Source organism: Cyprinus carpio, chromosome A1, assembly GCF_018340385.1.
Source record: "Cyprinus carpio isolate SPL01 chromosome A1, ASM1834038v1, whole genome shotgun sequence".
Lineage (NCBI taxonomy): Eukaryota > Metazoa > Chordata > Actinopteri > Cypriniformes > Cyprinidae > Cyprinus > Cyprinus carpio.
Genome location: NC_056572.1, coordinates 20506392 through 20650570, shown reverse-complemented (window position 1 = coordinate 20650570; position 144179 = coordinate 20506392). Strand labels below are relative to the sequence as shown.

Genomic DNA, 144179 nt, shown 5'->3' with positions numbered 1-144179 from the left:
GAAGGATAATCAAATGCTGACATATTATATAAATAAATATGCTTCCTTGAGATGTTATATTTATTCAGTTTTACTGAATAATTCAACAGCAGCTGACATTTGCAGACACTTCCAGAAGAACCACAGCACTATAGTATGGTACAGTGCAGAATATTGCATTGCTTGCATTTACAGTACATCTGTCATTTTGCAATTTTGTTTTTTGTTGTTGTTGTTGTTGTTGTTGTTGTTGTTGTTGTTGTTGTTGTTTTAAGTTTTTTTTTTTTTTTTTTTTTTTTTTTGTTTTTTTGTTTTTTTTTTTTGTTTTTGGTTTTTGTGGATTCTTCAGGAAGTTTGATTGTAATTTAATTTATTTTAATTTATTTTTTACACATACATAAAACCATTGAATTTAGATGTTACTATTGTTTTAAGTTACCTTTTTTTTCAGTGAGCTTAATTTATATACAGATAAGAAATTGGAGATGTCAAAGATTGTAACAGAGACAAATTTTGAGTTTATGGTTTGAGTTTTGATTTTGAAGAAGCCACTTTTAATATTCCTTTTCATAATCTTTCAAAGTGAATAATTGATGTGGATAAAATAAAAACATATTAACCCTATGTGAAATCAAAATAAAATAAAATAAAACTGTATTGATGATGTATCAAAAATGTTTTACTGCTGATGTTTTGAGAACACTTTTAAAGACCTTGCCAAGAGAGAAAGTTAGCCAAAGTTCTGAGACCATTCCATGGGGTATTTTATTTGTATGTATAATACAACATGCAATATATTTTATTCACTTTATGCACATCATTTTGGAGTAGAACATAAGAAAATCAGCAGCTGCAAAGAAAGAAATAGAAAAAAAGAGCCGAACATAATTGAAAAAAAAATAAAAAATCAGTTTAATTTATCCAATAATGTCTCAATTACAGGCTGTAGCTGTGTTGATTTATGTTGTGAAAGGCAGCAGCTGAACTCTTTGGGGTGTCGTTTTACTTGTATGTCAGCAAAGACCTACTGCAGGGAGTGTTTGCCAAGGACGACTGCCAGAACACAACTTTACAGGCCTGGCGTTGATCCATTTCAGTTCATTTGATACACAACCAACTACAGTAGGGTATCCCGAGGTACATTACAAATACATCATCCTATATACATCCAATTCACTTTAGGGTTTAAATAAAACTGTAATAACCCCATTTGATCCTTTATTATACATTTCATTGAATTCATTTATCTATTTCATTGAATTCATTTAACCTTTTCATTAGATTTGCTGTGACTGTGAGGGGTAAGCTCAGCTGTGGACTCAGATGTTTAGAGAGCTCTGGGGTGCATGACCGGGAAACCCTCCCCTGAGATTGTTTTGTCACAGACTGCTCATAGCTTTTCTCTGCTTTCTAGACTGCTAATGATCACTAGCTTCCTGTAGGACACAAAATGGCCTCATTTTAGAAACAAACAAGTGCAGAATGTACTAAAATTGCTTGTTGTTTTAATTAAAGGTTGAGGTAATTTGGAAATAAAGAAACAGATCTGACAATTTATTTATTTATTTATTTTTTTATGTACTTCATTCCAAACCATATGCTGCTATTTTTTTTCAAAGGAGCATAAAAGATAAACATTTTGAAGAAACCAGGAACTATCAAGATCTACCATAAAAAACAGTACATACTGCTAATGTGGTTAGTCTTAAGAAGTCGTGTGATGGCCTTGTATGAGAAACAGATCAAAATTTAAGAGATTATTCCTTGCATTGTAGGGAAAATAAAATCCCTAGAAAAAACAGTAAATTTCTGGCAATTTAATTTATGGACATATCTTAAACCTTAAAATGCCAGCACAATGCAGTGAGTAATTCAAAATACGGACACACCTGTGAAAAATCAATACAGAAGATTTTCTGATTTTAACAGACTTTTCTTAGAGTATAATATTATTTACCTGTGCCACGTTGACAGGATTTCTGATAAGATAAAGGTAAATAAATAAAGACTGAATTTTAGCTTTATTTTATTCCTTTATATCAGACTGGGGTTTTTTTTTTTTAGTTTATTTTTGTTTGGGGTTCACGACCCAAATTGCAGGGGATTTGTTATTTTATTATTTTATTTTAGTTTGTTGATAAGTAAGTGTAAAATAAATTGATTATGATGGTTGAAATATGTTGTTTACCTGTATGTCATATATTAAAATTTCAGGGGGTACTTCTAGTAAATATTTCAGGTAAAAGGAGTTCAGCTGACAAAAAAAAAATAAAAAATTTGTGAATCCCTGCTTTATATCATAAACATGTTTGACTATAGCAGTTAGTGCACATGCTTTGAGTTATGGTGCTCATTTACTGTATGAAATGTGAGTTTGAACCTGGCTTGTGACATTTCCTGATCCAATTACCTCCCTCCTTCCTTTTCCATAAAATGTCCTTTCCATTCAACGCTATATTCGATGAAATATATAAATGGCAAATAAGACAACAAAGTCATAATGCATTTTTGCTTTAGCTTAGTTTTGGCACTTTTGTCCTGACAGTGAATAAGAAAAAAAGAAAAAATGCTGAGCTAACTGTGTTTTCTCAAATGCACAGATAAGCACTCAGGGTGTCACTGAGTTCTAAGAAGACACACACTACAGAAGTGGCAGAGACTTTGCACAACAAACAGGAGCATACTTCTAATGTCCCAATACACTGTTTATTATAGTCAGCCTAATGATTTTCTCACTGCTGTCTGTCGCTAGTGTCAACTCACCACCAAAGACTCAGCCTTTCCTGACCACAGCAGGGGTTATTTTGTGTGTGTGTGTGTGTGTGTGTGTGTGTGTGTGTGTGTGTGTGTGTGTGTGTGTGTGTGTGTGTGTGTGTGTGTGTGTGTGTGTGTGTGTGTGTGTGGACTGGCAATTTAATCATGCCTCAAGTCCTTGACATGTCATTAAGAAATCAGGGCATGTGGTTCAGACTGAAGACAGGCTTCTAAACAACTGTGTGTGTGTGTGTGTGTGTGTGTGTGTGTGTGTGTGTGTGTGTGTGTGTGTGTGTGTGTGTGTGTGTGTGTGTGTGTGTGTGTGTGTGTGTGTGTGTGTGTGTGTGTGTGTGTTAAGATGGCTCTACAAATCATACCCCCACCATTAAGCTCCAGAAATGCTGCTTAAAGCCAGACCATCTGACCTCTGTCCGCTTATGAATACAGGGATCATCTTAAATGAAAGCAGCATCACTATCTATTCACTCAGTAATATTTAGTCTTTACATTCATGTTGTTTCTTATATCTTAGAATTTGGGAAACTATTAAATGTTACAATAAACATTAAACATGAACAAATGTAGCATATTAATAAACGCGTGCATTGTCAATACCAATTGTATTTATTTATTTTATTTATCCATCCAAATAGCAAGTTTTTAAATCCTGGCTGGAATTCATACATCACAATGAGACACAATACAGAAATATTCATGAAAATATCTTTAAATCTCATCTGTTTAGAATTTGGTAGAATCATTTGCATAGCGTGACGGTTATCTGTAATGTAGTCTGATTTGTAAGAAAATGCCAGGAATATATATATATATATATATATATATATATATATATATATATGTATATATATATATATTTCATTCCCTGTCAAAATATTTCAAATTGACATCATTTGAATGTAGAACTTGCCTTTGGAATTACATTTCTACAAGCTTTGAAAAGAATGCAATTGGCTCTGGGTGACAATTGGTGACAAATCTTATTTTCCTGTGGAGAGAAAACAGAGAAGAGAATGCAGATCTTAGCTGAAAATGTTTTTTTACAAATTAAATACAAAAACATTCTGAAAATCTGAGTAATCAAGCATAAGAACAGTATATAAGAAATGACTGAAAGTGTCTTGCCACAGTCAATAATGTAATTTGCATTAACAAATGTTATTATCAGGGGGCATTTCTTGTACACCGATGCAACTCGCTGATTAATTATACCAAAGATGCATCGCTGTAAAAACTAAACAGGTAGTCACAACAGTTTCCCGAAACCGTAGCAACATGGTCACACCACTGTTGTTTGAACCACATTGATTCAACAATATAAGACTATCGTTAATGATGACACGCGCAGGTGATGGAGTAATAACTTCTACTAATTCATTGATCTCCAGCTCACATGCTAAATAAATAGACTGAAACATCATTTTTTTCCCCAAATGGAATGAAATATATAGATTGGACTGCATGTTATCTTCCTTATTGTGCCCAAGCACATGATATGTAAATCTAACATACTAACAAGAAACAATGCCTCTGAACACAGGATCACAGGATGAGGCTGTAGTTCAGCCACACAACATTGTGGTGCAGTTTGTGAATTTGTTGGAACTTTAAAAATATTGAACTATGTTGGTAACAATAGACCATAGCTGCATAACGATGCTTTTAGGAAACACACTCCAGGTCAGAGGTGGAAATATCATGTCTCTTTGGAAAGAATCATAACAAATAATCCTGCTCTGCTTCTGTGAAGAACCGGGTGTTCTTAGATTAGAATTGTTAAAGAAGAAGCACTTTCTCATATGAGAGAGAAAACATTTGCATTTGAACGCACAAATCAACTAGCAAAGACTTCAAGTTCCACTGGCATGTAATTGATAATGCCATTATAAGATTGTTTCCTACTTTGCTAGCCTCTGCTTTGGGGACCTCAGAAGTCTTAGGGCAGAGCTGCATATTGCTTATTTAATTACGTCTGGTTCGTAATGTAAAGAGTGGTTGCTGGGCTAATCAATGGCTGTTTATGTTCACGCACAATTCTCCCAGCAGCCCTTCGACTGCTGCCAGCTAATCAGCATTGGTGGTGAAGGCGACCTGGAGGGTGTGTGAAAGACAGTGTGATATTAGAACCGCTGAACTAGTGTGAGTGTGGGTCAGCTTTAACCAACATTTGGTTCCCACAAAACCTGAAATCACCTGCATTAAGTGGACGTGCCAGTGGTCCCCTCGGGAACAAAAACTGTCAGAAAACTATAGAAAATATCATTAGCTCCGTATAAAAACAGTGTAAATCAGAAAGTCCCACCATGATTATACTGTAAAACACACGTTTATTATGCATTTGCATACACAGAAGAAATCTAGTTCATGTGAACACACTTTGCACAAAAACATTATCTGATGCACCCACCTAAAATGATCAAGGGATATTTGGAAAATTCTCAGTTCATGACCCATTTAAAATAAAACAAAAAATTAAAAATTAAATAAAAAAGATTGTTAAAGGTTCCTCATGCAACTGTACTATCAATGCCAATTAAGAACATTTATTTTTAAGAGTGTATGGCTCATATCATAAGAAAATCATAAATTACTGTATCACATTTATGAGCTTTAATTACCAAAGTTGTGTTGATTTACTACAGCCATTTGTAAAAGAAACTCATTAATCATGTGTTTAAGCATCATGGGATGTGTCTGTATGTCAGCCCCCCACAGAGACACTCCAAATGTGTTTACTATGCAAACTTGAAAAGTCACATTGTGACTGAGTGGATATTTATAACGCAAAGGGTCACACATGATAACAGCATCTATCATTTTTTTTCCTATTGGTTTAAATGTTATATGATATGTCTGTGTGTCATGTTAAAGCAATAGCGCTCCAAAAAATTAAAAAATTCTGAAAATATGCAAGTGATGTAATGTCAAGGTTCTCCAAATCTGTTCCCATGAGGAAACAAACTCATCTACATCTTGGGTGAGTACATTTTCTATGAATTTTCATTTTTGAGTGAACTGTTCCTTTAACATAACATACTGTGCACACACAGTACATATCCACTGCAGCAAATAAAATGTGAAGGATTCATGTGTGTCTGTGTACACCTGCGGTGAAGGGCAGTGCAGCAGTGCCGCTCTCCCCTCCCTCTCCTCTGCGGTAGACATGTATGCATCCCGGGTGGATTGTGCTGGTGTGTGCTAAACACTCTCTGCCCTGCTTCCTTCACGCATCGCATCACATCCCCCACCACACAATCACACATTTCACAGGGTGTGGCACTCCAACACTTTTAACCCCCCTTTACAATCTTAATCTCTGTTCCTGTCTAGCCCGTGTTGCTTTTCCCAACCTTATCTTTGTCTCTGCCAGAGTCTCATTATTTTCTCACCCTCTCAGAATTCAGAAACAGTCCTTATTTCATAAAAATATGCATACAATGCATATAATGTATACAAATGGTCCTTCACTTCTCCTTCACTTATTAAATGAACAGTATTAGATAGTTTGCTAAATTCTAACAATCCTTTGTTTTAATTTAGTGCTTTTGTCATATTCTGGAATTGTTAATGTGTCAAGTCATTAACACTTTAGCCTTATCTCTTAGCTGAGCCTAGATGATTTTTGACCCGCCTCTGACCTTTGTGTCTGTGTGTGTATGTGTGTGCATATTCATGAGCTGATTTGTGTTGTTGATTTAACATTTTGGTTTCATCAGATCGCACAACTACTGCACGTATCCCATTGTCACTATTGTTGTTGGGGAGCTTAGGGGATGTGGGGCCGAGCTGCACCAACCAAACGACAATCTTGACTGTTTTTAAATCTAACACTTATTTAAATACACTGAAATAATAATAATAATAATAATAATAATAATAATAATAATAATAATAATAATAATAATAATAATAATAATAATAGTAATAATAATAATAATAATAATGGTAACCTAAAACGATTACATCTATATTAACTGGTTTTATTCAAGTCAGCAATATTATTTTACATTACTGAATCAACCTAAATACATAAATTTATACCAACAAAACTCATTTGTATGGGTCAAATAAAGTTGGTTTGTGAGGCAACAAACAGTGTCTTTTACTAATTCTGTACTATAATAATTTGTATTTATTTTTATTTTTCTAATAATTAATATTGTTTTAATATTTTTATTATTTTTTTTTTGTTTTTTTTTTTCAATTTAATTTTTTAGTCATTTTGTTATGTGCTTTTGTTATTTTTATTAGTTTTTGCTATTTTTAAATATTACTATTTTTATAAGTTTTTATTTACTTCCAGTTAATAATTTTAGTGCTTCAAGGCAACTTTTTATATAGTTTAATTTAGTTGTATCTAATATTTATGTTTTATTTTATTTCACTTCAGCTTTATTTCAATTAACAAAAAGGTTTTTAATTGTTTTAGTTTTAGTTAACAATAACCCTGTTCTACAATAAAAATGTATTTTTTTTATCATCGTTAATACATTTCAAGAACTCATGATGAAAAGCAATATTTCACAGCTCATTGATTGTTAGGTTATGGGTTACATTATTCATTCATTACATGTAATAATGTTAATTTATTAAACTTGAAATATGAACATTCGAGTGCAGTAGAGTATGAAGAATTAACATCAAGCAATATTGGTATGTACTGTAAAAGTATTGTTCAGTGTTATTCCATGTACTGTAAGCTATTGCAGTAATTCACATAGAACATTATTGTAAAGTGTTACAAAGTTGTATTCTTCACATTCCATTATGTCTGGTGCTTTCTATTTTGTTATCTAAACTTCACTTGAAATTGTTCTGGATCATCAGACATGATATTATTATGGTGCCTTGGAAGCCTGTCTGAAACTGGTTTCCTTTAGCAGTGCCTTCAGACTGAAATGCAGTCTGTAAAGTCATTGAGTGCCTTAGGTTTTGGACACTTCCATTCAGGACGACAGAGAATTACTCCTGATTTTGAGTGCAACATGTCAGTTTGAATCAGTGTCAACAGTCTGAGACTGTTCTTGCACTTTTTTTTTCTTTTTTTTTACCGTAGCTTTCTCTGGTTCATTGTCACCTACTTGCAAGAAGCTATTTGCAGAAGTAGAGGTGTGAACATTCTCTATAGCTTAAAATATATGCAGCTTGGGGATATGGAGGCCATCTGTTGTGAGTGAATCTTCTCACTAAATTACGCACCCATCAACCATAGTGCATTTGAGGAGAGGTCTCAAAGGAAAAGGTTGGTGTCTGGTGCCACTGCAACCAAAATAATGAGCCTCCTCTGAATAGGCAAACTCCTTTGAAAGCCATTATCTAAAAGGCTTGACTGTCAAAGGCTTGTTTCAACAAAACACAAAGCTAGAATCGTTCAGAGAGAGAAAAGAAAACTTGCAAATCTCTGTAGAATTGCAGATGAATGTGAAGTAGAATTTCAGTTGTTTGCAAATGTCGCTGTGTTGAATGTCAGATTTAAATTTTAAATGCAAATGTCTCTCACCAAAAAGTCCTACCAGACCATCTTTGAAATTTCTGTGGAAAGCTTTACAAGAAATAATATATAATATGATATAATATTATATTAATAGAATTATTAATAATATGTTAAAAATACAATTATAAATAAATATTATTAGTATTATTAAAATCTAGCACAATTTCTGTGGACGGCTTTACCAAAAATTATATATGAAATGAGATAAATTGTGATTAATTTTACTAATTTATTTATTAATACAAAAGCCTATCAATTGCTCCAATCGTGATATTTCTTATTACAGAATTTGGGTTAGAGTGTGTGTGTGCGTATGTAAAGTATTTTTTTGAGGCATGCAGTAGACTGGTGTCAGTGTCTCTCTGGATACAATCGCTATGTCTGTCTCACTCTGTTGTGTCTGTTTGTTCTATTTTTAGGCCAGTTTCTCTCCCACGATCACACACACACACATAAAACCAATCCAGAAAAACAGACAGAAACTGGATCATGTGCTTTCTTTCAAAGCACAGTACATAGAGGATCACATTTTCAACACGTTTTCTTCATAACCCCCAGTATCTGTGAATTACAGCTTTGATTCTTCTCAGTTTTCTCAGTGCTTTTGCATACAACAGAAGAACTCTCATTCCCTCTCTCCCCAGGACACCCATAAGCTGATGACTCACGGTAGACTCTATACAGTCTCATAACACAATATCTAGTTATTTCCCTCAGGAAAGCCCTGCAGGTTACTAATGCTGATGAGAACTTAGGTCAGTTGCATCATGGGGCCTATATAATTTATCATCTACAAGGAAATGCCATTAAACCCTCATGTTGTGTTCCAGTCATTTTGACCTGGTCTTGTTTTGTTTTAGTGTTTTTTTGATGTTGTGGAGGGGATGTGAAAAATGTATTTTTATTTATTTATTTGTAATAAATATTGTAAATTAATAAATTGCTATTATATTGTTTTTACATATTGTCAAATATGGGATTCAATCTATTTGGCAACTTGTTTTCTTTCAGTTAGCACAGGTTTTGTATCGCCCATGACTAGTAAGTTCCAAAAAGAAATACAAAACCTGTGCTAACTGAACGAAGTTGACAAAAACATTGAATACAAGATATGGTAATAATATAGCATTATGAAAGATTTACAAGCAATTCGGTAAAGCATTTTCAGTGCAGAATAAGGTCTAGCTGGACTTGATCTGTTTTCTCCATTTGAAAATTGAATAGATTATTTAATGTACAATAATAGCAATAATATCCACTCTGTGGTCGACAGACAATGTCTTGTAAGATTAAAACACCTCCATTTCCCTCATTCTATTTTTAAGATCCATTTCTAACCACATTTGAAACTGTTTTTAGGGGTGACACTGGAACTGATCACTGGAAGCCCTTTAAGTGACTATGTTGTACTTCTTTAGGACAACCGAAAGTCTTATTTTATGCAGAACTTCAGGTTGTTCTTTCATCTGTCTCCTTATAAATCCATTTTCTCTTGATTACAGATTACGGTGTCTGTGGGGTGGGCTTGTGAAGTGTGCGTGCGGCTTCCCACAAGCATCTCTCACTGCTGCAAGGGCACAGTAGGTTGGGGCTTGGCAACAGTATCCATGGCAACAGTTGCTGCAGCAGGCCGGTTAACACTTTACTGACAGGTAACTCAACAGCCTTGTGCTCATCACTGACTTTCTGTTTCATCCCTCTGTCATTTTGAGGGACATTTGTAATGATCAAATTGACTGGTTCATTGAGCCTGAGGGCACGACTGAAGAACTGATAAAGTCAGTGCTTGTTAATGACTGATGTTTTAGATTGTGTCTTAGCAAATAGATAGTTACTTAGTTATTAATTATATATATATATACTGATAAAGTCAGTGCTTGTTAATGACTGATGTTTTAGATTGTGATATATATTATATATATAATATATATATATATATAATATATATATAGTTATTAATTATATATATATATGGTAATTAGGTGGAATCCGCTGGATTGTTATCAGCAGCCTTCAAGAACGGATTGTCATTATGTGTTAATAAAATCTCCTTTGTTTCAGAAAAATGTTCTGACCATGTGCAAAATGACTGCCCTAGGAGAAGGTCATGGTGAGGACACCGGTGAGATTTCCCCTTGGTTGCCTCATCCAGTCATTGTCCTTCCACCAGCTCAAACCTACCAGGAGAAAAACATGAATAATTCAGCAGCATCTGTGTGCATATGCATGCTTAAAGAGAAGGTTCATCCAAAATGTAAAATAAATAAATAAATAAATCCGTCATTATTAAAGTGATTGAGCATCCAAAAATGGAAATTCTGTGATTATTTACTCACAATTATGTAGTTCAAAACCTGTACAATGTTCCTTTTTTTCTGTGGAACACTTTTAATTGCAATTATGTAGTTCAAAACCTGTACAATGTTCCTTTTTTTCTGTGTGTAAAATGTTCCTTTTTTTCTGTGGAACACTAAAAAATAAATTTTAAAGAATGTTAACCACAAAAAAAAAAAAAATCACCATAATAGAATGACTTTTATATTACTTTTGCATAATTGCATAAGGTGCAGATTGGACATCAAATGTCTTTGGTTTTCAAGTGTCTTGTGGTTAAGATTTGCTATTTTTATGTAGTTAGAAAGTGAGGAACCTTTAGATTTTGATGGCAGGTATACAGATGGGAATTCAGGTGTTGCTAATTTTAATAAATACTTTCTTTATTTCAGCTATATATTACATACTCAATAGTGAATGTGAGTTATCTGATGGTTTTCAGTTGCTGTTTCAATAAAAATGTTCTTATCAAATTAATTTGAGTTGGGCTTTGTTTTATAATTAAACAGTTCATATGAATTTGATTTGGGTTTTGTTTTGTTTTTTAATAAAACATAATATTTTTTTTTATTTTTATTTTTAACTTTTAAATGATTCCATTCTTTTTTTTATACAGGACTAAACATTTCCATTTGATTATTTTAGTTTTTGTAATTGGACTTGAAATTTACATTAGTATGTTTAAGTGTAGGTAATTAAACCTGAACTAAACCTATATGTTTTACATTTATACTTACTCCTATTTTTTTATATTATAGTTGTACATATAGATTATTCCATACATTCCTCCCCCCTGGTCCTTACAGGATAGTTGTAGATACTTTATCTCTAACACAGAAATGAACAAAATAAAGAAAAAACAATTTTATAGGCTATTGTATGTGTATGTCTGAGAGACATGCTGACAGTAGGAAGTTAGTCATCAATAGCATCAGAATGACAGTCTCTGACGATGTTAGTGAGGTGGAGACAAATGTACCAGATGGTACAGAGAATGGCAATGGAATATGAGCTAAATAATGTCTCTGTTTAGGCTTGGGGTGTGAGAGGTGGTTCTCAGGGTGCATTTGTCACAATGGGATGTTTGTAGCTTGTTGGCAGCATTGCAGGGATATAAATCTTTGAATAACTGCAGTGTATTTTATTGCCCAAACAGCTCTCTACATCAGCAAACAGAGGTGCAGTCACGAGTGTTACCTATACCTCACACCATGTGGGCTTGGAAAGGTTATTTAGGTGTGTGTGTGTGTGTGTGTGTGTGTGTGTGTGTGTGTGTGTGTGTGTGTGTGTGTGTGTGTGTGTGTTCACATACAGCAGTAATGTAGCTGGTTTCTGTGTGTCCTTTGTACTATCAAATTATTTACAATTATTTTATAATTCATTTCATAGAGCATTGTCCTTGTCCTCTTGACTCCTCATCCCTAAAGACTCATATAAACTAGAACATGATGGATCACGGGGTCGCTTGATCACAACAGGCACAAAGTTGAAGGTGGGTTTCCTGCTGTGTTCTAATACTCTATCCAAATAAATAAATAAATAAAAATGAATAAAATCTATATAATAAAAAAAAAAAAAACAACACTACAAAAACTTTAACTACAATTAATATGAAATCTGAAATTCTAAAAATATAATAGTATCTTAATGGTACTAAACAACACTGATATAGGCTCACTAAACTCTGGGCAAATGGGTTTTACATCAAAACCTCTGATTAATTATTGCACTTGAGACTGTTAGCATTCCTTCTCCACTCTAATCGTTAGTTGAAAAGAGTAAACCAAAATTCAGACATAAACATTTAATATATTTAAATCATCAAGCTGAAATCATACTATGCATTAACTGCTGGCTATATCAATAAAATTACTTCATCCACACATTGCAAATAGTGATAACATGCAATTGTTGATACTAAATAATATTTTTGACTTGAATAAAACCAATTAATATAGATAGTTAGCTCATACCTTTTTTTCAGTGCACTTGGGTCAAGAAATGTAAGAAAGTACTATCTCATCACCTTTCAGGTAGACTGGAAAGTTGGCAAAATTTATTATTTACCATATTTCAAGTGGCTGACCTTGATGAAATAGTTTGCATCAGCTGTTTGGTTTTAAACCACACAATCTACAAATATTATGGATATTGACATTTAATGTCTTGAGTGTAAAAGTGAATTAATTGTCATAATGCTTGATATAGAAAACAATGTTTGTCATCAACTCTAACAGTTTCACCAGCCATTTCCTATGAGCTTTCAGAAATCACATTAAATTTAACAAGGACAGACACATCAAGGTGGGCTTCATAATGCCATGTCTTTATTGGTCATGTGCCATACAGCAGTAGATAATGACTAAATAGAAATTACATCAACTACATTCAGCTACTAAAGTTTTCAGTCATCAAGTACACAGTAGCCCCTACACATTAGATAGCAAACAGTCACATCCTTAGCGGAAATAACAGGGTAATGCACACCTTGCCAGATTCAGAAAGCTGCTGGTGGCTTAAGGCATTTTGTTGAGCATTCATACATAAACAGTAGCATGTTTTAGATGGATTGTTATTGGTGTTATTGTGGGTTGCCTTTTTATTGAGGGATGTTGGTTGTGCATGCATTACAATAGTTTGGCAGTGCAGTTTGAAATTCTCCTTCAAACTGCATTGTGTCATATGCTTTCTACAATCACATTTCACTCTCCCAAAAATAGCAGAGCAAATCCCAAAATGTTCAGATTTTCATGACAAGGTTACCAGGCCTAAGGAGCATCTATGAGAATTTAAAAACAAATTTCTAGATTTGCCTAACATTGCTTTTGCAGCTAAGAGTTGTTCCAGTGTTCAAAGGAAAAACTGATTCCGATAGAGACAGAAATCCATTCAATTCGGTTCCCATCATACAGTCCTTAAAGTGAATTAAGCCCAACTATATCAATCTGTTCAAATTGTCTATAGAAAGAGTGCAGCAAGTCAGGCTTACCAAAGCCATGACACAGAGGCAATGGTATCAAACCTGGCAGTGTAGCAGAAGTGTTATGAAATTATTTCACTAGCAGTACTTTTAATATGTTATAAATTTACCAAAGGGGTTCATTGTTGGCCCATGGTTAATGGAGATTCACTGTGACAGTGACTTCTTTGTATAAGAGTACAAAAGATTCAAGTATGAAGTTGAGGTGTTTGAGATGCATTGTGAAAAGTTGTGTTAGTGACTGCGTTTCCACACTGTAAATGTGCTTCAGGCATCCACGAATATATATAAGTAAAATTTTGAAATGTTAATGCATTTTCTAAATTCTAAATATAGACTGTTACTTTTCTTAATTAATTCATAACATTTGTATCATCCGACCAAACACAACCAATTCTGGACTCACAATATCTTTCTATTATTTCTATCACAATATCGTCCTATTTTCCCAGTCATTCCACCATATCCCTTCATTCTGACAACTGATATGAGTGAGATGCTGTTTACATACATTTAAGTGCCCTGACTTGATTGACTATAAAGTATTTGTCAGAATTTGTATTAATCACAAGCATTTAGCAGCATGTGAAAGGCTTCAGCAGAACTGTGTAACATTTTGTTCTCAGTGTTGCCCATTGGCTGGTGAACTAATGCAGCCTTAAGTACTGAGAGGGATAGCAGGCACACCGCTATGAAAGTATAGGTAAACTTCTGTTGGACCCATATACAGTCACCATGCAAAGAGCAGATACACTTCATGCAGTCAGGACTTGCTATTAGGCTCAAATCCTTGTCACTTTTATAGGGCAAGTGGGTGAGATATGTTTAAAATGGAATCAAGAGTCTTGGAGAGGAATTTGGTGTGTGGAGTGTTTTTGAAACTATGCATGTATAGCTCCGGATCCCTATTTTTACTTGTTTATTTATTGATTTATTTTTTTAGCACTATGAACATGCCGAGATGTTAACTGGAGTCAAGAAACAGATGCAATTCTGATGCAATGATACTCCCAGATGCCTATGTTACTAGGGCTGGCATGATGCACAGACAACAAGCTTATATTGTAAGACAGAAAATATAATTGCAAGTCAAGTTTTGTGCTGGCTTTTGCAGCACAACAAGCTACCTTCACCACAGCTAAAAACATATACATTTCCTTAATGCAATGTGCTCAGAGAAGCCTGTTATAGTAGAGTTAAATGTGACAATAAGGCTCACAGTGCAGCCCTGGAAACAGAGAATATATGCATCAAATAGTGTGTATTGAGTAGTTAGTGGTTTGCTACAGAAGAACTGCTCCCCCGTGACTGAGTGGGAGGTGAATTAGTGGAGAATAAGTTGAAATTCCTCTCTGAGACCCCCTTTGTGCAGGGGAGTTGCTTGGGAAAAGGAAAAAGAGGGTACTTGAGAAGGCAGAGGGAGGAGAGGAAGAAAGAAAGAGGGTTGAGACATTTAGTTTTTCTGGTTGGTGGGGTTCACATCTCCAGAGTCGATTTTGTCACTCGTCTTGGAGTCGTCAGACTGGGAGGAGCCTTTGCCGGGTTTGCTGCTCTGCTGATGTTTGTCGTCATCATCCTTGACCTCCTTCTTTCCACTAGCGCTAGTGCTGCTGTACATACGGGACAGGTAGCTGTAGCTAGACACCGAGGCAGGGGTGGGGTAGGTGATCCCAGTGCTGATACGTGTCTCCTCCCCTTCCAACAGTTTCCTGAGATGGATAATAAATGAGAAGGTGAACAAAGAAAAGGTGGTGAGGATGGGTGTGGTGGATTTATGGTGTTAAACAGAATGAAGAGAGAACAATGGAATACAGCTTTGTATAACACCAGCTAATAACATTAAAGCAATTCTCTTGATTTTCATTTTAGGTCACATGTACAGTATGTTGATAAAGAATGGACAGAATGCACATTTTGCTAGCATTCACTTTCACATATCAATAACAAACATTGCTTATTACCTGTAAGCAGCTATCTCTATGTCAAGCGCCATCTTGACATTCAGGAGGTCTTGGTACTCCCTGAGGTGACGGGCCATCTCACTCTTGGTGGTCCTCAGATCATTCTCCAGCTGCCCAATTGTATCCTGTGTAATGTTACATGATACAGTTATAATAATAATAATAAAAAAAATGCTGCATTTAGACTGAATTACTTGATTTGACAATAGAAATGTTTCCATACACTTTTAAAAATTAAGGTTCCAAAGGGAAATTAGCGATGCAACATAAGAAACATTCTCTGTTCCCCAAAGAACTGTTAAGGGAACAGCTCTTACACCATTTTTCTTTGTGTGAAGAACTAAAATCTAAAAATCCTTAAAAAGCTTTTTTTTTTCTACTATTAATATCCTTTTGTGGAATGGAAAGGTTTCATGGATGTTAAAGGTTCTTTATGAAAGAAAGAAAGAAAGAAAGAAAGAAAGAAAGAAAGAAAGAAAGAAAGAAAGAAAGAAAGAAAGAAAGAAAGAAAGAAAGAAAGAATTTACAGTAGGCTACTTTTAAGATGTAAATTTGATGCTTGTGGAAAAGCTTTTTTATGGCCTTAAAGCACTTACATTAATTATTTAGTGACACTTTGTCATCATTATTTGATGATAATAGTAAATCCTTTATAGCTATCCAATATAAGCTGTTCATTTAATTTAGTCTGATAACTGTCTGAAGTAATTTTAGCACCATGGACAGAGAAGCAGTGACGTTCCAAAGTCACTTGCTGTGGTCACTCCCATTTCACGTGGATCTTTTGTCTGTAAAGCATACGTTTCAAAAGCTAATTATTTGATTTTTAAGCATAATATATATAGCGATTGGTTGTTTTGAGAGAACGCGAATATTCTCAGCGTTTTTAATCATTTTAAATAAAGTGAAAATCTTTACCGACATGCGTGCAAAGTTAAAATTGATGAAACCAACCTGGTAGCCCATGACCTCAGCGTTTTGCCTGTCCTCCATCTCATGAATCTGCCTCTCCAGCGATTCATTGGTGCCCTTTAGGCTTTCGATCTCGATGGTCTTGGACTGCAGCTGCCTCCTGAACTCGTTGAGCTCTTCCCTGTTCGCGCGAATGACCTCGTTGCTCTTGTTGGCCTGTTCGCTAAGATCGGTGAACTTGGACTTGTACCACTCTTCAGTGGACTGCAAATTCTTATTCGCCATAGCCTCGTACTGGCCGCGAATCTCCTTGAGGGCGGAGGTGAGGTCGGGTTTGGCCACTTCCATCTCCACGGACACCTGGGAAGCCTGGATCATGTTCATGAGTTCAGTTACCTCCTCTTCGTGCACGTTTCTCATAAAGTTGATCTCGTCCAGAAGGGATTCGACCTTTTTCTCCAGGTCTAGGCGCACCATTGTGGCGTTGTCCACATCCTTCTTGAAAGCTCTAAGCGTTTGCTCAGCCTCCTCGCGCATTCTCATCTCCTCCTCGAACTTCTCCTGGAGTCTCTGAAAGTCCTCCTCAAGGTTGTCGCGCTCGAACATCATCTGGTTCTTCTCCGCGTTGAGTTCCTCGAGTTGGGAGCGCAACTCTCGGATCTCCTGCTGGTAGAGTTCGGCCAGACGGGACGGCTCTGTCTGGCGCTGGCGCAGGGTCGCGAGCTCGGCTTCTAACACTTTGTTGTGCTGCTCCAAATTGCGAACTTTCTCGATGAACGTCGCGAAACGGTCATTGAGTCCTTGCATCTGCTCCTTCTCATTGGTACGAATGATTTTGAACTCATTATTAAGTGCTGTGCTCTGGGTGAAGTCGAAGTTTTCCAGAGTCAAGGATGAAGATGGAAAGGCAGATCGGGTGGTGCGCTTGTAAGTGCTGGGGATGCTGGGGCGGGTCGCGGACTGGGACTTAAACCCGCTCCGGGAGCTGCTCACCCGGGATGGAGAGGCTGAGTAGCGGGTAGAATCTCCGAAGATCTTCCGGTAGGAAGAGGCAGAGTAGATGTCGGATCCGTAGCTCATCTTGGCGTTTTGAAGACAAGGAGCAGAACCCAGGCGGCGTCTCCTTTTTATAGCAGGACCGTCCCAATCAATAATTTACCCGTGCTGCTCCTCGCATTCACGCTTCCTTACTGCAGATGTTTCAGATGGACAGACCCCGAAGAAATACGACATATAAGCTGATCTGTAGGTTATTTTTAACTTTTAAAGGCGCAGAGAGTGATTTTTGCTCGTGGAAGGTGTGCTCAGTCTATCAGTGAATACAATGTCGGCAGCAGAGAGCGGGTGGAACTGTCCTTTTTGGCGCAGTGCTGATGTCAGCAAAATATAATAGGCCTATCGTTTATTTATTCACTCATACACCATCACGTCACATCTATGAAGAATTCCTACTACCAACTCAGAAAATAACACACACCTCAAGAACACACACTAAAGACATGTCATTGTGATACATTTTGTGTATTATGATCATCATCATCATCATTATTTCTTAAGAGTAAAAATAAAAATAAAAAACAGTAGGCTAATAAAGCAGAAATAAAGTGATGGTGTTACAAGCATTAGGCTTGGCAATTATATTTCAATTCTGCACATGTCAAAAAAGTGTGTTAATGTATACATTTGTTAAATTTGCTATTAAGATCTGTTCATAAAATCTGTTTGTGTGGAATTCCAAATAGGCTGTAATGACGAGTTCATTGAGTTCAACTGCTATAGGTGCAGGGAATTCTGGGAATGCCCCCTTTTTTGTAACAAAAGTAAAGCGATGATTTGTTGCTTAACCATCATATTTTAATGGCCAGTGGGTTAATATAAATATTTCTCTGTATATTTGTAGGTTATTCTTACTTTGTACTTCTGCGGCATTATTATATTATTATTATTTTTATTATCATTCACTACCACAAAATAAATAGCATGTGTACAGTGCAGATTAAGTAAGAGTAAGAGTAGTTTACTTTTGACCGTTTTGATCTGTTTTGGCATAAATGCAAGAATATATCGTCTACACAAACGTCGTGATTATAGGCTAGATCCTCACGTAGCAAACAAAAATCACAAAGATTTACCCTTACAATAGTCCGTGAATGTAATTCAGCCATAATATGTTAAATTAGACACTATTGTAAAAAGAGATACAAGCGTGAACTGAAATTCTCAGTTCCTCCTGGTTCCACGCGCATGTCCGGGAAACTTGTGAATATGCATGTGTGCTGCGCCCACGGAAACCGAAAATCTCGTAACACCGGTTAGCTCATTAGTAGAGACTGCAAGAACTAAATTGGGTGTGTCTGATTAGGGAGACATACAAAATGTGCAGGGCAGGGCAGGGGGGGGTCCTGGAGGAGGTTTTTTGTAAACTGTCATGGGGTCATCCTCTGTAAAGAAATGAGGCGTGAACATATGATAATTTATCATTATCTTTCTGCATGCGTTCTTTTGGGCTGATGAAAGGGCTAATTAAATCCGTAAAGTTTGTGGTAAAATTGTACAGTCCGTGGAAAAGTTGTGTGTAAAATTGTAAAAATAAATAATTAAAGTAAGATTATCGCACTAAATAAATTATAAAACATTTAAAATATATATTATTAAAATATATATTTTGGTTTTGTTCACTTTCAGGATGAAAATTCTGTCATCATTTACTCACCCTCCACTTGTTCCAAACCTGTATGAGTTTCTTTCTTTTGTTGAACATAAAAAGATAATTTGAAAAGTGTTAGTATATGAACAGTTGATGGGCACCACTGACTTTCACAGTATGTTTGAAGTTGCCCATCAACTGTTCGGATAATAACATTTTTCATTTAAATTATATACAAGTTATTGTTCCGGATTAGTTTATGACTAATTTTAGAACTAACTAATTTCAGTAACTCTTGTTAACAAATTTTGGTCTCATTTGTCAATAGTAGTTAATGCATTAGCTAACATGAACTACTAACAATGAGCAATTTGTCCATCTTTGTTAATGTTAGTTAATAAAAATACAACTTTTCATAGGCCTACAATTTTCACAAGCAAGTGGTACATTTTCAAATCTCTGAAGAGCTACTATTTTAACAAATTCAGAAATGCACTCTTTTCAAACATTTTAGCATATTTTTAATTGTTAGTGCAAAACACAACATAATTTTCATTTCATTTTCACTACACATAATAAGTGTTTCAACATAAAACTTTTCAGAATGCTATTACCATCAAACTTTCCATTTGCATCTCTTCTCTAGTTTAATGCATTTAACCCATCACATCATTTAACCTATCTGACCTGAACTTAACCTTAATATTGGTACAGCTATATTTCTATATTCTGGATATATCTTGCTCTGAAATGGATAACCAAATATGATAAATTCTTGTTAAAAGCTTATAAGCTTATATTTTTCTCTGATGAAAACCAGTGTTCAAAGCATGTGTGTGTGTGTGTGTGTGTGTGTGTGTGTGTGTGTGTGTGTGTGTGTGTGTGTGTGTGTGATAGAAAGAGAGAGAGAGAGAGAGAGCATTTGCAATTTGTGAACATATTACAGGACAGACAGAGTAGAAAGGAGAGGAAACAATCAGTGACTGTGTATCCAGATTTATCAGAGATGCCCGGGTGAAGGCTTTATCTGAAAAGGTCAACTAGAGTAGATTCAGTCATATGGCACAGTGAGAACATTTATGCTACTATAATGGTAACTCATATAACACAAAGCCTCATGACCATGTCACACATTCATTGCACCTTTTGATAACACACTGAATAGATCCTATTAGATACATACTGGATTTTTGCACTAAGAGTTTTGAAAATATGTCTCATATGAAAAAAAGGGGGGGAAAAAGAAAAAAAGAATAGGTATGGCAAATTCTGTCTGAATCTGAAGGCCACACAAGTCATGGAAAGTTTGCCAAGCCTTGCCTTGTTTGTTTGCCTTTAATCTATTGAGATCTCGAAGCGGCAGACAGATGGCAGCACTGTATAACTGCTGTCTGGTTGTATATTTACTGTGTAGCCCTATTTTTTACAATAGTGTCAAATTGAACATATTATGGATGAATGAAATAACGTTAGTAGCCTAATAAACATTTTTGTTATTCTCTGTTATCTGCTCTTTGACCATGTGTTGCACTGTACCTGGATGACACACAATGATGATCATTGATAAAAATGCATGGTCTATTTTGATGCGCAACAAACACTCATTCAACATTATTTATTGGCTAAGTCAGTGGTTCCCAATCCTGGTCCTGGAGAACCCCCAACACTGCACATTTTAGATGTCTCCCTATTCAAACACACCTGATTCAACTCATTAGCTCATTAGTGAAGACTCCAAGACCTCAAATGGGTGTGTCAGATAAGAGAGACACCAAAAACGTGCAGTGTTGGGTGTTCTCCAGGACCAGGATTGGGAACCACTGCGCTAAGTCATAAAGTTTCATAAACATATATATTCTGAATTGGGCTTTATATATATATATATATATATATATATATATATATATATATATATATATAGATTTATATATATATATATATATATATATATATAACTGTTCCCTCCTGGTGGAATGACTTGCCCAACTCAATTCAATCAGCTGAGTCCATCTTCAAGAAACAGCTAAAAACACATCCCCTCCATTTGACCCTCTAACTCTCTATTCATTTTCCAACTGTTTGTTTTCTTTTTTAAAAAGGCCACTAACACTAGCTTACTGTATTATTTTTCCATTCTATCTTGTTTTCTTTTTGTTATTTGTATACATGTGTAAAGCAAATTTTGAGCGTGAATCACTATTGAATCTTTGTTACAAACTAAAAAAACAATTATGCACCAAAACAAGATAACATAGGAGACAAGAGAGTGCTGTTAACGTCCTTGTAGAATCTGCTGTATAAAAATATGACTTAATAAAGCTAAAAAAAGAAATGTTACCATTCAAAAGTTTGGGTTTACTATGACTTTGTTTGTTTGTTTGTTTGTTTAAGAAATGTATACTTTTGTTCTTCAAGTATACATTAATTTAATAAAAATGACAGTAAAGACATTTATAATGTAAAAAAAAGATTTCTACTGTATTTTATATAAATGCTGCTCTTCTGAACTTTCAATTCATCAAGGAATCCTGTCGCTGTATAATGGTAGTACACACATTTTCAGCTGTGATTATAATCAGAAATGTTTCTTGTGCAGCAAATCAGCATATTAGAATGATCTCTGAAGGCTCATGAGACACTGAAGAGAAGTTGAGATCTGACATCATCACAGGGGGAAAAACCTTTATTTTAAATTATAAAATTATTTCACAATAGTAATGTTTTTCAATATTTTTTTAATCTGATAGCCTAAATGCAGTTGGTGAACATGAACAAAGAACCTTACTAATACAAATCCATAGAACAATATTGTATATATCATATCAAAATAAGCACAAGCACATGACAATTAGTTAATAAAAATATATTTTTAACATGAAATTGCTTATTTCATTCCATAAAATGCAGTGAAGTATTTTTCTCATTTAAAGTGTACCAAATGTAGGCTATTTTTAAACTTTTGTCCATACAATTTTGTTAAATCCTAAATTTTACTTATTAAAGGAGCACTTTCATGATTGTGTGTGGTCTTAGATTCCTATTCATTTTTAAACATAGCCTAAGCTTAACAGTCATACCAGCATAGATTAAAAATGATTAGTCCACAAATACAAGTTTATTTCAGCTGTTGTACTCAAATGATAACAACTAGCAACAGACATAGTTTTAAAGCATTACAAGTTACAGCACAACAAACTGAAATCAAAAGAAATTATACAACTAGCTTAAGTGTGCTGAATGTCTGCAATCATTCAGTCAGTGACGACTGTACAAAATGTGCAGACTAATAAAAACATTATAAATTGTTACAAAATTATGAACAAATGTAGCTTAGGCATAGGTTTGTGCAAATTGTACATTTTGTGAAACGCATGTGAAACAATAACAAACAATCTTAAAATTACTTGTAGAAAACGCTCTTAAGCGCTAAGATTCATAGTTATCGAGAAACACAGTCCTGTTTGTTGTATTATAAGGACTAGGATATTTAATATTACATCTAAACATTGACTAGTCAAGACATATGCATATTATTGTACTAGGCTATATGAACATCAAAGCATATTTTAATTTTTGAGTATATTTTGTGTTACTCTAATGATGTTCAAGTTGAGGGCATTTGTAGTGTATAGGTATAGGGCCCAAACATAACCTCACGACCAGCGGCCCTGGACCCCAGTTTGAAGACCCTTTATATGTTCAATAGGCGACATTAATCAATATGGCCGAAAAATTTTGTTAGTTTATTTTTAACTATTACATAAACTAATGTTAACGAATTATGGTAAAGTGTTACTTTAAACATTCAGGCTAAATAAAAAAATTAAAGAAAAAAAAAAAAAATCCTGTTAACAATGAGCTGTCAGTAGACCAACCATCTTCAAGAGGCTGACTCTGTCCCGCCTTCACATTTCTCCGTTTCTTACGTGATGACAACATCGCAAGCGCCGCCCAGTGCAACAACTGCTTACAGCACGGTTATGACGAGCTTGTAATTCACATTAACAGTAAGACTCGCAGCTCCACTCGAATACTGCAGTGCATTCTGTCTTATTGATATTCCCGAAGCGTTTTCAGCGCTGCCTGTGCACTTGAGCTTTTGTGTATTGACGGAAGGTAAGAGAACGAATAGGGTTAAACTTATAACGTTAGCTGTTTTTGTTGTTAGTGTCATTGGTTTGTTTGTTTGCATGTCTCTTTGACTGTCTTCAGCTTGAAAAGATCGGTGATGTTTGATATTTTGTGCGAAGGTCACAGTGATGTTTACTACAGCGCTGTGGGTACTCAGCCAGTGTCTGACAACCTCCAGTGGAAATATATTTTACACGAACGTAAATAAACAAGATACCAGGCGCGATACCGAACACCGTGGATACTTGATGTTAATTCATCCTTTACACATCAAAACTGTTTGAATCTGCAGGAGTGTCAAGCTCTGTTTCAGCATTTTCGTGGGAAATTCTGTGGCTGCTCACCAGCCAGCTCTTCAGACGTCCTTGTTTTTCAGCTGCTGAATGTAACTTTTTTGTGATTATTACGTGCAAAAAAGCACCTAAATAGTGCAAGTCAACAAACTGTTAAGGGTAAGAGTAAGTTTTAGTCTCCACTCCAGTGTCTCCAGTGTAAAACGTTGTAAGGTGTCTTGAAGCTAAATGTGGCTCAAACCATGTTTGGATATTTGTTAATATCTAATTTGCAGTATTTGTGAAATATTGCTAAATATAGAGATACCCGCTGAAAAGCTACCAAAACCCATCAACCTTCAACTTCTCCCATGACAGCAGAACATCCTGCCAATATAAACAAACATTGTGTCTATTTGGTGTTCAAGGACCATATGCACTCAAAAGAAAGAAAACTCTTCTTTCTCCTTCTGGTTTTCCCACAAATTTAGATGCAAATCATCCTGATAGACCACAGTGAGCCTTTATAGTTGCCCGCTTGGAGTATTTTTTTTTTTTTTTTAAGTTTTATCCTTTTTATTTTATTTTATTTCTTTTTTTTCTTTTTTTTTGTAGATGGAGGCCTATTTTTTCTGTTGTTTATTCTAAGGGAAATGCATTCGAAAAAAGAGTGAGAGTGTTTATTATTATTATTATTTATATGTTTGTATTACAGAAAAGAATGATGTCAGCACCACCTAAAGTTCTTTTCAAATTCTACTGTCTCGTATCCCCTTTTCCCTCAGCATAACCATCATAAAATAGACAGGTGGTGGGAAAATCTCCTTTCTTTGCCCTTAAGGTCTCCAGCTTGTTTGAGCAAGTCAGCCTTTGTGAAGGCCACCGTCCTCAGTATGCTGAATCAAGTTTCTATGCTGCACATCTTGCTTCAATAGTTTGAATGTTCTTAACATTTTTGTGAGATTTCATTCAAGAAAGAGAGGGTAGAAAATATCAGGTTGTCTTTTTTTCTGGTTGCTTGCATGCATTTTGTTCACATACTTGAACCCGTTTCATACCGAAAACCAAGTATTTCAAACGCAGAGGTTGTTGGCAAGCTAAATTGGAAGCATAGTATCTTTAGCAGAAGTTGTGAAAACATAATAGAAGACTTAATATTTGTCAAACATTTCAGTCAGCATTACAAAATAGATTTCACAATAACTTATTGGGCTTTTCTTGTATGAGAAACAATCAGTCAAAGTGTTACAAGATTTAACGCTACAGTATCTGTTTAAGTCACTCAGGTAATCAAATCAAGTCGTTATTCTTGTCTTTCTTGATTCTGATGCAATTAGATTAGAAGCTGGCACAGAAACAGGCAGAAGTTGTGTATTGGCTTGTTTAGTAGGTGATAAAATCTGAGTGCATTCATGCTTTAATGCGATCTTTTGGTGCCTAAGACAGATAAAAAGGAAGAACCACTTAAAAAAAAAACTCAAGGTTTTTCTGTTTCTTTCTTTTTTTCTCAAAGTGTTTAATAGATCTTTTAAATCTTTTTTATACAGACTCTGAACTGAGAGATTTAATGATGACGACATCATGGAGCGATCGACTTCAGGACTATGCAGATCTCCCAGCAAACATGGATGGACTGGCGATGAAGAAATACAGAAGAGAGGCCTATCATAGGTATATCAGAAGAATAGACTGACTGTTTAATGACTGCGTCTGGGTTGCTAGGCTTAGAAAGAAAGATTTGTCAGTTAGAATACAGAGACATCATCTCCTCAGAAGGAAATTGCATTTTGTGTGTTATCCTTAATTCTTTCTATTTGGATAAAGGCTCATTTGTTTGCAATCCACTCATTTTAGAAGGGCCCATTGAGTCTAAGAGTTTATAATAGTTTTCACTAAGCATTCCATACTCTGTGATTTTTACATTTTATGTGTCATGTTAAGAATGTAAGCAACTCTGTCAAGAAAAGATCCTATTATTTAGACAGCAGCTTCTCTGGTAAACTGACATAAATTAAAATAAAGACGAGAGTTATCTAATTATAGGCCAAACCCTGCAGCATTGTTTCAAACTACATAGTTAAAATAAGCACATGGAGCACGTGACTGAGGAACATAGAGAAGCTTGTGCAACCCCACTTATATGGAATTTGCCATGCAGTGGCATTATACAATCTTCAGTAGATAAGAGGGGTGCCATTTGGTTCTTCCCAAAATCGGACTCTTTAGCACACACCGTCACTTGTGGCATTAATCCAACCGAAGGTCACATCTGTATTAGAATGTAGTTTACTCATTGTTCTATACGTGAACTTTGACTTTACATTTCTCTCCGCTGAAGCCAAAAGTTCACTGCCTTGTTCTATTTCACAGATAAGTGGGTTTAGATAAGGAAAAGTAAATGTCATGTGTCATGGCAGGGATTCCACTGTCCATACAATCTATTTTAGGTCCAAAGGGAGATATGTAGTAAAAGATTTCTTAGAAAATGGAAAATATATATATTTATATTTTTAAATACAGTCCTTCTTAGAAAATGGAAAATATATATATTTATATTTTTAAATACAGTCCTGATGTATATTAATGACATGCTATGTAAAAAAAAAAAAAATGAAAGATTATATGTATATATATATATAATTTTTTTTTTTTTTTTTTGGACAAAATATTTTGGAGAGCAATCATTGACCAAAAGGATTCTAAAACAGCAATATTTTAATTTCTTCAGAAGAAATGTCAAGAGACAAAAATATTCAACTATATTGTTGTTGAAGAACTTAACTGGAACTGGTTTATCACCTGAAAACACGACACCCTTAACAGCATACCAAGTTCAATTACTCAGTTACCATTTTTAACCAAATTGAGCTACCCAAATATATCTTTTTTGGTTTGTTGGCTTAGTTTCGGTTTCTGTCTTTTGGTTAAAAATGTATTTTGGTACGTCCCCATTTTCAACAAAATATTACTAAATAAACATTACTTAATCGTTTTCACATGCATGTTTCTAATTAAACAAACTTAAAAAGGCAAGTGGCTCTTTTAGCTGAAAGGTGGGATTTCCCATTTCTACATTCATCATCATTTCTTCCATTCATTTTTATATGAGAGGTTCATCTCCTCCCCTTTATTATGTCTCTGGTACAGTATAAGTAGCCTATTACAGAATAGGGCAACAATGAAGATCCACTCGAGATACAAGAGTAATCTGTTTACCAGCTGTCTCTAACTAGTGATGCACTCTCTGTTGTCTGAGCCACTGCACATGCCTGGTTCTTCCTGCTGTGTTTGATTGTTCTAGATGTCTTTGAAGGGAAGCAAACAACCTCTAACTCAACAACTGGCACAACAACATAGAATGCTATAGAACTGGCACAATCATTTTTGCAACAAGTCAGAAATTCAATGACAAGAAAGCAGAGAGAGGGGGCTATTGTTTGCTGTGGGGGTAACAGGGTGCACAGGGAAATGTGCTTGACAGACCAGCTAGAGCAGTGACATCCACTCAGAATGCAGCGCACAGGTCTTACCTGGAAAAGTGAATCATGGGATGTAGTCCAGTGTTATGCCACAACAAGGTAGGATTGATCAAAATAATATAGTTTATTTATAGTTTAATATTTTTAATGGTTATATATATCATCATTCTTTTTTTTTTTTTTTTTTTTTTTTTACATATTTACAGGGTTGTAAAATGTTTAACACAGGCCTAACAATTCTGATGATCATTTCCGACTTATTATTATTATTTTTTTTAATGTAGTAAAAATATATTACTTTACATTTATTCAGCTGCTATTTAAAAATTTTAAAATTAATTTTAGGTTGTTGAAATTATTTCTGGCTATAGTATAACTTTGTATCTATTATATATGAATACAATGGCAGTTTGTGATTTATCTGTCAGTATCAGATTATATGCATTCGCAGAGAGTGATTCAGAATTTCCTTTATGTTCATATCGTGGCATTAGCATAGAGCTGTCAGTGTGCAAAATAAATGCAGATCACTCTTAGCATGTTGGCCTCGGCGATGGGAGTTTATTTATTGCTTGGAATGCCATACTGTTGTAGTTTGTAATATTTTTTTTCTGAAAGTTAACCCTTTTTTTCCTGAAATGTAAGTATCTTGAGAAAAGAGAATGCCAGCATACTTTTTATTTTATGTTATTTTATTTTTCAAAATGTAAAATTTTTAATCAAAATTGAGAATTGCAGAATATTGCAACCAAGTACACCTCTGAATGTTTCACATTCTTCCCCAGAGTGTTTGTGAACAGAAGTCTGGCCATGGAAAAGATTAAATGTTTCGGCTTTGACATGGACTACACTTTAGCAGGTAAGGTGTGCCCTACGTCCTTTGATGATTACGCTTAAATGTTCACAATCCAATTCCCCCTTCTACAGCACTAGGAATGTGCCGATTTCTGAAAAATCTCAGAAGATCTGTCCTTATGTTTGGGTGTCTCTTGGAGCCAGTAACACTCTTGCTTAGAATCTCAGGGTAAACATACAGTTGGATTCTTTGATATATTTAGCCACTCCTTGTCTGGTTTTGGAATCTGGAAAATTGAGGTGATGTCTCGTGTACACAAAGTGCCTCCTTTTATGTGATCTAAACCCTGGAGTTTGTTTTTGGCTAGGAGCTTAGTTTGTTGGAACGACCATTAAAATAAACAAGCCACCATATTTACAGCTTAAAATATTTATGACATTTAGGTCAGCCAAGAACCTGAAATAAGAGAGTTTGGTTCTTATGGTCAACATCAGATGCTTTGGGTTTCTGAAATCCCTTTGCTTTCTGTTATTGGTACCAGGGACTCAGCTGGTGGATAAGGTTCTCACTAAATCCAGGCTGTGGGCCCTGAGAAAGCAGATCAGTTCTTTGACAGTTAGAATTGATGACTCTTTAGAGGTGGATAACATGTTTCGTAGCCAGCAGCTAATATGGCTTAAGCTAAATTCTGAGGCCACTCAGCTGTTGACATCCTCCACATTACAGCTGGCTGTAACTGAGTGCAAATGTTTACCAGTATGAAGCTATATTGTTTCTTATCCTCTGATCAAGTTGCGACCACAGATCAGAGGTCCTAAAAAAAATCCACAACAGTCAATAACAGGAAATGGACAAAAATTATTTGGCAAACATACCGTAGTCTTACAATCTTAAGATGTCTTTTTAGCCAACTAATTTTTGATCATTCTTGATAGATAGCAAAATGAGAATTTTGTCCTCATTTACTCTCTCTCATGACTTTCCAAACCTGTATGAATTTCTTCTACAGAATGCAAAAGAAGAATGTTTTGAAAGTCCTGGGTTTCAAAACCACACCAGATCACAATGTCTTTCATTGTATGGTCAAAAAAAAATAAAAAAAAATGTATGGTCAACTATCCCTTTAAGGCAGTGGTTCCCAATCCTGGTCCTGGAGAACCCCCAACACTGCACATTTTAGATGTCTCCCTATTCAAACACACCTGATTCAACTCATTAGCTCATTAGTGAAGACTCCAAGACCTCAAATGTGTGTGTCAGATAAGAGAGACACCAAAAACGTGCAGTGTTGGGGGATCTCCAGGACCAGGATTGGGAACCACTGCTTTAAGGTATAATAAATTACGTTAATTTTTTTCATTCTCTTTTATTTATTCCATTATGTTATACTCACAAACCTCTCAAGACTATTTTTCACTCTTTTCTCTTGGTGGAGACCAATTTTCTTTTTCTGTGGCTCTACAATAGAATAAATATATGGCCAGCAGCCATATCACCCTGCAGCCCAAGACTGGTTTCCCACTGAAGCTAAGCAAGGTTGAGCCTGGTCAGTACCTGGACGGGAGACCTCCTGGAAAAACTAGGTTGCTGCTGAAAGAGGTGTTAGTGAGGCCATCAGGGGGTGCTCACCCTGTGGTCTGTGTGGGTCCTAACGCCCCAGTGTAGTGACAGGGACACTAGACTGACAAAAAACACTTCCTTGGGATGAGACGTTAAACCGAGGTCCTGACTCTCTGTGGTCATTAAAAAAAATCACAGGATGTCCTTCGAAAAAGAGTAGGGGTGTAACCCCGGCATCCTGGCCAAATTTGCCCGTTGGCCTATAACCATCATGGTAAACAATAAGTCCGCACACCAGAAAATGCTCCTAGCAATTTTAATGATAGCTCACCACATGTAACGTTTCGGGCCCAAGCCCTTCATCAGACATCTGTGAGCTATCATTAAAATTGCTAGGAACATTTTCTGGTGTGCGGACTCATTGTTTACCTTTGCAACTACTTGTCTGCCCAGCACCCAGTTTTTATTGTTTTGGATGTGCGCGCTGTACCTTTGAACTCTATAACCATCATGGCCTCCAAACCATCCCCATACACTGATTGGCTTCATCACTCTGTCTCCTCTCCACTAATAAGCTGGTGTGTGGTGGGCGTTCTGGCGCAATATGGCTGCCGTCGCATCATCCAGGTGGATGCTGCACACTGGTGGTGGTTGAGGAGAATACTCCCTTCTATGTAAAGCATTTTGAGTGCCCAGAAAAGCGCTATATTAATGTAAGGAATTAATTATTATTATTATAATTATTATATTAATAGATGTTAGCATTTATTGTTGATCTTAAATCCAGGCTTTGAGAAGCATTAAACCAAACCATGCAGGGTTTTAAGACCACTTTCCAAGCCCTGATTAATATTTCCTGTTGCTTATTCCATTCCCCTTTGTGACTGGGACCAGCATGCAAGATAATACCCTGCACGTGGACAGAGCTTGTGGCACAAACTCTCCTACTGAGCTTGGTGTTGACAGCTCTTCAACCTGACAGTCCATTAAATCACAGCTGAACCCCGCCACCTCTATATTCTTTGAATAGACCAGATGTTATTTTTCACAGGGCAGAGAAGTAAAACGCTGTTTAAATGGTATTTTAACTTAAGAATGCTTCAGATTTTTAGCTAAATTTAGCAAATTAAAGGGTAACACTTTACAGTAAGGTTCCATTAGTTAATGTTAGCTGATGTATTAACTAACAAGAATAAACAATGAACAATATATTTTTTACAGTATTTATTCATCTTTGATAATGTTAATGAACATACAGTCGTTAATTTTTAGTTTGTTAATTCACAGTGCATTAACTAATGTTAACAAGCACAACGTTTAATTGTTGAAATGGCGGCATTTTTTGATGTGTATTTTGTGTTCATACCCAAGTGATTTTCGCTGTGATGAACCGAGTAAACGTGCAAATTCACTCCCTGACATTTAGATGATGCTTGATGTAAAACAGAAATACCCCAGTACACATCGAATCCTATTTGATCTGCAATTCATAACAACTCCCTCTTATCGAGATTTTTGTAGTCGCTGTCGCGTTTGTCATAAAGCTTTTTGTTTTCAGACACCAATGAGACCAGCAGCTCTACATTCATCTTGCCTTGATGCATCTTCTTGGTCTACTTACTTCCTCTTTGTCGTTAGGTATCAAGTGTGCTCGGCAAGACCATTTTGTATTTGATCGCCACCAAGTCGTGTTTTACTGTAACTTTAGCAGCTCCAGGCACGTGAACAAAAGCGCCAATGTCATTGGTCGGACAGTTTTTAAAGTGTTTTTTTTTTTTTTTTTAAATTACGCTTTTACGCCTCGCATTTTGCAGGTCGGTGTGCACACTCACATTGGTGCCCTTTGTTTAGTCATGAGGCGTTAAACATCGGCGATAACCGTGCGCGATATTTGTCCCGGTGTGAACAAGCCTTTAAAGTTAAATCTTTAAATTAAAAAATCTAAAAGGGTGTATTCTAGAGATGCACGATATTGGATTTTTGCTTGTATTTTTCAACTCATTTTGGCCGATAACCAATGCCAATACCGATATTTCCTTTTGCTTGGAAAAAAACATCAAGTCTCTCTTGTGCAGAGATTATAAACAAATTATATTTAATTTTGGTTCGTTTTTAACAAAAACTTACTTGTTAAATAAAAACAACAACAACAAAAAACAATAATGAAGTTCTTTTATGAGAGTTTATTGAAAGCTTTGAAAATAGCTATAAATCAGTCACTGCATTTTTTCTTTCTTTTCAGACAGATGCAGTGGTAACCTTACCATTTTATTTGAAGGTTTAACATTTGTAGATGGTCTAAAACATTAGAGATTCTGAAATCTTTTAGAGCTCCTTGTATTTAAGTTTGCAAAATCTGTTTGGAAAAATATATCACGCATTAATGAATAAATCTGTACACACACACACACACACACACACACACACAAGAATAAACACACACACACACACACATATATAATATACCGTACTGAACGCACATTAGGACCTGGGGGAGGCTGCCTTCCACTGCTGGTGCACTAACTGATGACTCTATCGCACAGCAGACTTGCATTCTCAAATTAAATGCAGGGATCCAAAACAGAGAATCTAATCACCATTCAGACAAAAGTTTGCTTCAAGAATGACCACACTGCTGACATGATCTTACTGCTAACACACCCAGAGCACATGTGAGTTATTTGTCTTATCGGCAAGGCATATCGGCATAATTTTTCATATTGGGCCGATGTTTAAATTTTAAGCCTTTATCGGCTGATTCTGATAACATCATGCATCTCTAGTGTATTCTGTTGTATAAAAACCTGACAGCAAAATCCAAAGTCAACCAGAAGCTTAATGCAGCTAAAGCATGTTAGTTAGGGTGGGCTTCATGAACGGACTGAGGGGTCGAGGGAGTTTGTTTACCTTGCAAGATGATACAAATTTTATTTTCTTGCTAAAGGTAATCTGAGCTATGAACTCAAGCCTGACATCGTACCCTCATTCTGAATACACATGCATATGTAATAATCTGTTCAGGAGTGTGTGGAGAAAGAAACATGAATCTTCATGGCCTTAGTGGCTCTATGCTGACACATAGGTCAATGCAGACAAGTTTGGAGCTGCAGAAAAATACAGAAGTATTTAAAGTTTCATGTAGTGGTGTAAAATAAATTTTCTTAATAATTAGTTTGCCTCCGTGTAATAGAGTGGACAAGTAGAACACTAGTTTGTGTCATACAGAAGACTAAGGCATAATTTAGCTGGGGTCGTCTTACTGCCTTCAGTAATATTGGAGATGAAAGCTCACTGGTATCAGCTTAAATTGGTGATGATGAAGATTTTGTCTTTCTGATGAAAACTCTGATGAAAAGGGAGTTTACTTAGCTGATCACCAGGCAAGGTTTTGGGCACAGACCAGATAAACTAGCTGAACAACAGCTTTGCAAGGCTAGTAAACCATGTTTGGTTGGTTTAGGGCAGGGTTCTCAGGGGCTGAAAACCGCTGAGGAATAACTCTGATTATTTAATAAAAGGCTGTAATGTAATTACAGAACTATATAGTCTGTTGTACTGCGTGTTTCAGAGTGAAGAGTGGCACTGTGTTCATTTACACTTGTGCAGTTTGCCATGTTTTTGAAGTGGCTCTATAAATGCTGCTTCTCACAGACTTCACAAACTGTTTGTTTAATGTGCATTTGGGAGTGTAATGTGTTCTATAGGTTCACTTATTTACATTCATATTCACATAATTTCCAACATTTTTGTTCAAAGAAGTTTGCAGCGTTTAACCAGTTTTCTACCAAAATAAAATCTTAAATATTTGGCATGTTAAAAGCTTGAGGTTTTGAATGTTTGAAGACATAAATCTAAGACATAAATATTTGAATTGTGACTTGAAATGTCAGTTGGTTCTTGTACAGAGTGACCCCAATTGTGAACACCCTTAAAAGTAACTATTTACATTAGCAGTAACTGTTAACCGTTAAATTATTGGAATCTCAGGGGCTACTTCAAGTAGATATTTTAGGTGTTTTATGTACAAGTGGTATGGACAGTATAATTTTCATATTTTATATACATGCTTTATTATGAAAAAGGAGAAACAGATTTCATGATGTTGACTAGTTGCTGGCTAATAGTTGATTAAATCTAGGTGAGGATCCTTTAATTCACTTGAACTGTAAATACATTTATGGTCATATAAACTGAAGTTTGACCTGTATTTCACAGCAATGCATACCTCATAACCTTTTTTGTCAATATAATCATAAACTAATTTTACCTCTCAAACTTTTACCCAGTCTTACTGTAGGCCACATACTGTATAATGAGGTATAGACTGCCAGCTGTAAAACTGCCAATAATATTTTCTTTTCACCCTAGCAGGAGTATGCTAGCTCAAGGCCAACATTGTCCAAGGTCAGCACTGGTGTATGCAGTTAAGCAAAGAGTGATGATGGGAATAGTGACTGAGAGGGAAAAAGAGGCTCAAAATAGGTTTCGCTGTAGCTCCGTGGAACATCGTAGGAAGGAGAGAGACCCAATTGAAAGGGGCAGTTGGGTTTGTGTACAGCTGCTATATGGATGGAAGAATCTGGCCTGAGTTAGTGACTCTGTTGGGGTTTGCTTGCATGTGTGTGCCTGTACTTCTGGCCTTGGCTCTCTGGGGGATTCATTTCTATCTGCCTCCCACTCCTCAGCCTGTCTGTCATACATATGTAGATATACAACCCTGGAACAGATCTTGAAACTCACTGTAGGCAGTCCTACAAATAACTTACTGTAAAGTCTCATATAACTCAAAAGATTGTGATTCTGATGTAATCTAGATGGAACTGGATCTAGATGACAACTAGGCTATGATAGTCTGTATGGATTAGTAAAATAAAGAAATCAGTAGCGGTGGAAAAAAAAAGCGCTGCTGCTGCTTGTACTAAAAAAACACAGCATTTTGGTCAATTGTCAACAAAGGTCTACGACAGTGTGTGGAACCATTGCTATTTTTTGTTATATCGAATGTGTCACACTTGTCTGTGACCATCAAGGAATTTATTTGAAAGAGGAATTTGACTTTGAAAGGGGGAAAAAGGGAAACTGAAAGTGGGAAACTGCACAAAATAAAACAACTGCAGATAAAAAAAAGGTGTTCTCAAGGACTTTAACAGAATAAAGCTTCTCCTTTTAATGAGCTTATCTTGACAAACAATGTTCAGACTTGCACAAACACAAGCCTGTTATAGACAAACAGCATTCTGGCAAAAAAACAAAAAAACAAACAGGTTGTTGTGGTCAAACATGTCTCAGTCTTCATTAGCAATGGACCCAGGAGTTCACCCTGAGGCACTCCTCTTCTTTTCATTCTGTACTCTTAAGAGATCCTTGGGTTTCTGCCCTTTGACCTGCCTCCTCATCAACAACAAGCATAACACATTTCCAGCTCTTCCATAACAACATGTGACGTGAACTTAAGTGTGTCTGTGTACAGTTTAGTAACCCCTATCTTTGCTGAAGCTGTTTTTCTGTACATGTCTGTCTTATTTTAATTTCTTCTTCAATTAGGTGTCAGGATAGAACAACAGATTTTGTGGTTAGGTCTCACGAAATGCCTTTTGTTGCTGAAATACCACTCAAATCCTTCTGCAGAGGCTTGGGATCTAATTGGGTTTAAATATTTTAGGGCAAGTGGGTCCGGTTTCATACTGGATTAGATCACAGGGCATACATGGACCTGCTAAGCCTTTGTAATGTGAATGTTCTGGTACACTTTGCTTGCTCTGTGAAAGGACAAGGTTGGGGTCAACACGTATCACAGAGAGTGTCTTTAAATACAGCACTTACGCTGCCTTTGTTTTATTTTTGGTCAGTTGTTATTGAGATCCCTGCCAGAATAAACTTAGCTTGGAGGGATTTTACAGTAATTTCAGCCAAAAACTAAAATCTACCATTTAGGTTTTGTGCCTTAGGGTACCTCCCCAGTGACAGCTTTGTACCTTTATTTCTGAGAGTGCACATGGCATGCAGGGAAACATGGGGGGTCACAAAAGGGATTCTTGATTTAGTTGAACCATGGCCCCGTTGTAGTAATTTATTCCCTCGTGTACTAATTAATTGTGGCCACAATTAAATTAAACCTAGGGAACTAGTAAGTACAAAGTGACCACGATTAAACTAAAACAAGGGAACTAATTAGAACAATTTGGCCACAACTCAACTAAAATGGTGAAGAACATCTTAATTTGTGGCCATAATATCATTATTTTTCTTCTGCATGTCATATCTGGGGCTTGTAGCTATTTTGGACCCCATTTACTGTAATTGTAAAAAACTTACAAATTGGCAAAAACAACAAATACCTTCCTTTGAGGAAAAAAAGAAAGGAATCATACAGGTTTGAAAAAAATATGAGTAAATAATGACTTTTTTTTTTTTCCAAATGAACAGTTCCTCTATGGTACATTAATACTTATTGCAGGACTGTACAGGATGTAACAAATAGAATTATATAGTGGTCTGTACATTTTATTTGTGCTGTTCAATATATCTTCCTGAATATCTCTCTATCAATAGTATACAAATCACCTGAATACGAATCTTTGGGCTTTGATCTGACTGTGGAGCGGCTGGTCTCCATTGGATACCCACAGGAGCTGCTCGGTTTTGTTTACGACCCCACTTTCCCTACAAGGTAATAAACTCTCATTTGCAGACTGTATTTGTCTGTACCAAGACTATCATTTGATATTATGTTTATAGGATAAATAACAGATTTAACCCTTTATTTTCCTTTTGTTTCTACAGAGGTCTGGTGTTTGACACCATGTATGGCAACCTCCTGAAGGTAGATGCTTATGGAAACATCCTGGTTTGTGCCCATGGCTTTAACTTCCTGCGAGGGTGAGTAATCCCGGTCCCCATCAAGCCCTGCCTGGATGGTCTTGGTTACTGAACTCTATGATGAAACCTATGGAGTATGTGCTCATAATGTTTCTGTGTTCACTGCCAGCCCTGACACCCGAGAGCTCTATCCCAACAAGTTTATCCAGCGTGATGACACAGAACGCTTCTACATCCTAAACACACTCTTTAACCTTCCAGGTAGGCCCTTTTTCATTGTCCTACTTAGCCGTTACTGGCTGCCATTCAGATACACATTAACAGTGGCTCTTTTTAACTCTTAATGCTTACGTGTGCATGAGGAGTGTGTTTTTTATTTTAAATTCCTGCGTTGCTTCTTGAGAATATTTGTTCTAACTAACTGCAGTGTACAGTATATAGTCTTCAGAAACAGGTTGTAGTTGTATTTGTATGCAGTTTTTTTTTTTTTCTTTCGTACAGTAGGACAAAGTAATAAAGTGATTAATTCTTGGTGATTCAGAGATTCATGCTTGGATTGAAACTTAAGGTCATAACTGTAACACATTAATTACATTTAAAGCAGGAAAAATCCAACTGAACTTGATTAATAATAATTACGCATTATGAGAACATATGGCAAAAAAGCAGCTTTGCCATTTTGTTTGGAAAAAAGGCCATGTTTTTGGAATGACATAAGGTAGATATTGCCAGAATTTTCCATTTAAAGCAAATTATCACTTGAACTGATCAAATGACGTGAGCATTTTAGACTTTCTTACCTGCAATAAGGCAGTGGTTTTCAACCACATTCCTGGAGGACCCCCAACACTGAGCTTTTTGCATGTCTCCTTTGTCTGACACACCCATTTTAAGTCTGTGAGTCTCTACTAATGAGCAGGTGACCTGGATCAGGTGTGTTTGATTAAGGAGACATGCAAAATGTGCAGTGTGGGGCTCCTCCAGGAATGTGGTTGAGGAACCACTGCAATAAGGTAAGGTCATTTTTTTCAAGATAAAATATTTTTTGTTGTATTTTCAAATGCACTTCCATCAAAACTGCTTGTGTAAGTTTTTTTTTTTTTTTTTTTAATGTTACTAAAGGAAGTCTCTTATGCTCAACAAGGCTGCATTTATTTGATCAAAAATACAGTAAAAATAATAATATTGTGAAATATGACAATTTAAAAGAACTGTTCTCTATTTGAATATATTTTAAAATGTAATTAGGTTGACTTGAGCAAGCCGACTTGCTGAAATGCTATTTAAGCTTTTTATTATTAGTGGTGCTTGCGAAGCGATATTACTATGCTGTGTGTTTATTATTATTTATTTATATACTATTCTTCTTTTGTACAAATTTTGGCATGTAACTCATCCCGCACTGTTTGTCATAGACCCATGAAAGAGGTATCAAATCATGTGGCTTTTTGAGGAGAGGTGTGCGCTAAATTTTGTAGGCGATCAGGTGTATGATGTTCTCACAGCATGCGAAAAATCCCATAGACTTTGCATTGCAGCCAACTTTGACGGTCCGTAGCACAGAGCGAGAATTTAGAAACACGTGGGTCACCACATTTGAAGAGGCTGGCAAGCTGTGCAAGAACATACCCTGCAATGGGGTATAAGTGGCCCCATAGACATACTATGGTGAGGGATGGCCATGAAACAGGATCTGAGCACACGTTGTTCATACTAAGGTAACTTACGTAGGAATTTTGCATTGAACATAACTCTACATCACAATGTCATAGTGACATGGGGGTGGATCATTTTACTCAGGCAATCAGTCAGTCTCTTAGGATCATTGAGAAGCTATCAAGCCACACCCTAGCAACCATTTAGAGCACCCTAGCAACTGATCCCATAGATTGCCATTCTATAAAAAGCCCAGATGATCTTTATATCACAGTGTCGTAGAGACATGGGGTTGGATTTGTTTGTTTGGGGGCAGCAAGTAGCCATCACTTATTTTCTTCACCACTTCCGATCCATGCCCTAGCAACCATTGTCGAGCACCCTAGCAACCCTAACCTAAAGAGTGATATTTTCAAATCTGTATACCACAGAAACATGTGCATATCTATTTATTATTATTATTCTTTTGTACAAACTTTATCTAAACTTTCAAAATTCAAGCTTTTACAACTGCTTCAAATTTTAAGTCAAGGCTTTTTCAAGCCAACTTCAAAGTTTGTTCGCGAACTCATCTAATTTATACCTGTGATGTAAAGAGGAACTTTCAGCAGCCACTACGCCTGTCTTTAATGTCTCATGATCCATCAGAAATTATTATACTATGTTGATTTGCTGCTTAAGAAACATTTCTTATTATCACTGTTGAAAATAGAATTTGCTGATTAATGTTTTTGTGGAAACCGTATTACTTTTTTTTATTATTATTATTATTATTATTATTATTATTATTATTTAATTCTTTGATGAATAGAAAGTTCCAAAGAACAGCATTTATTTGAAATAGATATCTATTTTTAATGTTATAATTTTTTTTTTTTTTTCGCCATTGATTTTTTAAAATAATAATAAATAAATAAATAAATAATCTTACTGACCCCAAACACGTGAACAGTGGTATATAATTTAAATTATATACAAAAATGAACTGTATTTGGGAACTTCTTTCATACTCTCCTTCTTTCTTTATCTGTTTCTCTCTCTCTGTACAGAAACATACCTTTTAGCCTGCCTGGTTGACTTCTTCTCAAACTGTGACCGATATTCAAGGTAGGAGTTCCAGTGACTATGATTCTATTTCTCTGTTGCCTTGGACACTGCATACAGCCTTACCACTGATTCATAATCAGTATTATTTACTGTGGGTGAGGACTGTTTGATGCTCTCTATAACAGTTCACCACCTAACACGTTATGTTTTGATAAGAGAATCAATATACAGCATAAAATTTTACAACTATGCTATAAAACAGGACACAAGCAGATTGTAGTCTGTGGTTCAACTTGGAATCATGTTTGTGCATGACATAATTTATCATCCGTTTACTTTAACTTGCTAATGACTTATAAAGTGCAAGTAAAATAAACATTTAAAATTATAACTTTTAAATGGCATGGAAATAATTCTACTCCTGCTCTGAAAAAACTAAACAAACAAAAAAACAGCCAGAGCTATTTAGTCTAGGTAAAATCTGTTAAAACGTAATAGTCTGTGATTTGTGTTTTGGTATGGATGCATGTCCTCTGAAACACCTGTTGGTCCTTTTAGGGGGAGAGAGCTTTCCTGTTTGGCTCGGACAACCTCAAACAAGGGAAGACTGTCCCATTTAAACATGTCTGACTGTCGATAAAATGTGTCAGAGCTGGAGCTCGGCCTCTTACTCTGCTGTCCTTCTGTTTTTCTAAACCTTTAGCTGTGAAACAGGCTTTAAGGATGGAGACCTCTTCATGTCCTTCAAGAGCATGTTCCAAGATGTTCGAGACGCTGTAGACTGGGTACATTTTAAGGTAAAAAGGTTCTCTGTTTCTCTTTCTGTCAGATGAATATGCAAAAGTAGCACTGCTGTATACATTAATAGCAGACAGCTATGATTAACTGTGAAATTGATATAAGTAGTACAGGTAGGTACTGGATTCCTAATTTAAGTGTTTTTGATGCGTGTCATAAACTTGTTCTGTTGTTAAAGGTTTTATTTATTTTCTCAGGGAACATTGAAGGAGAAAACAGTGGAAAACCTGGAGAAGTATGTTGTGAAAGATGTAAGTTTTTTTGTTTTTTTTTTTAATTCCTGAAGTTACTGACCTGCCTTTTTGTGTTGTATTTCTAAGAATAACTTTTTTTTTTTTTTTCTAATTTAAAGGCCAAGTTGTCATTGCTGCTGAGCCGCATGAATGAAGTCGCCAAAGTTTTCTTAGCCACCAACAGTGACTACAAATACACAGACGTTAGTTTACTGATGATGCAAATGCATACATAAGCTCTGTTTCAGAACTGCATATTTTAGCTGCATATTGAAATCATGCTAACTCTAAGGTAGCCTCACAAATGAGAGATTTGGATCGCTTTACACTGGCCGATTTACATAAGCTTACAGCTTGGTACTCTAATAACATGCCACACACAAATAATGGTTGAAATATTAATAGACCTTAATTGGGGTATGTGCCATATTGAATTTAGATCATGTCATTTTCAAAACTGTTTTTGTCTACTGAAAGTTTTTTTTGGAAAGATTCCATCAGCTGAATAATCAATCTGTTTAACAACCCATTAAACTCACTGTAATTCTGTCCCTCACAGCCTGTTGTTTAAATTAACTACCTTTTTTAATCTTCATTCATTTTTACAACTAGAATATCTCTCTCAGCCAATCAGATTCGAGAACCAGAAAGAACTGTTGTTTATACCATATATATATATATATATATATATATATATATTTTTTTTTTTTTTTTTTTTTTTTTTTTTTTTTGTCTAGAAAACATTTTTAAAATTTCCACTTTAAATAACAGTTGTTTATTGGGCGTAAATTAAAATAAGAAATACAGTGTCCACTTACATCTTGATTTTTAGTTTTTAGCAATTTGCATACTTAAGCTATGCTTTTCAAAAGGCTTTGTGTCAAAACTGTGCCTTAAAAATATCCCTCTGTATGCAGCTAACTAGGTTTTGAATCAGAGCAATAGACTATTGCACATGCAACTAGTTTGTTTCATTCTTGGACACAGACAAACCATCATCTTTTTGATTTGTTTTACAGAAAATTATGACATACTTGTTTGACTTCTCCCATGGCCCGAAGGTATTCACATTGTTTTTTTGGCCTGTCCTTAAAACTTTCGAAAGAGTTTCCTATCATATACAGTATTGATGTTCATAATTATGTTTTATGTCGTAGCATGGCACTCCACACCGTCCTTGGCAGTCATACTTCGACCTTATCCTAGTGGATGCTCGAAAGCCTTTATTTTTTGGAGAGGGAACTGTTCTAAGACAGGTGGATACGGTGAGTATATCAAACAAAAAGCTCTAGTATTACAAAAACAGAAGCAGAATCTCAAAGTCAGCAGGTGTAGTATTGCACATTCTGGAACATTTTATCCTGAATGTGATCACACAGAAGTTTAGTCAGCGCTGAGTATTGAGTGTTTATAATGAAGTCTGCTGAGCACAATAGAATTAATTAGAGAGGAAAATTCCCTTTCCTGTCTTCCCTTTTACAGATTCCCTTTGCAGTATTAAGGAGTTAAACAGTTCACTGAACAGTCATGCCACTTCTAAGAGAGATATTTTAATGCAAAAATCTGTCTGTAACCCCCACAATCCAGTTTAACCACCAACCAACAAGATGCAAAACGAGCACTGCAAAATTGCTTTCAGTCCTTATTTTGTGTGTATTTGCACCATTACTTGATTTGCATAATTATTAAATTTCAGCGAGTTAAAAAGTCAGTCGAACAGGCACAATTTATTTTTGTGAGTTATTTATTTGTTCTGAAAAAAATGTAAAATACAAATACAGTAATAGTAATAAAGTTTATCAGCGTTTCTCAACCTTTTTGACTCCAATACCTATTTAAGACAATATCCAAAGGCCACCCAAGATATTTCTGGTATTTTTTTTCTTTCTTACTTTTTGTTTTCTCCACAACTCCTTCCTGTTTTAGCTTATTTTAAAGCTTTTTTGTCTTATTTTAAGTCATCTTGTGGACCCCTTTTGAAGTGTGCTGAGGGGGCCCTAGTGAGCCCTGGACCTCTGTTTGTGAATGACAAAAGTACATGGAATAAATATTCAGACAGTCTGGACATCTGAATATTAATCAGTCTGTTCTCTGTCACAGACTACAGGGCGGCTGAAAATAGGAACATACACTGGACCTTTACAACATGGCATCGTTTACTCTGGAGGTACATTAAATTTTTGGATGATTGGTGTTACGTGTCACCTTAAGCTCTGATTCATTAAAATCAGCAAGAGTATTAATTTTATAATTTTATAATACTATTAATATTGAGATTATGTTTTACAAATATAATGATTGTCATTTTAATTTTGCTGTGAAAAACATATAACATCAGATATTGCTGTTGATTGGACATCAATGCTAAAAGAACAAAGGCATAACATCACACTGGAAGAGCGACTCATGTTAAACAGGGAAAATATTGTGATGAAATAATTGCATTTTGATTCATTATGTAGCTTCTTATTTTTTTTTCTGGGCATTGAAAATACCATAGACATATTATGTGAAAATGACACTCATTTCTCAAAAAAAAAAAATATATATATATATATATATGTTTTAATCTCTGCCCAGGTTCTTCTGATATTATGTGTGACCTGCTCGGAGCAAAAGGGAAGGATATTTTGTACATTGGAGATCATATATTTGGAGATATTCTTAAGTCCAAGAAACGACAGGGTTGGCGGACGTTCCTGGTGATTCCTGAATTGGCTCAGGAGCTGCATGTGTGGACAGACAAAAGCTGTGAGTGTCGCCATATATCAGTAAAATAAGCCACTGGCCTGTTTCACACTGCACATAAGCAGCACACGTTTATTTTGGGTGCCCATAATAATAGGTTACAGCATTGTTGCAGTAAGCACGCTGGTCATGCATAACTGCAAGTAAAGTGGCTGCTGAACCCTGCAGAAAATAGGGTGAATATCCTGTGTAAACATGTTCCTCTGTGCAGTCTTTTGTAGCAGTTTATAGTGGTTCATAACAGTTTAAAGCACTCCATGTAGATTTATTACTATTTGGACGAAAATTTAATTATATTTGATGATGATCATGTTTTTATAATAATTATCAATGGCCTATTTCTGATAACCATTTTATAAAGAATGGCCATTACTACAAGAAATACTTACTGTCGTAACCTGTAACGTACTTAGTATTCTGGATAGAGCTGCAGGCCTTCTTGGGAGAATCTCAGTAAAGGAAGGCTCACACAGAGAAAGAGAAAGAGTGACATGAGATGTTGACACTTGAAAGGCTAAGGAAAAAAGATGTGAAACCCAATCATGACAGGGTTCTGCCTTCTCATTCACAGCTCTGTTCGAGGAACTGCAGGGCTTGGACATTTTCTTGGCAGAATTATACAAGTGAGTAAAGCTGTCTCTGTTCCTTCCTCAGCACAGGTGTGTGTGTGTGTGTGTGTGTGTGTGTATACAGTATGTGTGTGTACATTCAGAATTTAGAAATGGACTCCCTTTTATTTCATTGGCCATGCCCTGCTAGTTTTGACAGGAAGTGGACTTGACTGAATTGCAATTCTAATAAAATCAAGTAACATTAGCCCAACACAAGATCATCTACACAGCCATTAACAGTTTTTTTTTTTTTTTTTTTTTTTTTTTTTTTTTTTTTTTTTTAGCATTCACAAAATGTCCATTGTGTTGTTTTTAGTTGACTTTATAAAAACAAATGTTGACTTCAGAGTTTGAATAAATTGACTATAATAAAGGTTCAGCAGTAAAAGCTGGTTAAGTAGTTATCTCATAATATTTCAGTTTAACAATTAATTGTCTGACTGTATAGTTGTCATTTCTGATGATTGAAATGAAAATAAAATGCATACCATACGGTTTATAATAGCTAGAACGGAGTTGGATAACTAATGCATAATGTCCTGCTAAATAAATGAATAAAACTAAATAAAAAGTTTACTAACAAGGCATTTCCATGTTACTTGATGTATTGTGGTTTTGTCTGTTGATTATTCAAATTTCACCGATTCATATTGGCATTAATAGTGTTGACATGGAAATGCATAATTCTGAGTCAGAGTAGTTTACGTGAAAAGCTCCGAGTAGAACTTTTGAGTCATCCATAATGCACCATAATAGCATTCAGTAAATTAGAGGATTCTGGGAAATTAAGTGTCCTTCTGTCATGTTGAACAACAAAAATAAGTAAAAGCTTCTATAGGTATAGGTATATATATATATTATACACCTGTTACCTGTTGATAAGCAAAGACTTTAACTCAGTGACCTCTCCTTTTCTGACCCCTCTTCACTTCTTTTTCTCTTTACATCCATGGAATCTGCTTTTCTCACTCATATTCTTTCTTCCTTTAGGCATTTGGACAGCAGCAGCAATGAGAGGCCAGATATCAGTGCCATCCAGAGAAGAGTGAAGGTACATAGACTAAATCGCACATTCTCATTCCTAACATTTCAATTATATCTGATTTTATTAGATGTGAAACTGCTGAACTTTTATCTTAGCTTACAGTATGGACCTACCAAGTATCAATAACTTTTACAGAGTTTAAAGGAGTTATATGATGTTGCTGAAAAGAACATTATTTTGTGTATTTGGTGTAATGCAGTGTTTATGCGGTTTAAGGTTCAAAAAACACATTTTCCACATAATGTACATTATTGTTTTTCCTCTATGAACCGCCTTTATGAAACACGTCGATTTTTACAAAGCTCATCTTTCTGAAAAGCAAGGTGTGTTCTGATTGGCCAGTTATCCAGTGCATTGTGATTGGCCGAATGCCTCAAGCGTGTGACGGAAATATTATGCCCCTTACCATACTGTGATGCTGTGTCATTATAAACAAGGCATTTGTTGCATCCAGTGGGGACATTATTAAGGATTATAATGACTTATACTGTGTTTTTACGCATTGTGTTGCATATCGCGCTGCGTAAACATAAAACCATGTCTACATTTGTGATCGTAAAAACGACAAACAACAAGCCTACTCTACACTGCTCAATCCTCACGTTTGAATAGTCAGTGGCAAATTCTTTAAATATGAAAACGTTCTTACAGGCTTTGAGTCAGAAGCGCCAGACTGTCCTTGCAAAGTTGTTATTGCTCCACTGTATAAAAACAGACACTGGCATTGTAGACTACTCTCTCAGCAAACAGTCCTCGTCCTCCATAAAATGCGCTGCACACATCTGAATATTTGGGTTGAACTGTTCTGGAACAGTGTTGTAAATACAACTTAACCACTGATTTCTAGTCGTTTCCTCTTTTGGAAGACCAAACAATGTTGTTTCACTTTTACAACAAAACACACAGGGTCTCCACGACATGGCAGCAGCAACAACACTACAGCGAGAATTAAAGTCACGCCTTCTTTCTTTCCGTGAACATTTAGACGGCGTTATGCAAATCTTCCCACATCATGACATAGACGTGGGGGCGTGTTTAAACGAGGCGTTTTAGGAGGGCGTGGTTGACTCTTAACTTTTATAAAGAATATCTCTTTGGATTTGAGACTTTAGTCTTTGCAACTTTACAGATCTTCTTTATGCACCAAGAGCTTGTAACACTCCAAAGAGAAAGGAAAAATTTAAATCGCATCATATGACTCCTTTAAAGTTTAGAAATATTCTGGGTTATTTTGTTTTTATAAACAGCATCTGTGCTGTAAAGAAATGTTTACAGTAAATAAGCTTGTAATGGTAGCTTGTAAGTCGTGTAAGTTTAATTCCATGTAATCAACAGCCTACCACATACACTGACCGTCCAAAAAAAAAAGACACACACTCTAATATTTCGTTAGACTGCCTTAAGCTTTTATTATGGCACGCATTCGCCATGGCATCATTTCAATAAGCTTCTGCAATGATACAACATTTATTCCCATCCAGAGTTGCATAAATTTTTTGCCAGGATCTTGTATTGATGATTGGAGAGTCAGATCGCTGTGCAAAGTCTTCTCCAGCACATCCCAAAGATTCTCATTGGGGTAAAGGTCTGACTCTGGGCTCTGTTGTAGCCAATCCATGTGTGAAAATGATGTTGCATGCTCACTGAACCACTCTTTCACAATTTGAGCCCGATGAATCCTGGCATTGTCATCTTGGAATATGCCTGTGCCATAAGGGAAGAAAAATTAATTGATGGAATAACCTGGTCATTCAGTATATTCAGGTAGTCAGCTGACCTCATTCTTTGGGCACATAACATAATCATCCATGCAGTAATTATCCAATGGGAGGATCTTAACTATTTGCTTAGTTAAATCCAGGTGGTGAATTTTTTTTTTTTTTTTTTTTTTTTGGACGGGCAGTGTACAGTATGTTGTTCATAGACACCATTAATAAGCTACAAGAGTGATGTTATATATTAAATGTTACTGGGTTATTATTGTCAACTAAAACTAAAAACAAAACTAACACCTTAAAAAAAAATCATTATTTGAAATAAAATAAACATTAACTGAAATAAAATAATAAAAAAAGAACATTTTATTTCAGCTAGTTGTCAAGGCAACTTTTCTCATTTTCATTTAGTTTAAGTTGATGTACTAAAATAACTAAAACTAGTACTTAATACAAAACTTTATAGACTATGTATATACGTTATATTTATGATACTAAAATAACACTGACATGTTCATTTAGTGATTTTCTCTGCGTCATCAGAAAGTGACTCATGACATGGACATGTGCTACGGGATGATGGGAAGTCTGTTCCGCAGTGGCTCTCGGCAGACTCTGTTTGCGTCTCAGGTGATGCGTTACGCTGACCTGTATGCTGCCTCATTCATCAACCTGCTGTACTACCCCTTCAGCTACCTGTTCAGAGCCGCCCACGTGCTGGTGAGGACACACACCCATAAACATAGTACCCATAAACACGTTCACAATAGCTGATACCAATTTCAATACCCCAGACAAAAATATGTATGTAGCCTAAATGTTATATTTAAAACATGGCTAGATATTTTGACATTTTAATACAATGAATTAATAAAAATCATGGCCAGATATTTTGGAATTTTTTTATTACAGTGATTTTTATGTTTACATTCACAATACCAACTGTGTTTATGGTAATGTCTTTTGCCATTTTGACCATTTTCTTTCAAAAACAAATAGATCTTACCGAACCCAAGCACTAGGGATATAATTTCAAGTGCCAAATCGAGTACTCGGTACTAACAATAGAAAAGCCTGGAATGGAAAGACTAGTATTGTTACATTTTTCTAAGTTGATTAGCAAAATACTGCCTACTAGACACACACCTATACACACCCACACTACTCTTTTGTGCCCAGTGCCCTATTTAACATACCTGTTATACACATTTTTTTTAACCGTCTCTGTCTCCTCTTCTCTCTTTCCCAGATGCCCCATGAGTCCACAGTGGAGCACACTCATGTAGACATAGAGACCGAGTCTCCTCTGGCCACACGCAACCGCCACTGTGTGGACTGCAAGGACATCGACTGCAAAAGAAACCAGCTCACACGCTCCATCAGCGAAATCAAACCGCCCCACCTGTTCGCTCAGCTGCCGCAGGAAATCACACACTGCCACGACGAAGATGATGACGAAGAAGAAGAGGAAGAATAGATGTTTTGACCTGTTCTAGGGTAAAGATCTGTAGGATGATGATGATAGAGTGATGAGGATATCGTGTGAGGTAGGAAAGAGGATGAGTGAATGTATGAAGTAGACTATAATTGCCAAACCAAGCTGATGTTCACAGTACCAGACTTCAGTTCACCCTAACTGAGAGTTTCCTCTGTTAAAGAATACATAAGTTTGTTTAAAAGCACATGATGTCTTGTAATAAACATCCAATGGAAACACAGTGGAAGGGATACGCACTCTACTGTAAACTGAGGGTAAAACTTATGAGTTTCCAGCATGCATCATACAGCCAGCATGCTGGAAAAGCCTGTTAGGACGAGTGTTAAAGTCTGTGATTGGATCCTTACAGATACACATCTTATTTGTAGGTATGTTATAGTCATTTTTTACTATTGTTTTATAGTTTTGAACAGTTTAGACGTAACTTTCGTTGCTAGTCCATCCAGCTTGGTACTACCTCCTGCAAAAACTGTATCCGATAACTGTTCCTTTAAAAAAAACTGTCTCTGTGTGTGTTAAAGCTGTGTATGTTGGCAGGGTGTGTGTGTTGAGAATCTGAATGAAGCACAGAAAACCGAAGCAGGATTCATTGTGACGTGCATAAGGAAGTGCAGCCAACACAAGAATCCAGTTACTTGGCAACAGCATGCAGCTGCTTTGTTTTTTTTTTTTTTTTTAAGAGGTTTGTTGTTAACCTCTTGGTTTTCGTCTTTTTTTTTTAATGCAGACATTTTGGCTAGCACTAATGCTACAGAGTAGCAAACAGATGCCTCGTATATTAGGGCGCAAAATGAGTCCGAACACACAGACACATTTCAGTAACTGCTCTAATGTTGGCAACGATGTCACATTGAACAAAGACATACTGTATTTTTATACTCTTATATAAGCTAAACAGAACAGTCTAGTTTTGTCTCAGATATTACTTGCCATTAATATCTGCCTCGCACAAGACGGATGCAAACTATTCAAATATCATACGTACATTAAAGTGACCATGTTATGCAACAAAACAGTTATAAAACTGTGTTTTATGGCCTGTGTTATTACACATCAGTAAAAGAAAAGTCATTGAGAGAAGCTAATAGGTTGAGAAAGATTAGTTTAAGTGCTGTTGCTTTGGTGACTGTTTCTATGGAAATGAATGTAGTCCTGGATAATGTTTGAACTCTGTTGATGGTTTACTGTCATGTGGACCAAAACGGTGTAGAGAAATTGTGTTGGATTTAGCTTCAAGGGTCCCTTTAGACACTTTTAGGTGTCCCCACAACAAGTATGTGGAGTTTTTAAAGAAATAAACGTTGTTCTTGAGTGTAATGGTGGTTCACAGTTTAGAGAGGAAGCGGTTTTAGCTGTGGGAAGTGTTCCAAGAACATGAAACAGGTAGATTTGGATGGTTAGTGTGACTTTTATATGCATTAATCAGAGATAGTATGTAGGATCTGATTAAATGAAGCTACCCAATCCATAGTGTAATATGTATTACTCACATGCATATTGTAACTGTATTATTTTTATTTTATGAGAATGTAGTTTTTGTTTTGTTTTTTTTTCCTCATGAGTCTGACCATTTTTTTAAAGGGAAAACCAAGTACAGTAGGTCTAAAGTCTAAAGGTTTATGGTGAGGCCCAAAAAGGTTTTTTTTTTTTTTTTTTTTTTTTTTTTTAGGTTTTCAAAAGTTGAAGTTTCCAAGGAATCAGTTAAAGATATATTTTTTAATGTACAATGCATATTTTATGTGTCAGTCTTGGTTTATAGTTTAAAAACAAAAGGATATCCTAAAATGGGGCAGCTCTTTCAAAATATACTTGTCCTTGTGCACAGTATAGAGAAAGAAAGAAAAAAAGATCCAGCATCCCTCTTTCCTCTGTTTTAATTAGCTTTTTATACAAACTCAGTATTGTGGAGGTGTGTGTATATACATCATACGGCCGGTTTCCTGGGCTTTGATTAAAACTAGTCCTGGGCTAATTTGCACTGCTGTTGGTAGTCGTCCTTTTTAGATGTCTATGCAAGGGAAACTGGCTTAGATTTATATATTTTTTTTAAAAATAATATAATAGAAAATGCATTGAGTTTAAACAGAATACGTCCAATTTTCCCAATAGTATATTCTAGATACCTCTTTAATGGGTGAAGGTCTCATCCATATAGTCATAGGTAGCATTGCATACATCTCTGTTTGAACCAATGTTTTCATATTACATTTTGTTAAACATGCCAATACCTTACTAATATACTGAGTCACCTCCACAAGGTATTTCTTACCTTTTTAATTTTTTTTTTTTTTTGTAATGTTTATTACAAACTATATTTTTGTGAATTTTTTAGCTTTCAGTTTAGCAAAAGGAAAAGATGCAAAACTCTTCTGTAGAGGAGATCAAGCAAAATAGACATGGCATTTATTAATGCAGTTTTTTTTCTCTTTTTTTCTTTTTTCTTTTTTTTTGTTTAGGGCATGTGATTTCATGTCTCCAAAATTCAGTTGTGTTCCTTGAGTTATGATAGCGTTTGATTTCTAGAGTTCTAAAGTTATACATATAGAGAAATTGCATTGCAATGTAAAATAAAAATAATTTTCCATAAAAATTCATTATTGGTCTCCTGTCTTGTTTACTTTTTAACGTACTAACTAGCCTATACCACAATGAGCAAAAGGACAATCCGCTGGCCATTTAGATTCTATTTCTGATTTCCACAGTGACAATGTCATTTGTCTAAAATACCACTCCACATATGTATAATGCATATTACACATTAAATATGTTGGAACATGCATGGTGTAAAATATTCAAACAAAAGTGATCCCCAGTTTCTTGAGCAACATGAGCCTTACACAATCTTAACCAGTCCTGACAGATCATCTGTCTTAACAAAGCAAAAATGCTGTGATGTACAGTCAGTCAGAATATAACTGATGTTTAATATGCAGATAAAATAATGGACAGAATTAGCAGTGTGACGTGACGACCAAAATATCCTGTTGTCCATCTGTTGTTAGAACACACTGTTTGCAGCTATAGGATTTCTTAAAATAAAATGCAGATTGCAGATTTTTATGAAAGAACAGCATAAATAAGACAGTACCACAGTGAAACTGATGAATGTTTAATAGCACTTTCTAGAACTGTTTTCCTCCCTAGGGTTTACATTTTAGTTACAAAGTAGCTACAGTTCATTAACAAAGAAAATTAGAAAAGAAAATGTAAAAAGCCAGGACCTGTATGTAACCCCATAAGAGCATCTGTCTAGGAAAAAATAATCAATGTTGGCTTTAATTTACTAAATAAAGCCCAACAATCTCTGATCTCACTTCTTAAGTAAAATCTTTGGTATAAAGAGCGCATCAGTTCAAAGTTTACAACCTTGTCAAGGTTTAGTTTGGCTAAATTGTTAGACTATAGTGCCAAGCAGTGGCTGTCTGTGGTAGTGACCCATGTATAAATAATGCAAGTAGTACATTACTGTTGTTTATCCATTGTGGTTCAAATAACCATTTGAACACATGAGAACATCTAGGGCAAAGTCTTAAAAGCTGCCTGAATCACATTTACCACAAAGTCTAACATTGTAGAAAGAGGGTCATGCAGCTGCCACCTATAACAACATATAGGAATGGTTATAGGAATAAGTTCTATGATGTTTGGTGATAGGCAGTTTGTGTCTATCCATTTTTCAGGTCAGGGATTTTTTCAAAACAAAAAAAGTATGGCAAGGGAGAAAATGTAAGTGGTTGATCATTAACCAAAAAAAATAAAAGTTTGCTGAAAATGTTCTCAACCTCAGGCCATCCAAGATGAGTTAATTTCTTCATGGGAACAGATTTGGAGAAATGTAGCATTACATCACTTGCTCATCAATGGATCCTCTGCAATGAATGGGTGCCGTCAGAATGAGAGTCCAAACAGCTTATAAAAACATCACAATAATCCAGTCTATCAATTCATGTCTTGTGAAGTGAAAAGCTGTGTGTTTGTAAAAAACAAATCCATCAACATTATTTTTTTTTTATTTAAAACCATTACTTCTGGCCAAAATAATAGTCCATAATCCATAATATTGCTGTCTCCAGTAAAATTCACTCCCATTGAACTCCCACATAAAAATCCAACCTACATATTTGTTTCAGACTGTTTTTTCCATGGAAACTGTGCTTGATCTATGCATATTTCTCTCCTGACTCAGACAAGACAACTTTTTCACTTGGAGAAAGCAATATATGGATAATATCACAGCTTTTCGCTTCACAAGACATTAACTGATGGACTGGGCTTGTGTGTATTACTTGAGAATTATTGTGATGTTTTTATCAGCTGTTTGGACTCTCATTCTGACGGCACCCATTCACTGGAGAGGATCCATTGGTAAATTTCTTTAAATCTGTTTCCATGAAGTAACAAACTCATCTACATCTTGGATGGCCAGAGCATGAGTACATTTTCAGCAAATTTTCATTTTGAGTGAACTATTTATTTAAAAAAAACTTACTATACTTCTAAATACAGATGTATGCATAGCAGGAGTTTCCAGTGTTCATATAAATAAAGTCAACATTATATACATAAAGGTAATACACACAAGTACAGCCATTTAAACACTATGGCACCTTTCTCACAGATGTATGATGGGTAGAACAATTTAATGTAGTAGTTGTTTTAATGATGTGGTAAAGACTCACTTTGTTACTGCCTGGATTCAGTTAGGAATCGCACAAATGCATATCGATTCTCCCTTGCATAAAGTCCTGACAGGTCTATGGTTTCATTTAAATAAGACTGCCTTCAGCTTTAAATGTAAAGTTATTGTGCCTTTGATAGAATTAACATTTTAAAGCAGACAAATAGGACCTGTTCATCCTTTGAATTGAATCCAAAATGTCTCAGAACAAATATACAAATGCGATACAATAAATGCATACACATAGAACTATAATTTACAATACAGTAATCATGATAAATCATCTTTTAAATAAAATGTTTCATTGCACTTGTTAAAAATTAATATGATTTTTTTTTAAAAGCAATATAACGATTCATTTTTTTAAAAAGGTGTAAAAGGTACTGTGGGATATACCAGATTTAGAACAATAAAAATAATCATTTCTGAAATATACATGTAAAAGACCCTCACCGGTACATATACAGTGATGTATATATAGCATGTGCATGATATCAGTGACACTCATAGAGGCACACACATACACATGCACAATTTACAGACAGGTGTTTGCAATGTGCCGACAATTATATCCTCAGACATGCACGTATGTACAAACGCATACAAAATAAATAAATATGTGAGTAAAATGCTCTTGGTTCATGGTTCATGGTTTCCTTCAAAGCAATATTCGGAACAGTCTTTGATTAACCCTATTACAGCATCTGCCTGGAGTATTTCTTTTGTGTTAGTGAGCATCACGGGGCAGTTTGAGTGTAGCTGGAGAAAAACTGTCCATCCTCCAAACTCTTTGGTCTGGGGGACATAAACGCTGTGGTTTATCCGAATGAATGGGACTGGACCGGGTCACTGGACTGTCCCATTTCTCCTTGGGTCAACCCAAGCTCAGGCCGTGGTAGTACTGCTCTACCAGATTACAGTGGTTTGGGGTGGTGAGCAGCTCCAGGGTTCTGCTATCCGCTTCGCTCCACCACCCCACTGAGGGCTAGATGGTCCCCTCGCTGTGGTCTGTGTGGTTCGTCTTGTTGTGGGCCACGCAGTTCTGTGTCTGGTTGAACAGAGTGGTAGTTTCATCTGTCACTCCGTCATGGAGCTCTGTCAAAGTCATTTCGATTTTGGTGTACTCGCTCTCTGAGGACTGTGGCGTCTTGTCCATGCGTGATGCCATGACGGCGTTCTGATACTGCTGGCGCGTTACCTGTCAATAAGACACAGAAAAGGGGGTAACGAAAAACCAAATGGGTTAAGACAAATGTAAATAACCAAAACAAGGTGAATAAACCGGTTGTAACAATTTTTCATTCTTTAGTAGAACTTTTATCTTGAAATTTTGTCTCATTTATGAAAGTGAAAGTGACGTGACATACAGCCAAGTATGGTGACCCATACTCAGAATTCGTGCTCTGCATTTAACCCATCCAAAGTGCACACACACAGCAGTGAACACAAACAGACACACACCATGAACACACACCCGGAGCAGTGGGTAGACATTTATGCTGCAGCGCGTGGGGAGCAGTTGGGGGTTCGGTGCCTTGCTCAAGGGCACCTCAGTCGTGGTATTGCCGGCCTGAGACTCGAACCCACAACCTTAGGGTTAGGAGTCAAACTCTCTAACCATCAGGCCACGACTTCCCCCATTTATGGACGGCCCCTTTTCACAGATGTATCACTAGGCACCTTTCCATTACAAATTTGTGCAAAACTTTGGCGATATTTTATAAATGTCGATAAAAAAGAATTGCGAAATGACGGCATTTCCATTAACCGATGTTATGTGACTAAAACGTATTTTTTTTCTTCTGCAATAAGTCATGGCAACAGATTTTGATGGGATTTTGGCTACACTAGCCATTATATTTAACTGAAGGAGGCATATGCGCGTATCTTGACAGAAGCAGCGTGGAGAACAGCTTCTCAGATGTGCCATGGCGCAACTGGTAACACCGTTAACAAAAAAAAGTGTTCCTGTCACTTTATATAACCCAGATTGCACGTCTGATGGCAGATGGAGTATTCTGATGAAGACTTTCATACCTTTTCTGGACTTTGACACTGCTATTTACTTGGCAGTCTATGGGACAGTCTCAAGCCTCCAGGTTTTCATCCAAAATATCTTAAATTGTGTTCCGAAGACAAACAGAGCTTTTACAGGTTTGGAACGACATGGGGGTAAGTAATTAATGACCAAATTTTCATTTTGGGGTGGAGTATCCCTTTAACTAGAGCGGCCACGATCAGCTCCGGTGGCCGTTTCGGAGCCGTAACGCGCTGCAGACGTGTAGTGCAAATAGCCTAAGCATTAATGGCAGGGAAAGCCCCTTATACTTGAGAGCAGCCACATATTAAGTGTTTCTTGTAGGTTATAGTACATTGAGGAATGATCATATGACTTTTTACTTACGCAATATGACCTGTTAATGCGGAAAAAACGTTTCCATTGTAGTTTTGCGAATTAGTCCTTTTTCACATTGCTTGAAAAAGCACCTCATGTGAGCATAAAAACTTTTTTTTTGCGATATATGGGCGTTTTTGTTTCCACCAGGCATATTTTCAATTCGCAATTTCAATTTGCACAATTTGAAGAGTAATGGAAAAGCACCTACTGATGCCACATTTCCACAGATATTACCATTGTAATTCTAGCAAAGTATTTTATTTTCATTAAAAAAAGAGAGTTTCTAATACAATGGCTGAGGGAGTGGCAGCAAATTTGACATCTTTCTTTCTGCTGACCAATGTGGTCATAAAAATAATATTTGTTGTAGTTTCCATTCACTACTACAGAAGTTTACCCAATTATGATGACTTCCACTTCGGAGAACCTGGAAATGAGAAATTGGTCCACTGTTTCTGTTGTCTTTTATTTTGGAATTTTAAATCAATCTGTACATCGTCCATTCTTCTTTCTTACCCTTAAAAAACATGCCCAGTATAGTTTTTTACTGCTTCATAACCACATAAAGTGTTTTACTGTATATCAGATTGAAATTATAAAGGACCTTGTTAATCCTGCCTCTATGAAGCCACTTTACCATGGCCGAGTATGCCATGGTTCTGATCCAACCAAGCATTTAAATATTCTCTTACTAAGATATTATTGGGAGATATAGAGTGACAACTGTTATTTCTATAATTTTTAAGCAAGTAGTTTGGATTAATACAGCAGAAAAGAAATAGAAATGTATCTCCCTCGTCTACTTGTGATCCAATCAACCAAAGTACATCTTAATATCAGGTGTAAACGGACAATTTTTCCATGAAGATCTTTGAACATCCATGGAAACTTTCCATTGCAAAAAAAGATTCTATAGAGGGAAAGGGTTCTTCCGATTATTAAAATGTTCTCTACACTGAGAATTTTTTTTTTTTTTTTTTTTTTTTTTTTTTTTCAATGAAAGGTTTCTTTGGGAGCCTAAAAGGATTATTTTATGGAATTGCTATGGAAACCATCTTTTTGGAATGTTTTTTATTTTTTTTCTAAGAGAGCTCATTCCATAGCCCCATAGACCCAATGTCCATGACCACCAAGAACCCATGTCTCCATCTGCCACAGACCCTACCCAGTGCCCAAATCCACGTCTGTCCCAGAGCCAACATTCAAGTCAAGTCTGCTTTATTGTCAATTCTTCCACATGTACAGTACATACATACAGAGAATCGAAATTGCATTACTCTCAGACCCCCGGTGCATACAGATAACACGAACAGTAGAGCCTAAAAATCTAGGTCAAATATAAAATATAAGATAAAACTATACAATAAGGGAATGTAAAAAAGACATAATAGAAAAAATAAAATAAAAATAAGGTTAAATAAAAGCAGCGCAAGGCACATGGTAGATTGAGTGTAAGCCAGTGAACAAACAGTACAGATAAAAATATTTTTAGTGCATAAAAAAATAGCTTATTCAGTCTGATTAAAAGTGACAAAGTGACAAAGGGCTCAGAGCAGTTATTTTATTAAACTGACTGATGAGGAGGTAGAATGATGTCAGTTCCATGGTGAATGAGGTAGTGAGCAGACCACTGCTGCACAAAGTGACTGGTGCATGTCATCGTATGTTAGAGGGAGGGGGGGTGGAAGGACCTGGAGATGTGGGATCTGGGGGGGGGAGAGGGGGTTCATAGTTCAGTGGTGCCTGAGGCAGAAGAGGGACGGGGGGGCAAGTTCGGGAGCGAGTTCAGCTTCCTGACAGCCTGATGGATGAAGCTGTCCTTCAGTCTGCTGGTCCTGGCCTGGAGACTCCGCAGTCTCCTCCCTGATGGCAGCAGACTGAAGAAGCTGTGTGACGGGTGAGTGGGATCACCTGCAAGTGAGACGGGTTCCATAAATGTCCTGGAGGGAGGGGAGAGAGACACCAATGATCTTCTCAGCTGCTCTCACTATGCGTTGCAGAGTCTTCCGGCAGAACGCGTTGCAGGCGCCATACCACACAGTGATGCAGCTGGTCAGAATGCTCTCGATGGTGCCTCTGTAGAAGGTGTACATGATGGGGGGTGGGGCTCTGGCTCTCCTCAGTTTGCGGAGGAAGTAGAGACGCTGCTGTGATTTCTTGGCCAGTGCTGCAGTGTTGTCGGTCCAGGAGAGGTCCTCTGTGATGTGCACACCCAGGAACTTGGTGCTGCTCACTCTCTCCACAGTCGCACCGTTGATGGTCAGAGGAACATGCTGAGTGTGCGCTCTCCTGAAGTCAACAACAATCTCCTTCGTCTTCTCCACGTTCAGAGAGAGATTGTTGTCAGTGCACCACCCGGCCAGGCGGCTCACCTCGCTCCTGTAGTTTGTCTCATCTCTGTTGCTAATGAGACCCACCACAGTCGTGTCATCCGCAAACTTAATGAAGAGGTTGGAGTTGTGTGACGGTGTGCAGTCGTGGGTCAGCAGAGTGAAGAGGAGGGGGCTCAGCACACATCCTTGGGGGGCCCCAGTGTTCAGTGTGATGGTGCTGGATGTGTTGCTGCCGACACGTACTGCCTGAGGTCTTCCAGTCAGAAAGTCTAACAGCCAGTTGCACAGCGAAGTGTTGAGCCCCAGCTCGACCAGTTTGTGAATGAGCTGTTGAGGGATGATTGTGTTGAATGCTGAACTGAAGTCTATGAACAGCATTCTGACGTATGAGTCTTTTTTCTCTAGATGTGTGAGTGCTGAGTGGAGGGTAGTTGAGATGGCATCATCGGTCGACCGGTTGGACCGATATGCAAACTGGAATGGGTCCAGGGAGGGGGGGAGGGCAGACTTGATGTGGTGCATGACTAGCCGTTCGAAGCACTTCATGAGGATGGGAGTAAGTGCAACAGGACGGTAGTCATTGAAGCATGATGGAGATGGCTTCTTCGGGACTGGAATGATGGTGGTAGCTTTGAAGCATGTGGGAACAACAGCTTGACTCAGTGAGATGTTGAAAATGTCTGTGAAAACATCAGAGAGTTCTGCTGCACAGTCTCTCAGTACACGCCCGGGAATGTTGTCAGGACCCGGAGCTTTGCGTGCATTGATCCTGCTGAAGGATCTCCTCAAGCTGTCCGGGGTCAGCATCATCACCTGGTCACTGGGAGGAGGTGGAGTCTTCTGTGCAGTGGAGCTGTTTTGTGCCTCAAAGCGAGCGAAGAAGGTATTCAGCTCGTTCAGCAGAGAGATGTTGCTGTCACAGGTCTGCTGTGGGGGCTTGTAGTCCGTAATGGTCTGTATCCCCTGCCACAGGCTCCGAGTGTCTCTGCTGTCACTGAAACGATGGGCTATCCTCCTGGAGTACTGTCTCTTAGCCTCTCTGATGCCGCGGGATAGGTTGGCCCTGGCTGTTCTCAGGCCCCCTTCATCTCCAGCTCTGAAGGCAGCGTTCCGCGTCTCCAGGAGTCTGTAGACTTCCCCTGTCATCCACGGCTTCTGGTTGGCCCAGACAGTAATGGTTTTTGTGACTGTTACATCCTCAATACACTTGGTGATGTAGGCAGTGACAGTCTCCGAGTACTCCTGGAGGTCAGTGGAGTTATTATAAGTGGCAGCCTGCTTAAACATATTCCAGTCAGTTGTATCAAAGCAGTCCTGAAGAGCGTCAGACGACCCTTCTGGCCACACTTGAATCTGTTTCTGAACTGGTTTAGCGACTTTAACAAGAGCGGTCTGTATGCAGGCATTAGCATGACAGTGATGTGGTCTGAGGCACCGAGGTGGGGGAGGGGGAGGGCTTTGTAAGCTCCTCTCTGTGTGGTGTAAACAAAGTCTAAGATATTTTTACCTCTTGTTGGAAAGTTAATGAGTTGGTGTATTTTTGGAAACACACTCTTTAAGTCAGCATGGTTGAAATCCCCAGCTATGATGAGAAAAGCATCGGGGTGTGCTGTCTGCTGCTCACTGATGTGCTGGTACAGTTCATTTAGTGCATCGTTCCTGTTGCTGTTGTTGTTGTTCGGGGGAATGTAAACCGAAACAAGCAGTATGGCAGTATATTCCCTCGGCAGATAGAACGGCCGGCACTTAATAATCATAAACTGCACCAGGGGTGAGCAGTGTTTGCAGATCACAACAGCATTGCGGCACCACGCGTCATTGATGTAAACACAAAGCCCGTCGCTGCGGGTTTTTCCTCCCGCGACGAGAGCTCTGTCTGCTCAATAGCACGTCAGCTGGTCGAGCTGAATGGCGCAGTCCGGAACGCTGTCACTGAGCCATGTTTCCGTGAATACAAACACACAACAGTCTCTTACAGTCCTCTGAGTTGAACGTAGTAATCGGATGTAGTCCAGTTTATTGTCCAAAGAGCGTACGTTAGCCAGTACGACGGTGGGGATAGATGGCTTGTGTGGGTTAGCCGTTAGCCTAGCCCGGATACCTCCGCGCTTACCCCTCTTCTGCTTCCTCTCACGCCGCTTGTGGCGCCTCCGCTGTGGACGAGATGCAGTAGTGGGGGTCGGTGATGATGTAGGCCTCCGGAGTAGTCCGATGGCCCGCAGCTGTTCCGCGTGCGCGGAGTTTAACTCTAAAAATGCGGCTCTGCCGACATCCAGCAGAAACTCACGACTGTATGCGCGCTTAAAGACAGATAGACGCGATGACGACGTACAAAAACACTGCGACTCACAAGACAAAAAACACGAAAACACCGTTCTGTCGGGACAGAGAGAAGCCGCTGCGTGTGGACGCGCCGCCATCTTGGTTCTAATTCAAATCCACATTTGCCATTGAGCCACAGCCACTGGTTTACAACTGAGCCCCAGCCAGTAGGCCACAGTTGGAACCCCAAGCCCCACAATGGGCACCACAATGGTATCAAAAAATGGCTTCTGAAGAATTACACAGATTTTGTTTTGGGTATCTTGGTTGTAATGACAAGAAAATGTACAGAAACTTGCAAGTGAGCGTGCGTGTTCTCTTTACCTTAATATACTGTACGTCCGACAAAGCTCTGACAGAATAGTCCGGCACATATATCTGCAAGAAGGCATTGAGCTGGTGGTTACTGCTGCCCAGTGACGGTGTGATGGCTTCAATCCGCTCGCTACGATTTAACGAGTCAGAATGGTTCAGTCCAAATGACCGAGGGGGCGATTTGTTTTCTGCACAGGAAAAAAGGAAAGCATCATTATTTTATTAATCATGAAAAAACAAACATACAATCATGGGGTGCAGAAATGATCTCAAAATAGAGGAGGAGCTCTGTAAAACTTATCAGCCTTGCTCACGAATATTAATTATCTGACTTCTTGTTTGACCAGCCTGATGTAGCAACAATTGCTCAACCAATGGTGTGAGTTGGGGGTGGGGCTATTTGTTTGTCTGACCTATCATACAACAGGGGTGTGTTTCAAACTTGTTTAAAAGTACACTATTTCTCTGAAAATATTGTGTCATGGCTTCTACAAAAATTTGAAGCAGAGCAACTGTTTACAACATTGATAATAAGAAATGGTTTTTTTCATCGACAAATCAGCATCTTAAAGGGATACTCCACCCCAAAATGAAAATTTTGTCATTAATCACTTACCCCCATGTCGTTCCAAACCCATAAAAGCTTTGTTTGTTTTCGGAACACAATTTAAGATATTTTGGATGAAAACCGGGAGGCCTGTGACTGTCCCATAGACTGCCAAGCAAATAACAGTGTCACGATCCAGAAAAGGTATGAAAGTCGTCGTCAGAATACTCCATCTGCCATCAGACGTGCAATCTGGGTTATATGAAGCAACGGGAACACTTTTTGTAAGCGAAGAAAACAAAAATAACTACTTTATTCAATAATTCCTTTGTCAACAGTCTCCTCTGTTTCTCTCATTGTCACTGTATGCTGTGTATGCTCTACTGTGTCATCCGCGCCACAAGGATGCACTGTGATATGGAGGAGACTGTTGACAAAGGAATTGTTGAATAAAGTCGTTATTTTTGTTTTCTTTGCTTACAAAAAGTGTTCCCGTTGCTTCATATAATCCAGATTGCACGTCTGATGACAGATGGAGTATTTTGACTACAACTTTCATACCTTTTATGGACCTTGACACTGTTATTTGCTTGGCAGTCTACGGGACAGTCACAGTCCTCCCAATTTTCATCCAAAATATCTTAAATTGAGTTCCGAAGACAAACAAAGCTTTTACGGGTTTGGAACGACATGGAGGTAAGTGATTAATGACAAAATGTTCATTTCATCACAAATGAGATATTTTAAACTGTAATAATATGTTTAACAATAGTACTGTATTGTTGACCAAATAAATACTTTTGGTGAGCAAAACAGACTTCTTTCAAAAACATTAAAAAATATTACAGACCCAAAACTTTTGAACAGCAGTGCATATATGTAGATGTTTATGGTTTTTTAGTACTCTAAATCATTTAGTGACTAGACACTCAAATCCAACTTTATAGAGAAACATATTATATAATTATTTTATAATAGCTTGTAACAGCCTTTTAGAACTCAATAATAGCTCCGCTAGTTATGAAGGGGTGTTTCATGTATGTAAAGTGTTGCCGCTGGCAAGAGTATGATAAAAAGCCTAAGAGCTTTCAAAGTGAAGACTGGCTTGATTTTAATTAAACACAGCTTATGTTTTCCACTTCATAAAGAGCGGGGAAATTTACAAGTGCACACACACACAAACATTATCCTCCCTCGCCCACACTAACACCAGCTAACAGACACTGAAATATGCACATGTTCGCACTCCAGCACATACATTTACGCTTTCTTTCTTCCTCTAACAAATAAACACGCATACACATGTATACACACAAAGGTTTCAACAGTGGGGGTGTGTTAATTCCAAAATTTGGTTGGAATGTATGTAATCCGTGTTTGGATGTGTGAGTGGAGTGAGGGAGCCACCACGTCTTTAGTTCAAGGCTCCAATGCTGGCCTGAAGGGGCCCGACTCTGAACCCTACATGCTGGCAGTCAGCATGAGGTATGTGAGAGCAGGGAACAGTATGTGTGTGCATGTGTGTGTGTCTGTGTGTGTGCGTATGGCCCCGCTGTCGCCCTTTACTCTAGGAGGCCTGTGAAGTAAAAATGTGTGGGAGGGATTCTGTGGGTTTACTGTAACAAGCGGCATGATTTACAATGAGTCACAGACAGATGTCTGACCTTTCCATTGTTTGATTAGTCAAAAATGATTTTGACATTACTTTAACTGGACAAAATGCAACGAAACTGAATTTAGGCCATAACAAGGATAATATGACTTGTAAAGCATGTTGGTTTAACTATACCTGGAGATCCAGCAACAGACTGGGCCCTACTGACCACAAAGGTACGAGACAGGGAGAAAGGAACTACAGAGAAGAATAAAGAGTATGAGGAAGAGAAATGCATCACAAGAAGGTTGGAAACAAAACTACAAGGTGACTGAAAGGTAGAACTGAAGTGGACAGGACTGAAATATCAAGGAGTGGAGAAAATCACTAACTACCACTTATTTTAATCTGGGGGAAAAAAAGAGAAAATATTATCTTTTCCCCATAACAAAGCACTTTAAGTATTAATGTAGGCCTATGTTTCACCACCAGAGGTCACCTATGTTCTGTTGTATTCCCCTAAACTTGTAGCACATGGTTAACATTTGGCAGAATATTCAACTCCTACAAATTTCTGATTGAGCTAAAACTGTTCAACATAATTTGTTGAGCTGGTGGATGCTTTCCCCAAAGACTTTTATGTTCTTTTTATGTTTAGTTGGATCAAAAAATATGAAGCAGAAGAATATAATAGTGAAAGAACTAGGATTTATATTAGCAAAAAGTCACCAGTCACAGGACCTCTGGAATAATTTTATATCATGACAACATATGTTGGCTATATATATATAATCCAGTGTTTTAAAATACTTCAAAAATGAAAGTCGCTTCGTTTCATTTGATTATTGCTTTCTTTTCCACAAACCAAAAGATGTTATTATTCATATCAAATGAATTATAATGCTGGCATCAGTCCATAAACATCTGCTTACAAATTTACTCAAAACAGTACTGCTAACATTAGAAAATGCACAAGATGGGTCACATTTGATATACAAATGCTGCATATCAGTGGCAGTATGTTGTGGTTGTTAAGTTGCTTGACTATATGGAGTATGTCTTCTAAACTATAAGAGTTGGCAAAATAATTGTTTATTATAACTTATAGCAATAACAGTTCCATCCATCCATCTTGTCACGTCACATTTTCTTAAAAAGCATTTTAAAATAAGACACATCCCACTCTGTATTGCTGGCTGCATTTCTCTCATATGTACAAACATATCCTGCACAAATATGTGTACTGTGAAATAAGATTATAGCAGAATCTTGATCATTTCACAGACTTCTCTTCTTCCACTAATGTACTATTTTACATCATTTTGCCTGCCCTTAAAGATTACAGAATCAGTACTTTAAAAAAAAAAATACAATGACATTTGACCTCTGGAAAGAGACCTTTTGAGACGCGCTGTTATTCTTCTGAATTTCTAATATATTCTGATATAGTGTCTGAGTCACAATAATGTCTGACAGGGACTAGTGAGTTTCAAATCATAATAGAATGAAAATAGTATGTCAAAGGTGCCAGAATGAGGCTCCGCTTCCTGTGGATCTTCAAAGTATGCATCCCCGCATACTTTTTGGACTAATACAGCCCACAGCCTTCTGCACTATTGCAGGGTATGTGGGTGTACAATGTGGTATCAAGACAATTTTGCATTGCAGTATTATTTCTTAAAGGAACAGTTCACTCAAAAATTTAAATGAGATAAAAATCTACTCACCCATCCAAGATGTAGATAAGTTTGTTGCTCACCAGTGGATCTTCTATGGTGAATGAGTGCCGCCAGAATGAGAAATGTCTTGATGTGTTTGTTTCAAACTTGCAGCTTTTCACTTCACAAGACCTGTTAGACTGGCACAATTGATGGACTTGAGTCGTGTGGAATTGTGATTTTTTATCAGCTGTTTAGACTCTCATTCTGACGGCACCCATTCACTGCAGAGGATCGTGTGGTGGTGATGTGATGTTAGATTTATCAAAATTTTTTTGAATGAAGAAACAAACTCATCTATATCTTGGATGGCCTGAGGATGGGTACATTTTTTATTTTTGGGACTGAGCTGGGTTTATAGATTTATCAATAATGATTGATCATTTTGGTGTTGTTGAGTATGTTTATTTTTTTTTTATTTTTGGGTGAGTTTATACTTTTCATTCTTAGTATAAGTATTCAAATTGGGTTTCAATCAATAAAATGGAAGACATTTGGATTTAGTTGTGCTTACCTGGAGTAGCGGTGAGAGCCATCATCCCATACGAGGAGAAAGCCCCAGCTTCAAACTTCATTCCCTCCTTCCCTGCCTCCACCTCCACCTTCCCTTAGAGAACAGATCACATTGAATATCAGGCGTTCAATATAGGAACCGTTTTTTTAAGCAACTTCAAGAAGATACAGTTATACAGTTTTAGAAGCAAGGCTGTCTTTCACAATACTCACTACAATATTCTTCTTTCACATTACATTAGTTGAAACTTGGTTGCGCGTGTTAAATACTTGTGAAAATCCCAGCTTGTTCTAGGCTAATAACCTCAATCCCTTCTCTCTATGCCTTCTGCAACCCTGGACCAAACAACCAAGCTGACCTGCAGAATGAGGATGAAATAGTCCACGGGCTTGTTGCGATGGAAGAGGTAATGTTCGATGGCCTTCTTATTCTTCTCATTATATTTGAGCTCCTGGATGACGTTGGGGTGCTTGAGGAGACGTAGAAGGATCTTTTCGGACATCTGGCTTGGACTAAATGCTTCTACTTCTGTAAAGCAAAAGGAGACATGGCATGATCATCATCTTCCTGTTCCTGTGGGGGTTTTGCACTTGAAATTGTTAACTCAGGGCCATTCTAAACCATGGGTAAAGGTAATATCGCATTTTCAGGTTTCAAAACATCACACGGTATATTAGTAAACCTTGGGTAAAGCTTATACTTTTTTTTTTTTTGTTATTCCAGTTAACGCTTTCAATTGTGTGCATGAAAGTTTCTCTGAATATTTAATATTTGTCCATTATGATGTTTGTATTTTGCTAAATAACTAATTGTAACATTGTTCCGTTTACAGTATCTGTGTAATCTGGCAGCTGATCTCTCCTTGACCAGGGAAGGCAATTGTAGTATTGTAAGTATTGTATTTGTTAATAAATGATTAGCGTAAGCCACAACGGGAAATTTCTCTCTAAATCCTGGCATTAGGTTTAAAGGGGAACACCACTCAGAATATGTTTGGCATGCCCTTTTTATATCTATTATACACAACCACCCTTGGGACCTTTTAACAGCGGCTTGATAAACAATAAAGCAAAGGGACTTGTAGGAGGTTGTGCCAAATGCCTGAACAGTTCTGCAAGAATGCAAGAATCAGCAATTATAAAAAACATAACATACATTACCACTCATAATTTTTCGCTTATGCTCTGCAAGGTTGCATTTGTTTTATCAAAAATGACATTATTTGATTTGAAAAATAAAAAGTTTTTAAGAGACATGTAAATTATGAAACAAAATGTGGTAGTTAGAGAGAATCATAAGAACATTGAACATGTTGAAGAACTGCTGAGATTTACAAGAATGCTGCTTAGGTGTTGGTTTATATATTTATATATTTTTACTGTTTGCATGTAAAAAGATATTTGTTATTTTATTTAAACCAGCATTCAAAAGTTTGAGGTCAGTAAGAGATATTTAAAAAGGTAATAATTTTATTTAGTAAAGAAATTAAACTGTTCAAAAGTGACATTAAATTGAAAGAAAGTGCATTAAATTGACCAAAAGTGACAGTAAAGATGTTTAGAAATTTCCAAATTTCCAAATGCTCCATCAGATTCCACAAGAAAACAACAAATAGTTCTAATATACATTAATAATGGTACAAATATACATATTTTTACATGCTTAGCTTAAATGTGTAATATGTATAAAAGTGCTCATAAATGGCTGTTGAGACAGAATTCTTAAGTGAAACAATAAGAGGCTTGGGTTCAAAACCTTTCTTACCTCATGACTTAACAAGCAGATAATAAGAAAAGTTTACTGAGCAACACATCAGCATATTAGAATGATTTCTGAAGGATCATGTGACACTGAAGACTGGAGTAATGGCTGCTGAAAAATGAAAGCTTTGCATCGCAGGAATAAATTACATTTTACAATATATTACACTAGAAAACAGTATTTTTATTAAGTTGGCTTGAAAAAAGAAGCTGAAATCCAATTTAAACTTCTTCTTCTGAGACCAAATTTTAAAATTTATCTCCTCCTAGACGGTTTAAAGCTATAACCACCAAACTTGGGTCAGAACTTCAGACTGGCCTGACTCGGGTTGCTACATCTTTTCTAACTGATAAACGTAAACCAGACTATCAAAACCACCTACAATCCCATAGACTTTCATTGAGGGAGTGAAAACTTTTATATAACAAGACGGTGCATTTAAGCTGTCTATAGCAAAGCTTAACAACTCCCTGCTGAAAAAAAAAAAAAGAAAAAAAAAAAGAAAAAAAACCCAGGCTAAAACCAGCCTAAGCTGATTGACCACTTTGGCTGGTCTCCCTAGCTGGTTTTAAAGTTGTTTTGGCCACTTTTTTAGCAAACCAGGCTGGTCTTAGCTGTTTTTTACTGAATCAAGTGGTTTTGGCTGGATTAGCATAAAAACATGCTAACAACATGCTAGTAACTTGCTAATCATGCTAGAAACATGTTAACAACATGCTAGCAACATGCTAATCATGCTAGAAATGTGCAAGCAACTTGTTAATCATGCTAACAATATGCTAGTAACGTTCTAAATATGCTAGAAACATGATAGCATCATTCTAGTAACATGCTAATAATGCTAGAATCATGCTAGCAACATGTTAGTAACATGCTAATCATGCTAAAAATGTTTTATACCTATATGTTTTTCTGATAGACTGTATTGCCTTGAAAACATTCAAACTTTAATCTTTAAAACTATTTGAACTTTCAAACTACTTCAAACTGAAAACTTTCAGATTGCAAGCTTTTTAAACTTTTTCAAACTTTCTAGCTAGGCTTTTTCAAGCCAACTTAAAGTTTGTCTACAAACTTTTTAATCTAGTTTGGTAATAAAAATGTTTAGTGTTACTATGTATAGGTATATAGATTGATATGGACAGCAGTTTGTAAGTGTTTTTGCCTCGTTTTCTTATTAGAGTACTGCGTGATTATCGTTGCTAGGGAAACTTTGCTTTAATCACTGTGTGTCTTACGTGTGAATTGTGGCGTTTGGTTTTGCGTTTGCCTATCGCGGGACTGGACAGTTTCGGTCTGTTAAATAGAGAGGCGTGACAATAGCCAGTAAGCCGGTAAAAAGTACTTAAAGAGCTGTTTTGTAAACGCCTGTCAGAAGAATCTGTCGAGCGACAGAGAAGGACAGCAGTTTGTAAGTGTTTTTGCCTCGTTTTCTCATTAGAGTACTGCGTGATTATCGTTGCTAGGGAAACTTTGCTTTAATCACTGTGTGTCTTACGTGTGAATTGTGGCGTTTGGTTTTGCGTTTGCCTATCGCGGGACTGGACAGTTTCGTCTGGCCTGTTAAATAGAGAGGCGTGACAATAGCCAGTAAGCCGGTAAAAAGTACTTAAAGAGCTGTTTTTGTAAACGCCTGTCAGAAGAAACAGTCGAGCGACAGAGAAGGACAGCAGTTTGTAAGTGTTTTTGCCTCGTTTTCTCATTAGAGTACTGCGTGATTATCGTTGCTAGGGAAACTTTGCTTTAATCACTGTGTGTCTTACGTGTGAATTGTGGCGTTTGGTTTTGCGTTTGCCTATCGCGGGACTGGACAGTTTCGGTCTGTTAAATAGAGAGGCGTGACAAGCTGACTTCAATCACAGGTGATCAGGCAAATATATAAGTGGTAGGTGTCACCGCGGCAGCGGTCGCGGCAGCCCTCGTGTGAAGCCTCCTCGTGTGAAGACCAACGAGTGTAAAGACCATCGACTCTACCTGCGCGACTCCACCGAGCAAGGACACCGACAGGGCACTTGAGTATTGCTTTTCTCCCCTTCAATTTTTATACAGCTCTTCCGCAAATACTTATTTTGGTCACTTGTAGTCACTATGTGCTTTCAGATCTCTACTATCACTACTAACACTCGGAGAGCACGCTATGTACGTCGAAGGAAGGCCTGCCTGACAAATCTAAGGCCTGTCCCTCTGACCTCTACTCCGACGCTCTCTATTCCACTTGGTCTCTGGAACTGCCAGTCCGCTGTTAACGAAGCAGACTTCATTTCTTCTATTGCTACTCATTCTGGTCTCAGCCTCATGGCACTGACTGAGACCTGGATCAAACCTGAGGACACTGCCACTCCCGCAGCCCTCTCCACTCATTTGACTTGTTCCCACACCCCTCGTACGACTGGGAGGGGTGGAGGTACTGGTCTCCTTATATCGAAAGATTGGAAATTTGATCTTCAACCACCACCTACAGGTCACGGTTCATTTGAATCACATGCTGTTACTGTAACCCACCCTGTTCAAATCCACTTTGTGGTCATTTATCGTCCCCCAGGTCAATTGGGAAACTTCTTGGAGGAGTTGGACGTGCTGCTATCAAATTATCCTGAAGATGGTACTCCTCTGGTACTGCTTGGTGACTTCAACATCCACCTAGATAAACCCCAGGCTGCTGACTTCAACACTCTGCTCGCCTCATTTGATCTCAAGCGAGTCTCTACCACAGCCACTCACAAATCGGGCAACCAACTGGACCTCATCTACATGCGCTGTTGCTCAGTGGACAACACTTTAGTTACTCCACTGCACACCTCAGACCACTTCCTCATTACTGCTAATCTAACACTTACTCCTGAAGCGGCACACGCTCCAACGCGGGTCACCTTTCGACGGAACCTACGCTCACTCTCTCCATCTCGCCTATCCTCTGTGGTTGCATCCTCACTTCCTTCACTCTCGCAGTTTTCAGCTCTGGACACGAACAGTGCTACGGACACTTTTTGTTCCACTCTGACCTCCTGCTTGGACAACTTTTGCCCACTGTCGTCTAGACCAGCACGCACCACCCCCCCATCTGCCCCCTGGCTGTCCGATGTACTCCGTGAACATCGCTCTAAACTCAGGGCTGCAGAGAGGAAATGGCTTAAATCAAGAAAACTCTACCGACCTCAGTGTGTATCAGTCTCTCCTCTCCTCCTTCTCTGCAAACGTCTTCACTGCTAAAACATCATATTACCACGACAAGATTAACAACTGTTGTGACGCTCGGACACTCTTCAAAACCTTCTCTTCTCTTCTTAATCCGCCTCCACCTCCTCCTCAATCGACTCTTACAGCTGATGACTTTGCAGTTTTCTTCACAAATAAGACAAGAACCATCAGTGACCAATTCTCCACGCCGCAGACTGAGGATAACTTCACAACGACTAATGCTCACTCGTTCTCCTCCTTCTCTCCACTCTCAGAGACGGACGTTTCCAAACTTATCCTGTCCAGTCATCCTACTACTTGCCCTCTGGATCCGATCCCCACTCACCTCCTTCAAGCGATTTCTTCTTCAGTCATACCTTCACTTACTCACATTATCAACTCCTCTCTTCACTCTGGAACATTTCCCTCAGCATTTAAGCAGGCTCGGGTAAGTCCACTGCTGAAGAAACCATCTCTAAATCCAGCACTTCTAGAAAACTACAGACCGGTATCCCTTATTCCATTCATTGCAAAGACACTCGAACGAGCTGTGTTCAACCAGCTCTCTATGTTTCTTGTACAGAACAACCTCCTGGACAGCAATCAATCTGGCTTCAAAAGTGGCCACTCAACTGAGACTGCCCTGCTCTCGGTTACTGAAGCCCTGCGACTGGCAAGAGCAGCTTCAAAATCCTCAGTACTCATTTTGCTGGACCTGTCTGCTGCTTTTGACACTGTTAATCACCAGATTCTCCTGTCCACCCTCAGAAAGATGGGCATCTCTGGAACCGCACTCCAGTGGCTTAACTCCTACCTGTCTGATAGATCCTTCATGGTGTCTTGGAGGGGTGAAGTTTCTAAGTCACAACAACTTGCTACTGGGGTTCCTCAAGGCTCAGTACTTGGACCGCTTCTCTTCTCCATCTACATGACGTCATTAGGATCTGTCATTCAGAAGCATGGCTTTTCCTATCACTGCTACGCTGATGACACTCAACTCTACTTCTCATTCCAACCAGATGACCCGACGGTAGTTGCTCGCATTTCAGCCTGTCTGAGTGGCATCTCTAGCTGGATGAATGACCATCACCTTCAGCTCAACCTTACTAAGACTGAACTGCTGGTGGTTCCAGCTAACCCATCGTTTCATCACAACTTCTCTATACAGCTGGGTTCGTCAACCATAACTCCTTCCAGGACAGCCAGAAACCTAGGAGTTTGTGATGGATCATCAGTTAAGCTTCACAGACCATATTGCTACAACGACCCGCTCCTGTAGATTTGCCTTATTCAACATTAGGAAGATTAGACCCTTCCTGTCAGAGCAATCCACCCAACTTCTTGTCCAAGCTCTTGTTCTCTCCAGACTGGACTATTGCAATGCTCTCCTGGCGGGCCTTCCTGCATGTACTATCCAGCCTCTACAACTGATCCAGAATGCAGCAGCGAGGGTTGTCTTCAATGAGCCAAAAACAGCCCATGTTACTCCTCTCCTCATCAGGTTACACTGGCTACCAGTAGCCGCTCGCATCAAATTCAAGGTACTGATGCTTGCCTACAAAACGACCACTGGCACGGCGCCAACTTACCTAAACTCACTAGTTCAATCTTATGCACCCTCCAGAAGTTTGCGCTCTGCAAGTGAACGACGCCTTGTGTTGCCATCCCAAAGAGGTTCAAAATCACTCTCACGGACTTTTTCCTGGACTGCTCCCAGCTGGTGGAATGACCTCCCGATCTCAATTCGAACAGCTGAGTCTTTACTCATTTTCAAAAAACATCTAAAGACTCATCTTTTTCGCCTACACTTAACCAACTAATACTAGTACTTACCTTTTTTCTTTTCTATCATATTCCCAAAAAAAAAAAAAAAATAAAAAAAAAAAAAAAAAAAAAAACCCTGGCTACGTGTTCTGTACTACACTAACTGAGACTTGTCATAGCACTTGTATACCGTTGTTGTTCTCGTTGATCTGATTGTTTCTACTGTTCTCATTTGTAAGTCGCTTTGGATAAAAGCGTCTGCTAAATGATTAAATGTAAATGTAATGTAAATGTATTTTTACTGTATTTCTGCTGTATAAATGCAGCTTTGGCGAGCAGATGAGACTTCTTTGAAAAACATTAAAAAATCTTACCAACTCCAAACTGCATGTTCTTTACCTAATATGATATTTCATGTTTAATCAAATTGTTTCCACAGCCAGGCTTTAAAAAATATCTGTCAAAGCAGTACATCAACATACTGTAACCATTGACAACAGAAAACCTTAACAACAATTCTACTGTGGCTTCTACACCAAATTGTTTTTTTTTTTCATTTCTTACAGAAACACACAAAAAAGTGATAGAGAAAGCTCTTCTGCCAGTGTCAAAGATGTTTTTAGTTTTTCTCTTAGCTCTTTGCTGAAAGGCATTCTTTTATACTCTAACCTAAACAAGTTGCCCCTCTCTAAATGCAAAACCTTAGATTGCAGAAAAAAAAAAAAAAAACATCAACATCATGGCATGACTTTCACAAAAAAACTTTGGCCAAGCTCCTCCTCTACTGTGAGCACCCTATCCATACTACAGTCACAGGACACACTGGGGTAAATCAAGCAGCAATGCAGTACACTTGCCTGTTGCTAGGAAACGCAGAGTAGCCAGTAGAAGCTGAGGTGATATTTTAACCTTCATCTCATTGTCCATGTGCTTGAAAGCTGAGAAATCCTGCTTCCTCTCTCGATGCGTGATTTTCTTTTTTGATTTGTTATCGGCTGTCGGAAAAGTGGGATGATGGGAAGAAAGTTCAGTGCTGTGTAAAATGCCTTGCCTCATATGTTTACACATGTATATTTACAATGACACCTAAAAAGTTTTTGTAATGTTAAGCTAGTTAGAAGTAAAAGCTGAAACAATCTGTTGAAATTTCACTATAAAAAAAAAAAAATGCTATAGCAAGAGACATTGCGAGGTATTTTAACAAGCTTGTATTGTATAACATACATGTATTAATACTTCATTAGATACAGGACAAAATCCATGCTGCTGTTACTGTACTTCATTTTACAATGTACTATCTGAACTGCTTTATAAAGAAAACACAAGACTTTCATGGCACATACTATATAAGTCTGTCTCATCCAGGATTTCAGACTTGATGATTTCTTCAATGACATCCTCCAGGGTGACAATGCCAAGCACTTCATAGAATGGGTCGCCTTCTCCTTCGTTGTTAACACGATGGACTATTGCCAGGTGAGATTTACCTGAGAAGTAATACATTTGTTAAGATGTCGGTTAAGATGCAAATCATTCTTATTTTAAAAATGTAAGCCGTTTACATACAAAACAATATTTACACATATATTTACAATGTGTTTTGTAATTATGTCAAAATGGCCATATGGAAATCTATATACAATATTATATATACAAAATACAATACAGATTTCCATACAGATATTGTCTTATATCAGGGGTGTCTGCAGAGTTTAGCTCCAACCCCAATTAAACACACCTGAACCAACTAATCAAGGTCTTACTAGGCATACTAAAAACTTCCAGGCAGGTGTGTTGAGGCAAGTTGGAGCTAAACTCTGCAGGACAGTGGCCCTCCAGGACCGAGTTTGGACACCCCTACCTTACATGTTACCTATAAGGCAATATGTAATTTTCACATTCTCTGGGTAGATGAAGATTTAAGCTTTATCACCTATATAAAATCCCCATAGTAAAATTTGTATGATGATTTTTATATGTTATTGTATGTGGCAACCACATATGTCAACAATATATTTTATTTATATATGCAACTTTATTAAAACAACTTATATACAAAACGTTTCTGTAATTTTGTCTATCTTTTATATTTCTTTATATAATATCAACATGTATTGGTGGGTTTTAGGATGGATATAGATGTACATGACACATATGTCCAAAAATGTATTGCACATACTGTACATAAACATACATGTATGTTTGCATTATGTATATAAAATATATGAAAATGTTCCAATTTCCAATAGGTTTCATAAATGTTGTTACTTCATATGACAATTTTCATATTTTCATATATGTATATATTTCATATATGGACATTTTATATATGTACATTTGTTACATTTGCGTATGACTATAAAGGAATATTTATATATACGCCATGTGTTTTCTAACTGCATAAAAATGTAATCAAAATTAAAGGTATAGTTCACTCCAAAAAGAAAATTCTGTCGTAATTTATTCTTACCCACTTGTGGTATTGCTATTTTTAATTTAGACTTAGTCCTGTGTCAAATGTAACTTTTAGTTTTTATATATACATTATTTTACTCAATTTTAATTGCAATGATTGTTGTCATTTAGAAAATTTATTTTTACATTTCATCAGAAGTTAAGCCAATAAGCACAAATCAACAGAATATCGACTCGTATGCATGGTTTATTTGACCTCATCTAATGTTAGTGTACAGATTTATAAAAGGATATCAATTAGAAGATAAATAAACACCAAAGACTTCAGATATACACTCGCCCTGTCTATTTTATGAAAACTTGCGTAACAAAAACCTACTATCAAATATTATAACAGAGAAATTCCTCATAGTAATCCAATAATTCCGAATTGCATTAATGTTTCTCTTTTAAAACAAAGGCAAAAAGACTTATTTCTGCACAGAGGTTGCGTAAGTAATGTTACAATCCTCAACCACTATCACAAACAATTCAGTCGAGATCCATGATAGAACACAGATTGGCTGAATGACACTTTAATTTAAGCAGAATACCTCAAAATGGAGATTGCTGAACTCCATCTTCCCTGTACAGTACAATATGTTGGTGTTTTCAGATCACGGTGCCTCCAAAGAGAGAGCGCGTGTGAATGGTTCCTAGATTGCATAAAGCAAAAAGCCAGGAAGAGTATGTATCCGTTTAACAGAAAAGCTCTGATTGGGGGATTTGAGGTCTTGATATCTGGCAACCGCAAACAGTCTGAAATGTTTTGGCTCCACTTTTTTTCAACAAAAATAAAAAGGTTTTGGTAAAGATTTTGTTCTTTTAAACTACATTTTAGTCTCGTCTTTTTTCGGCAATGATACTGCATGTTCATTTAGTCTCATTTATCGTTTAATGACCTCATTATCCTCTCGTTTTCGTCAGGGGAAAACTCGTTGACGAAAATTTTTCGTCATAGTTTTCGTTAACGAAATTAAGACTATTACCCACTTACCCTCATGTCATTCAAACCTGTATGACATTATTTTCTCTTCAAAACACAAAATATAACATGGACCCCATTTCCTTTCAAAGCGCTGAGGTATTTTATGTGTTCCACAGAAGAAAGTCAGTCAAACAGGTTTGGAACGACAAGAGGGGGAGTGAATGATAACAGACACACACACACACACACAGTTCTTACAGTGTGTAACTGCTGATGGCAGCCTAATAATGGTATTAGCATCAATATGTTTGACAGCAACATTCCTACTGTGTCTTCTACAGCAAATCTTAACAAATTATACTTTATACACTTGCTACTTGTTTTATTACACTCTGTACCTGTACAATCAACACTCTAGAGTGTCTCAGAGTGTCTCTGGCATGAAGGCACGCTCTCTCTACAAAGTTCAAAAGTTTCACCCTGTTTCCCAAAACACTGAAGTGTTTTGTCTTTGATATTGAAGGTCTAAAGGTCTAGAGTAACTGGGTTCAGTCTCAAAACATTGTCTATTGTGTCTTTGAACAAAAGTAGTGAGAAATCTCTTCTGGAGTGGACAAACATGTCATAAGCCTTGTGTTTTCATAAAAGACTTTCGAAGAAGGATCAAATGATCTCCTGTTTCTGATAATTGGTGTTTATTTCAACTTAATAAACACTGAAAGCCTTTAAAAGGACAAGGGTGAACCTTTCAAGTTTCTCCTGAATACATATCCCAAAGACAAAAGCGAAAACTCATTTTGTATATATTGTCAAGCAAAACACCAAACAAATTCTTTGCCTTTTCTCAGCTTGTGAACTTTCAGAAGGAATTTTCCAAAGAGCCAGGCTAATATTAGCCCTGAAATGAAGTTTCCATTCAACTTGGGCAATATTCTCACCAAAGCGACTGCTGGGTGATCTGATCTGTCTCAGAGCTGGTCGTTTACATGCAGATGGCCATTTGCTGAAATACTAGGAAGCCTGGGACGCACTTGTGGCAAACCCCATGACAACACAAAAACAATGATTGGGTATAAATCTCTGCTTAAGGAGTGTGGCATTAACTTGAGTGTGTGTACCTTCTTTTCCTTATATTTGCATCTGCTATGATTTCAGTCAGGGATCCAGGGATATTCAGCTTAGACTTAGACTTAGTTTGGAATTAATGAAAAAATGTAAAATAACTGCAGTATCTTATTACCTAAGACATTATATATAAGACTGTATATTTTCCACATACCTATATTTTCTGGGTAGATAAAGATGTTACGGTAGTTTATAATGTAGTAAAATGTGTATATGTACATATGTTAATAAAATCTACGCCATGATTTTTGTATGGTACTATAGGTGACAACCATATATGTCAACAATATTTCATTCATGACAACTCTCAGAATTAATTTTGCCAGCATTTATTAGTAAGCATGGAATGTGCATAGGCTTGGTCTTGGCAGACTAGATCTGCTACACATTGCTGCTGCTGGAGTAAGGATACATCTGAAATGCACGTGAATTCAGACTGCTGCAAGGAAAATAGAGAGAATCCCCGAGCAGATCTAGGCAGGTGGTGCTGGGGAAGGTGGAGGGTTAGTAAAATCCCATGGCACGCTGCAATGAACTGATTCGGTATAAGTCAGGAATAAATAGTTTGCGTAGATAGGAACGAAAAAATTATTGGATGAGCAATCGGCTTTAAGTAAACCAATCAGCTGCTCGGAAGAGTTTCATGACTGAACTATATATTTAGTTTATTTATATATGCAATATTATTAAAACAACATGCAGTATATATACAAAAATCTGTGCTGTTGTGTATGTTTTTGTAATACATATCTATGTTTATATTTATTTATATAAAATCAACATGTATTGATGAGTTTTAGAATGAATATAAGTGTGCTTGGCTTATACGTACAAAAATTTATTACACATACATAAACATATATATTTGTATAGGCTTGATATATGTCAATATATGAAATTGTTCCAATTATGAAAATGTTTCCATTTTTTTTACTTCCTATAACAATATATTTCATACATGTAAATGCTAAAGATATGTACATATATTACATTTGCATATGGGTTAAACCAATGACCTCTTGTCTGATCTGGATTCTTGTCCAAACAACCCATCTGCAGAACACTATAATCTAAATCTACAAATCTCATTCAAGGTCAGATAAACCTAAACAACTAAATCTCAAAAGGAACCTGAGTTACACTTGTTCTAAAGGGTTATTATGTGATATGGGACAATGAACCTACTTGATAGCCAGGTTTACTAGTGTTACCACAGAATACAACTCCACAAGATAGTGCTTTAATAACATCAGTCAACCCTTTGTATGCAAGTGGAAATTAATCACCCTTGAAGAGAGGATGTAAGGGCAAGGGTCAAGGGGTAGTAGAAGCCACAAGACTAAATAAATAAGTGCTCAACCATTAAATCTCTGCACAAAAAAGAGGGGTTTATTCAGGCCACAGTGGAAAAAAAAAAAACATGTTTACTTTATGTATTTTCCTTCATAAGTTCCCTTGAGTACACCATATCTCACCCCTTCAAGGAAACAAGGATATTAGCTTCTCCTCTGTTCTCCGCAAGGATTATTTCTAGCCCAAGGTAGAGAAAAAAGGAAAAGATTACAATTTGGATTTTTTATTTGTGAAGTCACAGCTTGAATAAAAGAAAGCTCACTGATTTAAGACTACTACCATTTTTAGAAACATGATGCATTTTATATTTTTGAGGATAGATGTGCTTTTCCAGAAAACCACTTCAGGGGAAACTTTTACTTCACTACATTCCAAAGCATAATATCATACATTTTAAACTACATTTCTACTTTGTCTCTCTTTGTCATTTTGAAATGAAGAAATCGCCACCTCCTCTAAGGCACAAGAGTGATATCCGATTCATGCACAAACTGATTCGTTCCAATGAAACTGCTGAATTGGCTCCCAAATCACACTGAACGATTCATTTCGCGAATCAGACAGATCCAGTAGCAGCTGTTCTTGAGTCAACAACTCGCTTAGAATGAGCCAAAAAAAAACGGGATATCATTGGAGCTTGAACTAATGGATGACTAACTCAGCAAAAATTAAGTTAGTACTAATGTACTGTTTAAGCCCATTGAAATGCTTGAATGTGGATATGTGGTATATGTGTATAAACCATGCAGCTGTGACTGCAACAAATTACAAGACCATTTCCATCAAGTATCAAAGAGCCTAATTAACTAAACTGATATTTTAACTTAATTTGCTTACATTCATCGCTATCATTTCATCTTCAGCACTATCATCATCAACATCATCTCCAGCCTCATAAAGACAATTACACATATATTGTGTAAAATCTGGTACGGGCAATAGCTCAACTGTGATGTGTGAATGTGAGATGGCCCCACAGCCCAGCATGAGAACATCTACTGCTCCCCCTCAGCTCTTCTGAGACTCGCTGTGTGCTCTTTTCCACCATTTCCAGTTTAAGTCTTGGAATGCAGTTTGTCATATTTTTCCATAGCGTAATTCCCACCATAAATAGTCACATAAGGCAACAAGGACACTGTCTCAGACAGACAGCGATCAGCCTTCTCAGAAAATAGTTTAGTTCTGACAACTACTGGGACCCTGGAAATGAGCGGTGGGATATCACAGAATAAGTGACATGTTTCATAAGAGGACTTTCTGTATTACTCTCCAAATGTTTGACCCTGAGTTTCATTTGTAGCCATAACCTATAAATAGCTCTAATTTATAGATTGTAATCAAATAAATGAAAAAAAATATCAAGGTCACATTAAATCATGTATGTATAACTGTAACTATACGTATAAGTCATTTCTGATAGTTTTGATTTTTTTTTTTTTTTGAGCATTTTGGCATACTACTTTATTATTTTGTAGAAAATAGTAAACATTTATATCAGAAACATAAGAATTAACAAACCTGTTTCAAGCCCATTAATTCTTACTTTTGTCTGCTAAATCAAAGTCATGTGCTGCTACAGATATGTAGAAAAAACAACTATGATACCATAGAGTGTGTGTCAAGGTCAGTATGATATCACTGACTGTGAGTCAAGGTCAGTGAATAATATTAGATAAATAATAATCTTAAATAAATATCATGCAATTTGACCTTTTTATGACAAGGTACAGATTATAAAATAACATGCAGTGCAACCCTCCAAAAACTCATGATATTTATGAAATAATAATTGATGATGCTGGAGGAGTTAGATTTATTTACAGTGAGGGATCACAGGCCACAACAAATGCTGATTCATTAGAAAAGAACCTTATTCAGAACCGATTCTAATTAAATAATAATAATAAATGCTGAAACTGAATAATATTCATAATATTTAGTTCTGTTAACTGATGCAGACAGAACATTAACTCTGACAGTATTTCCTGCTCTATAATTTGGCTTCATTGACAGTGTCCCTATTGAATGTATATCGCCACAGCAAAATAATAGTTTTAGTAGAGTTGTGAGCTTGCAGTTCACACTGAATGTGATGAGAGAGAGTAAGTGACGTAAACAGAAGACATCTTTTGTGTTCTCACTGCCTGTATGCAACAACACACAATACAGGATTGTAAGATTCTGTATCTGAATCACTGTGGTGCTCACAAAAAGGTTTCTTGTCATATGTCATCTTGTCATAGCTGTGTGCATATTACTCAACACAGCGCTGACGAGGTGCACAAACTACAAAACATTCAGTTAAGAGGCATTCCTGAACATCAGCAAAAATAAGTTTTCTCACATACAATCTCCCGAGAAATTACAGCGATTAGGCCATTTCTTCAGGAATGGATGGTCAACTCACAGTTCAAGTGGTCTGCGCAATTATATTATCTGAAAAACAGAAAACACGAAAAAAAAAAAAGAATATGGCAGAAACGGTTTGGAATAGGTGGACAACAATGGCTGTCCATACTGCAGTAAGAGTTGGTGGTACTGTAATTAAACAGTAAAATGATAAGATGACAATATATGCATATATATATATATATATATATATATATATATATATATATATATATATATATATATATATATATAATGTTAGTAGATTTGATTTATTTGTGACTTTTTGTTTCTGTTCATAAAGACATTGTATGTTAAACTTGATTGACCTTTCTCCGTTTATATACCAACTGCACTGTGATTGGCTGAACTAGTTCTACCTTGTCATTGCATCTCTCACACTAGAAGATCAGATGATGATAATATGCAACAGGTTTGAACATATCTTAGCATCTGTGATTGCTCAAGACAGGTTCGGATCACATTGCTGACCTGCTCATACGAGCTTCACCAACCACAATGAGCACCAATCTGGCTGCGATCCGGGGGTTTTGTTGCAGAGCTTGGAAATCTGCGACTGCAAAATCCAGTTTTTGTAATAAATCACTTAAATATACTCAATTTCAAACACGTGTTATCTGTTTAAGTGTACTGAAGGTGCACGTTCAGTGTAATTGCTGACCATGGTTTTATAAATTTATTGTTGAAGCTGGAGGATTGCTTTTTTAGCAGATGGAAGTCCACTGCTGTTTGGATAACAACATTCTTCAAAATACCTTTTTTGTGTGTGAACAGCAGAAAAAAAGAAATAAGTGCATACAAATTTGGAACTACATGGATTGTACATACATTTTTGGTGTAACACACAATATGCTAAAATGTAAAATTGTATCTCTCAATTATCTTACAATTTCTTCTGCCTGTAAATGCACCTCCGCATATTAAATAGTTTGCATATGTTATTTGTAGCAACTTTGCATCATCTTCATTCACTTTGCCAGTTTTATCTGTACCTCCTTACAGTTCTTCATTCTGACATACTGCTGTTAGATAAGTGCTCCAAGGACAACTAGGATGATGCTTCATGAATTAGCCTATCCAAAGTCCTGCAAATCCTGGGAATGGAATGAGGGAGTCAAACCCATGGTGATAAAAAGTTAAGGGAGTTGTATTGTTCTTTTCTATGCCATGAAATGCACCTGATGAAGCCATCCAGTGTTGTTTGAAAATGTTGCTTTGTTAGTGTTATCTTTAACAATAGTACGTCATTGCTCATTGCTCATTTTTGTTGATCAATCCAGTAAATGAACTGAATCGAGCATTATCTAAAATATTTGCTGAAATTATCTCACTTGTTGTGTAGTGCACTGCCTGCTGGTTAACAATACCATGTTAAGTGTTTAAAATAGTGGAGAGGTCTTGTGACTGTGTCCGTCTGTGCTCAAATGGGCCCTTAATGATGCTGAATCTGTAAGCACCATTAACCCGGAGCTCAGGCTCCAGTAACACAATGAATGCTCACAGACAAATCACTGTTATTCATTGTGCACCAAAAACAAAGATATCAGTTGGTTTAGTTACAAAGTGAAGAAATGAGTCATTTTTAACAAGTGTCCTTGGAGGTCAGTGTAGGGGGTAAACTGCCTGTTGCACTCAGTAGATTTGGTTTATGTCAACAAAGCCATGAGATGAAATTGCTAAATTTGTTTTCTTCAGATGATATCAGTCTTATTTGAAGTCCATTTAAATTTTTTTAGGAAGAAAGGAAGAAGTTTAGTGACATGCTCTGAGGAGCTTATATTTAGAAATGGGGCTGATTTGCAGCAGTGTTATCTGAAAGTTGTTTTGGCTGAAGTTCATATAGTCACTGTGGGGGTTTGTACTGGGACTTTAAAATTACTTTAAAAAAATCTATAATAGACTTGACCCGATTTCGTCAGCATTTTGGGGGGTTAAAGAGTTTGTTTTGATTTGTTTCTATAATTTATTAAGTTGGTTTCAGATTATAGTGTAGTAAGTTACATAGCATTCATGTTTGATTAGTAATCAACAGCAGTAAACAGTTAGTAGATGTTTTCATTTTGTTTGTTTTTTGTTTGTTTTTTCATTCAGAACAGAAGTATACCAGTTGCAGGACAGTCCCCACTGAAATAGTTAGAGGTTAGGAGTCTCGCTCCAGGGCGCATTAATATCTCTAGTTCCCAAACTTTGTTCCTATGTCATCACATACTTTTGTTGTATGCATCACACCTTACAGTTTTAGCTAGATTATGCCAAAATAATGTAAATTAAATAAGCATGCATTAATAAAGAGATCAGGTCTGTAGTACTTAGTTTTTGTTGTTGTTATTGTTTCCATTTCCACAAAGTGCTATTTTGGGGCCTGATTTTTTTTCAATCTGTGGTTAAGTGTAAGGATCAGCAAATAAATATCAATTATGTATCGTTGTAGTGGTAAATTGTTTCAGGTTCTGCCATAATATAACTTCATACTTTTATCTGCAGCAGGGTCATTTTTGCTTGCATTTCTTTTTTTTTTACTATAACAGAAAGCAAGTCATATCTGAAGTGGTGTCTGTGTTGGACAAAACATTGCGGTTGTCTCTTTTCATCAACTAAACAGCAAAAAAAAAAAAGACTAATTCCAGCACTGATATCATTCATTATAATGCACACCAACGGAATGACAACTCCTGCTCAACAAAATACCTCCTTTGTATTAGATACATTCTTGTCACAAGATAAACTCAGCCATGGGTTGGGTCAAACTGTAAATGACCCCTGTATTAGAAATGTGCAGCCTGGACACTTTGCAAGATAATTCCTTACTACTTAACATAACAAAAAACAAAGCTGCAAATAAATACGGTAATGACCAGGATTTGAAATTAACACCTGCCAACCTGCCAAATGTGGATAAAAATCAGCTGTGGCGGGTAACATTGTCAAATTACTAGCCAATCTGGCAGGTTACTTTTCTTCACTCTTTAAGTTCTTGGGTAGGGCTGGGCAATATGGAAGAAAAAAATTCTCGATTTTTATGATTTGTAACAAGTCAACTTGAAATGTAACTACAACATGATTTGAGTAACTTTTTTTTTTATTAATCCTTTAATAATAAAGTCTATTCCAAGTGCACCACAGTTGTTAACATGATGTAAATGTTAAACAAATCACTTGTTAAATATCTTTGCAAAAAAAGATGCATGAACTAAAATTACATCTTGTACAAACTTGTCTTATACATATTATATGTTCAGAAATATTACAAGGAAAATGCTTTTAAAAAATCTCAATTGTCAAGGTAATTCAAATTCAAAATGACAAAATGTATCTAATGAGGTATGACAACATTAGACTATTATTAATTATAGGCCTAAATGTTCTGTAAAAACAATGAACAGCAGCTTTCAAGCCGATGTCAGCATGATGCAAACATGAAATATCATACATTACAGTAGTAGTTCTTTACAGGTTTTCATTCGATTGCACTGCTTTTCCATTGTTTTTTCTATATAAACATAGACGCGTTTGACTGTTGTGCTCGCGTCTCTTGCGGCGCCTCAATGAAGCATGAAATGGCATTCTAAAAACACAGTGCTCAAGTTAAAAGAAGTTCAACCACCATCTTCCTGCGTTTTTTCCTATTCCACTGCCTGCATTATATCTTTGGCAACACAAAAGCGCATTCTGTGTGAATGGCACCTAATGATATATTTTCTACTTATGGTCCTTCACAGAGTGCGTCACACATGAGCGGTTAATCATGTGTGCCGACATGTAGGTGGATCATTCTTTTCTCTTTACTGTTAACATTGGCATATTGTCAAGTGTCTAATTCTAATGTTTGGTAATATTTCTATTCAAAATGGTGATTCCTTGACTTATAAAAAATTTAATCATGGCAAAACTTTAAATTCAAATGAATCGATAAAATTGGAAAAATCACCCAGTGCAAATACTGAACTCGTGAATCATCATGATAGATTAAATACAGCCTAATTGTGCAGCATCTTCACATACCTAGCTTACTTGAACATACTCTTCACTACACAACAAATATTAGCATGCTTGTTTCCTTTGCATTGAAACACAGAGACTCAAAAAAATCACTGAAGACTCAGACACTCTGTGATTTTCTTACTGTCCGGCTGAACTCTCCTGACATCATGCACGTTGATCCCACCAACGTCTCAAATTTATTTCTATCAGGTTTAAGGCCATAAAAGTCTTAAATGGTATAACAAAGTTTTAATTATGATTTCAAGAGGTCTTAAATATGGGGATGGAAAAACAAGAATTGCGATATAGCTTAATGTGACGATATAGCTTAATATGAGCGCTGCACATTTCAAAGTCAGCTGCTGCTGTACAGATGTTACCATGGGAACTGCTAAATTCTGGCGCTCCAAAAGCGCCTCCTGCTGGCAGAGGATGAATTTGCATTTTCAATAAACCCTTCTGCTGTTTTTGTGCAGACCATTGAGAAAAATACACATATTTGTACGCAGCAAACACTCAGTTGTAAATGTGAACCAGTGGATAGATAAAAAGTAAATCTGGTTTATATCTGTTTTTTGTTTGTTTTGTTTTTTTTGGCTAGTAGAAGATATGAATGGCTGGTAACTTAAAAATTTAGTAGTTAAGTTAATTTCTTAAAGGTGATTTTTTTAATGCACTAAATAAGCATGTATATATTGTTATGTTAGTAGATGACATGGAATTTCAAGCAAGTTATGGAATCTCAAGTTAAATTTGAGTTAAATGTAAAGTTGAACCATTTCTATAATAAAATATTATAAAAGCATAAAAAAAGCATTTTATTTGGAATATATGTATATATATATATGAATGAAAGGTACTTTCAGAGCCAGCTGACCACAATCATGCATTTTTGGGCTTCACATGATAACTGCTTAATCTGAGTTATTTAAGTTTAGTCATGTCTTTAGCTGACACGCTGTATTTTATAAAACTCCATGGCAGCACCCGTTTGGCATGGCCATTTTTCCTCTCACTAAGAGAGGGAGAGTGAACTGCTTACCGTAATCAATGATGCCTGCCCAGAGCTCCTCTGGTTGGAAGACTTCCATGCCAGAGCATTAGGCAAGAGTTTGTGTCGCTTGTAATTTACGACATTGAGGGAAACGGGCAAAAGGACAATATGGGGGGAGGGGGCATGGCACGGAAGGCTTGGGAATGCCAGGGGGCAGTTTTGAAACCCAAGTGGGTTCTGCAGCACTGAATGTGTTGTGAAGTAGATGGCAGAGAGAAAGAGGAAAAAAGGCAGAGGAAGACTGTCTTTCCAAAAATTGAAGTCAGTGGCAGACCTGAGGCTTTCAGTCAGCGATGACTGAATTTAGGCAGAAGCTTAAAGGAAGTCTTAAAAGACTGCATTAGTGACATAATATTCCTCTGATCTTAACAAAGATGAATGATGTGTGAAAACTAAAATAAAATTAGCAAAAACCTCAAAAAAGCTACATAAAATCATTTCAACCTAAAACCATATAATTTTGAACAATTTGTCCAATATGTCTCCCAAAATTACACAACTGTCTGTTTGCAAATACTAACATCCAAAATGGATTTCTGGAAAGCACGTTTCCATTTTTTTTTTTTTTTTTTTTTTGGCTTGTTTGTTTGATTCTGGAGGGTTTCCAGTTTCCGAGCAGAGACAGAATAATGAGTGACGATACGGACAGACGTCTGAATCAGAAAACAATCCAATTGCATAACGGTCAGTAAAAATAAAAGGCCATTACTCAGCACTCAATCTTTTATTTGCCCAAGACTCGAGACCAAATTCTATTAGAAATGATTTTGTCAAGCAACTTCTAAATAAACAATTATTTCGAAACACTCATCCATTGAGTACAACATCAATATAAGCTTGTTATCTTTGTTGAAATGAACAAGACACAGCAAAGGCTAGAAATGTTAGATCAGACAGACTTTGTGGAGGTACTCTAGCTGCACTGGCATTACTCACTTGTTTTACTAATCGCTTTTAAGGCCATTTCATGTTCATGTACCAGAATTTGAGGAATGTAGGCCATTTGAAAAGCCACGTCTTAGCATGCGCTTTGCGCTGCACACATGGAATGACAATGGTGTGTATGCTCACTAACATTTAACCCTGACAGAACTGACTACTACTGCCGATAGCCTGACAAAATCAAAATAATGCATCACAACAGCAATTTCATATTTAATTCTAGCACTCATATAGGAATGTACCAGTCAAAACATTTTCATTTTTACCATTTTATTAAATAATTTATTATAATTTATTCATAAATTATTCATTTATTCATTAAAAAAAAATAATAAACATGGATGGTCATACGTGACCTTCTGTGTTTATCATATTTGATCTGCCACTATACCACATCTGATGTTGAATTAAAATAGTCTAAACTTTAATTTTGGGTGAACTGCACACAATGCATTTTGTTGCCATGATGATACATATTGTTGCATTTCTATATTGCAATATATTTTGACAATATTACTAGTAGTATTATAGTATTGTAACTACCCTAATAACAGTGTATATCTGTAAGAGTCATAGTGTGCTCACAGGGGGATCCCACACACTGTATCCAGCACAGTTCCTGCCAATATGACGCCGCATAATCCCTACCAGCATAAGCAAGTCCTACCAAGTATACGCTTCAAAATCAGTATACTGGTCGATTGCTTATCAGATGCTTATCAAAACTGAAGATGCAGGATGCCACAAAAATTTATTCGCTTTCATTCAAGAGAATGTTGTTTGGATTGAGCATAACAGTAAAAGAAGCAGGGGTGTCATCTATTATGAGACATAATGCAGCCTTAACTAGGCCAAGTGAAGTGAAAAAGAATTCCCACGTTAAAACAAGAAGGAAAGGAGGTTGCTGAATCTGAATTAAGCATAGATTGGCCTACATTAGCAGGTGGATTGGTTCAATACGTGCAAGAACTCATGTGGAGGGCAATCACCTTTAGTGGCCCTGCCTTACAAAAATACAGCAATTGATGTACTGTAAATGAATTACAGTGGATTATGACATCTATAGATGTCACTACTGATAACATGCCCACCGCATACTGATGCGCAGAGTGACTTTTATCTTTTTATGGAGTATTCATGGAGCATGGAACATTTGTGGTATATTTTAAGTATATAACAACATAACTATGTGATCAGAGGAAGTCAGTCTTTATTATAGAATCCTATAACCATAATGACAAAAACATGATGGCAAAACAGATGGAGATGCAGATGAACGTGGAGTCTCTTGCTGAGAAAGAACTGAAGGCCAAGAGTTCATCTGCATGATTTAAGAAGATAAGATATATCCCTATCTCGCATAAATTAACAGATCTCAAGAGGGTGATAACGATGCAGGCACTGAACTAGAAGTCATATTGAAGAGTTAGTGAGTTCAGGAGAATTAGGCTCTAATTTCATGACCTTTGTCCTTATGTACTTTGTTCTGTCTGTTTGCAGTGAAAATGGTTTCTACATCCTTCTGCAGCTAAATGAGTTAGATGATGTAAGTACTACAGAAGAGATAGTACCCTGTTCCTGTACTAGATTAAGCACTAAAGGAACTGACGGGATACTTGATGAAATTTGATAAAGAATGACAAATGCATCAAAAGTGCTGGTCACTGAGGAGGATGCGGTTTTGCTTATATGTGCATAGTTTTAACTGTAAACAAGTATTAAATGGATGTACTTGACCACTTGCTTAAATCCTCTATTTTAGCTTGTCAAAGGCTAAAAAATAAAAATAAAAATCTAAATAATAATTCCCTTGTTTTTATTGCATTATTTCTATTGTGTTAGAGGTCAATTTGACACACCTATTTTTATGTTTACAATAACTGCACAGACACAAAATTAAATAAATAAATAAAAAGGTGCAAATAACTAATACATAACCAGATTATTTGTACTATAGTGTATGTAGTATTTATCGCTATTGTTACTTCCTCATATAATTTAGTGTTAGAAGTTACAATAACTTCCCTTTTTTTACCCTGACTCTTCAGGGTTTTTCAAAGGGATAATTTTTAGCAAACTGCATGAAAACCAATGGAAGTCAGAAATCACATTTAACAATAAAATATATATTTTTTTTAAGATGGCTGATTGGGCCATTAGTTTTTACTCGGCCTGTCAACTCAGTGGCCTCACCCCAAAATATATTATATAAATATTTGTAATGCAGTTTTGTTAACCATCTCAAACTGATCCAGCAGGCCATCCTTATTGTTTAGCCCTTAATTTACTTAAACATTTTGTCACAATTTCCCGCAAATACAAAAAAAAGTACCTCTGTTTATCATAGAAAATATTCCTACAAATAAACATCACATACTTGTATACTAAAAGAGCAAAAAAATATGCACTCGACTCAACATGTAAGAATCATTGCAGCAACAAATGCCTCCTGAACTACACCGTTTTGGGTTAAGCCCAGATGATGAACAATGCCATTCTCATTAAAACTGCTGTTTGGCAGGGGTCCCTTCATGACACACTAATTATTTCAATCAATAAGGGGGTAGACTGTAGCACCAGGAATTTTAAGGCTGACCTTCAAGGTCATGATTGCAGTCAGAAGCCCTTCTCATTTGGACACCCATTTACTTAACTATTACAAGGCATCCAAGTCATTTTCCTCTGTTAGAATTGAGTTTCATCTGCCTTATGTTTCAAAGTTATCATGCAACTTCTGCCACTCAAAAAGCAATATCAAAGAGAAACAAATTACAGTTTGAAGGTGTGCTTGGCAGGAGTGATGTATTTTGTTCATACAGTACTTTGGATGGCTGTGCAGCTCCACAAGAGGCATTAGATTAATTAACAATGACTTACAATACAAAGCACTTTGAACTGAGAGAGAGCTCGAACCACAGCCAGATTGGCGTGAAACTTTGTGCTCACTCCCCTAATAAGTCATTAGAATACCAACAGCCAATGGCGAGTTTCCTCTGGAGAGCAGCCAAGAACAAGAGTCACAATCATAGCCAAGGTTGCTAAAATTCTTATAATGGCCATGTAGTTTCATAGTCGCCAAGTTATTAACAACTAGAACAGTCACAAAAACTAAAAATGAAATGTTTTAATATGATATGATAAAATACACTATTATAGTTCATTTTGATATTAATTGCAAGCTGGTTTGACTTTAAATATAAAACCTTTTGTAGCTATGTATAACACAAAATGATTATTCCTATGTTTTTGGGAAAATATGCTGTTAAATGCAGTTTCCCCTTACAGTTTAACCTTGACCTTTTAAAACTATTTTCTGAATTCTAAAGATTTTTTTTAACCACTTAGAAAATTTTCATCAAGATTCTCACCATTTTACCCACAAAACACACAATTCAGATCGTTGAAGTGGCATTTTATTTCATGCATTATAAAGTATTACATCTAATAGCCCCCGGGAGTCATCCTTAAGCAACTGTGAGTACACTTGCAGTGTATTTCCATTGCATCACTACATTCTCACCTCTGCTGCAAGCATTAACCTTTAGCTATGTGAGGGCACATCGAGATACTGCACTTAGTGCAAGCACTTCCCTGCACTCGGGCATATTATAATACATTTGCAGGGGCCTGAGCGTGAACAAGCAAGGGTCAAATAAAGCTCCTAATAAATTTAAATCATGTAGGAACACTCAAGAAGGAGCAAACAATGGGTATGGAGAGGAAGTATTTAGCAAACTCTGAAATGGGATTGACCACGCATGATAAACTAGACCCTGCCTCTTTATTCCCACATACACTGTGAAAAAACATTCACATTATTTTGATATAACAAATTATTTCCATCAATTTGACACAATAATATGTCTTAAGAGTTTATTCCAAAAAAAGTTCCAAAAAGTGTAATGTAGGCCTATGTAGTACTTTAAGTTGTATCTTTGGCACCCTCGGTTTTACTTTAAAAATTAAGGCAGCATTTAAACTTAAAGTCTTATCCCAATTATAGCGGGTTTAAATCATTATAGGTGATTACAAGTGGAAAGACAGGTTTTAAATGATAACAATGGATGATGAGGTATATTTTATATGTATACTTACGGTATTGCATTATTATTTTTTTTTTTTAATAATAAAAATATATATATGAGTGTATTTTATTTTTGTGAAATGAATGTGTGTTTTGCAAGTTTTGTGTGAAATATATGTTTTTATATATGTGTATGCGTATATTTTTGTGAAAACAGTTAAAATTTACTTTTTTGAAGATCAAGAAGTGTTGACTCTTTTTTCCCTGCGTAATACAGCCGTTGCGTAAAAGGCAAGCGACTTTTTTTATATGACACGATGCATAACTAGTGTAGTTTTTAAATAACAATAAAACTTATGCAACGTTGCCTAATATTGTAAGAAAACATCCAATGCAACCAACATTGTCAAAGCCTCATCTTTGGCATCCACGCGAGCGCTCTCTCACCTTTCTTGAACTCCTCCAGCATTGCGTCGAGTTTAGTGTCGTTGAAGACGAAATGTAAGGGATGGCTGTAGAACTTCGTTATCGTCTTCAGCGGGGTACAGTCGTCGGGATCCACAAACGCAAGGTCCTTCACGAACAGCAGGTCCACGATGTTGGACCTGTCGCCCTCGAATACCGGAATGCGCGTATAGCCGCTCTCCATGATCTCGCTCATGCTGTTGAAATCGAGCATGGCGTCGCCGGTGATCATGAAGCAATCGCGCAAAGGGGTCATCACATCTTCCACGGTCTTAGTCCTGAGCTCCAGCGCGCCCTGAATGATGTTCAGCTCCTCTTTCACCAAGTCATTATAGGGATCCGTGACCCTCAACATCTCCAAGAGCTTCTCTCGGTTGTACACCGTGCCAATCTCCTGTCCGAGGAGATAATCGAGCAGTTTACTTACCGGATAGGACGCAGGGAAAGTGAGCAGCATGAAGAATTTGGTCAAGAAGATTGTATTCGCACCCACAGCAAGACCGTGTCGTGAACATATCGCTTGAGGCACAATCTCTCCAAATATGACAATGCCAATGGTGGACATCACTACAGCTATCAATCCAGAACCGGCGATATCATCCAACAGAATGGTCAAGGTGGTGTTGACCAGAACATTCCCCAGAAGAAGCGAGCAAAGCAGGTAGTTTCCTTGGCTCCTGACGGGCTCGATCTTCCTTGCGTAGGTCTTCTCCTTCTCCGTCCCGCAGTTCTGGACGATCTGCAGCTCCATGGGATCCAGCGCCATCAGACCCAAGTTCAAGCCGCTGAACATGCCCGAGAGGCACAGCAACATGGAAATGAAGATGACCTGGAGCCAGAAAGGGAGCAGAAACCTTTTCTCCTCCACCACGATCACTTTGGTGTCCTCTCCATCGTGATAGATCCACGTGTTCTCCGTCCACGGGTCGTGCGCGCCCGACGCAGCAGGTGTGGAAGTGGCGATGCACAGGAAGTACGCTTTGCTCCTCTCAGTCTTTCGCAGAGGTTTGACCTCGATTTCCACGATGCCAGACGTCTTGCGATTTAAAATGATATTAGGCAAGATGAGAATATCTGAAGTCCTGATGCCACAGGGGTGCAAGCCCGACGTGTCCTCCTGACTCTTGTTGTCCCCAGAGGAGCTGTCGATGTTGCCGATCACTCGACTCCTCTCGTGTTCCGTAAAGGCGATTTTGGACCAAGTCTCGTTGTTAATGTTTTGCCCGTACACCCTCAATCTCACCCGAGACCTCTCACTGATGCGCAGATAGCCCCTGTCCATGAAGGAAATGTCGTCCGTGTCCTCCAGTCTCAGCCCGATGATGACCGTCTCCTCTCCCCCTCCTTCCTTGCCACTTGTAGGAGTAATTAAATAACTGCTTGCAGTTAAGAAAATCAGAGTAAAGGCTCGGACCCGGCTAAGTGACGCCATTTTTTGAGGGGGTACTGGAACCGACGGTTCTGCCATGTTGATAACGGACAGCCTCTTGAATGAAAGGGCTTTTAAAAATCAGAGCCAATCCGGCTTCATGTCCGCTGCGCGTCGCCTTGACTTGTGCATCAGGTCTCGCTGAGTCCCGCTACGCGGCTGAAACTGATCACACTTCAGCGAGAGCAGGGCGAACTCGTGCCTCTGCTGATGTCTCGGTGACAGGCAACCGGGGCATCCAATCCAGACGCGCAGCTGGGAGAGGTGGCGGGGCTTTCGCTCCCGGAACTGCCAATGAGCTCCGTAAACAGTCGCACTTAATGCAAATGAGCGCAAACAGAAGTTTCCTCGTGACTGTTTTTCGGTGTTTTGAGAAGGATCTTTGCTCGCAGCATTTTTGAATAGTGCCAAGATACACTCAAGAAGTGTAGTAAATAACTTACAAGATTGTAGAGTGGGATGACCTGTGGTCTTTTAGAAAATAAATATACATGCGTCTCAGGAGGATTGCTGTCAATTTTCTGAAACGTCTCTTTGTATCTGCATTACTTGATGGTACAAATGACATTGGTTTACATTTAAACGTCTTTTTTTTAATGACATACATCATAATGTATCTTAAATCACATTACCTGAAATGACACACAATGAAAAATAAATATATAAATAAAAATAAATAAAAAATAACAGATATCTTCCTTGGTTTTTCTTTAATGTTGGCTCCATAGTCAACAATAGACTAACTATTGAAAAACTTTGTAGGAACAGTAGATTGTTTGTTGTGCTGGAAATGATGCCACACTGCACTTTTTCTTTCTTTGAATCATAATAGTTCTAAAATGCAATGTGTAGACAGGAATGTAGGGGTAAGAGGGGAAAGTGGGATCCCAACGTGTCGCAGGTCGGGCCCCGATCTCTGGGGATTCAGACACCCATATGTCCAAAACATGTGCACAGCCCACAGCAAGACATATATTTATGTTGGTTTATAATAGTTTGTGATTGAACGTTTGGGTCTGAGACAAGGATAAAACAAAATCTATCTTAAAAAGTATCTCAAAATATATGACAAAATCATGTTAAAAGGTTAGTGTGACCTTCATATACTGTAACAATAAGAAAATTAAGTTTGTTATCAACACCTGAGACATAAAAGTGCTGAACACCCAGGAACTCAGCCCTCAGTCATCCTAAAGAAATGAACAAAGCTATAAATTTATTGTGATTACACAAAAACTTTTCATAGGTAACTATATGCCTCACATAGATAAGGCAGGGATTAAAGCAATCTTTAAAAAATGCAAGAGGTGCAAAACTTATGCAAGGATGTAAAAAATAATCATGGAGTCAGATCTCCATAGAGTGAACCTTTTATCATTATCAGGGATCAGAGATCAGAGATCAGTCCAGACCAAAGGAAAGCTTATTGATTATGAACTATTTCACAATCCTACAATCTTCACAGGTAGTGAAAATTCACGTTCAGTAAATTAGAGAGAGTATTTAAATCTAAGCTGAAAACACTTTTTTACTGGAATTCTGTACACGTTTCCATAAATTCATGTAACCTACAAATTCTGTCTTTCCAAAAAAAAAAAAAAAAAAACACTGGTCTTGATGAGTTCCCCTTCCCACCTGAAAGTCCTGTTGTTAAAATTTGCTGGATAGGATTAGATTACATTTTATAAAAGGTGATTTGCATGTCAATATCATTAAATGACTCATTTAAAGGTAAATCACAGCTGAATATACTACTGCTGATAGTAATACTCAGGCAGTCAGCTAAAACATTTTTATTACAGCAATGGGAAAAGTGATTTGATTACAGAAGTTCAATAAACCATTTGTGTTTTTAGTTAGCTTATGTTTGGCAATACAATAAAGATTACAATAAAGATTTAACCTGGCAGGAGAATGCTTTAGATTATGCAACTATATAGACCTGTTTGAGGTACTGGTCAATGCTATACATTTATCAGTATTATTAAAGATTTATTTAAAACCTCACAAATGTTAAGTAATACTGAATTATAATATATATAGTACGATTACATTTTTACACAATCGCGGGCACAATTAATAACAAATAATGTGTTCTTTTCAAGTAGAAATCAAACAGTACTGTTAAATTTGCTGGGAGTCACTGGCAGCATGATTCTTGGTCTTCACAGCACCCCCCAGTGGAAGGAATTACACTTGCACTGTCCAACTGCTGGACCAGCTCAAAGGGATTCACTGACACTGTCTGAAGAGAGACGGAGATTCTCAGTGTTTGCAAGTACAGAATATTCATAATTTGTGTGTGTGTGTGTGTGTGTGTGTGTGTGTGTGTGTGTGTGTGTGTGTGTGTAGACTGCCTGGCCAAAGAAAAAGTTGCCATCTGGATTTTAATAAGCAAATATGTTTGATTTCAAGATTTATCATGCATTTCTAAAATTGTGCTTCGTTGTTGTACTGTTAGTAAATTCTAAATAGTCCTTTCTTGTGTTTGAAGGGACTGAATCACCAACAGCGCTGATAAGATGGCGTTCTTTGTTTGAAAGGGTGTGCATTCCTCTGTGGCTGATGGGTCTAGAACAACTTAGTGGCCAATGAGAAATATTTTGAATGCTAGTTGTTATTTTGAAAGCTGATTAGTGTAAAATTGTAACAAAAATTGATTTTACACCTGAAACTCAATTGGGACATTATGCACGAATGAGATATACTATTAAGTGCATTACTGAATATATGACCCGAGGCATGTTAACACTGGTAGGAGTCACTTACCTTGGGTTTGGCCCAGCATCTGCCAGAGCCAGAGCTGTTCAACCCCTGAGGATGAAATTGTGAATTATTCAGAAAATCTGGAGTTGTTCAAGATGCTGGCCACATCACCATCCACCTCCATCTCTGTATCTGTATCTGTACTACAGAAACACACAAAGTGCTGTGATCATGCTTGCTGGCAACAGACACTACTGTTCAATGGTTTGGGGTCGGTAACAATTTTAAATGTTTTTGAAAGAAGTCTCTTATCCTCACCAAGTCTTCATTTATTTGTTCTAAAATACAATAAAAATAGTAATATTGTGATATATTGTTACAATTCAAAATAATTGTCTTCTATTTTGATACATTTTAAAATGTAATTTATTCTTATAATGCAGCTGAATTTTCAGCAGCCATTACTTAGGATTATTCAGGATTCTTTGATAAAGTTCAAAATAGCTTTTTTATATATATTATTATTTGAAATAGTAATCTTTTGTAACATTATAAATGTCTTATTACTTGTACTATTACTTTTGATCAATTTATGCATCCTTACTAAATAAAAGCATTGATTTCTTATAAAATAAAAATAATAATCCTACTGACCCTAAACTTTTCAAGCGGTATGTCTTAAGTCTTTTATATAACACATTTACATTAATTACAAGTGGCATTAATTACATATGCATATTATTTTTAATATCACCATGTGACCAGCAGACAAAGCAAAAGCTCAGAAGGTTGTAGTTATTAAGATGTAGTTAGTCATGATTCAAATACAGCTAAGCCATTTGGATTTTATTCTAGCATTACTATTCATTTATTCAAAAAATAATATATAAATATTGAAACAAATAAAGGAAAAATGTGCTGGACCTGATATGCAATATTAGCTACAGGTGCATCTCAATAAATTAGAATGTCGTGGAAATGTTCATTTATTTCAGTAATTCAACTCAAACTGTGAAACTTAAAATTGTATTAAATTAATTCAATGCACAGAGACTGAAGTAGTTTAAGTCTTTGGTTCTTTTAATTGTGAAGATTTTGGCTCACATTTAACAAAAGCCCACCAATTCACTATCTCAACAAATTAGAATACTTCATAAGACCAAAAAAAAAAAAAAAACTTTTTAGTGAATTGTTGGCCTTCTGGAAAGTAAGTTAATTTACTGTACATGCATTCAATACTTGGTAGGGGCTCCTTTTGCTTTAATTACTGCCTCAATTCAGCATTGCATGGAGGTGATCGGTTTGTGGCACTGCTGAGGTGGTATAGAAGCCTGAGTTTCTTTGACAGTGGCCTTCAGCTCATCTGCATTTTTGGTCTCTTGTTTCTCAATTTCCTCTTGACAATACTCCATAGATTCTCTGTGGGGTTCAGGTCTGGTGAGTTTGCTGGCCAGTCAAGCACACCAACACCATGGTCATTTAACCAACTTTTGGTGCTTTTGGCAGTGTGGGCAGGTGCCAAATCCTGCTGGAAAATGAAATCATCATCTTCAGAAAGCTGGACAGCATAAGGAAGCATGAAGTGCTCCAAAATGTCTTGGTTAACAGGTGCAGTGACTTTGGTTTTCAAAAAACACGATGGACCAACACCAGCAGATGACATTGCACCCCAAATCATCACAAACTGTGGAAACTTAACACTGGACCTCAAGAAACTTGGGCTATGAGCTTCTCCGCCCTTCCTCCAGACTCTAGAACCTTGGTTTCCAAATGAAATACAAAACTTGCTCTCATCTGAAAAGAGGGCTTTGGACCACTGGGTAACAGATTTCAAGATTTATCATGCATTTCTAAAATTGTGCTTCGTCATTGTAAGTAAATTCTAAATAGTCCTTTCTTGTGTTTGAAGGGACTGAATCGCCAACAGCGCTGATAAGATGGCGTTCTTTGTTTGAAAGGGCGGGCATTCCTCTGTGGCCAAGGCTTGTGTGTCTGTGGCTGATGGGTCTAGAGCAACTTAGTGGCCAATGAGAAATATTTTGAATGCTTGTTGTTATTTTGAAAGCTGATTAGTCTAAAATTTTAACAAAAAATGAGCTTCTCCACCCTTCCTCCAGACTCTAGGACCTTGGTTTCCAAATGAAATACAAAACTTGCTCTCATCTGAAAAGAGGGCTTTGGACCACTGGGTAACAGTCCAGTTCTTCTTCTCCTTAGCCCAGGTAAGACGCCTCTGACGTTGTCTGTGGTTCAGGAGTGGCTTAACAAGAGGAGTACGACAACTGTAGCCAAATTCCTTGGTGGCTCTTGATGCCTTGACCCCAGCCTCAGTCCATTCCTTGTGAAGTTCACTCAAATTCTCGAATCAATTGTGCTTGACAATCTTCATAAGGCTGTGGTTCTCTCGGTTGGTTGTGCATCTTTTTCTTCCACACTTTTTCCTTCCACTCAACTTTCTGTTAACATGCTTGGATACAGGACTCTGTGAACAGCCAGCTTCTTTGGCAATGAATGTTTGTGGCTTACCCTCCTTGTGAAGGGTGTCAATGATTGTCTTCTGGACAACTGTCAGATCAGCAGTCTTCCCCATGATTGTGTAGCCTAGTGAACCAAACTGAGAGACCATTTTGAAGGCTCAGGAAACCTTTGCAGGTGTTTTGAGTTGATTAGCTGATTGGCATGTCACATTCTAATTTGTTGAGATAGTGAATCGGTGGGTTTTTGTTAAAATGTGAGCCAAAATCATCACAATTAAAAGAACCAAAGACTTAAACTACTTCAGTCTGTGTGCATTGAATTTATTTAATACACGATACCTTAAAGGTATACTGGGCATCAAAGTCGAAGCTTTCCTCAGCACCTGTAATTTCTCCATTGTACATGACCTGACAGGACTCTGTACCTTTTGGTAACTTAAAGAGCCGGTATGTGGCTGACACAAATTTGTAGTCACCTAAACAAATTTTACAATTCAAGATAAAACTGTGAAAAAAATAAATAAAATAATAATAATAATAATAAATTAAATAAAAAAAATGATTACATTTTCATTCATTTTTACGATGCATTACGCACTGGCACAATTTATAAACAAATGTTCAGTTTTAGCACACATTCTCAAAATTGATGCAACGGGGTTTAGTTATTTTAATACAAATTCAGTATGGTAAAGAAATTCTAAATTAGGAACCACTTTCAAATTAGCAATGGAGCTTGGCCTTTTTTTTCCGGTGGCAGTTTTTTAGGTACAAAAACCCACATGTGGTACATATGTGGTTACTGTGGTATAGGAGTAGTCATTTCCTCCAGACCATTGCCTTTACCAGTATCACAAGAGTAAGAGTGTTGTTGGACTGAAAATCAGCATGGCTGGTTTCTGGTTACCAACATTATTCAAAATACCTTCTTTGTTCAGCAGAAGAAATAAATTCATACAGGTTTAGATGTGTTTAAATGTATTTTCCTTTTTGGATTAACTATTCCTTTAAATATACTAATAACATTGTCAACACTGGCAAATCAGACACAAAATGATCCTCAAATTCATTCATTTTTGCTCCGCCAACAACTAAAGTTTCAGAAGAAACCTAAGCAGAATCAAACACTGAATTTTTCTTGCAGCAAACACAGACAAGTGGAGTCAGTTCAGTATAGTCTGGTGCTTATTATTTCATGCTTACCATTACAAGGTGGCATATTTTAACATAAACATCTCACCAAGCAGTTTCTCTAGTTCTTCAGTCATGTCGATACCTGTGACATGTCCCTTCTCTCCTAAAAACTGGCTGAGCATGTAGCAGTCCCGTCCACTCCCACATCCAAGATCAAGCACCCTGCAGCCCTCCAGACACTCAGGGACCACCAGACCACAGCCATACTACCTGAGAGGAGGGGGACACTGGTTATTCTGCCCTCAAGGGGTCAGTACTGAAACATTGTGAAAGGCAATATGTAAAACTGCAAATCATTTTAAATGTCAGAGGAAGTATCATCCAAAAAAGCAATTTAACTTTAATAAGACAAGGCCTAAGCAGTCACATTTTAAAAAATATGTTAATCTTATTCATTATATCACTGGCTGGCTACATTTTTAAATATGATTATATATCATCAGAGGAAAGTGACCCTATTAAGTCACTCAAATCAATTTTTTATTGATTATTAATGTATTAATATGATAACAGTTTTCTAATAAAGTAGGTGTTTAGGTGCTGCTTTATTTTATAGCAATATATGTATGTATTTGATAGATTTATTTAAAGATTTTTCCTTTTGAAATAAAATATTTTTATTCACAAAGGATGGATTAAATTGATAAAAAGCTGACAAAAAAACATTAAGTGACAATGTTACAAAAATATTTCTATTTCAAATAAATGCTGTTCTTTTGAACTTTCTATTCATCAAAGAATCCAGAAGAAAAAAAAATGTAAGCAGCACAGCAGTTTTCAATAGTAATAATAATAAGAAATGTTTCTTGAACAGAAGATCTGCATATTAGAATGATTTCTGAAGGTTCATGTGACACTGAAAACTGGAGTAATGATGCTGAAAATTCAGCACTGCATCAAAGGAATAAATTACATTTGACAATATTACTAATATATAATTACAGCATATTGCTAATATTATTAATAATATTTCACAATATTACTGTTGTTGTTTTTTTTGTTTGCTTTTTGTTTTTTTTGTATTTGTTGTAATCAGCCTTGTTAAGCATAAGACCCTTCTCTAACTTACAGTTCCAAATACATAAATATACCAAGGAAATAAATTAAATCAAACTGCATTTGATTCTAATTTCAATATATCACTTGTCTTTCTTTCTTATTTAATAGTTCATACTGAAACTACAAGTGGGCTTGTATGGTTTGTGAGCTTATTAAGGTCATTATGTTCCATGTTACTTTGTTTTACCTCAAAGACATCTTACACATGTATGTATTAACTAAATCATCACAACATTTATCGAAGTAAACGTCACTTTGCAACGACATCTGGATGGATCTCAGCTATCACTTTTCTCATGTATTCAGGGACAGGCTTGGCAGACAGAACACAGGCATTGCTTTTCAGGTCAGATGTCTTCTTCAGTGTCTTTCCATAGTATTCCTGTATTAAAGATTCATTATTTTAAACCACTGTGAGCATTAAACGTGTCTAACACAACCCCGCAAACAAAATATTTTACATGTTTTAGGGTGACTAGGTGTATTCGCTGTGATGTGGGATGTAGAAAATAAGAATGAAAAAATCTACTTTAATTTTGTTATACAAGATAAATTTAAGTTGTACAACCCTTAAAAGTAAATAATCTTGTAAGTTTGAAAAAAAAAAAAACATACCTTCACGTCATTGTAGAAACTTGTAACAGCCTTGTTACTGTGAACAATAGTAAGAAAAAATTAAAGTTACTTTCCCAGCTTGAATCATACTGCAGATCAAATGTAAAATATTCAAATAAAAAATAATTGCTTTTTTTATTATTGATTTCCAACATATAATATAAAGGTACTGAGCAAATATAAACTACAACAAAGAAATAAAAAATATGCAGTATAATATAAATAATAATACAAGTAAAAAAAAAATTAAAAGAAAATAAGGTCCCACTTTATATTAAGTGGCCTTAACTACTATGTACTTACATTTTAATTAATCATTTGGTACAATGCACTTATTGTGTGCATACATGTTTTTACATTGTACTTATATTTGAAAAATACCTGCATGTAATTACATCTGTAATTATAATTAAATTTATATTTACACTATTGACTCGTCCCTTACACCTTAACCCAGCCTTAATCCTACCCATACCATCAAACTTGTCCCTAACCTTACCCGTATCCCACCTCAATAGCAGCAAAAGTGTTTTGCAATATAATATGAACACAATAAGTACATTGTACTTATTTTTTGATGTAAGTTCATAGTAGTTAAGGCCACTTAATATAAAGTGGGAACGAAAATAATAATAATAATAAAAACTAAACAGAAAAAAAATAACAGTTATGAGATCACCATATAAATAACATAAAAACTTCCCAAAGATACCTAGTGCATTTTGCTTTAATGTTTTTCAACCCAAGTAGTAACTCAATATAATTTCTATAAAATCTATCTGAAATAACAAAAAGTTGTGTTTTCCTTTAACCCATTTCTGATTATGTATATGGTATTTCCCCACAATAAAATAAAGATTAACAATAAAGGTCACATTTTTTTGTAATCTTTTTCTATTAAAATAAAATAAAAAAACATCTTTTTCAGAAAAGTAAACTTTCATTCCAAGGTATTTACGGCTGCCAATGGTGCATCTGCCATGATTAAATGCTAAACGAGTCAGCCTTTCTCGACTTCCGTAGCTTGACAAATTCAGCCAATCAGTGAGCAAATGCCACAGGAGGAACAACTGTCATGAAGATTATGAATAAATTACTGCAGTAAATGAATAATAAAATAAAATATAAAAAGCATATTACTATGGGACTATTTACACAAAGTCGAGATAAGAGTTTCAGGTGAATATATAGCTGTGACTCTGAGACTGTCATATTTAGCCTATTCGAGTTGTTATAATGTTCGAAGTAGGGATGGAACGGTTTGCGGGAAAAAAAAATCGAACCGTACGGTTCTCCACACACGGTTCGGCACTCGCTGGGACCGTGGTTTAACTTTAATCTGACAACGCATCTGTAATATGGTTTGATATAAATAACACATAAAACAAACAGGGTTTGGCTAATATATGTTTCTGTTGATGGATGAGCATTCTGGCTTCCCGATACATTACAACAACAGAGATGAAAATAAAATAAAATAAAATAAAATAAAATAAAATAAAATAAAATAAAATAAAATAAATAAATAAAATAAAATAAAATAAAATAAAATAAAATAAAATAAAATAAAATAAAATAAAATAAAATAAAAAATAAAATAAAATAAATAAAATAAAATAAAATAAAATTAAAAAAAAAACGTTTTTTAAACGGAAATGGTAGTGTGTTGAACACTCTGTTCTGATGACGCAGGAATTGCAACTATGGCAGCTGTGAAGGCTATTCTTTGTGTTCTTTTGAAGAATTTTTGGAACCTGATGAAATCGGTATAAATACGTGTTTAATACAGCAAAATACGCTCAATGGTACAGTCAGTGCCCTTGCCGTCAAGAATAAAGAGAACATCCGAATCGAGTGAAGGGATTTGTGGAAACATTGCAATTTAGAAAGACTTAAAAGAAGTTAAAGATCTATATTTGTGTTTTTATTATTTTAGTTATTTTGCCTTTAATGTAAATTAACATGTGCAAACAATATACTTGAATGCTGATTGGGCTGACATGCTTGACACACCCACCAAACAAGAGAAAATGTATCCCAAACCCCGTTGCACACTGCTGCACACCATTTCCAGGAGACATGTCATTCAAACCGGAAACCGTAGCAAAACGGTGCACACCGGTTTGAGCTTGAACTTGCCCCTGAACAGCACACATTGATATCTGTGTTTAAAGGGGTCATATGATGCTTTTTTAAAAGAGCATTATTTTGTGTATTTGGTGTAACAAAATATGTTGACATGCTTTAATGTTCAAAAAACATTATTTTTCAAATACTGTACATTATTGTAGTTCCTCTATGCCCCGCCTCTCTCTAAAGTCCCTCCTTCTGACAAGCGCAGTCTGCTCTGATTGGCCAACTGACCCAGTGCATTGTGATTGGCTGAACATCGCAAGCACTGGTCGGAAATGCAACGCCCCTTTCCATAATTGCGAGCTTCAACTTTCAAAATAAATGTAGAGACAGTTAATAATGTCCTTTGTTTTACCATCAGTTCAAGCCCAAAAGAGGAACAGAGTTGCGTGACAGACACACTGATGGAGCTCCTATGTGTTTGCAGTACACAAGCCATGGACGGTTAAGACAGCTGACTCCAATGTTTGACCCTCTCTCTCTCTCTCTCTCTCTCTCTCTCACACACACACACACACACACACACACATGCGCAAAACTTGCATTTGAACAGTCAACAGCAAATACTTAAACTAATAGCAAAACATACTTACAGTAGCTGATTCAGAAGCACAAGATTGTCGTAGCAAAGTCAGAATTACCTCCTCTCCTAGGTTCATTAAACGGTCGTACATAAAATGTGTTGCTGTTCTGTTGTAAGTAATCTTAAAGATTCCTAAATGCATCTACTTTCAGAAGGCCAAATAAAGTGCTTTTGCTTTCGCCTAGATACACACAGCATCTCCCTGACATGGCTGCTTGAACACTAACTGCGGTTACTGAAACCACGCCTTCTTTCTTTGCGTGAACATTTGGGCGGCATTATGCAAATATTCCACATAGTGATGTAGATATGTGGGGGCGTGTTTGAATGAGCTGTTTTAGGGGGGCGTGGCAGAATCTTAACTTTTATAAAGAATATCTCTTTGGGTTTGAGACTTTAGTCTTTGCAACTTTACAAATCTTCTTCATGATCCTAGAGCTTGTAACACTCCAAAGAGAAAGGAAAAATTGAAATCACATCATGTGAACCCTTTAAGCTAAACTATGAAGGTAAAATGATGTCATAAAGATTTGCATGTACAGGGTAATATTTGTGGAAATGTACATAAGACTGTAAGTGTAAATTAAATTTGCATGAGCAAGAGAAGCTTTGTAAAGGTGTAACTCATGTCTCAAGCGCAAGAAAAAAATATTTGCGGCATTTAACTGTTATTCGTAAGTGTAGTTCATGTATTGTGAAACTGCAGCTTCATGCTCACGCAAAATAAATATGATCTGCATTCTTCTGACTTCCATCCGTGCTTATAATTTTGGCACGTTTTTTTTTTTTTTTCGCTAAAAGATGGTCAAAAGCACTGCAAGCCTGTGAACAGTGATTTGCAAGTGAAAACAACAGTTTAAAGAACTGCAAAACAGATTGACTGTGTACAACCAATTTGTATGTGTAAAAAAACAAACTGGTGCAAATGTCTAAATGACCTGAATGTGTATGTAGGGCAAAAAGTTCCCGAAATAATCTGATATGTACAGCTCCGTCTTTCTTTTCTCTTTCTTTCTTTTAGAGAGTTAAGCCGCATGACAGCGAGCTTCTCAAGATACCTCCGGTCAGGATGCTAATACTAATGCGAGTGTTATGCTGATTGTGCTAGCTCCATTATGGCACAAAATACCACTAAAGGTGCCTTCATACTGTTTTGTTGACTTAAAAGTCATTTGACTGAGGTAGTATTTATCCTCTTGTTTTCATATGTAAAATAAGGGTGATTTAGTTCATTTAATTGCCAATATACATGTTTGTTATGTATGAGGAGCAGAAGTTCATCTTAACTGTTAAAAAGAATAAATATATTAAAATGTGATGTTTAAAATGTTATTAAGATGCATAAATAGATTTAAAAGGTTAAAAACATAAATATCTGGTTTCAGAAATCTCATGATTTTATTTCTATACTGTGAGATGGAAGTACATGATTGATTGATTGTTGTTCATTGGAACTGACTTATGTTATGTGGTGTGATGTGTACCTATTCATTTGCATAATGATTAGAGTATTTATATCTTTTACAATTGGTTATAATTGATTTGACATTTGAATGGAGAAAAGATTAGATTTGAACAGAAATGAGGCAATTGTAATAAATGCATTCTGTACTGTATGTATAGACTGGTTTTAAGAAAGGGATAGACCATCTGAATCTGACCCTGGTGGTCAGTGGCGAGCCAACCGCAGAAGTGATCGGACCAAGAGCCTGGTGTGGCCAGTTGTGGCATCTTTGGAACCATCATCATCCTGTGTCTTCATTTGAAATACAGATAAGAACACACGTAAACCTACCCGGGTAGTGAAAAGAACATATGCATACTCCAAGAAACACACACACACACACACACACACACACACACACACACACCAAGAACTTGTATGGACTCTTCCTTTTTTTGAGGTAATTTATTTTGGATTTATTGTGCGCTGTGCACTCAGGAAGCCGGCTTAGATAGGCAGGGAATGTAAATAACTGCCATTAATTTTTTGTATAATACATTTCTCAAATTTACCTGTTTTTTGTTGTCTGTTCTCTGCTGACCTTTTACTATTTCAGGCTCCGTAGTCGTACCTAGAGCTTCTGATATTAGCCCAGCTTTAATTCCTTACTACTTAAAATAGTTATCAGTTACATTAACCTGAGACATGGGTGACATGTCACCATTAGGCTATGTGTTCATACTGAATTCCGAGCTGTGTAGTTTCCTTCTCCTCCTCAACAGGCTATATTAGTTTATTGTAATATTATAATTTTGTTGATACTTAAAGAAGGTCTAGTATCTGCACTAGCCTAATACATGTATAATTTCACAAAACTCAATTAGTGAGAGATTATTTTGTCAACTTTTTGCCCTACATACACAAGTCATTTAGACATTTGCAACAGTTTATTTTATTTGTATCTTAACTCTTTTGTATTTATTTGTGCTGTTGCTTGTAGTTATTCTTATTTTCTTTATTTTTATTTGACACTGTAGTTTTTGCTTAAACATAGCACAAACCGAACCATACCGAAACCGTTACCGTGATACAAACCGTCAGTAAGTTGAACCGTTCCAACCCTAGTTCGAAGGCAAGATGATGGCACTAAGCATAAGTTGTGTTTCATTCATGTTTCATTTCAAATGCCACGAGCAAGCAGCATTCGAGTGAGAGTTTTGAAACATTTCTTTATAGTTGGACCTTCTGAACAAATGTGCCCTTCACTAAATGAATCGGTGTTTCGAATCTGACCGATAGTCGAAACAACTCTGACTAAACAACACATCTTGTTTGTGAACAAACTAAATTAGGACATCTCCTTCGTGTATTAAAAAAAAAAAACCTGCTATGACGGACTGAGGGTGATTATAAAAGTGTACAAATAGTGATTTAAAAATAAATAAATAAACATGCTGTCAAATGTTTTATTGTTTATATAATAAGAGATGGTTAGATTTAACTCCCTCTTAACCGTTTTTTTGTTGTTGTTGTTGTTTGGTGGTTATTTATTTATTGACTCAATAGCATAAGGCACTGGAATCTTTAAACCAGTTCACTAAAAAGATCCGTTCATTGGCCGTTCCTGCACTATTCAAATGGCCACTGAATGGATCTCATTAGCGAGCTGATTCAAAGATTTGAGTCACTGGAATGAATCAGAATCCCTGCCGCTATTCATTTAAAAAAACAAGGAACAAATGAAAACTCTTATACATGTTGTTTTGATTAGAGTTTAATGGACAGTGTCACAATTAGCTTTTTTTTTGCATAACACATGAACTATGAAATATGAAAATATGAACTGCGCCACAACTCGTATCATTACATATATTATTGCATTGTTAGACAAAACAGCTGCAGGCTGCACAATATGACATCACATTTTAAGTCTTATGTAAGATGTGCGAGATGAATCAGAGTATTCAAGATTTTGAAAATCAGCAGCTTTTTAATATATCAGAGAAAGAGATTGATTCATAGCTCTCCGAGCTAGCTATAATAATAATAAAAGATTGTCATCACAGGGAGACATCAGTAAGAGCAGCAAATCTCTTTACTAATAACATTCGTTAGGGCAGTGAAATAAATTCATTTGTTAACATGGAGAGCTTTGAAATAGTGCTTCAGTGGTCATGGAGGAACTGAAGCTACTTTGGTGCAGAAATACAAAAATAAACCATTTTATTAAGTACATATGCATGGCTCATTAGTTTGCAATATGAAACAAAAATCAAGGCACTTTGAAAAGCATGACCTGAAAATCAGACGCACAGCTTTTGAGCTCTCATGAAGAAAAGCTTTTGTATAAAACTATATATTCTATGAGGCTAATGTTCAAGATGATACTGGACAACTGGCATGTGAAACTGTATTTAGAGTGGTTGCAACAGTGCAAAAATGATATGAAAGGCACGTGAAAAAAAAACAAAAAAAAAACAAATCACATTATTATCATACAGCTTAATCAAATCTGTACCCATATGTGTCATCTAACATCAAGATCAACAATATATGCTTTACACATATAATTGTGCATATTATTTTAAAAACATCAAAATGTTTCTGTTTACTTGACAGCCTATATCAATGGCTAAACACCTAGAATAACTGACTTTAAGCAATGTTTATGAACTAAAGACACCTCCCTTTGGCAAGGCTTTTATCCCTACAGGTTCAAAGGAATATGCATGCAACCAAATCTGATGGTTAGTAGTAATAAAGCAGCACTTATAAGCTCCAAGCCTAATTCCAACATCTGACCCATGCCATAATCTATATAGCCTACTTTGGCTATAAAAACGCAGATTTATGAATCAAACTTGTTCTGAATACCAAATACACATAAATCATGAATAATTCATCAAAGCATACAGGGCCAAAAAAAAAAGACAATACAAACAGACAAAATATTAATTAAGATTATATGTATATACTTTGAATTATCATGAATATGATTCATTCAGAAGAATGTGATTGTGCAAAACAAAAACCGAATACAAAGTGGTAAGATTTGTCCCATTACATTAGGGAAAGTCGACATGGAAATTTAAAGCACATGGTCTTTTTTTTTCTTTCTTTGGTGTTCAGTCAGTTTTTAGATTGCTCTCTGACTGTCCTGAGACACTGGGAGTTCAGCACACCAGTGTTTACATATTTAGAATCTCAGTCCGAAGACTGCACAGTTAAAGTCTGTTCACATTATAAAATTTCAGCGAGATTTCAAAGGTAAAAAAGGGCCATACACAATAGTGTAGCGATGCATGAAGCACTGCTCACACAGAGGTCAATTTCAAACCAAGCAGCTTTCTGTTGGTGAATGCAACAAATTCATATTACCAACTTGAACACAAGCGAAATCTCATGTTCACATGGATTGCAATTGAAATGACTTCAACCACAACATTTTGCAAAGTAAATGTGGATGTCTTGTGGTACGTCATGTCGGAAAGATCGTATTTACAAGTTGAACGCACATTGCCACCACAAAATTGTAATGACAAAGTAGCAAACTAAGGATATTGGAGTTATATGCATATTGACAGTAAATTAGTTGAAGTTTGTCTTCCTTTTTTTTAACAATAAAACTAGCTATGTTGCATGTACAAAAGTATTGTATAATTACAATAGAATATGATTCAATTTACAGCCCCTTGAAATAAATGAAATAAAAATATTAAAGTGACCCTATTATGCCATTTCCAATATTGCCTTTCATGCAGTGTGTTATGCAGCTTTATGTGAATGTAAACAATCTGCAAAGTTGTAAAGCGGAAAGTGCATGATAAATAAAGTTATTGTCTCCCAAAATAAAGAATAGACTCTGTACAGCTGAAACGAGTCGTTAGTAATTTGAATCCCACTTATGCACATCCCACTTCTGCACATTTTAGATTAGATTAGATTAAACTTTGTCATTGCACATATAAGGTACAAGGCAACGAAATGCAGTATATTTGCATAATGCGCGCCAGTGTTCTACGTTCGTCGGCCGTGAACAACTTGTCCCTGCCCATAAACACGTAATTCTATTGATGACTGCTTCTCTGTTTCTTGGGGAGTTCAATGCGGGATTCACAAAACTGTTGAAAGATGGATCAGTATCCTGTTTATTTGGACCAGCTGCTCCACTGCATCACAAACAGTGTATGATAAATTACAGATGCTTATATTTTCTATAGAGCATTCAAAATACAGAACTATTGGAATAGGCGTATCGTTTCCAACACGCGCTGTACACCGTAGACCAATCACAACAGACTGGGCCCTCTGACCAATCAGAGCAGAGCAGGCTCACGGAAAGGAGGGGTTTAGAGATACTGAATCTTTGAACTGCTTCGAACGAATCATTTGAGAATCGCTAAAAAAAATGAGGTGATATTAAATGCATATTTTGAGAAAACGAATGGGGTTTTTGACCTTGCATGCATGTAATCCTATTGTAGGAGACTCCCAAAACAATATTAGGAACCGTAAAAATGGCATAATAGGGGCACTTTAAAAATGCAAAAACACACCTTGTGTGCATTCTTTATTCATTATTTTGTGGATTATTTATTTATTTATTTAGTAGAAGTACATTGCCATCTTTCTCCATCCACAGTGATTTGAATGCATCTGATGTCATAATTACGATGCCAACTTGTAAATACGAATCTCCCAGGAGTACTTGAGCACACAATTACAGCACCACATGTATTGTCTAGTGGAGCAAGTAGAGCCCATCCTTGTGCACTTTTGGGCTTTTTAACCACATAAAACATGCTCTGTACATAAAACAACAATGCAGAGAGCATCCAATTGTTTCCTCTCACTTTTTCTTTCGCTATATCACTTTTTTTTTTCCAGTAATGTCATGCATTTAGCTTTATGATTCTGTGTTACTATGTTGTGGACTGTCTTGTTCATTAATAGTATGCAAATAGAGGCAGACAGGAAGAGGTTGAGACTGAGGCACAGGAGATGCTCCACACTCCACTCTGTTTTCTGGGGACATGAGTCCCTGACTTTCCTCTCTGTAGGAATGAAGGCCACATTCCTCACAGAAATCTTCTGAGTCCACTTGGTCCTCCTCACTCAAAAGCCCCTCGAATTCTTTGGGCTCAGGGCTCTCCAAGCCTTGCCCACAAAGACACACTTCAATCCCAGAGTCCCCTGTAAATCTGCGGTGCCTTCCCAGAATCCTCTCTTTCTGGTCAGGCACTGCCACATTTCTGAACGGCTCCGTCCTGCACTCGTTCTGTTTGTCCATGCTGGGAGGCTGCTCTAATGGCAGAGTGCTCTGTGCGGATCTGCCCCTCTCTAACTCGATCTCGCCCTTGTGGTCTTCTTTCTGGTGGTACCCATTAGAGGTATGGATGTCCTCTATGTCGGGTCTGGAACAGAGCATGTCAGATTCAGGGGGCAATGGAGTGGTCTCTCTGGGTACACATTGCACATCCTGCTGGTCAGTGGTCGGAGGGCCGGCGTTTAAGGCACTATATGGAGGAGGGGGCGTAGCGGGCCGATGCACCACCTCCTCATAGTCTGGGAGGAGATTGTTGGGTAGAAATCCTGAAAGAGAAAGAAACGGAGAGAAAATGTTGAGAATAGCTGGGAGAATTTGACGCATTCAAAATTTTGACTTTGTTTTTTGGTTTTCCCTATTTTAAAGGGATACTCTCATATTGTTCCAAACGAGTATAACTTTCTTATGGAAGCCCATTTCTGCCAAAAGAATAATAATAAATATGCTTTGGTAAATCATAATGGCATAAATTATGACATTTATGAGATAAAAAGTCAAAATTATGACATAAAACACTTCTATCTGTCAATTATGACTTTCAATTTGGACTTTTCCCCCTCACACTAAGTCATAATTATGAGATAAAATCATTATTACATTGAGTCTGTCAATTATGTCTTTTAATTTCAACCATCTCATAATTATCATCGTATATCAGTTTTGATTTGTTTTGCTAATTTTTGTTATAATTTGAAATTTATAACGTTTTATCATACCTTTTTTATTATAATCTTGACTTCTTATAATGACTTAGTATGTCAATCATGACAGTGTGAGTTTTGACAAACATACTTTTGAATTTCTATGCCACAATTATAGTTTTTATATCATAATTTTAACTTTTATACCATAATTTTCACATAATTACTTAGCATGTCATAGTTTTAACTTTTTTATGTCAGTTTTGACTTGGCATTTCATAATTTCAACATTTGATGTCAATTTCGACTGATGTCATTTTTCTCATGTGGCAGAAATGTGCTTCACCGCTTTCTTCCTTATGCAGAACACAATATTTTGAAGAGTTTTCAACTGTTTTTGACCGTTGAGATTTCCATTAAAAAGTGAAATATCACTTTAACAAGATAATATATAGCACCCCATCACAGAATGTTCAGTTTTGACCAGGACATTTGTTACATTAAACATATCTGTTCTCTCCGATTTTGGATAAATGTTAATCTAAATGATGAAAAGTGCATGGACATTTCATCATGGCTGTGAGGTCGGGTGACTGTACCAATAATTATGAAATACAAACTGTATAACTCTTGTATTTTTAAAACATGTAATTAACATGATTTGATTAAAGTATCTGGCTGAAGACTGATCAATATAATTTAATAAGGATTTATTTGAAATATTTGAAAAATGTGGGTCACTGCAGTTTGTTTCATTCTGAAGGTATGCTATATTCATAATAACATTATAAACCCACATAGTTACTTAGTTACAGGGTTTTGGAGTGATACTGCAACAGTGAAAACCACCAGACCAAAATCCACTCTTACATCACATGGCTTATGATCTCACTGAGATTCACTGTGGACTAGTGGTCACAGATCAGTACAAATCTACAATGGTCTCTGATCAGGTGGTCAACCATTCTTAGAACCACCCAAAATAAAAATATATAAAAACAACAACATGAAACCAAGAAAATGCAGTTATTTAACAGCCGCTGTAATGAGTGAAGCTCTACATCTCTTTAGGTAATGCATCTTCAGCTAGGTTTAGAATGGTGTACACTTCAGTTTCAGGTACTGAAAACTATTGTAAGCAAGCATTTTTATGACACTATCTCAAGATTAAATAATAAAAAGCAATAATATGATAAGGAAAATAACTCATGTAGTGATCATAACTGATGTAGCTATCATAATGTGACATGCTCTCAGCATGACCTGCGGGTCTTTAGTTTTAACCTATCTGGATTAGATTAGAACTATGGCTGTACAGCATGTACAGATTACAACTATGGCTGTACAACTATAGACAGGCTCTAAAAGCTGCCAGGGCTGAGCATATCCACAAACTCATAGAAAATAACCAAAACAATCCAAGGTTTTTATTTAGCACAGTGGCTAGATTAATGAATAACCAGACACTACCCAATCTAAATATTCCCTCACAGTTTAATAGTAATGACTTTAGGAATTTCTTCACTGATAAAATAGATAACATCAGAAATACAATAACAAATGTAGATTCTACAGCATCTAATACTTCAGCTTCATTCATCGTACCCAAAGATAAACTCCAGTGCTTTACAACTATAGGACAGGAAGAGCTAAATAAACTTATTACTGCATCTAAACCAACAACATGTTTATTAGATCCTGTACCCACTAAATTGCTGAAAGTGTTGTTACCTGTAGCAGAAGAACCACTTCTCGATATTATTAACTCGTCGCTATCTTTAGGTCACGTCCCAAAACCATTCAAGCTGGCGGTTATTAAGCCTCTTATTAAGAAACCACAACTAGATCCTAGTGAACTGGCAAATTACAGACCCATTTCAAATCTTCCCTTTATGTCAAAAATTTTTAGAAAAAAAATGTGTCTGCTCAACTGTGCTCCTTCCTGCAAAAAAAAAAAAAAAAAAAGATCTCTATGAAGATTTTCAGTCAGGTTTCAGGTCCCACCATAGCACAGAAACTGCACTTGTTAAAATTACAAATGACTTGCTTCTTACATCAGAACAAGGCTGCATCTCATTGTTAGTTTCACTTGATATTAGTGCTGCGTTCGACACCATAGATCACGACATACTCATAGGTAGATTACAAAACTATACAGGTATTCAAGGGCAGGCTTTAAGAAGGTTTAGATCCTACCTGTCCGATCGCTACCATTTTGTTTATTTAAATGGGGAGTCATCTCATTTATCACCAGTAAAGTATGGATTGCCACAAGGATCTGTCCTAGGTCCTCTGCTATTTTCAATATACATGTTTCCCCATGGTAATATTATTAGAAATTATGGGATTAGTTTCCACTGTTATGTTGATGATACTCAACTATATATCTCAAAAAGTCCAGATAAAACTTCTAAATTATCCAAGATAACAGAGTGTGTTAAAAATGTAAAAGACTGGATTAACAATAATTTTCTCCTATTAAATTTGGATAAGACAGAGATATTACTTATTGGACCAAAAAACAGTACACAGAATCTCTTGGATTACAATTTGCAACTAGACGGATAACCTGTTACTTACTCTACAGTCAAAAATCTGGGTGTTATATTAGACAGCAACTTGTCATTTGAAAATCATATTTCCCATGTTACAAAAACAGCATTCTTCCATCTTAGAAACATTGCCAAGCTACGAAACATGTTACCGGTTTCTGATGCAGAAAAGCTAGTTCATGCATTCAAGACCTCTAGACTTGACTATTATAATGCACTGCTAAGTCGTTGTCCCACATCTTCAATAAACAAGCTACAGGTAGTCCAAAATGCAGCAGCTAGAGTCATTACCAGGTCAAGAAAATATGATCATATTACCCCAATTTTACAGTCTCTGGCACTGGTTACCTATTAAGTTCCAGATCAGTTACAAAATATTATTACTAACCTACAAGGCCTAATTACTTACCTAAATTGGTTTAGCTCCTGCATACCTAACTAGTCTTCTACCACACTATAATCCATCACGCTCCCTATGATCGCAAAACTCTGGACATTTGGTAGTACCTAGGATAGCAAAGTCCACTAAAGGAGGTAGAGCTTTTTCAACTCGAAAACAGCCTTCCTGACATTGTTAGGGGTTCAGACACACTCTATCTATTTAAATCTAGATTAAAAACACATCTCTTTGGCTCTGATCAAATGTGCATTATTATTCTTTAGCTTGGGTTAACAAATCAGTTTTGCTTGTTTGGAACAGCTAATTATTACGCTAATTATGTCTCTATTTGGTTCTCTGTTTTTGCCACTAACTAGGATTTAGACAAGCTTCCGTCTGGATCCAGAACACCTGAGAAGAGATGATGCCAACCCCTCAGAGGACCTCAGATGATGCCAACCCTGAATAAAATATACAGAACTACCAAATTTAGCTATAAGTTTCAACATAATAATTGCTGTTAATAGTGTTCACAGTCTGTTTGATTATGTCTTTAATTGATTTGTCCGTACATTTCTGCCATATGTACATTAACTGACAGTCACCACTGATAAGCTACTACTAAATATATTGTTGAAACATATATTATACAGCTGCTTTGCAACGATTTGTATCATGAAAAGCATTATACAAATAAACTTGAATTGAACTGAATTACAGTACAGTGTACTCTTACTCACTGAAATGTGTCTATATTTATTCATTTGCTAGATGCATTTGTCTAAGCTGCAATGGTTCTCAGAGAATTGTAGGATGCCTCACATCTGGAAATTTACAATACTAAACAAAACAAAAAAAAAAATACAGACATTGTACAAAAATTTTGTAATTCCATTTATCCATGTTTTGTTTTCTGATCTACACTTCTGTTGTGAAAAATAAATAAATAAATAAATATATATAAAAGAATAATAAATGTATCTTGAGCAGCAAATCAGAAAATTAGAATGATTTCTGAAGGATCGTATGACATGTAATGGCTGCTGAAAATTAAGCTTTGCATCACAGGAATAAATTACATAGAAACTTTCTTTTTCTTACAAAGTTAAAACAACAGTTTTTATTTTTATTTATTTTTTTATCACAATGTTTTTCCTGTACTATGACCAAATAAATGCAGCAATGGTGAGCAGAAGAGACTTATTTCAGAACATTACTAAAAAACCTTACTAATCGCAAACTTTTGAACAGAAGTGTATATACAATTTTAATTTAGTGTGTTGTTTGCCTTTGTTTTGATCACAGCCACTTCATGACCGTTCATGAATGACAAGAGTTTTCACTGAGAACAGGAATATTGATATTACCGATAATATTAATTATGACATTAGTTGTCCACACAGTCCTTAAGGTTTGTTCTTAAAGTGATTTCAGACTGCTTAATGCTATAAAAAAATAAGATTACTGACTATAAGATTATTGTAAATTAACTTTATATTAACTAACTTTGTTGCTGGTTTAGCATGCTACTGTAATATAATCGTGAACATTGCAAATAAAGCAAACATTGAAAAATTGAAGAAGACAGCATCTGTATTTGCATGCCAACTGCCTAAACAGGCACAGAGAATAACTAGCTGGGGCATTTTCAAGATGCTCAACATGTGAAGTGACATGCCTTCAATAAGGACTTTGATCAAACCTTGCCATCCCATGGCATGAAAAAACTCAAACTGAATGTTTAATAAGACTGTTTCACACATGCTCTCACTATGGAGGCAACAGTAATTAGTTTAACTGTTTTTACTGACAAACCCAATTTTTACAAACCATTATATATATATATATAAATATCTAGCAAATGAAATATTTCTTCTACGTAGTATAAATATTTAAAAAAACAAACAAAAAAAAGCATACTGATGACTTTCCTAACTATTTTGAAATTACTTTTCAAGTCAGTTTTATTTTATTATTATTACACTAGGTTATAAATTCCCTTCTTTTCCAGGGTTTCTGCTAAAAGAAGAAATAAAAAAAACTTGAAATAAGAAGGATGACATTACTGAAGTAGAAGGGCAGTGAGGTGTAGTTGTGAACCTCTCTGTAGGCAATGAGGTTGATCTCGTGCTGTCGTTGTTGTTGCTGCAGTCTGTGTTTGGTGCGACGATGATGACCGACACAACAGCAGCTCATGATGAAGATGATGGCCCACACCAGCCAGAACCCTGAAGAAAAATAAACCACATGGAAAAAATCCTGCACAAGTATTTAAAATATGTCTTTGTACACCATACAGCTACTTAAAACCTGACTAATTCCTCTTAGACTAAAACCACAGCTAATGCACAAATACGGATTTGTGAGATTCATCATTTTTACTCCAGAGTTTGCAGAAGGTCAAGCATCTTAATCTTTTCTCCTCATTTCAGCATATATTCTGTTTAGTTCTTCTGAGCCTCTTGAGGCTTGGTCTCATTTATTCCTGCACAGCAAAATTCCACACAGGCAAAATAAAGTCATCTCAATGGCAATCAGAACAATCAGGAAATTAACCTGATATTGAAGAAATCAATCATGTTTTGGACATTTCATTTCATCATCATTCCTGTATCACACAGTGCCTCTTTTACCATGATTCTAAGGTAAATGTAACTGAGCCTTTATGAATTCCTTCCAAACATCGTGAACCTGATATTAAACACAATGTACACTTACACCAGAGTTCATAGTAGTGGCTACAGCACTGGGACGCTCCACAACAGTGTCCTGTCTCACACACGTAGCTTTTATTATTCACACCCTGACAGTGAAGTACCTGCTGGGGAAAACAAACAAATAAAATAAAAGCAGGATACAAGATAAATGTCTTTTGGATTCAACAATTATCTCTAGAACGGCAAATCTTAAAGCAACAGTTTACACTAAAATGAATATTTGCTGAAAATGTACTCACCCTCAGGCCATCCAAGATGTAGATGAGTTCATTTCTTCATGTGAACAGATTTAAAGAAATTTAAAGAAACCAATGGATCCTCTGCAGTGAATGGGTGCCGGCAGAATGAAAGTCCAAACAGCTGATAAAAAGATTACAATAATCCACGCGACTTCAGTCCATCAATTAACATGAAAAGAAGTGGGTGGGGGGGGGGGGGGGGGGGGGGGGGGGGGGGGGGGGGGGGGGGTGGTGGGGGGGGGGGGGGGGGTTCAGTCCATCAATTAACATGAAAAGAAGTGAAAACTGTGTTTGTGTAAGAAATAAATCCATTACAGAGAGGTTTTTAACTTAGTTTCCAGCTAAAATACGAGTCCTCTAGCCATAATATTGCTTTCTCTCTGCAGAGGATCCATTGGTGAGCAAGTGATGTAATGCTAAATTTCTCAAAATCTGTTCCCATGAAGAAACAAACTCATCTACATCTTGGATGGTCTGAGGGAAAGCAAATTGTCAGCAAATTTCTGTTTTTGGGTGAACTATCCCTTAAACTAAGTAGAGGAGAATTCTGAAACGCTTAAAAATAGAAAATCTTTGGATAAATGGTATGGTGTATAGCAACATTATGTGTTTTTTGGACTGAAACAACTTACATAGTTGCTTAATAATAACCATAGGCATAAGGTATATGTACCATGGTATATAAACACTCAATTCCACTGTATTTACATCTTATCACTGTACTATTTTACCACCAAAGTACATGCAACTGTTTACAAATAAAATAATGAATCAGTTTAGCTCATTTTAAGCAGTATAATCCAGTGATAAACTATTCCCACACAAACACAAAGCCATATTTGGCTGCGATTTGTGTTTTACAGTAAATAGGTTAATCATCTGTGTTAAATAAAGCAACACATTTGTCAGGAAAACCCTGAATCATATATTACACCTGAAAAGTTGCTCAATGACAAAAACAAAAAAAAGTCTGGAAATTAAACCTAGTTTGTTGTATCAAAACCGTTTTATACCATTCTCGAAAAATGTCATGGAGTATTAATTTAAAAAACATTTTCCCTACAGCTTAAATATGTAAACATCTTAATCATTCTTTTCAAAAAAGGGTTTTAAACATTATTCAAGATTAAAACATACTATTTTCCAAATATCTTTGCACCTCATGATGTTTACAACCTGAAATAACCCATACAGAACTGGGGGAAAAGCACAATGTCACTGAACAAAGCTCCAAAATCCAAAAACTGACTTGTTTCATGTCAAATTCAAACATAACAGAAAAAAAGCTGTCTGAACATCTCATTATTTGAAAGTGTCACACTGTCAATGTTGTGAACAGCGAAATCTAACAATTTATTTAACTTTTTAATTAGGTTTTTTTTTTTTTTTTAGAGAATATAGTTACACATTAAGCATACCAAGATTACTACAGGTAGATCAAAACAAAACAAGCAGAAACCTTCAAAAAGGCATGTTAGTTTCATTTGATGAATCAGTTCATGATTAAATAAGACAGTTAGGTGATCCAGTTATCTACCATTCTTGTCTTCAGGTGTAGAATAGACATGATACTCCACAGTCCTTCAGCCTTGTGAAAGTGCGTTCAGCGCAACAGTCATGATATAGGAGAAGAACAGGGGCACACACACACACACACACACACACACACACACACACACACACACACACACACACACTCAAGGGCCAGGGACTGGTCTATGGAAAATTACAGGCAGCAGAGCAGTGTAAGAAGGCCTGCATTATAATGAGATGCTTCCTCAATATGGGAGGAGACAGCTCAAAATAAAATGAAGAGGTATAAGAACGTCGCCCATACACGGTTTTGTTCTGTCCTAGTTTGTGAGATCTTATAACATCCCAAATTTCCTTCACTTCTTTGCCGTTTAGTCTGCCTATAAATGTAAAAAAAATAAATAAATGTAATGGGCTGCTATAATAAAAAATAAGGATGAACTAAAAAAAAAAAAAAAAAATTATATTTTTTTATTTCTTTTGCTATATTTGATAATTAAATTAGTTTAATAATTTTTTTTTTTTTTATTTTTTTTTTTTTTTATTTTATTTAGCCTAGTCTCCAAGGCAACATTTCTCAATTTCATTAAGTTTAACTTGACATACTAAAATAACTAAACTAAAACTTAAATAAAAATGATATATATATATAGATATATATATATATATACTATATATATATATATATATATATATATATATATATATATATATATAAAACAAAAGTTGGTATAACAATTAAACATGCTTATACTACTTGTATGTCAATATCCTAACAAACAGAATACCATTAAATAATGTTTAGTTGCCGATATACTTCAAGCTTTTCATGCGATATTGCCAACTTTGTGAAAGGTACCGTTCATACACAAAATGTGTGTTGAAACCTGGACAGACAAAGCTGTTGCTGTGGTAACAAACAACAATACCTTGTGCAATATTTGCTTGACTAACATTTATTTGAGGATTTATGTCTATAATAGGTTATTGAGTTTCTACTTTCTGGTCCCGCACTGCCTATTGATTTAGCTGGTTTTAGCCAATATTGACATGTTTATTAAAGTTGATTAAGGGAACACTTAAAGGGTTAGTTCACCCAAAAATGAAAACGATCCTGTGTTTTACTCACCATCAAAGCATCCTACAGTCATGGCCAAAAGTTTTGGCAGTGACATAAATTTTGTGTTTCGTAAAATTTGCAGCTTAAGCTGTTGTGGTGTTCATTCACATTGTTTCTAGATTATTGTGTAGAGTGATCAGATGCAATTTAAATAATTGCTAAAATCTTCATTGGTCCAAAAAAAAAAAAAAAAAAAAAACTGACACAAAATGACCAGCTAACATTAATTGACTAATCATATCAGCAGCACATGTGAAAGAGTGAGTGAGTACTGGTCTAATTATATTGTAAGAGCAGACTGATTGCTAAAAGAAGGGAAGAAGCGTTTCCAATCATTGTGTTCTTGTTAGCAATGGTTACCCTCGAAAGAAACACGTGGCAGCCATCATCGATTTGCATCAAAATGGCCTCAGATGCAAGGAAATTGCTAAAAAGAATATTGCACCTGAAAGAACCATTTACTGGATCATCAAGCACTTCAAGGAGAGAGGTTCGACTGCAGTGAAGAAGTCTTCAGGACATCCCAGAGTGTCCAGCAAGCACCAGGACCATCTCCTCCTGAGGAGTCTGCTGAAATCATGTCTCCAGCAGTGAAGAGCTTACTCAGGAATGGCAGCAGGTTGCTGTGAGAGCATCTGAATGCACAGAAAGGACAAGACTACAGCCTGGTGTCTAGAAGGGCAGCAAAGAAGCCACTTCTCTCCAAGAAGAACGTCAAGGACAGACTGAAATTCAGCAGGAAGTACAAGGATTGGACAGCAGAAGACTGGTGCAAAGTTATTTTCTCTGATGAAGCTCCCTTACAACTGTTTGGAACATCTGGAAAATCGATTGTTTGGAGAAGAAAAGGTGAATGCTAGCATGAGTCCTGTGACGTGCCAACAGTGAAACATCCTGAGACCATCCATGTGTGGGGTTGCTTTTCTACCAAAGGAGTGGGTCTCTCTCATAATTCTGCCCAAAATCACTGCCAAGAATAAAGAATGGTATCAAAACGTCCTGCAAGAGCAACTTCTTCCAACGATCCATGAGCAGTTTGGTGATGATCCGTGCATTTTCCAGCATGCATGATGGAGCACCATGTCACAAGCAAAGAGTGATAAAAGAGTGGCTTTAAGATCATTACATTGAAATTTTGGATCTGTGGCAAGGCAACTCTCCGCGCCGGGCAACTCCCCCTTCAACTCTCCAGACAGAGAACCTGTGGTCAATCCTGAAAAGGTGGGTGGACAAGCAGAAGCCCACAAATTGTGATCAACTTTGAGAACTAACAAGGCAAGAATGGATCGCCATCAGTCAGGATTTGGCCCAGAAGCTAATATCCAGCATGCCAGAGTGAATTGCAGAAGTTATGAAGAACAAGGGTCAACACTGTAAATATTGACTCATTATATGTTTTGTCAATAAAAGCCTTTAAAAATTATGATATGCTTATCATTGATTTCCAGTATACCATAGAAACATGGAAAAATAATCAACAAATACTGAAGCAGCAAACTTTGCAAAACACAAAATTTGTCACTGCCAAAACTTTTCGCCATGACTGAAGGTGTATGTGTCTATGACTTTCTTCTTTCAGATGAATTCAATCGGAGTTATATAACAAAAATTGTCCTGGCCCCTCCAAGCCTTTCAATGGGGGTAAGCGGTACTTGGTTGTCAACAGTTCAAGAAGACGTGAAATTAAGTACGCTCATCCATAATAAAACGTCCCTCACACAGCTCCAGGGGGGTGAATAAAGGCCTCCTGTAGCGAATCCATGCATTTTAAATATCCATATTTCAAACGTAATAACACTTTTTTCTCACTTCCACTGACTGTGGTATGTGGAAGATGTTCAGGCTAATTTTCATTTTTGGGTGAACTAACCCTTTAAGTTTAACGTAAAATCAATGATCATAATGCAAGGCAAGCACGTCCCTAGTAAAACCTGATAACTGAAAGAAAATATATTATTACACACACATATACATTACATATATATATATATATATACACACATACATACATATATACATACATACATACACACTCACACACACACACACATATCCACAGCTGCCAGTTTTACCACACAGTTTACACATTACAGCTATTACCAAGCTGTCCACCATAAATTCAAGTCCAAACAGAATTTCAGAAATGTCTCCATTCTGCTGAGCAGGTCTAGTGTAGCCCCATGACCCTGTGCCTTTTCCTTGAAAACATTCTTTTCAAGGACTCTCACAGCACTTTGCGAGTCTCATTTATCACGAACCACAAATATCTGCAATTAACCAATGCTGATTCTGCAATATGAAACTGGACATACCGTTTCTGGTTATTATTAAACACACAATGACCCCAAAAAAAACCAAAAAAAAAGTATTTGGACATTTAAGCCACACATAATGAATCACATTCCACTGAATGCTAAATATCAAGCCATGTGGAAACTGCAAACAAATGACGCAAGACTTTTTCTCAGAACGAATTCTGCTTTTCTGACCCATTTTTGCAATTAATCTCAACCAAATGGTGTCAAGGTCATTTTAAGTAAATGTATGAAGTCTCAAGTTCACAAGTGTCCTAGCAGAGTAACCACACACACACTCTTAAAAACAAAGTTTCCAAAAGTGTGTTTTCTCACTGATGCCACAGAAGAACCATTTTGGGTTCTCAAAACTTTCAGTAAATAATTTTTTTTAAATAACCTTTTTTTTTTTTTTTTTTTACTTGGTGCATGTGAATTGATAATCTGAAGAAACTTTTTCCACTAAAGACCCTTTTGTCCAATAGAAAGGGTCCACCACTGATGTTAAAATGTTCTTTATGGAACCATCAATGCCAATACCTTTATTTTGACAATAACTACATGAACACATAGTTTGTCATCCAGAAAGTACATCTACTTGGTAGAACTTGTTTTTTTTTTTTTCTGTTTTTTTTTTTTCATTGTTTTCCCTGAAAAATGTGTCTTCTTACAAATAAATGGCACTTGGTTTTTATGAGTGATTTTTTTTTTAAGTGTCCAAAAACATGCGAGTATGTGAGAGATGTATGTAGACCATGGAGGATTGAAGTTATTCTTTGCCGCTCTGGAGACTCAGTCCATATCCTGTTTCGGTGCCAGAAAACATTATATTAGAAAAGTAATTGAAGTTTAACAGGTTATAATAAGAAGCTGCTGAAAGCAGCAGATAATGTTGGCCAGTCTAATAACGATACTTGACTAGCCAACATTGTTTTGCACAGCCTTAGTGAGAAGTGGAGTATCAGCGACAGCACATGATCTGGTAGGCTATTATATGATAATCCTGTACGGCCACTTAAAGCAGTTTATTGACTTGGCCACTGGTGTGTAATATTAATCCTAGCTTTCATTCTCTTCAGCAATGTCAAAAATAGGCTATTAATAACTCAAGAGATGAATGCTAACACTGAGTCAGCTAAAACTCAAGAGTCTTTTGGGTAAACATGAGGTTTTAATTCTTATTTGGAGGGAGGAACTGACCACAGAGCATACGGTATTACACAATACACTCAGCAGAGTTCTCTTTAACTAGCTACTAGGGCTGGGCGATATGGCCAAAAAATGATCATGATAAAAATGTTCATTATGAGTCGATATCAATAATTATCAAGATAAATTTAAAATCTTTATTCCTTTTGAGTTTAAAGTAGGCTTGCTGCGATAGTCAGTGTTGACGGTGTTACCGGTGTTAACCCGCAACACCAGTTACGTCACTTGCCTGCCGCGGCACAGCCCCACAGTCTTTGTTTTATTTTTTTATAGTAATAAAAGTAATTTAGTTCAGTTGGAGAACAGACACTACAATTAAAAACTGAACGCAGCTGCTCAATGCAGCGTGTCGAATCATAGATGAGCAGCAGCAGGAGTGAGATTTCATTCACCTCGTGAGGAGAGTGAGTCGAGCTAATCTACAAGACCTGAGACAGACAAGATGATGGCAGAAGATTTACTTTCGAAACGATATGCAAAAGCACCTTTTTGGCAATATTTTACTTTTTTAAAACTTTACTATTTGTGAAAAGTGAAAGTAAAATGCGCACAGGCATTTACAAGCTATTTAAAAGTGAAAGAAAGCGAGGCACAAGGGAAAACCCCAACAAACTAAACAATTCTTTATGGTCAGAACATGACAAACACTTCACGTTTTTGAATTCTGTACACTTTTCCAGTCATTTTTTCCTTAAAATAAATATCTTAATAGAAAAATGAATTTCTTAGTATCTGCATGTTCTAATGAGTGATATTGTTTGAAATCATGAAACGGGTTTGTGTTGCCTGACTTTGGTATCTTCAGCAGTTTGCAGTGCAGGCTGCAATATTAACAATATTACTTTTTACCTCTCTCGCTCTCTCTTAGAAATGCACATTTGACAGTAGTAGCAGCTTGAGTTAGGATGCAGGTGTAAATATATTAATACATTTAGTATAAATGCACAAACACTATTGCTTAACCACAAAAATCCTGTAATTAAATCCCATTACTCCTCTAATATATTTAATACAAGTCTGTGGTAATGATTTAATAAAATTCAATATGAATATCCCACATTTCTGCTACAATACCATGGTGCAGTTAGTGTTACTACAGTAAATCGGTGATAATTTATGGCGATTTGTAGTTTCAAAGAGAATGTTCTTCTCTGAATCATCAGATTATGCAGTCGTCTGATAGAACTACAGTTTGTAGTTAACCTGCTTCAGTACTGTCAACATCTTGTGAGCGATTTACTGGTTTTGTGCCATGTTTTTATACTACCACACTGCAATATGATTAAACGTCAATAGCCCATTAGGTTTCAAGGAACCGAATAGTATAACCGCAGCAATTCTATATGCTGAGTCTGACAAGTCCTAGTAAAAAATGTACCCACCACTTCTTGTGAAAGCCAATTTTGTTCTACCATTTTATAAACCAGCTAGTGGGAATAAAAGCATCTTTCACTAAATTTTTTTTTCTCTCCCACACAGACACTTGCCAGTCAATCACTTTTTCTCGACTTTGCATTAACTGTATGCACTGACAAAATCCCAGGACTGACAGTTAAACCAAACTCTAAAGTGATACCCGTGTAAAAAGACAAACGATGAAAAACAACTTGACAAAACTTGAAAGACGAAAAGGATCACTGACCTCAGCAACCTCTACCAACAAGAACTTCAAACCCACAATATCAACGTTTACTAAAAGCATCCTAGCATTGTTTCTTCTTGAACTTCAATTACATCCAATAAAAATAATAATGTTGCAATTTGATCTCAGGACCAGTAGATGCAAAAAAACACCAGTAACTCTATACACAGAGCAGTCATATTTGTTTATGTAACTATTCAAGCTATACTGTACTAATATTCTATATAATAATATTCTACTAATAAATTGTAAAAAGCTATATTCTAATAATATTCTCTATAAAATGTGAAATGCAGTACATAACAAAACATGCAGAAAAAAATATTTCAATAACTTTTTGTACTAGAAAAGAAAAGCTCTGGACACCTTGCTACTATCAAAATATATTATTTCATATATTTGAACAAAACTGAGTATGACTCAAATTTCAGTTTGCTGTAACAGAAAAAAAGACTGCTAACTCTGATTAAAAAATATCCCTAAAAAATGTTTTTTTATATATATTAGATAGATAGATAGATAGATAGATAGATAGATAGATCTATATATCTATATATATATATATATATATATATATATATATATATATATATATATCTGTTGAACTTATATTGTTATTATGTGCTCATACTGATTTATTTATATTCACAACACAACTGGTGATAGTGTATTCTAGTTTAAAATTAGCCTATTTAATCTCGAAATCTGCGACAGTTGGTTTGTTAACCAGTGCAACACTGTAGACCATCCTCAGATCTTGCTCGCGAGATCCACTTTCCTTAAGAGTTTAGCTCTAACCCTAATCAAACACACCTGAGTTTGCTAATCAATGTCTTCAGGGTCACAAGAAAATCACAGGTAGGTTTGTTTGATAAGGGTTGGCGCTAAACTCTGGTGAAAGTGGATCTCGCGAGCCAGATTTGTGTATCACTGCTGTAGACTTTTGTTTACTGAACCTGGCCCAGACTTACTCTTAGGCCGTGTCTCAAAACCTAGGGAAGTGTCTACCTAGACAGCATTTTGGCCGTCATGTTTAGACTAAAAATGCTGTTAAGTAAGCAGCCAACTACGATTTGAGACACAGCCCTACACTTCCGCGACCTGACGCACGCAAGACTTGTAACAAACAGATGTATCAGATTTCAAAAGAAACAAAACGTTGGTTGAACGCTTTTAAGAACCATAGACTGTTAACATGCGCTACAAACTGTGGATAAAAGGTGCATACTGTTCAATCGGATAGTCAACAAGTGGTAGAGCGCGTTCACAGCCCAAGTTTGACACAAACAACGGGCTCAAGACATTTAATCAAGCTGAAAGAGAAATATAAGACTTTTCTCACCTCATAGACACTGTCCTCCGTGGGGTTGGCAGATCCAGCGATATATAAAAACAAGCCCATTTTAAACAGGCTGATAGGACATTACAATGTCTCAGTGTTGACTTTGGTCACAGCGCAAGTGTTGTAGATAATCGTAGGAAAGCGTGAAAGGCTCTCGCTCACGCACCGCCCGCCTTCTGCTGTTACTGGGACATGAGGGGAGGCACAGCAGTGGAGCAGCAGCATGAGCTCCGTGCCACTGGCTGCCCCGAGTATACACAAGCGAGTCCTGCGACCTGCAGTCCGGGCACAGCTGGGTGTGGCGCAGTCAGTCACATACATGGCGTGCGCAACGTGATGATGGGACAAACTGTGCTTAAATCCGCCCACGGAGGGAACGTACTGGGGGTTTGCATGATCTCAGTGACTCGACTCGGCTGTTTACGAAAAAGATTCACTCACTGAGACGTTGACCCTTTCTTTAGATTACAATGAAACGCCAACAGGAGGCGACAAGTGTTTGTTTATGTTTTTAACTTAATTATTTAAACTTAAAATCTTAATTTTAAATGAACGGCAGCAATAACACGACAAATTAGAACAAGGCACGGGGAATACAGAAAGATTTTTTTTTTTTTAATTATTAAGGATATTTTGTTGAGGAAATTTACGATATGTTAATAGTTAATGTAAATACAAGGCAGGTAGTTTATAATTAAGAAAGACTAACAACCGACAGACTACCTTTTATAATAATTAAAAAAAAAAAAAGTTGAGTTATCAAATGGAAGCAAAAGTTACAGATAGAGGGGTAAAAACAATATTAATAAATAATATATAAAAATAATACTAATATTAATAATATTAACATACTAATATTAATGAAAAACTATCATTAAAAAAGTTATTTATAACACCATTAAGGTCCTATATAATATTTTCAAAGCATGATTCTATATGGAACCCTATAAAAAAGGGTTCTATTTAGCACTAAAAAGGGTTCTGCTATTGTTACAATCCGAAGAACCTTTTTTTCTGGTACTGTTTAGAACCAATTTTCTTAAGAGTGCATGTACTTCTTCTGTTCACCATTCACCTCATGGCTAACAAGGTCATCTGTCAGGAAACCTGGATGGAAAAATAAAAATAATATCATAAAATAATAATAAACAAAAGTGCTAATAACTGTGGGTTTATTAAATCATAAATCCAAATTGTTCTAAAATTCTCTGTGATATAACAGCATACCACTCTGATGGAGGAGGTGCAAGACTTTGCTGAAAACACCCTTGTGTGATTCTCCATCAGGTGGATGAGAATGTCCACATCTGCACATGTGCTCTTTCCCCTGCGGTACGAGCCACACGCCACAACCACCAACTGTGAGCTGCCTGCTTCACCTGTCAGCCGCATAATATTCATATATTTTAGCCATGTAATTGACTTTATTTATATATGTTTTTATATAATTTATATAATTAATTAACATGATTTATTAACGATGATGCATTCATTTGATCAAAATGTTATTGTTAATACTAATGCTGTTCTTTAGTCATTTCTATGCATGAATCTGAAAAATGATTTCTGAAGGATCATATGACACTGAGGACTGAAGTAATGGATGCAGGAAAGTCAGCGTTGCATGACAGGAATAAATAACTTTTTTTAAAATAGAAAACAGTTATTTTAAATTTGAATGATATTTCACAATATTACTGTTTTTAATGTATTTTTGATCAAATAAATTCAGCATTGCTGAGCATAAGAGACTCTTATCGAGCCCAAACTTGTCAATGGCTGTGTAACTGATTTTAATAATACGTATCTATACACTACTGGTCAAAAGTTTGGGATCAGAACGATTTTTAATGTTTTTTACAGGAGTTTCTTATGCTCATCAAGGCTGCATTTAATTGATCAAAAATACAGGGAAAATTTTTAATATTGTGAAATATTATTATGATGTAAAATAACGTTTTTCTATTTTAATATACATTAAATTGTAATTTATTCCTGTGATGCAAAGCTGAAGTTTCAGCATCATTGCTCCAGTCTTGTGTTACATGATCCTTAAGAAATCATTCTAATATGCTGATTTATTATCAGTGCTGGAAACTGTTGTGCTGCTTAATATTTTTTTTGGAACCTGAGATACTTTTTTTCTGGATTTTTCAGGATAAAATGTTAAAAAGAAGAGCATTTATTTAAAATAGAAATCTTTTCTAATAACTTACACTACGGTTCAAAAGTTTGGGGTCAGTAAATTTTTATTCTTTATTTTTTTTTTGAAAGAAATTAAAACTTTTATTCAGCAAGGATGTGTTAATTTTTTAACAAGTGATAGCTTGTTATAGTGGAGAACACATGTTGCACTCATCTTCTTCATCTGCCCTTTTTATCTATCAGGTCTGTTAAGAGGAAAACAGTGGGATCTTCCAAGTAATAGTAAGAAAACAAGTGGCTTGGGCCCAAGGGAGTTCAGGGAGTTCAGTAGCTTCTGACTTATGAAGCGCCAGCTTTCAAGAGCTCCCACTCTTCCTAAGGAACGACAGACTCACTAACACAATCTCTGTTATGTCCATTAGCTAACCAAGAAAGATTGACAGTTCTGCTGCCGCCAACACAAAATTATTTATTTATTTATTTATTTATTTATTTTGATTGCTTGTCTTTTAGAAATTCAGTTTTATTATTTACTGCTGTGAAAATCAAGTAGATACACCCTTGTTCTTCACAACCGGATGATGTTGTTATGGATGGTAAGAACAAAGAAAATCCCTCAGTTTAATTGCTTGGTTATGGCTATTTTCTTTACTGCAGGCCATTTCAAATAAGGTCTGAACAAACTGTTTTCTCAACTGGCATTCGCTTCACTTCTCGGCATCCGCTCAAGGTCATCGTAGTGTTTTAGTCCGATCCTTAGAGTGTGATTCAAAACCGCCTTAGTGCGAATATCCTCCAATGTGCAAAATCCCTTTGATAGTTAAAAAAAAAAAAAAAAAATCTAATCATCCGTTTAAACTTGTAAAATATTGTGGTTGCTGCTTAATATTACTGAATATGTTCCACAGAGTTTAAAGCTGCTGTAAATGTTCTGCGCCACTAGTAGCAAAAAAAACAAGTTTCCCAAACATTTCCCATCTAGGCTTGGAAAGATGGCATAAAGTGCATTCTGAATGACCACTGAGGAGGGTGAAAGCATTGGTTCTGACAGTTTACTGATGACTTTCACTTCCGAGCACTGAGTACTAAGTTCTGAGAACTTAGAAGTGTGAAAAGTGCCCATTGTTTGGACAAACAGGTAGTCCTGCACTAAATTCAAATTGTTGGTTGCAGCCATCTCTATGTTTTTCCTGATTAGCAAACAGGATCACTTTCACATTTGTATTTATTTATTAAAAAAATAGCCATTTACAGAGTCTAGGGCTGTTAGACTGAACACCTATTTTAGAGGTTATATTAATTTGTGAGCATGTTTGCACTAATTCGTTCCCTCATTTTAGTCGAGTTGTGGCCATGATATACCAATTCATCATCTTGTTTAGTTAATTAATGGGCATGTTAAACTAATTTGTTTTAGCTAAATTGTGGCCACGTTGTACTAATTCACTCCCTTGTTTTTGTTAAATCTCATTCCCTAAAACAATGAAACTGCTTCTTAATTTGTGGCCACAATATAGTTGTTTTTTCCTCTGCATGTCATGTGTGAGGCTCTGTATAGTTTAATAAATCACATTGCATTAAAGTGACACCCGACATACACATTTTTTTTCATAAAATTAATATTAATCTTTCAACTCAAACGTTGAACTACAATTCCCCGTATGACAGTCTTACCTGATGATACCACATTTGTGCCCCAGATATTAGTGAACATTTTAACAACAGGCACCTCCTCCCCAATGTGATCCAGTTTACGCAAGTGCCCACTTTCTGTGATTTCCATGATCTTGTCTGCCATGCGTTTACCAATGCCTGGGATCTTACATGCTTCCTATAGATAGATGGGGTAAAAAAAAGTTGATGTCCAAGTCATTGATGTTTTCACTGTATATTTTCAAATAAAAAAATGGGAATGTCTGTTAATAAAGTATGTATTTATTATTTACTGATGCATGCTTGAAACTAGTCGTAAAATGCAAACTGCCATGCAACGTGTTCTTAACACAAATAAGCACCTCAGTGAACCGCAAAACCTCTGCGGACTCATATCTGTATCTGAACTGACATCATATGAAGTGATGGGCTTGTGGTAGCTCTTAAGGGCGTTGATTGCTTTAGAGTAGCCCAGAGCTCTCCATTTATCACCTGTGTGTGTATAGGCTTTGGCTAGCGGCTCCAGTTTGTCAGTAATGTGCTTGTTATGGTTTTCCCCTTTAGTTGTGGATGGTTGGGAACAGACCCACTTCCCAGACAAAACGGGATTCTCTGCCAAACTCTGAGTAGTGTTGCTTTCAGATGGGTGAACGCCGCTGATCAAGGCCTCCAGATCGTTCTGAGAAACACCATCTTCCTCACATTGCTCCTCCTGAATCTCTGGCACCTGTGAGTCATATTTAAAGCACTGCATGAGAGGAAAAACAACTGATGGATCTTACAGATGGAGACAATTACATCCAATTCTTACTGTCTCTGAGAGATTTTCTTGAGGATTTTTTTTAATTTTCAAAGGATCCTGTGCTGCTGCTACATCTGGAACCGGGCAGACTGCCGTCCCGTTTGACCCCTCAACGAGAGCAACTGTGGGACTGAGAAGATGATCATTAAGTATTTATTTCTATGCACATTTGAGCTGAATAAACATTTACAAATGTATTCAAAAGTCAAACAAGTGTCTAAATATCAGTGCAGTTTAACCCAGACTCCAGTGCCTTACCTCTCAGGAGGAAGAAGGCTGTAGTCTTCAAGGTCTAGTAAACTTTTCTCACTGATGCAGGCACTCAACCAAGTGCATCTGACCAGATTAACAGCAGAGGGCAGTCTTTCCACTTTCAGAAGTCTCAAGGCTTTGTTACAATCATCCCAATTATCACCCACAATGTGTGTGCAGCTGGGAGAGATTGAGGAAACTACCTGTCCTCCATTCTGGGTGATCTGCCGATGGAATATCTCACATCTGGCTTTCCCTATAGCAGCTGGAACTATATATATTGTGACTCCTTGGAAAACTGTCCCTAAAAAAAGCAAACAAAATACAACCACTAAAACGTGATTGGGCTACATGAAGAAGGTTGTGAGGAGGTGATCAATTCTTATATGACAAATAATACTCTTTTAAAACATGCATTGGAATCAGCAGTTGAAAGTGTTTAAAAAAGTTGGATATTAGAACAGAACTACATGACACAAGGTAAAAAAAAAATAAACCTCACATTTCAGCTTTTAAAGGGGACATTGGATTTTTTTTATTTATTTATTTTTGCATTTACTTAGGTTTTTGATGTGTCTGTCCGCTCAGAAAAGCTGAAAAGAAAACACGCAGCCAGTTTGTTATGACCTGTCTGAGTGTGAAATTGTGTCATCCAGCGAGCTGTTTCAATTTGCAGCTGGTTTCTACTTAGATAGTTTGAATAAGACCACCTACAAGCCATATACGGAGTCCAAGGCAGCAAGTCTCGTTTCGACACGCCCCATGGAAGAGAGGGATGATGGGGTGAGCAGTAGCTCATTATAATTTAAAGAGACATGCACTGAAACAAGTAACTGTGAACAGAGCTTTTATTTTTGACAAGCCAAAAAAAATAGTTTAACAGGAATATTGAAGAATTTAAACCAAATTATGCTTTTCATGAAGACCCTAAAGAATCATACAAACTTGTGGAAAATGGGAATCCTTTGTCCCCTTTAAACCATAATAAAAAAACAACAACAAATCAAATGTATTATTGTTGTTGTTATTTTATTTATATTTTTGTTAATGTTGATTATCACAAAAATGAACATTCTAAACCATTAAATTATTACCATTAATTGTTTTTAAAAACGTCACTTTTCAAATAATAGAAATTTTGACAAAAACAAAGTTTTATCAAATTTGAAACCTCACATTTCAATTTGAACCATTTTGAGAAAAAAGACAAGTCAAAATTATATTTCATATATTTGAAATTGCGCCCTTGTTTCAAACCAAGAATATTCCTTTACATTTCCAAATGCGCCTCAGTCAGAGAAATCAATATTTTGTTCACACTGTTTAACAATCAGAAAGTATCTAAATACTGTGTTTTCTGAACAGGGTTGCATTTCCCAAAAGCATCTTGGGCATTGATTGTAGACACCAGTTGCATCTAATATTATAGGAATAACTAAACAATCACTGCATATTTCAGTGTTTACAATAAGACTTGAAGTTACATAACGTTACTGATTTTGATCGCTTCCATTGTTCTCATTTGCAAGCTGCTTTGGATAAAAGCGTCTGCTAAATGACTAACATAAATGTAAATAACGCTTAGCAAACAACATGTAAACGTCCAAAATTAGGCTCCATAATAAATTTAAACATCCTGATGCTTTATTAGTTGTTTTCACTGCACTAGCACTAGAGCAATAGGTTAACCTCTCCCAGCGCTTCTTTCTAAGAACAACCCACGAGTGTTTTTAAACGCATCAACATCCGGGTCATAGTCGGAAGTAGAGCTGATGTTTTTTTTTTTAAATGAAACATTTACAATTATACATGACTCTTTGTACTTAATTTTAATACGTTTAATTGTTATAATTACATAAATTGTTGTATGTAAACTTGGTAAATCGTTAAAATACGAAATATCTTGTTTGAGAAATAGCAGTTGCCTTGGCAACCACAGGCGTGGGATTGTTTGAGGAAATGAAAACGCGCATGAAGCATGGCTTTTCAACACTGGACAGACACTCTTAAGAAAGCCAAGAAAACGGCATTAATATCTGATGGTACGCATATATCTTCTCTAATATTTTAAGATTAGTTAATTTTTTTGTGTATTAATGCTGGCAGTCGTGTTAATAGTATTGCTAATACGATTTATATACACTGTTTGCTACACGCTAATAGCAACGAGACGCATGCACAACTTCATAAAAATAACAGATAAGAAAGAATTGTTTCATTTGGTTTAAAGCTTGAATATTGTTCGATGTATAAATTTAGCGTCGGCTCTCTCATTAGGGAAAAGGAAAGTTCATTATCTGTTTGAGGATGGCAACGAGATGGCCGAGGAGTACGACCTGAAAACAGATGAGCTTCTCCGTGAGTCGTTTTCTTTTCTGGTTTCATCTGATCGAATCGCATGCGAATTCAGTTTTGTGTTTTGTAATTATTTCATCTTTCTTTAGTGCGAAAGTGGCGACATAAAACCACTTTTGGAGGCCAGGAAGAGTGGACATGGGAAGTTGGTGAAACAAACCCAACCGGCCTTACCTCTGATTTAATAAAAGAGAGCAGTTCAAATGTAAGGTTACTATTTCACTTTGCTACTGAAAAGATGATGTTCTTAATCTGTTTATAATGATGTCTGTTTTTATGCACACAGCCATTGTTCATGCGTAAGGACACAAAGACCAGTTTCCAATGGAGGGTCCGTAATATTTCTTACCCTATAGAAGTGTACAGTGTGTCCGCAGAGCCGACGGAGAGATGTTGTGTCATCCGAACCTCAAACAAAAAGTCAGTTATTTAGTATGTTGATTGTGGTTTATACATTGAGTGTTTTAGACTAATTTAGTGTTTATTTGACTATATTTTATGTGGTCAGGATGGCTGGTATCACATAGTTTGAGTTGTTAAAGGGATAGTTCACCCAAAAATGAAAATTTGCTGAAAATGTACTCACCCTCCTGCCGTCCAAGATGTAGATGAGATTGTTTCTGCATGGGAACAGATTTGGAGAAGTGTAGCATTACATCACTTGCTCAGCAGTGGATCCTCTGCAGTGAATGGGTGCTGTCAGAATGAGGGTCCAAACAGCTGACAAAAACATCCCAATAATCCTCAAGTAATACACCTGACTAACATCGATTAACATCTTGTAGAGCAAAAAGCTGCATGTTTATAAGAAACAAATCCATCAAGACGTTTTTAACTTCAAATTATTGCTTCTAGTTAAAATATGAGTCCATAATCCATAGTAGTTAAAAAGTCATCTTGTTGTCACTATTTACAAGCCAGAGTAGTCCAAAACAAAAATGTGGGTGGATGTGAGAGGACAACAACAGGGATGGATTTTTTCACTGGTGGAAGTGTTATTGTGGATTATAGATTTTTGGCGATGGTTTAAAGTTAAAATGTCTTGAAGGATTTGTTTCTTACAAACACACAGCTTTTCACAACACAAGACGTTAATGCATTGATCTCAAAATTGGACAAATACAATAAACATATCAAATCAAATTTGTCTAAAAAGGCAACTTCTGCTTATAAATAATCTTTGTTTTCAGTTACACCTAGTCAAAAGTTTGCTGATGAAGAAATTGTTCTATTAGTTACAATAGCCCTGCAGTAACCCTACAGATGGCAATGTTGATCTAGATGGAAGATGGAACATTCTCTCATTCTTCATCTCCTCATTTCCCAGGTACTATAAGAAGTTCAGTATTCCAGATCTCGACCGTTGCCAGCTGCCTTTGGAGAGCGCAGCCTTGAGTTTTACCCACGCCAACAACACTTTAATCATCAGTGTGAGTGAACTCTCACCGCTAGTCTCACTTAATCACTTTCTCTAAGCTCTTTCTGTGGTGTAAGCTATGTAGTCACAGTTTTTTCCACACGATGTAGAGGAACTTTCCCTTTTGCGTGGATCTGGGACCAGGTTGCCAAAGCCCAAATCCTCACTAAGAGAGCACACAAATCTGGTCTCAGATCATCAAAAGGGCAACTATGTCATCACTTTTTATTGGTAGATTAGTAGGAAAGGTTGGAGTGAACTGCTCTCACCTCTGTCGTCTGCTCCAGTACTCAGCTATTTCATCCAGCAATGGATTTTATATGGAGTTTCTCTCACTTTTGTTGTAGTACAAGAAGCCCAAGGAGATTTTAACACTGGAGCAGGAGCTGCTTGGAGAACTGAAGAAACTGAAGGGGACAAGTGAAGGAGATATTGACTGTAAAACTCAGTGAACTGCTGTGAATCTGGAGCTTTTGCATTATTGTATTTATCTGGCTGTTATTCTTCATGTTCATTTATGCTTAGATTCACGTTGGCATGTTTCTGTGACATGTTCCTGTCTGCCTTGTGTGTCCATACAACTCGCTTTCAATGTCAAATCTTATGCTAATTCATGTTCCAACTGTACAATTGTTCTTTGAGTCTCAATAATAAATTTCACTGGCATAAATTATTATTATTATTACTACTATTATTATTATATATTAAAATTATCGGAAGAAGTTTGCTTTTTTTTCAGTTATTTCCACACTATAGCTAAAATATCTTAATCATTAAATAATGATAGCATATGCATAAGGAATAAAAAATAATAACTTAAGAAATTACAAGTAATCTTTAAATCAAAAACATGAAAAGAGAAGAATGTATAAATAAAATTATGCAGTGCAATCATCAGTGGCATGCAACACAGTACTCATTCAGCAAATTAACAGCAAAAAAAGAGGTGTTTAATTGAAGCAGATTCATAAATTGACAACTTGTATAACATAACAGTTGTACAGTTTAATTATTATTAGAAATTCATCATCAAATTTCTATAACATGAAAGTCACTGAACTTGTGACATAATATGCTGTCAATACTGCCTTCTTGACTCATCAGTTTTCTTGAAGTTCATCATGGCAAAATTAAACGTTTCCTTCATCTGGGTTCCTTTTCCTGGATTTTATCTGTATTCACCTCATGTTTATGCACAATGTTTGGCATGGACCTCAGTGCTGTTGTTTGTGTTTTAAATGTAACTAGAAAACTACAAACACAAACTCTTTGTTGGTTTAAGGCACAGACAACAATACAATGGGAATACACTGTTCCTGACTCTGAGCAGAGACTTGGTTTAATCCGTCAGTTGTTTTTTATTTAGAATACATTTCCATTTAATTCCAAATTTAACTTGAATTAAACCATAAAATAATATTAGCCTATATATTAGGGGTGTCAAAACCTGTTTTTGGAGGGGCACTGTCCTGCAGAGTTTAGCCCCAACCCAAACACACCTGAACCTATAAGGAATCAAGGTTTTCATACTCATTTGAAACTTCCAGGCACGAGTGTTGGAGCTGGTTGGAGCTAAAATCTGTAGGATATTGGCCCTCCAAGGAGCAGGATTGGACACTCCTGCTATATATATTACAAATATATTAATACTATCATAAAAGTCTTTAAAGGCTAAACATTAGCATATAAAGGTAGTTTCCCATTCCAGTATAAGCCCAGGACCGACAGAGAGACTAATTTAGCCTAAAAAGTCTAGGTTTAACATGCATAATTTTGTCATATATACTGATCAAGGTCAATCTTTTGAATAAAGAACCTACCTTAAATTAACTAACTGTAAAAGTAGTCAAAAATGAATAAGATTTAAGGTTTTTAAAACAGTAAGCTCTGACCTGCTTGATTTATACAACATCCTGTGACACACCTTGGAGCTTAAATTCTGGCACCAGTTTTCTTGCTCTGGTGATGGTAGCAACTGCAAGGACATGCCATTGATATGAGCCTTCAAAATGATTAAAAACATACTACCATTCACCAGAATCTGCAGTTTTTGCAGTGTGGCAACCTCTCATTGATTTGGCCTCGTATTGACCACAGAGAGACGGAAACCATTGTGTATCATTACACTTGTGTGTTGACAAGCAGTGCTGTGAGCCAAATATCTGCACACATCATTGAATCCTTCTAAGAGCAGAGCAAGAGCCCTGGCGCTGTCTTCACCCCTTCCCACACTGCCCAAAGATGGTACGCTCCAGTTCACAGCAATATGAGATTCCAGAATCAACCAATACCTAATGTCTGGGGGAGATTGTTGGCCTGAGGTCTGTGAAAAAAAAAAAGAAAAAAAAATTTAGAAATGGCTTACATGGAAAGAATCAGATGTCTATGGGTTAACTGCTACCAAGAGAGATTCTTATAGTTCCTCCAGTCCTTGTTTTTTTAGAGATACCGGCTCTTCTGACAGACTGGTGACCACTGGTTTGGACTTCTGGGCAGATGTTTACTGTTATCTGTTGGTCAGTGGGTCCTACAGGAGTGATCTGTTGCTAATGCCATTAGCATTGTGGAGCGAGCTGTTAATGTCTTTCAATCAGAATTGTCTGAATGGAACACACACACACACACATATGTGTGTGCATATATATATTGTATATTTTTTACAAATTTCGAAAGGATCAAATAAACAAAACTATATATATATAGTATTTTTAAAACATTGATATTGCTAATTTGATCTGTGATCAATTTGAATAAACAAAAACCTTTTTAAAATACAAAGACAAAGTTTAATTTATTGAATGATGCAGGCATAGTGTTAGCCAGGCGGTCTTTTGACATGAACAGAACAAAGCACCAATTTAAAGAGAGTTTTAGTGGGTCAATCAAAAGCTTTTCTAGATGCTTTTCTCCTTAAACATGGCTGTGCACGTGGAAGCAGTCCAAGGGCCAACTGACAAATCAGAAGTCCTGGGAAAAAGGCGACAGGGGAAGAGCTCAGGGCTGTGATTTTTGTTCAGTGTCTCTTCTTCACTTTCTCCCTCCCCATCCTGAGGCCTCAGTGGTCATGCTCAACTGCCTCAACAGAGAGACACTCTTTTTTGGCCCTTTTCATTTGTCTGTGCCCCTCTTTGCCTCTTCCCAGCCATTTGCCCTCTTTCAGCCCCTCTCGCCCACATCTCAACCCATAACACCCCCCCGAACGTTTTCTCTTCCCCCAAGTCGCTCTTGGTTTCTCTCTTTCGCTGGCCCTCACCCCCTCTGTGTGACTGGGCTTCCTTTTTTGATAGTTGACCCCTCCTTGTGTTATTATTCAGGTCCACTATTGTATAACATGTTTCTTTTCTACGGCGCCTACAAAGGGAGCATTTGATCAGAGGGTTACGGTGTGCGGGTCGCAGAAATGCAACTACACGGTGGTAACCTTTGTTTGGGACAGCAATGGTGGGTTGACCTCATCTCTTCTAAAGCGAAAGGCCTGAGCTATTCAAAAGTTCAGTCTCACTTGCTGAGCACATTCAATCGAGACCGACCTGTCACAGATATTGCTTCACAGTTATCTGAGGCTAAGGCCTCTTTTTCTGGGAGTTCGACTGCTGGGCCAAAAACATAACAACAGCTATACGGTCCTGGAAGTATACCTCTTGAATAGACCCGATCATGCCCTTGAGGTTTCTCTCAGGCTGCTGTTGTTGTCAACTGAATAAGCCTGACTCTGAAAGAAACTGGCTCCCAATTTGGCCGACTTGTTCCTGGAGGCCTTCTTCGACTTTAACCCACACTTGTCATGCTCCTGTTCTTGATGTGCCCACACACATACAGCGTGATCTATGAGAGTGAGAATTCGACCTGTCAACTAATGACCACTGACTCCTTCAAAGCAAATTCAGCGTAGAAGCGCAACTCAAAGGAGTCAAATCAATCACGGCCGAATTTCAAGTTCCCACAAAGAGCGTCAATGAATCACACATCCCAAGACCTTGTTATAGCAATACTTTTACATGAATTTAATACACACTCTAAAATAAATATTTCCATTTTTAAGTATTTTACAATCTTCCAATAAAAATATATAGTCATGTACAAACAATAAAGATGACTTTTTGATAATATCACTAAACATCATGGAGTCGGTGTGCATCTGCATATGTTTGGGAACTTCAGTAGGTAGCTGCCATATTCACTGTCAGAATAAAATGTGCAAAAATTGAACAATAGCTTTTACAACGCACTGTTAAAGGTGGAAATTAGTGCCTTAGAGTAGCAATATGTACCCTTTGGTTACTACTATGAACCTTTTAGGGGTAAACAGGTAATATATATCTAATATTAATTCAATATCACCATACTTTCCCCAGTTGATTTATCACAGTACATTAAGGGAATTGTTTAGCATTACAAGTTTTTTGAAATGCAAATGTGTCACTATTCAATTCAGTTTCATTTGACATATTTAAGTTTTTTTTTAGACAGGACTTTGGATATATATATTTTTTTAATCACTCCATAAATTAGAAAATACTTTCAACAGCCAAAAAAATAAAATAAATAACCAACTTTTTATATATATATAGTTTGCATATAAATCAGAAGAATGATGTATGAAACAACCCCTCTATAAAAACCTTCAGAATATAGATATGAATAAAACAGTAAAGTTTAGTCTATGTCACTTTTGCTGAGGCGGAGAAAAACTCATTTTGAGAAAAACAGCTTTAAATATATGTATTGTAATTGGTATCTGCAGATGCATGGATGGACTGTAAATGTGCAGTTTTTTATGAAACTGAAATAAAACATGTTATGGAATAAAACAATTGTTTTGCCTTGAGGGCTCTGCCCCAGTGACAAGCCGCCGTACCCCTAAAGATACAATTTTTGCACATTTTTCTGACAGTGTATGTGTGTCGTGTATTCTGTTGTCTTGCTTCATTCCCAGTGCTGTGTTGCTCATTATTACAAGGTTTACAGTGTCCTCTCTTCAGTCAACAGTTCAGTAATTATCCCAGAACAAACTGTCCTCCATACTGTGATTCATCTCCTTCATTTTTACACATCAGTTCGGCGTGATGTCCAGTAACTCTGGATGCACATAGATTAGATAAACTCAAATTAAGATAGCACTCCGGTAGTATACATTACGAATCTGCCCTCAATTCACGCTTGTGCGCTGATGGTGCTTAGTCCTCTTGTTAGGGGGATATGGGATTAAATCAAAAGGCTTCTGTTCTGTTAACAGGTGTCCTCGAGGAAGACGTTTCATGAAATGGGCCTCTCGCTGATGCTGCTGGGTCTGCATGGCTTTCCTAGGTCGCCCCTTGCGTGTAAAGGCCATGTACCAGCCTTTGTACTTAGCGTTCTGCAAAGCCGTGTAGTTATTTTCCAGAACAATCTCTGTGAATATACAGTCCCTTCCACGGCCCTTCCTCTGGGAACAAAAAGAGACAGACAGCAGAGGACTGAAATGACAAACTCGGAAATCTGCTATTCAAGCCTAAGACATTTATGAGGTTCAATTTTGTTCTCAGGACATGATGGGTTTACCTATGACACCATTAGTGCCATTCAAACCAATTTAATTGTCAATTAAAGATAAACACACCAGATGTTTAATTACTTAAACTTACCCGTCCAATAAGCTTGCCTCTCTTGTTCATGCAAATGTAGTAGGCTGTTTTTGCTCCTCTGATTCGAACCCGGCTTCCAAATGTGTCGGTTTCCACAACAAGTTTAGCTGGAATTGTTAAACCATAGAAAAGTCTGTTACTTTTTTACTTTCAGGTGATACGTACAAATGAATGATGCTTTTGGTTGTATATTGGGGAGTTTTGAGATTTGCATTGTTGTCTGGGTTGAAATGTTAGTTTAAAAAAAAACAATATTTAGCCTACACTGTAAAAAAAAATTCAGTGAAATTTACGGTAAAAAACCAGCAGCTGTGGTTGCCTGAATTATACTGTAAAAAAATACGGTAACAACATTTTAGGTTTTACGGTTTTAACTTAAATGTACAGTTAAATACCGTAATTTCATTAACTGATATAATGTTAATATACCAACCTATTAAAGTACTGAAATCTGTTTTGTACCTATGTAATACACAAATGCAGGTGGTGATGAGAAAGTTACGTGATGAACCAAAGCCCATCACAAGCAGCTTTTTTATAATAACATATATAGAAGGTGCACAGTGTCGTTAACACAAGCACTAAACACCACCATGGTGAGACACATTAAAAAATATGCAATAAGCATTCATTTAACAATATTATATGTACATACAACCCTAATAAACATAACAGATAAGAAATAACTAAGAAGAAACATAGATATTTCAAAGAAAATAACATCAAATTCATACAAAATTTGAAATGCAATGCAGAGAATTCTGGGAACGTCAGTTTACGGTTTTTCCCTGCAAATTTTACAGGAACTTACCGTTAACCATTTAACAGGTTTGTACTGTAGCATTTTTACAGTTTTTTACTGTTAAAATCACAGTCATTATTTACTGTGAAGACGTGTGAACGTGTGTGTGTTAGGCCAAGACTACAAAGAGTAAGATTAAGAGAAACAAAGGATATAAACCGATGATGCTGACCTCACCTCTCTTCATAAACTGACTCATACGTTGAGTTGTAAAGCTATGAAAATTCCTCGTAAAATGACCCAACAAAAAAGTGGGCAATGTAGATGGACTGCACGAGTGGAAAGATGGCTAGACACACAGAAATACTTCGGTGACAGGAATTTGTTCCCAGCGGATGGGATTCTAACCACTGTTTTGTTTGGAGAAGAAATGCTACAGCTCACTTAAAACAGGTGCCTTACTGTATAACTTTAAATTACATTGAGTTCAAATAAAAGCAAGATTGACTTCTTATTGCCTATTTGCAGCATCAGTGCACACTATGAATCATAGGGCAACTGTCCATTAAGCAAAGAAAAAAAATACACATAGAGCAAAAAACTTGATAAGTGATTGAAACTTTAGATAATGTAGGAACATTTGCAATAAACATATTTGTTTTGGAAGACATGAAAGATGAAAACTAATAATGTTTTAAAAATTGCATGTCATATTTCTGTTCTACAACTCTTTATTATACAGAGAACTGTTCAGGAAATGTTAAGACGGCAGAGGTAAGATGACTACTGATGTGTTTTCCAGATCCAAAGCGGGTTTCTCTTGAGATTCCCAAACTCTACAATATAGAATCCATTTCAAACTATGCAGGTTACTTTTTGGCAATGACATTTACTGGATATTCTGAAGTAATAGCTTCAACTGACTTATTTTGTCCTATTGTTTCAAGCTGACAAAGTAAAATAATGCAAAACAGTATGCCTGCAAAGACTGTGACTTGCCATGAATATCTCCATCCTCGCCGTTGGCGTTGACTCTCTTATTGCCCAGGACTTGTACATGTTTACCACTAGTCCGGCTATAGAGCTGATAAGTCCTTGTTAATCTCCGACTCATCCTGTCCGACAGACGACTCTGCTCCGTTACATGGTGCTTAAAATTGGGTAAAGAGACGGACTGCATCGTCATCTATAAAAATGTAACAGAGGAACATGCAGATTTGTGGTGTATAAACAAAAGAACTATATTCTGATTACTGAATGTGTGGCATACAACATAAGAACAATGACATGATCTACACTCTTTTAGGGACAATGAAGGTGACACTGTTTCTCATCGGATTCAAATAATTCTTTTTGCAGTGGAGGACACAAGATGATTGGCTCTCTGAGGGCTACACTCTGGATGACATGCCAATAGGGGTCCAACGCTGATCTTTCACCCTCTTTTTTGGCCCTTTCTCATAATGATTTTCTTTTGTAAGTCAGCTATGTGCCGTGGCCACATGTTAGAGTCATTACCTTTAAAGCGAGGGGTTTACGTCTTTTCAAGATGTTTGACAATTTGCCAATGACTCTATTAATAATGAGTAGTTTGCATGGTTATAACACATTAACTGCCCACATATAACAAGATTAAAGTGAGTAAAATTTTTATCGCTTTCAGTGTGTCCTGCCGATGCTTGACTGGAAAATATTCAAATAGTGAGACTGAGTGTGTTGTAACATTTTTGTTTTGTTTTGACTTAATTGCATTATTCCTATATATATATTTACAAATTAAAGAATTTTATAAATATATGAATTATTCTTAAACTGTAAATATTATTTTAAGATTAAAAAAGTGCTGCTTTTACAACCTGAACCATGTAACACTATTAGAAACTGTGGATTTTATTATGGATGGAAACTTTTAATTGAAAACAGCACAAGAAATAGAAACTGATATGGAAATTTTATTTTGTCTAGTTTTCATACACTGAAATGTTGTGTCATAACCATCCATTTCTGGTCAGAGATGATATTTCTATGTTATGATATGTAGGTAAAAATTTGTGGAAGATAAGGTCTATATACAGAAAACATACTGCTGATTCAGATGAAAACAGGTCTGTCCTTTAACATCCACTGACACTATAACTACAATTATAAGCCAGATTTTATTTTCAGATTTTATTATTTATTATTATTATTATTATTATTATTATTATTATTATTATTATTATTATTATTATTTTTAATACAGAGGCACAAATTATGCAGTCTCCTGAGGGGGTGGTTGTCATGTATGATGGTGATTTCACCACTTAACTAATTTCTAATTAGTTATAACTATATTACAGACTATTACACATAACACGTTCCCATCAGTTTACCTTTGAGATGCTTGTTTGCAAACACAAAATGCAGAAGACTTACCTGAGTGTAAAAACACAGGGTGATAAATTGAAGTAATCTGAAAAAAAAGAGAAAAAGTTAATTACGGAACTATTCTTTAAAACATAGAAAACCTCTTCATGAAAAGCCTATATTAAGTGTAGCCTACTTACATGTAACCTAACCACGATGAGTTCAGCCTCATTGTGAGATTTCCAAGCCCTGTCTGATTATTATCCAGAACAATAAATTCTTCATTAATTCCTCTGTGCGTGTATATTATTGTGTGAAGGTGCTCGGTCCATCGGACTTTTAGCAAAAATTACAAAAATCTGAGTGACAGGATAACATATATTGGTATCGACTGTGATTTATTCATCAACTGAATCCATGTCAAATTAATCCGTCAAGTAACTTTTATTCCTTAGATTTCAAGCACCTTGCAGGCGACTGTTCTTACAAACACAATTCATGATCGATGTCCGATTACAGCGAAGATGCGAAAAATAAAACATTCTTCATAGAAAATCAGCGACTACATCCGGCAGCGTGCGCGCGCCCGTAGTGAGACTTTGCATTATGTTTCCTCACGGTATCTCCAGTACTGATGTAAATGTCACTGGGACAGTCTGAAGTCAGATTAAGGTTGATAAAACTGGGATGTTTCCCTGGCGAGAGACTGAGAGCAGGGGAGCCTCACTGTGTCTCTCTCCACTTTCAAACTCCCAAAGTCAAGCCCACTCTTCACGTGCAGTCTGACTCCCGTTACCTCCACAGAAGCCTCATCCCACCCCTCAACATTTAAACTGCTTCACTGAGCTAGAAAGACATTTCGTTTAACCTGAACAGTTACTAGAAGAGTTTATACAGTTAAAGATGCACTTACAAAACTAAATTTAACCCTTTTTAAAACAACTTTTTTATCTAATTTAATCCAGCCTGTTTCATTTTTGTTCAAACTTTACATTTGAGTATAGTCTAAAAAGAGTTGATGAATTTTAAACTGCTTGTAAAACATGTCATAATGCACACACAACTATTTTAAGACATAGGCTACTTTATGATATTTAAATATTTAAATGATCTATTATTAGTGTATTATAAAGTTGATTCTGTCTTAAAATAGCTACATCATGAAATCAAACCCAGAGCCTAATTTTAATTAAGTGATTAATTCACATTAAAAGTTGTAGCCTAGTTTTCAAATTATTAAATGAAACAAAAACGTTTCTTCGCAGAAATATTGCCAACGTAATAAAAAATATTAATGTTACTTAAATTGCAATTAGTTTTCTGTTACAATCCAGAACTTAACATATATGCTACTTTTATTTTTATTTATTTTTTTGGCACTTTATTAGAAAAGACATGCCATTTGTATTGAAATATTCAACAACTAACAAGCATTTACTCAATAAAAGAGTGATTAAAAGTGTTAACAGTAATAATAATTATTCACCACTGAAAACATGCACTTTTTATTTATTTATTTATTTATTTATTTTGCAATAACTAATGTTACCTGTAAATCATGACAGACTTAATACTCTTAATACTTAATACTGGTTTAAGTACATCTCCCAACCAGCTCCCACAATTTTTCCCACAAGGAAAATGGGAAAACTGCAAATATTCTGATATCCACTCCAGAATATATACAGCTACATTAAGCTATTCCCTGGCTACCTGTAAGATTTTGCTTCACTGTGCCGTTGTGGTGACCCCAGTTTTCTTTTTCTTTTTTTCATTCTCATACTGCATGTGTAAGTAATATATGCTCTACGAGAGTTCTTAAAATTGCTAGACATGTGCTGTCAAGTACTCTTAACAGCATAGTTAATTTTGATACATTAGATCCACCAGAAAACAAGGCATCTAAACTATTCAGATGTTACCTGTAGCCTTTATTGAGCTTGATAATGTAATAGGTCCATTTCATATCATGATCCCGACTGCATGCAATATAATCACCATGTCTTAATGCAATGTTGATCTGTCACAAACCTGTAAAGGTCCTGGATCAATGGACGGGAATCCAATTGTGTATCTCAATTGCATATTGAGATGTCTTCATCTGCTAGTGGGAGTTTTTTTTCTTCTTCGCATTCTGGCAAATAAAGGTTTTACTCTAGCCTTCAATATGCTTCAGTGACCATAACATGGAACACTGCAAGTACCACCAAACTCAAACTGAGACTATAATTCCCATGCATGACTCAAAATCCAAAAAAGAACCACTTTCACACCTTAGGAGCAACAAATCAGCTGCTAAGCAGCATAGAAAATGTCATTATTGGTATTGGTTTAAATCCATCCCATAAATTACTCATATCAGTCCGTGTGCTGGCTTAGAGGGTGAGAATGTATCTGACTGATTAGATCCAGAGGGAGGTGGCCACAAGTGATTTTGCCACCTAGAATGATTCAGTGCACTAGTTAGTCAGGTCCTATCTCAGACATTATACTGAATTTGTGTGTTGGAAACATTTTGTTCAGGTTATGTCTTTTATGAATTTTAATGTGTTTCTGCAATAAAGAGGTCAAGAGCACTGACAGTGCTCATTTGCGAAACTTTTGGAACAGCTCTGCAGATTTATTAACTTTATTCAACTCGTGGCAAAATTACTTAAATGACAAATGTCTCAACTGATTTTTATTCAATTTATCAATAACATTTTACAACGCTTACTACTTTAATTATTGATAATATAACAGGCATATGGCATAATTAGCAGAAATTTGACTTCCCAGCTGCTAAAATTAAAATCAAAATATACAACAGTTTTGACAAGGCTTCAGCTGTGTAATGACATTGCACTACTTTCACTTCCTTACTCCT

General features: G+C 36.5%; 7 protein-coding genes, 1 long non-coding RNA gene and 1 pseudogene across 16 annotated transcripts; 2 read left to right on the top strand and 7 right to left on the bottom strand.

Moving 5' to 3' along the window:
- Positions 1–12884: 12884 nt before the first annotated feature.
- On the bottom strand, positions 12885–17811 carry LOC109095399 (alpha-internexin-like). Its single transcript, XM_019109111.2, has 3 exons — positions 16475–17811; positions 15521–15645; positions 12885–15268 (listed from the first exon to the last, which is right to left on the bottom strand). Exons 1-3 carry the CDS (start codon positions 17510–17512, stop codon positions 15013–15015), a joined length of 1419 nt encoding a protein of 472 aa, XP_018964656.1. The 5' UTR covers positions 17513–17811; the 3' UTR covers positions 12885–15012.
- Positions 17812–23021: 5210 nt separating this feature from the next.
- On the top strand, positions 23022–49531 carry LOC109094937 (cytosolic purine 5'-nucleotidase-like). Of its 4 annotated transcripts, XM_042757365.1 has the most exons (19): positions 23022–23195; positions 25030–25153; positions 27747–27820; positions 35870–35987; positions 36101–36196; positions 36306–36397; positions 38842–38899; positions 39398–39448; positions 39543–39636; positions 39835–39888; positions 39990–40073; positions 40890–40931; positions 41028–41135; positions 41971–42037; positions 42451–42621; positions 43190–43241; positions 44220–44280; positions 46533–46709; positions 47239–49531. In XM_042757365.1, the coding sequence occupies exons 2-19, from the start codon at positions 25050–25052 to the stop codon at positions 47464–47466; spliced, it is 1731 nt and encodes a 576-aa protein (XP_042613299.1). In that variant the 5' UTR covers positions 23022–23195; positions 25030–25049; the 3' UTR covers positions 47467–49531. The 4 variants fall into 4 exon arrangements, with proteins under 4 accessions (XP_042613299.1, XP_042613278.1, XP_042613285.1 ...); XM_042757344.1 differs by lacking the exon at positions 39398–39448 and having other exon boundaries at positions 23023–23195; XM_042757351.1 differs by lacking the exons at positions 23022–23195; positions 39398–39448 and adding an exon at positions 26784–27060.
- A 2402-nt stretch (positions 49532–51933) lies between these two features.
- LOC109095398 (metal transporter CNNM2-like) lies at positions 51934–91160 on the bottom strand. 4 transcript variants are annotated; one of them, XM_042757304.1, is made up of 8 exons: positions 89326–91160; positions 71952–72095; positions 71466–71603; positions 64265–64434; positions 63907–64000; positions 61870–61932; positions 59543–59721; positions 51934–53363 (listed from the first exon to the last, which is right to left on the bottom strand). In XM_042757304.1, exons 1-8 carry the CDS (start codon positions 90809–90811, stop codon positions 53151–53153), a joined length of 2487 nt encoding a protein of 828 aa, XP_042613238.1. In that variant the 5' UTR covers positions 90812–91160; the 3' UTR covers positions 51934–53150. The 4 variants fall into 4 exon arrangements, with proteins under 4 accessions (XP_042613238.1, XP_042613246.1, XP_042613265.1 ...); XM_042757312.1 differs by having other exon boundaries at positions 63907–63994; XM_042757331.1 differs by lacking the exon at positions 61870–61932 and having other exon boundaries at positions 63907–63994; positions 89326–91157.
- A 1834-nt stretch (positions 91161–92994) lies between these two features.
- On the bottom strand, positions 92995–98198 carry LOC122145070 (annotated as a pseudogene).
- Positions 98199–98220: 22 nt separating this feature from the next.
- Positions 98221–98893, bottom strand: LOC122148899. Its single transcript, XR_006162739.1, has 2 exons — positions 98824–98893; positions 98221–98590 (listed from the first exon to the last, which is right to left on the bottom strand). It is a non-coding gene; the product is annotated as an uncharacterized LOC122148899 (long non-coding RNA).
- A 7207-nt stretch (positions 98894–106100) lies between these two features.
- LOC109095407 (WW domain binding protein 1-like) lies at positions 106101–124398 on the bottom strand. Of its 2 annotated transcripts, none has more exons than XM_019109115.2 (4): positions 123978–124398; positions 114600–114699; positions 113948–114109; positions 106101–108575 (listed from the first exon to the last, which is right to left on the bottom strand). In XM_019109115.2, exons 1-4 carry the CDS (start codon positions 124035–124037, stop codon positions 107890–107892), a joined length of 1008 nt encoding a protein of 335 aa, XP_018964660.2. In that variant the 5' UTR covers positions 124038–124398; the 3' UTR covers positions 106101–107889. The 2 variants fall into 2 exon arrangements, with proteins under 2 accessions (XP_018964660.2, XP_018964659.2); XM_019109114.2 differs by having other exon boundaries at positions 114600–114702; positions 123978–124396.
- A 603-nt stretch (positions 124399–125001) lies between these two features.
- LOC109094941 (DNA polymerase lambda-like) lies at positions 125002–129593 on the bottom strand. Its single transcript, XM_042756648.1, is given in 10 exon segments — positions 125002–125084; positions 125205–125267; positions 125270–125356; positions 126819–126933; positions 127797–127815; positions 127817–127953; positions 128188–128502; positions 128587–128707; positions 128836–129176; positions 129555–129593. Coding segments are annotated over 10 exon segments (1305 nt in total). The 3' UTR covers positions 125002–125016.
- A 1011-nt stretch (positions 129594–130604) lies between these two features.
- On the top strand, positions 130605–133274 carry dpcd (deleted in primary ciliary dyskinesia homolog (mouse)). Of its 2 annotated transcripts, none has more exons than XM_042757273.1 (6): positions 130605–130871; positions 131089–131187; positions 131274–131389; positions 131471–131604; positions 132512–132614; positions 132949–133274. In XM_042757273.1, the coding sequence occupies exons 1-6, from the start codon at positions 130808–130810 to the stop codon at positions 133051–133053; spliced, it is 621 nt and encodes a 206-aa protein (XP_042613207.1). In that variant the 5' UTR covers positions 130605–130807; the 3' UTR covers positions 133054–133274. The 2 variants fall into 2 exon arrangements, with proteins under 2 accessions (XP_042613207.1, XP_018959944.1); XM_019104399.2 differs by having other exon boundaries at positions 130609–130871; positions 131107–131187.
- Positions 133275–136581: 3307 nt separating this feature from the next.
- On the bottom strand, positions 136582–142094 carry LOC109090887 (fibroblast growth factor 8b). The gene is made up of 5 exons (XM_042757266.1): positions 141514–142094; positions 141383–141419; positions 139967–140153; positions 138226–138332; positions 136582–138026 (listed from the first exon to the last, which is right to left on the bottom strand). Exons 1-5 carry the CDS (start codon positions 141543–141545, stop codon positions 137751–137753), a joined length of 639 nt encoding a protein of 212 aa, XP_042613200.1. The 5' UTR covers positions 141546–142094; the 3' UTR covers positions 136582–137750.
- Between the last annotated feature and the right edge of the window lie 2085 nt (positions 142095–144179).

What these genes read in the sequence shown, in the direction of transcription:
- LOC109095399 (XM_019109111.2), bottom strand. Translation starts at nt 17,512, where the DNA reads ATGAGCTACGGATCCGACATCTACTCTGCCTCTTCCTACCGGAAGATC. An exon ending in CTGAGGTCATGGGCTACCAG is followed by an intron (nt 15,646 to 16,474) that starts GTTGGTTTCATC and finishes AACATTACACAG; the next exon opens with GATACAATTGGGCAGCTGGA. An exon ending in ATAGAGATAGCTGCTTACAG is followed by an intron (nt 15,269 to 15,520) that starts GTAATAAGCAAT and finishes TATCCATCTCAG; the next exon opens with GAAACTGTTGGAAGGGGAGG.
- LOC109094937 (XM_042757365.1), top strand. Translation starts at nt 25,050, where the DNA reads ATGATGACGACATCATGGAGCGATCGACTTCAGGACTATGCAGATCTC. An exon ending in GGCTTTAACTTCCTGCGAGG is followed by an intron (nt 36,197 to 36,305) that starts GTGAGTAATCCC and finishes GTTCACTGCCAG; the next exon opens with CCCTGACACCCGAGAGCTCT. An exon ending in TCAGAGCCGCCCACGTGCTG is followed by an intron (nt 46,710 to 47,238) that starts GTGAGGACACAC and finishes TCTCTTTCCCAG; the next exon opens with ATGCCCCATGAGTCCACAGT.
- LOC109095398 (XM_042757304.1), bottom strand. Translation starts at nt 90,811, where the DNA reads ATGGCAGAACCGTCGGTTCCAGTACCCCCTCAAAAAATGGCGTCACTT. An exon ending in TCTGCGTTTCCTAGCAACAG is followed by an intron (nt 64,435 to 71,465) that starts GCAAGTGTACTG and finishes TTTGCTTTACAG; the next exon opens with AAGTAGAAGCATTTAGTCCA. An exon ending in ATTTCATCCTCATTCTGCAG is followed by an intron (nt 64,001 to 64,264) that starts GTCAGCTTGGTT and finishes TCTGTTCTCTAA; the next exon opens with GGGAAGGTGGAGGTGGAGGC.
- LOC109095407 (XM_019109114.2), bottom strand. Translation starts at nt 124,037, where the DNA reads ATGGGCTTGTTTTTATATATCGCTGGATCTGCCAACCCCACGGAGGAC. An exon ending in CGGAGGACAGTGTCTATGAG is followed by an intron (nt 114,703 to 123,977) that starts GTGAGAAAAGTC and finishes TGTTTTCCCCAG; the next exon opens with CAGGTACTTCACTGTCAGGG. An exon ending in CTCACTGCCCTTCTACTTCA is followed by an intron (nt 108,576 to 113,947) that starts GTAATGTCATCC and finishes TTTCTCTTTCAG; the next exon opens with GATTTCTACCCAACAATCTC.
- dpcd (XM_042757273.1), top strand. Translation starts at nt 130,808, where the DNA reads ATGGCTTTTCAACACTGGACAGACACTCTTAAGAAAGCCAAGAAAACG. An exon ending in TAAAAGAGAGCAGTTCAAAT is followed by an intron (nt 131,390 to 131,470) that starts GTAAGGTTACTA and finishes TTATGCACACAG; the next exon opens with CCATTGTTCATGCGTAAGGA. An exon ending in ACAACACTTTAATCATCAGT is followed by an intron (nt 132,615 to 132,948) that starts GTGAGTGAACTC and finishes CTTTTGTTGTAG; the next exon opens with TACAAGAAGCCCAAGGAGAT.
- LOC109090887 (XM_042757266.1), bottom strand. Translation starts at nt 141,545, where the DNA reads ATGAGGCTGAACTCATCGTGGTTAGGTTACAT. An exon ending in TCATCGTGGTTAGGTTACAT is followed by an intron (nt 141,420 to 141,513) that starts GTAAGTAGGCTA and finishes CTTTTTTTTCAG; the next exon opens with ATTACTTCAATTTATCACCC. An exon ending in GAGGCAAGCTTATTGGACGG is followed by an intron (nt 138,027 to 138,225) that starts GTAAGTTTAAGT and finishes TTTTGTTCCCAG; the next exon opens with AGGAAGGGCCGTGGAAGGGA.